Source organism: Ochotona princeps, chromosome 1 (assembly GCF_030435755.1).
Source record: "Ochotona princeps isolate mOchPri1 chromosome 1, mOchPri1.hap1, whole genome shotgun sequence".
NCBI classification, from domain to species: domain Eukaryota; kingdom Metazoa; phylum Chordata; class Mammalia; order Lagomorpha; family Ochotonidae; genus Ochotona; species Ochotona princeps.
Window position 1 is genome coordinate 86,286,959 of NC_080832.1, and position 125,872 is coordinate 86,412,830.

The 125,872-nt window shown below is 38.0% G+C and overlaps 1 protein-coding gene and 1 non-coding gene across 2 annotated transcripts; both read left to right on the forward strand.

Moving 5' to 3' along the window:
* Positions 1-261: 261 nt before the first annotated feature.
* Positions 262-113,323, forward strand: LMBRD1 (LMBR1 domain containing 1). The gene is made up of 16 exons (XM_004580471.4): positions 262-552; positions 6,439-6,615; positions 17,039-17,099; positions 31,503-31,600; positions 35,014-35,081; positions 40,005-40,093; positions 43,538-43,611; positions 58,718-58,843; positions 60,262-60,414; positions 79,980-80,044; positions 80,360-80,462; positions 80,958-81,062; positions 83,545-83,694; positions 85,620-85,698; positions 112,425-112,516; positions 112,666-113,323. Exons 1-16 carry the CDS (start codon positions 475-477, stop codon positions 112,777-112,779), a joined length of 1,632 nt encoding a protein of 543 aa, XP_004580528.2. The 5' UTR covers positions 262-474; the 3' UTR covers positions 112,780-113,323.
* Positions 72,249-72,355, forward strand: LOC131481964 (U6 spliceosomal RNA). Its single transcript, XR_009246672.1, has one exon. It is a non-coding gene; the product is annotated as a U6 spliceosomal RNA (small nuclear RNA).
* Positions 113,324-125,872: the final 12,549 nt, after the last annotated feature.

A 125,872-nucleotide genomic window follows, 5' to 3' on the forward strand; every position in this document is an offset into this window, starting at 1 on the left:
CATTCCTGAAACATGGTTAGGAGTTGTGTTAATTACAAGGTTCATTCGGCCTTGGATATAACACAAACTTCGGGAATAAGTCGAGACACGGGTGTTGGAGTTTCACAGCCACCTAGTCCACCCTCTCCGGTTTTCTTGGACGTCGCAATGCACCAGTTTATTTGAATCAAGTACTTCCAGAAGCTTGTGTGACACAGAGCCAACATCCGCCTCCCCAGCACCCGAGCTGGCGGCGCGGTGACGTCATGGCGTCCGGGGCGCGCCCCGCCCCGAGGCTGTCCTTCCCTCCCGGCCTTTGCCCGCCCGATCGCCAGGGGACGCTGCTGTGTCGGATCTCCTTGGCAACCATTTGCCCCGCCCCTCCGCCCCTTTAACCTTTAGGGCGCGCGGGTGCCGCGTCCCAGGCGCTCTCTCCCCTCTCCCCCTCCCCTCTCCCTTCCCCCTGCGCTCCGGCCCGCCGGACCGGAAGCGAAGATGGCGGCGGCGGCGGCGGCTGGCGCAGCTTCGGCGGAGCTGGTGATCGGCTGGTGCATATTCGGCCTCCTACTACTGGTAGGGGAGGCGCTTGGCGTTTTCCCAGCGTCCGGGCTGGCGGGAGGAGGAGGAAGGGGCCGGTCGTGCCGCTGGCCTCTCCCGGCCCCGAGACCCTCCTCGCCCCGCCCCACTCGGAGCCTGCACTGTGGGGGCTCCTTCCCGGAGGCGGGGGCGGTGCTGAGCTCGGGGGAGGAGCCTTGCTGTGGGGATGCTAGCACTTCGGGCGCCTGATGACGTCTGCGTTGCAGGATTCGGTTTTATTTTTTTTTGAAAACCTGCCTTTTTTCCTTCCTGGGGCCTTGGTGCTGATAGGTTTGGGGAAAGAAGGAGGCGGTGAAGAGGGTGTGGTGGCTTTGGTCCCCTGGAAAGACAGAGCGCTGTGTTTGCCCGTTCAGGTTCCGGACCTGGGTTCCCTCCACCCCGGGCTAGTGAGTGCCCCATTGTGCCATTTGGCCTTGATGACGTGAGCCGATGGTTCTGACTTCCAGGTGTCACCTTGCTTTGCAGTCTTTCATAGGTGGAGGGACTGTGTACAGTGGACCCGTAGTGTCTGGGTGTCTGACTTCAGGTGCTTGCTCTGCCAACCATTTCGTTTCTGTTTACTTAGTAAGCAAAACATGGGCTGTGATGTCCCCAGAAAGCGTGGTCCATACCCCCTATAAAATCTCTGGGGTCTGTTTCCCCTTGTCCGTATCTTGTTCTCTTGTTAATACCTGTTTCCAGGCTTTGAACCGCCGGAGTTAACTTGGACACCTGCGTGTGGGGGTGTTCTAGAAATTTTTTGCAGCAGAGACTTCAAAAACTTAAAAGGAAGAGACATCCTTGCTGCTTAACTGCCTTCACTTTGGCAGTTTGGAACACGTGTTTTACACTGGAGCATGTTTTACTCTCCTCATAGTGGTCTCCAGAGTTGTTCAGTCTTCTGCTTGCTGAGTTTGCTGAAGTCTTCCAATCCATCCAATTTAGTTTGTTTAGAAGAAAATACACAATGATGTTTCCTGTGTGAAATCTAGTGGGACCGACTTGGCAGTTACTAGCTAAAATTGCCTTTTAAGATTTGATAGTTGTACTGTAAATTGCAGGGAATACAGATAAAGCCATGGACTTAGAGAGGTTTGGAAGATAGATGGGGAAACGAGTGTGACTTGAAACACGAATTTTAAGCAAGCTCTCAAAGTAGAAGTTTTTGAATGAAGTAAGACTTCTGATGCTAGAGACCAATCCTCAGAGATGGTGACAATTGTGGTAGACTTAATTATTATTATTTGAAAGGTAGACAGGGGTATTCAGAAACTTCCCATCTCCTGATTCATTCTCAGAAACCTGAAAAAGCCAGACCTAACCCAGGCTGAGGCCAGGGACCCAGAACTCAATCTGTATCTCCCACATGGGTGGCAGGCCCCCAAGCAGGCACCTGCTGCCTCCTAGGGTGCTCCTTAGCTGGAAGATGGAAAGGAGAGCTGGGACACCTGCCCAGGCACTCTAGCATCTTAGGCTGTGCCAGAAGCTTGTCCCTGAGATAGACTACAGATAGAGAAAGAAGGAAAGCCGTCTTAATGAGTGAAATGGAACAAATAAAATAGGGAAAGGAAATTGGCCTTGTACTCAAATGTTAAAGTGGGGAAAATCCAGTAATGATTGGCTGTTGAAGGTTCTGCAGTTCTCTCCTGGCTCATTTATTGAAATGTCTGCTTCTCCAGTCCATCTTGTTGTTCATTTTCTGGTTTTGTTTATTTAACAGGCAGTGAGAAACATACAGCGTTCCTGTCTACTGTTTCACTTCCCAACTGTCCTCAGTGGCCAGGGCGAGTCAGGGCAGGCGGGAACCCAGCCATCCTGTGAAGCCATTCAGATCGCCCATGTGGTTGGCCACAGTCTAATTACTTGAGCCGTTGCTGATGTCTTCCAGGGTCTGTGTTAGCGGGACACTGGAACCAGGAGTTAGGCCTCAGACCCTCGTATCCTTGAGCAAGGATGTAGCACCTTAACTATTAGGTGAAATGCTCACTACTATATTCAGTTTTCTGAGACAAGTTTGGTTGACGTGTGTGAAGATTATCCAGTTTCAGTGGTACATAGTTTGAAATAGAGGGATGGGGCAGCACAGAGGGTTAACCTGCCATGGGCCACCTGCGTCATATATGAGTGCCAGGTACTCCACTGCCAGTGCAGCTGGGACAGCAGCAGAAGATTGCCCAAGTGCTTGGACCTCTACCACCTGAGTAGGAGGCTTTGCTCTGTAGGTCTCCTGACTTTGGGCTGGCTTAGCATCTGCTGTTGGACCCATTTAGGAAGTGAACCAGTGGTTAGAAAATTTCTGTTACTCTGTGTTCCTCTGCCTTTCAAATAAATCTGAAAAAGTATATATATGTTTCAGATTCCTGTGAATGTTCTTTGAAACTATGCCAAAGCTCAACAAGATTGAGATCTTTTGGTCCAAGTTGCATTTTGAATGGATTTTGTTCTGTTTAATGATTGAAGAATATGATTGTTTATTTAGAAAGTACTGATTACTGAGTTTTAGACCTTTTCCAAATAATCCCTATGTTTCATTATGATATCAAAATATCTCATTAACTCACCACTAATCTTGCAGAATGTTTTCCTCAAATTCTTTTTTTTTAGCTATTTACTTATTTTTATTATCATTTTACGATACAGTTCTGTAGGCCCTGGGATTTCCCTTCCTCCCTCCCAAAGTCCCCTCTCGCCACTTTGTTGCGACCTCCTCAAATTCACAGTACTGGTTGCAAGTTTTCCAAAATTCCAATTTTGACTTGAAAGTTAAAGTTAATTACTGGTGACAAATGCCATCAGGTTTTTTTAAAATAGTTTTGAGCATTTGACAAAATCCCCTAAATATTCAAGACCATAGTTTCAGTTGTTCTCTCTAGTGAAGTTGGTGTTCTGGAGGGTTAGGCATGGCATGGTGGTATAGCCTGTAAGCCTCTGCCTGCAACCCTGGCAGCATTTGGGCATCTATTTGAATCCTTTAAAAAAAGAAAGACTGATTTATTTTTATTTGAAAGACAGATTTACAGAGAGGAAAGACAGAAAGATCCTCTATCCACTGATTTACTCTACAGATGGCTCCAGTTGCTGGAGCTGAGCCAATGCAAGGTCAGGAGCCAGGAGCTTCTTCTAGATTTCCCTTGTACAGGATTCCAAGGCTTTGGCCCATCTTCCACTACTTTCCCAGGCCACAAGCAAGAAACTGGATGGGAAGTGGAGCAACCTGGATGTAAACTCATGCCCATATGGGATCCCAGCACTTGGAGGTAGAGGATTAGCCAGTTGAGCCATCAGTCTGAGCCCAGCAGCTCCCTGTTAGTTGCCGAGAAGACCAGCAGAGGATGATCAAAGTGCCTAGGTCATCCATGTGAGAAACCCAGATGAGACTCCTGGCTCCTGGCTTTTGCCTGGCCCAGCTCTGGCTGTTGCAGCCACTTGGAGAGTGAACCAGCAGATGGAAGGCCTCACTCTGTCTCCTCCTACTCTGTCTTCCTGTAACTCTACCTTTCAAATAAATATATAAAATAGTAATAATAATACATTGGTGTTCCTTGAAAAGAATGGATGGTCTGATTTTCAACTCTTAAATCCTGAGCTATCTGGCCTCAGCATGCAATGAAGGACTTAATTTTACTTCAAAAAGTTTTAATGAAATATGGAGGGTCTGAGTTTAATAAAGTCAACTTTTATTGCCCTTTCAGTCATAAATTTGTGTGTGTGTGTGTTTTGAATGTGCGGTGATGAAGAATGTCATGACCACTGACACAGTTGGATGCCACTGTATTGATTATTCACGCTAGTGCACCAGCAGTTTTGACCACTGTGGCTCATGAATCTGAAGTACAAATGTTAGTACAATGAAAAAGGTGAATAATTTCTGTAACATGAAAATAATTTAGAAAAGAAAACAGTCTTGAATCCCCTAGAAAAGTCCTAGATGATACCAGGGGGCTGGGGACTCAACACGTTGAAAATTGCTGCCAGTAATATACTGAAAACTCAGGGCGTGAATGTTTCTACTTTATGGTTTTGAGAAGACGGAAGGGACTTCATTTTCTTCTACCATGTAAGAAATTACTGGTTTTGGTCCCTTGTGCTTGTAATCTAACTGTCTGTGTTTACCGTATCAAACCTAAACCATTCTACTTTGTTCCCAAGGCTCACACCACCTTTAAATTGCATTGTTCATTGCTATATTTGAACAAGTTTACGCTTGTTTTTGTAGCGTGGGCTTCACTAGAGAACTGTTAGAAATAGAAAATATGTGACTGTAGCCCTACTGAATCAAAATCTGCGGCTTCATAGATCCCAGACAGCATCCTCACTTACTGGCTTAACAAAAACTCATTTATTCTTATTTTTTTCCTCTGCACCAGCGGTTCCCAGCTTAGCTGCTCACTAAAATCTCTCTAGGAAGAGATTTTAAAATCTCAGGGATCAGACCACCTAAATAGGCATCTCTTCAGAGAGGTTGGGGTTCTTTTGTAAAATGCTTTGTTATCCCATTGAGTAGTAAACATAAGATACAGAAACATAAATAGTATTAACAGAGATTTAATAATCATTACTGCTGTTGGTTAAGAGGTACTATGTATGACCAGGCACTGTGTGAAATTTCTGTACCATTTAGTCCTTTCACCCTTCTGAGAAAGATGTATTCTGATTGCCATTTTATAGATGAAGATATTTGTTTTATTTTATATTGCAATAACTGTTGATATGTATTGTTTTAAACTATAAAACAAAAAGCTCTTTGTAATTTTTTTAAAAAGCTATCAAGGGATTTTGAGACCAAAATGTTTCAGAATCCATTTTTTAACTTCTTTGGTTGCTGTTTCTGTGTGTGAATTTAATATTGGTATTCTTTTTTGTTTGCAAGTAATACCTATCACTTTGAAAATGCACAGACTTTTTTTAATCCTTGACATCCAACAAAAAATTTATTGAGCATGCTGTGTCAAGAACTGCTAAGGATGGAAGCATAAAGCTGAACTTCCAGTGACTATAAAACAAATAAATGCATTCTATGAAAATAACTTTCCTAAAACAATTGAAAAGTTAAAACCTTAAGCCATACTTTTTTCCCCTCTCCAGCTTACAGGTTCTTGAGTCTTAATAACCTTGTTACTCAGGGGTTTTTTTTTTGTTTTTTTCTTTCCCTCTGCTGTTGGGTGACTACTTAAAATGTTAGCAGTATGAAAGAATGGCATGAGAACCTGGTGGGGGACTCTGAGTGCATTGTGCCAAGTGAACGAAGCCAGACTCAGAACATGACCTACTGTCTGGGTGCATTATGGCATTATGGAAAAGGTAGAATCTGTAGCAATGTCAACCATAATGGTTGTCAGCTTAACTGCAAAGAGACACAGGGAAATTCTTTGGAGTGTTGAAACTTTTTTGTGTCTAGATTGTAGTAGGAAACTTTGGAAGGTATGAAAATGGCTAGATGGTTTTAAAAGTTTCCTTCAGGCTCCAGACTTAGGAGAATCAGAAGGGAAATGGCGGATGACTAAACACGTCTTTTGCCGGGAGCTCTTATTGAGCGTATTGAAAATAGTGGTTCTTAAATTGGGCTCTTCCAATTGATTGGAATTTTGAGGCATTTAAAATACCTGGAAGAACCAGTCTTAACTGCTGGAATTAATGGGTTGTAGGTAAGTGAGTGGCCAACAGATGGGTATTTTAGAGTTGCCCAGGTGATTCTCACGGCCAAGGCTGAGAACCACTGATTTAGTATCTGTCTGCAATTCCCTATAAGCAAATGGAGCAGTCTCAAAGTGTGACCCCATGTCTGGCAGCTGACTCACAATGTGGACTTTCAGATCCTACCCCAGGCTTCTTGAGAGTGCTTACGGCAGTAACACACCTTTCCTTCTTTCTGTTCTGTTTTAGGCTATTTTGGCATTCTGCTGGATATATGTCCGTAAATACCAGAGTCAGCGGGAAAGTGAAGTTGTCTCCACCATAACGGCAATTTTTTCTCTAGCGATTGCGCTCATCACATCAGCACTTCTGCCAGTGGATATATTTTTGGTGTCTTACATGAAAAATCAAAATGGCACATTTAAGGTAACTGTTATTGTATTGTGTGTATTTTTTCCTTTCAAATTCTTGGCAATCCAATATAATATTTATCATTCTAGTCCTTTATTGGATTCTGACTTGTGACTTGCAATAAATGAGACCAGAAATGTAGCTGAGATGCTGGGAATATGACAACTAGCCGGGTAGTCTAGAAGGAGACAATTAGATGATGAAAGAGCTCTCAACTCAACAACCCTGCAATTGTGAGATATGTGCCTTTTTGCTAATCAGATAATGTAAATATCATGCCAGGTTTTATTTCTCTCATGAATAAGCTTTCCTTGAACCTTTTTAGTGTTGATTTGTATTAATGCAATAAATAGTGATTTAGAGGTTTTTTTGTTGTTGTTTGTTTTTAGTAGTAGATCAGGATTTTTTTTCTTACTTTGTGATTTGTTTTAATTTGAAGTAACAAAGACAGAGAGTCAAAGTCAGACAGATATCCACTTCTGTCAGAGCCCACTGTGGCTGGGGCTAGGCCAGATCAGGCAGGGCTGGAACAAAAGCAGAGGTCAGAAATGTGGCACAGGTCTCCTACATGTATGGCAGGGACCCAACTTCTTGAGGTACCACCTGTTACCACCCAGGGTGTGCATTAGCAGGAAGCTGGAACTAGAAACAAAACTGGGACTGGAAGCCAGGCACTCCAGTGTGGGAGGTGGCAGTCCTGTCGTCCTGAACATTCATCATTAGATGAAAATTTTAGTCTTGGTTTCATAATGAGTGCTCTGAGGCAGAGCAGTGGTGTAGCCTGGAATTATAAGTACTGTGTTGCTCACTTCATGGTTCTAGACTAAATGTTCCCCATTTTCAAAATGAAGGATATGGACTGAAAGATTTCCAAATTCCTTTTTAATTATGCAAATTGTTTGTTATTGATCTTTTTTTTTATTCATTGATTACATTGTATTATGTGACACAGTTTCATAGGTACTGGGATTCTCCCCACCCCTCCCTACGCCCTCCCACCATGGTGGATTACTCCACCTTGTTGCATAACCACAGTTCAAGTTCAGTTGAGGTTTCCTCTTTGCAAGCATGTACTAAACATAGAGTCCAGCATCTTATAGTTGTTATTGATCTTTAGTGTAAGCAGGAGCTTTTTCTCTTTTGTATCCAGGGTGTCTAGCACATGATACTTAAATATTTAAATGAAGCAGTAGCTTCAATTATGTCAACAATTCATTATTCCAGTTACTTTTAAACAGCTTAAACAATTTGGTTTTATTTTATTGTTATTTTTAGATACTTTCTAATTGTTGTAGAAACCCAAAATCTTTTTTATAGGTCATTCATTTGAGCCAGTATTAATTGAACACTTTAGTAGGTACAAAACACTGTAGTGTCATGAAGATAGTAACTGACATCTATTGAATGTGTATAATGTCTGCCCATTTTAAGGAGTTTATGTCTAATAACTTTTTGTCTCCCAATTAATCTTAATAGGTAAACTGTGTTTTCTATGTTTTTTATAATGGCCAGGATTTGAAGCTTTGCAATTTGGCTTCAGATTTTTTTTTGTTGTTGTTGTTGTTATTAGATTTCTTTGAGAAAATGACCTCTTAAAAGGTGTAAGTTTCATTCAAGTAACTCAGTAAATAGGATAGGTACCTTTTTGTTTTATTTATTTATTTATTTAGTTTGGTTGTTATGTAAGATTCACATTTTGCATTTTGCGCTGAAACTTTTTAAAAATGATATATTTATTTATTTGAAAAGCAGAGTTACAGAGAAAAAGAAGGAGGAAATAGAGAGAGAGATCTTCCATCTTGTGGTTCACTCCTCAAATGGCTGTATTGGTTGGAGCTGGGCAGGTCTGAAGCCAGGAGCCTGGAGTTTCTTCTGGGTCTCTCACTTGGGGAAAGGAGCTCAAGCACTTGGGCCATCCTCTGTTGCTTTAGCAGGCACATTAGTAGGGAACTTGATGGAACACGCAGCAGCCTGGTCCTGTTTTCACTTGGAACGCTGGCACTGCAGTGGGTGCTTTAGCTATGAGGCCATAGTACTGTTCCCAAAGCATTATCTTAAGAATAAATAATAGCATTCAAATAGCATTTAATTTTTTCTGTTTTTTTATTATTAGAGAAGAGGTAATAAGCTTTTAATAATTTTGGCCACAGATAAGTGGTTGGTATTGACATTTTAATATTTTCTCTGAAAGGTAAAATATTAGATTAGATTTAAATTCTGTGATAATTTTATTTAATTTCTTGTGGCTCTCACATGATCAGTGAGTAAAAGATGTTGAGATTTTCAGGATGTTTGGGTTTTTAGTTTTTGTCTACTTGAAAGGTTGAGAGAGAGAGAGAGAATCTTTCATTTCCTGTTTCACTACCCCAGTTCCTGTAACAGCCAGGGCTGGGATGGATCAGAGACAGGAAGCTCCATTCGGGTCTCCTTCTGACCAGGGAGGGCCCAAGCTCTGGAGCTCTCATCTGCTGCTTTCATCACATACTAGCAAGAAGCAAAGGCAGCAAAGGTGCTAAGACACAAAGCAGCGCTCTCTTGGGGGATGTGAGTGTCCCAGGCAGTGACTTACGTGCTGTGCTACAATGCCTGCTACACTTCTAGATATGCTTATTTTTAAAAGATTTATTTATTTTTATTGGGAAGGCAGAGATATAGAGAGGAGGAGAGAAAGAGGAAGATCTTCCATCCGATGATTCACTCCCCAAGTGAGCCGCAGTGGCCGGTGCTGCGCTGATCCAAAGCTAGGAGCCAGGAACTTCCTCCAGGTCTCTTACACAAGTGCAGGGTCCCAAGGCTTTGGGCCGTCTTCCATTGCTTTCCCAGGCCACAAGCAGGGAGCTGGATGGGAAGCGAGCTGCCAGGATTAGAACCAGCGCCCATGTGGGATCCTGGCGTGTTCAAGACGAGGACTTTAGCTGCTAGGCCACGGTGCCAGGCCCTGTATTCTTAATATAGTATTGAAATTATAACTGTATGGTATGTAATTATAAACTTTGGGGATTTTTTTTCCTTGAAAGGTATTGAATTTAAATAAATTTTATGACTATCAGGGCATTCCAAAGATTTTGTGGAAAAATGGATTTAAAAAGTAGCGTTAACCTGGCCCTCAAAATTTTAAAATGCAAGAATAGTTTTTTCATGGTAGTCACTTTCATAAACTTTTGGAAGACCTCTATATGCACATACTTAAAAACTTATACTGCTGCAAGCTTATGTTTTAGTTTAGTTTTCCATGAATCTTTTCAAGTCCCTTGATATGTGTTGTGATATTCATAAAATGTGCATTTATAAATGATTGTGTGTATTTTAAATGTATAATTTCCTCTTCTATTACTATTTAAGTTGGAGACTTTTTTTTACTTTAGAAATTAGAATAAGTATGGTTAGATTTTGTAAGGAAACATTTCATCTTGAAATTTCCGAAGCAATCATTTTCATTATGAACTTTCTCAGATTAGGTACTTTTTGGAATATGCTTCATCAGCAATTATTTTTCAGTTCCTTTTAAAAAAGGGCTGGTTTGTTTGTTTATGTACCTGAAAGACAGAATTGCAGAGGGATATCTTGCATTTGCAGATTGACTTCCCAGAAGACCACAGTATCCAGAACTGGGCCATGCAGAAGCTAGGAGCCAGGAACTCCAACTGGGTCTCCCAAACACATGGCTGTGACACAAGCATGTGAGGTGTCACCTGCCGCCTCCCGTGGCGCACATTAGCAGGAAACTGGAATCTAAAGCAGCCCTTCCTCAAATATTTTAAAGCTGCTAAGCTCAATTATGTGGAAACTCCACATGTCAGTGATTGCCAACATTCTGCTTCAGAATAGAAGGGTAGCTCGACTATTCTGTGAGCAGTTGGTCTACACTGCTTTCTCCATTTTTGTGTTTGGTACCTTATAGCTTATTATTATCCTTATTCTCCTCCTTTGCCCTAATATGGTTGGTATGTAACATCTGAGTTGTTTCTCTTTTCTTTTGAATGTATGGCATTATGGTTAATTTTTGCCAGAAGGTTTTCTTCTTTCCTGATTTTTTGGTGTGAAATACTGTTTTTTGGCTTGGCCAAAGTAACACCTTAAAACATAACTTGGGCACTCTATCAAAGTTTGATATGTTTAACCAAAAGAGAATGTTACACACATATCATGCCAATCAAAAATACAAATAAATTATACTAATGTGATGAACTATGTTTTACATTATACAGCATAGAAACTTTTTTTTTTGAATGAGTAGTCAGGGAGCCAATGCTGTGACTCTACAGGCTCATCTTCTACCGTCTAGTGCTGGCATCTTCTGTGAGCACCGGTTTGTGTCCTGGCTGCTCTACCTCTCATCCAGCTCCCTGCTTATGGCTTGGGAAAGCAGCAGAGAATTGACCCAAGTCCCTGGGATCCTGCACCTGCATGGGGACCCAGAAGAAGCTCCTGGCTCCTTGCCTTGTATTAGCTCATCTCCAGTTATTGTAACCTTTTGTAGTTGAACCAGCAGATGGAAGCCCTCTCTGTTTCTCCCTCTCTCTATAAATTGGCCCATCTAATAAAAATAAATAAATCTTTAAAAACAGTAGTTAAGACGTCACAGCCTCTAGTTTTTGAGAATATGTTCATGTCTTTATTGTATCCTTTGATGATTAATCACTTTATGTTGTTAATCTGAGTTGAACTCCAGTTTTGTCTCATTTCTGTTTTGTGATCATGGTCATCCCGGACTTTGTATTCGTCATCGAGCCTTAGGTATCTTTACTTATTCATTAAACACAGAGTAAATGTCTGACATGCAGGTGCTGGAGATTAGCAGGTGGAGTAAATGAGATTGCTTTACAACTTTGAGTCTGTGAAGGCCAGACCTGCTGTCGGCAAATAAACATAAGAAGATCAGTTAAGAATGGTAAATTTTCTGGGGAAATACAGTTGATTGACACAACAGTCTAGTTAGCCTTTAGTAATTTAAATGTGATTGGAAGACCAGATCATGTAAGTCAGACTGCTGAGGTACTTGAGACTTGGATAAAGAGTCAGTTCGGTAAGGAGCCAGGAGAACATCTGGAGAGAAGCAAGCAACCAGTGCAGAGACTGTCAGGGATAAATTTGCCTTCTTTGGCTCAAGTGTGATAATGAGGGTTTGGTTTTGGTAAAAACTGAGATCCAGAGGAAAACCAGGACCAGATTGTTGTCATGACTTTTGGGTCATGTAAATCAGTTTCTCCTTCCTGCAAGAGGAACTTGATGGAAAAAAAAAATAACAATTATATGAACTAAAGCTATACCAGTTGAGAATAATTGAAATTGGCTTTATTTTGAAGGTAGAACTGCTTTAATTCACTGAACAGGATGTTGAGTGTAAAAGAAATTTAGAGCACTGACACATAGGTTTTTTTATTTGGGAGAGGAAAGAGTTGTGTTTTGGACAGTAATCAAAGTGACTTACAAATGTTTAAGTGGTGTGCAGAGTTGAAGGCTCCAAGAAGAGTTTAGGATTGGAGAGAAGTATTTGAAAGTCGACATGGATAATATTTGGAGTAACACACTGATCCGTTAGCTGGAGAGACTGAGCAGTTAGTAAAAACTTGACGTTGGTTATGAGCTGGAGTGTTCCATTATATAGAGGCCAGCTAAGGGGGAGAAGCTGTTAACAGGGAGAAAGGAATTAAGCCAGAAGAGAAATTCAGAAGAATATGCTTCAAGACGAGAGCGTGAACTCTTTTTTGGATTGTTGAGAAGTGAAGGATTAGAAAATTTAGCCTTTGCGTTTGGCCATTGATGACAGTGAGGAATAATTTCAATGGAGCAGTAAGTTGGTCAAATTGGAGTGGGTTAAATGTGAAAGAGAGGTGAGAAAGTTATGGTAGGGAATGCTGATGATTTTTCAGGGAGTTTTGGTCTGTAGGGAGTTGGAAATTGGGGTATCGCTGCAGATGTAATGCCTTGAGAAGGCAAAGGGATTGGGTTTCTAAAAGTGGAGAGCCTGGGCCACAATAGAAATATGGGCATTTTAGAGGAAGGCTTAGGATTCAGTCGAGGTATGTTTGAGATTTGGTAGGGAGTTGAGTGAGCTTCATCTTTTGGCTTTAAATTATTTTAGAGAGTCTTAGCCAGGGTTCCTTAGTCATTGACATCTCCCATAGAATAATGCTTCAGTAAAGGGATTGTCCTAGGGGTAGGAGTCTATCTGCTACACTCTAGCAACACTCCACTCCCCTAACCTCACCCTCACTACTTTTGCCATTGTCTCTGGATATTGCCAAATACCCCACAGGGACCAGCAACTGATCTAAGGTGAGATTATTAGGTAAAAGTAAGGAGAAATGTACTGGGGATTCATGTTTCATAGTGGGCCTTCAAAGTCATATTTAACGAATGAGAAAGTGAATTTACATTTGTGCACCACTCTATCTTTGTTCAATAGAATGCCTGTCTTTTTCCATTCCTGTGAAGTGTGCTTCTTTAATTTTATCTATTTCACTTTATCATATCTCTTTCCATTTTACTGAAGTTTCTTTTATTTTCTAGTTTGTAAGACAATGGTTTATAAAGGACGAAGTGCATTCAAAACACTTCTCAAGATGTAAAAGAATGGAAGTTTCATAAAATATGCTCTCTTGACAAAGTCAGATACTTTACAGGGAACAAAATATATGAAAGTTTCAAACACTAATAGTATCTGAGCCTAATTATATGTTTTACACATATTTGCTGCTTGAAACAGTAATGGTTTAGTCTCTTATTGTCATAAAAACTTGTTAGCAAAAAGAATTTTGTAGAGTATAATAAGCTACATTTCAGTATTCTTGTGTTTAAATCACCTCGGGTGTTTAAAAAAATTATTTTCTTTAATTTTGTTTGCTCAAGCTTGGGCTCCTGTCCAATTTTAAAATTTAACACTTAAGGAAATTTGAGAGGCAGAGTAGACACACACACACACACACACACACACACACACACACAGAATAAAAGGGAAAGTGAGAGAGAGATAAAGGGAGAGAGAGAGAGCGAGCTTCCATATGTTGGTTTAGTCCACAGTTGTCTACAACATTTGGGCCTAGATGAAGGTAATGATGGGACCTCAGAATGTAGTCATGGTCTCTCAGATGAGCGTCAGGGACTCAACCACTTAAACCATCATCTGTTATCTCCCAGGGTGTATGTTAACAAGAAGCTGGAGTCAGGAGCAGAGCCAGGATTTGAACCCAGATATTCCATATGGCATGCCAATCGCTTACCTGCTAGGCTAGAGATCTACTGAAGTTTAACTGAAGTGGTCCTAGATAGGGACATGAGTGTCTGTGGTGTTGTCTTGGAAGTTGGTAGGGGTTTGCACAGTGTGAAACAAGTGAAAAGAAGTAGATACAAAGTATGGCCCAGTGAGACTATAACTTGATCATCTTTTTCAAAAGTACTTATACGTAAGTGAATGTTAAACAAGTACAGTTCATAAGAGTTAGAGCTCTGATTATCTGAATATTCACGTGGATTCTTAAATAACTCCCCATTCTCAGTAGTAAGCACAATTACATTTTCTTTCCACTTTTCTGTGTTATGATTAGGTGTTTCTTTGAATACTCTTTTTTTGGATAGATTACATGTACTAAAACTATTGCTTGCAATTTATTGTGCTTTTCTTATTATTAATGCTAATTCATTTTTTCTAAACAATTACTTTGCAAGGCAAATCAGCAGAGAGAATGAGAAAGAGATCTATCTGCTGGTTCACTCAGTGAAGTGAAGTCTCAAGGCTGGGACAGGCTAAATGTGGTGGTATGAACTTTGTGCTGGTCTCACATATGTCTGACAGGGACCCATGTACTTGGGCCGTCTTTGCAAGCTTTGCTATGCACATTAGTATAAGCTGGATCAGCAGTGGAGTTGCCAGGACTCTAATCAGCACTCCAATATGGGATGCTGTAACCTGTTGTGCCACATTGATGACCCAGGTCTTGTTTTTTTTTTTTAAAGATTTATTAATTTTTATTACAAAGTCGGATATTCAGAGAGAAGGAGAGACAGAGAGGAAGATCTTCCGTCCGATGATTCACTCCCCAAGTGAGCTGCAATGGCCGGTGCTGTGCCGATCTGAAGCCGGAAACCAGGAACCTCTTCCGGGTCTCCCATGCGGGATGCAGGGTCCCAAAGCTTTGGGCCATCCTCGACTGCTTTCCCAGGCCACAAGCAGGGAGCTGGATGGGAAGTGGAGCTGCTGGGATTAGAACTGGCACCCATATGGGATCCCGGGGTGTTCAAGGCCAGGACTTTAGCTGCTAGGCCACGGTGCCGGGCCCGCCCAGGTCTTGTTTTTAACACACTGTGTTGTATGTTATGAATGTACAGTAGCACACTTTGCTGTTTCTGCTCTGGACATGGAGATTATCACCAGTTCCTTGTTTCTTTTAAAAAAATATTTTAAACAACACTTTGTGGATGTTGAGCAAAGGGCTGTTCAGAAAACTCATTAAATATTATTTGGTTCAGTCTTGAATGAACTAAAGTTAAGTTAAGCAAGTGCATGGGTTCTTAGATAATTTGACATTTTGGAAAGAGAGAAACTCTCCCAGGGTACAGCTTCTCTTCTTTCTGTTTGTAGGGTCAGCAGAACAGTGGTCTTGCAGATAGATAAGCACTTTGGACTTGACTGTGCAGTAGTTGCAGCTGAGGAGATAAGAAACTATTCATCAAGTGCTAGAAAATGTCAGTGTTTCAACACCCGGAGAGCTTGGCTTCCTGGGTCCCAGGAGTAACTGAAATTGGGTACACCTTTTGCTGGATGGGAAAGGAAGACACATTTGTACGATCTTAGTGCTGGTACCCAGGGACAATTCTGAGCTCATTCATTGGACAACACTGCTTGGCTTTAAAAAAAAAAAAAATCAATGGGGGCAGGTCTTTGGCTTAGTGCATGGGGAGGGAAATCTTTTTGTCTGTCAACGACCACTTGGATATGTGTAGTAACATTCATGGGCTATACACAGTTATCAACTTAAAAAGATTAGCCTGCTATAGATACACTGAATTTTAAGTTCTAACTGTTTTTGCTTTTGCAGGGCCTGACCCAAGGATTCCATGAGGCTTACATAGCTCATGAATTAGATCATTTGTTCCTCTGGCTTAGTGTTTAAGGTCCTACTTGGAATATCCGTATTTCATGTTAATATGTTGAGGATTCAGTCCCTGTGCTGTGTCCATTTCCAGCTTCTGCAAATGTGAACCCCAGCAAGGTGCAGGTGATGACTTAGGCAGTTGGCTTCCTCCCACCTTTCAGGGAGACTTGGGTTGAGTTCTTGGCTCCTGTGTTTATCCTGGCCTAGCCCTGGCTTTTGTGGGTAGATGAGGATGAAACTGAGAAACTTCTGTACAGCAAAGGAAACGGTCAACAGAATGGGAGAAAAATCTTTGCACATGACACAACCAATAGAGGACTAATATCCGTGATTTTAGAAACTCAACGATAGCAAAACAAACAACCCTGTGAGGAAATGGGCAAAGGAAATGGGCAGAAGAAATTCAAATGGCTAATAGACATGAAAAAATGTTCAGGGTCTCTAGCTGTCAGGGAAATAAAAATGAAAACCACATGGGGATGCCCTTCCTAAGAACAGTTATACTGGATATTACTATTGATTTGAACTCTTGAAGTATTTAAAAAAAAACACGTTAACATGGATTCTATTTTCAACAGTTATTTAATAACAATAGCCAGTTTCTTAGACTCTCTAGGTTTAATTTTTCACATACACAGAATTTAGCGTATTACTCAAGAAGAATTAATGGTATACTTCAGTTCTGACTCAGAGGTATATAGACTTTTCTGTTTGCAATGATTAATTCGAATCATATTTTCTAAGTTTAGTAATTTAAAGCACACTTGTGTGGGACGAATGCAGAGGAGTTTAGACTGACTTATAGGTATTTCTTTAAAATGTATAATATGCTCAAATATGTTTTTCTGAAATATGAGTCAGATTTGCCACTCCTCCATAAAATGTATCACGATTTTCCTGTTGCCTTTAGGAAAAGTCCAGAATACCTAGTATGGTTCACAAGGCCTGCTCTTGTTTTCTAAAATCTCTCGTGACTCTATTAGCTTCTTGAAATGTTTTCTTACCCTCTATTTGTGTTCCTTTCTGTCTTCTCTCCTTACTGTTATTTTGTCTCCTCTTTTCTGAGAATACCAGCTTGCCCCTCAGGTCTCTGTCTGGAGTAGTTTTTGTAAGCCAGCCTTGAACTTCAGTCTGAGTTCGGTGCTTTTGTTTATGTGTGTGTATTTCCTGAGAGTATGTTGTCATCTCAGAGTTTGTGGGAAAATTATCTGATAACTTGTCTGTCTCATTTCTGAAGATATAGATTATAGATTAAGTGATGATTTTAGAAGTAATATTTATGTCTCTGAAAATTGTATTTGTTAGGCGAATGGATGCTTCATTGGTATTTGTTTTTATTCTAGGAGTGGGCTAATGCTAATGTCAGCAGGCAGATTGAGGACACTGTATTATATGGTTACTACAGTAAGTATCTTTCAGTTTTATTTCCTGTTTGGGCTGCTAACCAAAATGTAGAATAAAGCTGTGTATAAACATTTGCATTTCAATGTTATGTGTAAAGTTAACATTTTATATAACAGCAATAAATAATATGCTTTAATTCTCAACATCCTCCCCAAATTTCTTTAACCTTCTTTGCTTCCTTTAAGTTGACCTTTAACCTTGCTTGTGGTGGTGTTTTCAGTCAAGCTACTTAAGGCTTACATCTCTCAATTTGTTACCATTACTAATTTCCTGCACTGGAGTTCTTATTGAAAGAACTTCTGGGTTTATAAGTGTTGATAATATTATAGTGTATTGTGGGGGGCTTCTAACATTCATCTTTTTATACTTTATGAAGCCATCTTGATCTAGGAATTATGGTTGAATGCTTCTACCCTCCCTCCTGCTGTCTCCCCCTTCTTTCTTGATATTAGATTATAATAGCTGCATAATAACCACCTAGTGCTTCTAACATTTTGTCTTTGAATGAGAGTCATGTTTTTACAAAAATGAGTAATTGCTGAGTTAGGGAAGGGGTGTCGTTTTTTTTCAGCAGTAAATCGAGATATTGAATAAGATACAGAATATTAAACTGGAAACTGGGAAACTGCAGAAATGTCTGTTGATGGAACTTTTCTCCCGATGTTTCACTGGAATTTAATTTAATTGTTTTAACCCTGACCTTTGCCTTTTATCCTGATCTAAGGTCTTCAAGACCTATGACTTTCTACTGCTTTGGTACTGATTTAGAAATTTTTTACAGTATTTTAGTATACAATATAATATTTATACTATAAATAAACTCAAATTTGATTTGAAACCCAGTTAGCTAAAACTTTCAAAAGGGTCGTATATTAAGTATCATCATACTTTCCTTTCTGTAAAGATTTGTAGAAGGGTAAAAAGCACTTAAAAAAAATTATGTAAGAGAGGAGTCCGTCATCAGTGAGACAATAAAGGACAGTCGTGTAGAATCAACAGGATAAGCCAATTTAAATGTTAATGGATGTGGCCAGGAGCCTTATTTTATTTTTGGACTTGGAAGCCACTACTAATCCATTGTAACCACATGACTGGTAAACCAAAATGTTAGTTCTTGCAGTTTGTCAGCTGTGTGGTTCCACGCAGAGAACTAAGCCTGCAAAAAGTTTGCTGAGTATTTTTCTCAAACCTTCCAAGTATAGTGTGTACTCAGTACCACTTTAAATGTGTTAAAGATGAGATAATCATTACAGACAGGTGGTGCTTTCAGGACAGGGCTTAAGTCTCTGCAGAATTCAGGTTAGGGTGAGAAATTGATCTGCCTTGGAGTAGGATTGTTGAACCATTGGTCTAAGGTAAAAATCTGCAAGAAAAGCAAGATTCCAAAAACGATTTAATAATGACTAGGGAATGAAACAAGAACATTGAAATGGATAATGTTAATAGCTGTTGCTATAAGTTAATCATATCCATCTCAGCTGTGGCTAATAAGAATATTTTTAAAAGTTACTAGAAAAAAATGATTTATACATTTATTTTCATACAAAAACATTGAATTCTCTTTATGGTATATATTTTTTATGAACATCTTGAAGACCCTTCAAATGCATGAATTTTATTTTTATCATCAAAATAAGTTTTTGAATCTGTTTTCCACAGATGTTTTAAAGCACCCTACTAGGCCTCTGGCTTTGTCTTGATGTCTTCCAGTTTCCAGTTTCCTATGTCTGGGAGATTAGATTGCACAGCTTCGACACTAGCTTATATCCTCAAGCCCAGCTGTTTTCCTGAAATGCTAGATGCTATCTGTTAGATATCCTTCTGGTTGCTGAGAACTGCACAAACTCAAATAGTCCAAAATACTGTTTGTATCCATCACCTCTAAGATCCCATAGTCCACCAACCTTTACACCTTCTCATTTTCTAACCTTCCTGGGTAATATGTGAGACTTTTCATATTCAACTTCTTATTTAAAATTTCTGAATGCTTTTGTTTAAAGAAAAATCCTACCTTTCTTAAGAAATTGGTGTTAAAATTAACTTTATTTTCTTAAGATTTATTTAGTTGTTATTATTAATTTTGAATTAGGTACATCTGCTTTACTCAGCAGAAGGCTGCAACAGGTTGGGTCAGTCTGAAACCAGGAGCCACAAACTCCTGTGGATTCTTTTAAGGGGATGGCAGGAGCCAACCACTGGGGTATCTTCCTCTGCTTTCTTAGATGCTTTAGCAGGAGGCTGTATGGTGGAGCAGGCCGGATATAAACCAGTGGCCATATGGCATGCTGCTGTTGAGGTGGCAGTGTAACCCACTGTACCATAACACCTTCTCCCAAAGCTCGCTTTGTTCATGAGTTCCCTAACTAGGTCTTAATATCCTAAAGTGGAGCTGCTCTTTAGTGAGTGCTGTTATCAACATTGAATATTCCTGCAGCAATGTTAGAAATCATCTGGGAATCTTTTAAGTAACACTGGATATTCAGTTCTGATTTACTTTGGTGTGATAGGCATTCTGCAGTATATTACTGGAAAGTTAATAATAGCAATTCTGCTTTTAGCAAAATGATTTAGGAAGCTGGAGCCTAAGGTGGTGGTTTTTTTTTTTTCTCCCCATAGATGTGTTGTGCATGTGTAGTGGGAAAGACATTTGAGTGAATATGGAGGCTAAGCACGCAATCTGTGAGGCAAAATGTACTTTTAATTGTCTTCTGTGTTGTATTCCATGTGTATTTTTGAAAGAATAGGTTTCTATAAGAAAATCATTAGGCAGGGCCCGGTGGTGTGGCCTAGTGGCTAAGGTCCTTGCCTTGAATGTGCTGGGATCCCATATGGTCGCTGGTTCTAATCCCGGCAGCTCCACTTCCTCTCTATCTCTCCTCTCTGTATATCTGACTTGGTAATAAAAATAAAATAAATCTTTAAAAAAAAAAAAAAGAAAATCATTAGGCAGTTTTTCAGAGTGTTGGGATTAATATTCAGTTACTTCATTAGTGACACTATGGAGCAGACTATATGCATATTTTCTTTCAAAGAGCTACTGCTGCTTTTTTTCCCCTCTGTATTGGTCAGATTGCTTTGGAAGCCACTTCAGACAGTAAATTTCTATAGAAGGGATATTGCTTGAAAAAGTTCAAGTTCATAAAAGTTCTCATAAAGTAGTTTGTCATCTTTCTAACTGAAAATGTGTAAATTACTGATTGAAATTTGTGCATTTTCACAAACCATTTGTTTGTATTCACTTTAAAGGGATCTTTTATCTACATGTGATTTTTTTTTCATTTCCTTTGCCCATTTTTTTTTTAAATAATCTTACTTAGTTGATTAGGGTACAAAGGTTAAAGGGCTACAGGAAAGTGGGTAAGAGCATTGTTTCCACACTAATATCATCATTCCCCCCTGTATCTGGGGTCAGGTGAGAAGCAAAGGGAGAAGCCCCGCCCAGCCTCCCACCCATCCCAGGTCCCTGATGTGAGGCATGCTCTGAGGGTCCTGCTCAAGCAGTTTTGATAGTTCAACAGGTCTGAATTGCTGCCAATCTCACCATTCCAATCATGATGAAATCTATTTAGAATCCACTGGCTGACGGTCTCTTCATGGTTGGGGTTCTGAGATCAGCAGTTCAGTTGTCTGACATCATCTATACCAACAGTGTTGGGACACACTTAAATAAGAGACTGATAGAATTATGATTCCTTATGAAGGACTACACTGCAACAAAATGGGAAAAATCTGATGGAGGGGGGAACTGGGTTCCAAAGGTCCAAACAGAGAAAAAAAAAAAAATAAAGTAAACTTTCGAGAATGAAAATTTCCAACTCTTGCTCCTTCACTCCAAGAGTGCAGTCTGGATCCTTGGGCTTGCAGTTGTGTCCGTAACCTTTTCGTAGCACTATAGGCACCATTTTCTTGTTATAGAAGCTCTTAAAGGATTGCTGCAAAACCACATGTGTGACAGTCACATTTTTGAGGCTCATTTATTAACACAATTTTGGATGTTTTTCCTGGAAAGCTTGTCAAAGGCAGGCTGATTTCTGCTTCTGCCTGTGTACTCCCCAGCTGTTGAGTGGCTTTTAACAACCTTCAGTTAACTGAAGCTACAGGGAAGGAGATAGAGTGCTTGATGTGTGGTGAAAGGTGAGAGAGGGCTCAGTTGTTCTTTTCTGTCCCTTGGCCTTATACTGGTAGAATCCCTGTCATCAGACTTCCTAATGTGGAGATGATGTACCCACCACAGAACTGTAAGGGCTCATTCCTTTCTTCCTGGACTATGGTGGTATGGCCAGACCCAGCCTGTCTTATACATCTTGGTTCTCAGATCTATCAGTGGGTGTTATAAACTGGCCCAGCCCGGCGCACCCCCAGACCTGAGCCACATGTGTGTTGACAAGTACTGTGACCTTGTCTGGTCTGGACTGCTTCTTGCCTTGGATCTTGTATTCACCTCTAGGGACTGCACCCTGACAAAGGAGTTCCCCAAGCTGCAGACCCAGTTCTTGGCCCAGCCTAGCATTTCCTGTCACTCTTCGACTCTCGCTGGTGGGTACTATGATCTAGTCCTGTTAGGTGGGCCCCCAGTCCTGGCTTTAGTGTGCACCATTGAGTGGTGGGTTGGTACATCAATCTGACCCTTAAAGTCCTCACATTCTTCCCTCAAAATCGCACCACTGGGTGGCCCAAGAGCTTGGCTTGGTGCCTGCCATGGTCCAACACTGCTGGATTGGTGATGAAGTTTCCAACACTAAACTTGGAGGGTTGGATCACGGTTTACAGGAGCAGTGTTTATGTTCCTAAAATCTCATTTGAAAGGAGCACATGGGACCTTAGTCATCTAATTGCTTTGTGGCATTTTCACCTGTGAAATATAGTATCTACATCTTAGTATTAGGAGTGCTGACGTGTGGTTAGTGCTAAACAGATGTTATTTGATGTTCACATCAGATAAAAGAACAAGTGAGAGTTTCACTGTTAGTGAAACAATATTGGAAAGTTAATATTGTGAGACTTGATATAGCATCACATCAAACTTCCATCTTTCTTCATCTTATTGTTTTGAAAACATCTCTAATGATACAATTCGGTGCTTTTAAAGGCAAGATAGGAAGCCTGGGAGTCATTTTGGAGATTTTATCTTTTTTTTTTCTTTTCCATTCAGGTCTCTAAAGTCCTTTTTGGTAAGATACAGTTGTGTCATTTTCCTGGCCCTTTCCCTCCCTCTTTTGAAGTATGGGGTTTATTTTCTAAATGGCTACTGGTTGTTTGCTCAAGAGATTATCTAGATAAAAATTCCTTAAGGCCAAGTAGCCTAAGAAGTTGTTTCTGAGCAGAAGCATTAACAGATAGTTTCTTAGACTTCATTGCTAGTGTGACTTGCATGTTCTGTCTCAAACAAACTGCTTAGTTTTTACCTTCAGTGTTGTAAACATGTTATACTGATGATTTTGGAGAGAGTGACACATACTTTTTAACATTTTTCTTCTTCAGTCTGATTTTGTGCTTTTAGAATTTCCTTTGTTGGGTCTTTATTTTCTTGTTGATATCTGTACTGCTTGTATGCGCCAGGATCTAATCCTTAGTATTATTGTGTCTCTTGTGAAATCTCTTAATGATTTTATATTGTTGCTTGACTGAAAATGTTATGTATACATATTTCCCAGATCAGACCTCCGTGCAAACCTCTCTTGAATTTTCTATTTCTGTGTCAAACTGTTATACAAATTTCTGCCAAGCAACTTCACATTCAAGATTTCTAAAACAGGTGATGCTCTTCCAGTTATATTCCATAATTCTCCTGTGGTCCATAGCAACAGGGATGTTAAGTCTTTCCAGCCAGAAGCCATGGAGGAAATGATCTTCTGGCTGCTTTCCTGGGCATCTGCCGTGGATAGTTTCTCTCTGGTTGTTGCAGAAGCGTCCCAACATACCTCTTTTCTGCCCTTGTTTGAATGCCCTTCTATAGATCCTGTCCTTCATGTTCTCAAACTCTACTTCCCATTTTACAGTCATTAAAAAGACACAATCTTATAAGGCCGTACACGGACTGGCATTCTTCCTCATCCTACAAACTGCCCTGAGCTCATATCCTGCCACTTTTCCAACTCCTAAGATGTTTTATTATGCTCCTTACCTCCTAATATCGATGCCTTTGTGCAGCTCCCTTCTGCTTCATGTTATATGCCTGGTAAATTGTCTTTAACAGATACTAGTGGCAAAAACAAATAGGTTTTTGTTTCTGAGATTAGGTTGTACGTGACAGTTTGGGTCATACTTTCTGATTCTTTTCTGTTGCTTACTCTGCCTAAGCAAATAGCCGTGTTGTTTCGTGTTTGATAGAGTGACTCACGATAGTAAAGGCAAGTCTTGGGAGAAATCCTGACACTTAGCAGAATTACGGCATTATTTAAACCATAAAATCAGCACTGATAGTCTTAAGTTTGGGGTCATCTGTTATACAACCATTGAGAGCTAGTTCATTTTTCCTTCTGTTGAGAGCATCAGTTTTGCTATTAATGTTCTTTGAATATTCTAGGTTTGTTCTTATCTTAGACTTTTTGTCTATGTTTTCTTTGGCTGAAATGTGAAAGAAACCCTCCCTATTACCTGCTGACTAGTTTTCAACTCCTTTCAACTTTTTCATCTTTGTATAAGTACAATCTTGTGAATGAGGCCCACTCTTCCACTCATAGACCCTTTATTTGATCTACTCTCTTTCCTGGAAGCCCATAGACCCATTCTAATGCCCTGTATACATTATTTGTTCTTATAATTGGCAGTCTCCTTCTGGAGTTTACACTCTACTAGCACTGCAGTTGTTGTCTCTTTTGGTCTTTAATGCTCTCAAGCTTATGGAACACTTATTAACTCATTAGTAAATGCTCAGATATATGTGAAATGGTGAGATTAGTATCTAGCATGAAACTTTGCAGAAACCTCAGTAAGGTTTCCCTTCTGATACTGGATAATGTGTATTTCCATATTATTACAATTGAATGAGGTGGAGTTGAGATTTCGGCCATCTAAAAGGTTGTCAGATTTTCTCCCTCCACAATGAGCATAAACCTGGACAAAATGGAACAGAAAACAATTGAAGTTCATTGTCACAGTTCTGAGTGTTGGGAGGTCTGAGACTAAGGTGCAGGAGATTTGGTTCCTGGAGAAGGCATTTTTCCTGACTTACAGAGGGCCACTTTATTAATGTGTCCTCACTGGAAGATTTGGAGGGGGAGTACAGAGAGAGAACAAGAACACACTCTGGTCTTGTCTTGTAAGTTCAGCCCGTCAAAGGTGTACCCCATTGACATGACCTCCAGATTACTTCCCACCTAGTTGCTTTCCATACATCCTCATCTTTGGGGTTAATGCTTCACATATGAATTTGGGACAATACATTCTATAACAGTGTCTTTCCTTGACCTTCCTCCAAAATTCCTGTTTTTCCTCCCAAAATAAATTCATTCTATCCCGGTAGCCCCGAAAGTGTTTTTGATTTTATATATTTGAAAAGCAGAACAACACCCACAACTACAGGGGAGAGAGAGAGAAAGAGGCAGAAGAAAGGGGAGAGATTAAGGGAGGGAGGGAGAGTGAGAGATACAGAAGTTTTATATCTTTCTCAGATACATTAATAGAAAGCTGGATTAGGGAACATGATAGCTGGGATTGGAAGTGGCTTTCTCGCATGGGATATGAATAGCAGCTTAATTAGTGGCACCACGTATCCCGATCCTCTCAAGTCAGTACTTGTTCTAGCATGACCTGTAAAGTCCAAAGTCTTGCATAGATACCTCCTCACTCAGATCCTTGAAGTACATTTCATCCTGAGGCAAAAATCTGCAAATCTGATTCTGTGAAATCAGAGAAGACATACAGTGGAGGAGCAAGCCTAGACTAGACAACCCCATTCCCCAAGGGAACATTTAGAAGGAAGAAAGGATCTCAGAAAGCTGTAGGAACTGGCAAATGCTTTTGATTTTGATTGTATTTTTGATTTTTGATGTGATGCACCATCTTCTGGATGATCCGCTGGGGCAACAGTCCCATCTGCAGTGCTCTGCAGGACGCTGGGACCTGCTGACTGGGGAGTATACTCGCAAGGCTTCAGGAAAACACACACAGTGACCTCTTCCCTTCTTTCTAACTTCTTGGAAGCATCCTTGATGATCTCTGAATAACGTTCAGAATCATCTCACTTCTCCTGTGGAGTAATGTGCTGTCAGCCAAACAGCTTTGTAGCCTCAACCTGTGGGACCTAAGAAATCCATCAGCCCTCACTTTCTTTCATTTTTAATCCTCTTCATTGCAGCGAGGCAGACGTTTCTGCTATGACTTACTATGCCTGTGTTAATCTGCTTATCAAATGGCAGTTCAACTGCACCAACCTGCAGTTCATAATAGGCTGTGCTAATGAATGAAGATAATGTCCAGATGTTGATATGGATTAGCCAAAATATTCAGTTGCTACTGTTGGGAATGCAGAATGGTTCAATTGTTTTGGAATAATGTGTAACTTTAAAAACTTGAACTTACTATATGGCTCTACAATTCCATCACAAGCCACGGGTTAACCCATAGTATTTCAATGCCAACCCCAAGTTTGCTGGTTTCTGGTACTAGAATCTGTTTCAATAATTAGATGGGTTGATATTATAAGATTAGAAATAATACTGGGCTGAAGTATCAGTATCCATTAAAATAACCTTCAAGATAGTCTGTCAGGTCTGATTTGGCAACTTTGTAACAAGAGTACTGAGTTTTTGTCCTCTCTGCTCTTCATCTTTAGAGTGTGATTTCCACTTTAATGTTGCCACAGAGTCCTAGATGCTGGAGTGTAAGCCATTTGTGTCAATTTCAGGCAGGAAGCAGGAAGAAAGGAGAGAAAGAAAGACAAAAGGAATGCCAGCTGAAAAAAAAGTTTTGAGTGTAGATTTGTTCAGCTGGGTAAATGGTTAATTTTAGAAGGCTTTTAGAGCTCCAAGAATAGCTTTATACTTTGAACTTCTTAAACAGAAATCTTTGTGTTGACTGTTTTATCTCAATACTAAGTAAGTTATTTGTTATCATAGTGTCTTTACTTAAAGGTTAGCTATTTTCATTGTCAGGAGAAATCCTTTTAAAAGGTGAATGTGTTCCAGCGAATTTTCATGTCATAATTTATGTGATTTCATTATATGCAGCTTTAAAGAGGTTCGTTACTTGCTTTAAATATGTTTCAGAATCATGAGCATTGTGTGTCCTTTGCTTCAGCTTTTGTACAAAGCCTGTTAAGAATTGTTAGCTCTCTGTTTCCTTGATTTTATGAGTGTTTGATAAATTCTTTTAAAAATGGAACTTGATTTATGAGTTTAAATTTGGTTAATTTCCATAGACATGAGGTTTTATAATTTTTTCTTAATGTGTACTTTGATGTCAGTGGTCTCATAAACCAAAGGCAGTTTGTATTTTATTTGCTAGTAGTCGTCTTTTAAGAAAAAAACCTTTCTAAGTAGAGCATACTTTATAAAGATGTCAGAATGAGAATATCACGACTGTTGGAGTTGAGAATGATTTTCCTTCGAAAGTGGCTATAAGTTTGAAGTAGAACTATAAAAGAAGGATTGTCTCTATGTCCCAAAAGCAACATGTCTGCATGTATATATAATGCATATTATATATGAATATAATTTCTTTTTTCCATTTTATATATTTAAATCCAACTTGACATTCAAAATAATATAAAACATTTAAAAGCTAATTTTTTCTTTGTTCTTCAACAAATATGAGCTAAAGGAAGACATTTATGTATGGAGGACATTAAGAATGTTCAGGCTACCAGAAAATGGCATAGGGTAAATGAATAGATGAAGGACAATTGTTCTGAAACTGTGTTGAGTTGTAGACAATTAGAGAAATGTGACAGAATGCTTTAGAATGCTGTGTGCTGTTGATTTCCTCCATGTATGTGTTCATCACTAAGAACTCTTTCTCTCAAAGGACATTCCTATTGGCAACCCACCACAAAAACTAATCATTGATTAGTTTTGTTTATTATGGATCTCCTGTAAGTTCTGGCATGGAAAATGTATTCTTGTTGGTACAGTGGTTAGGATGCCACTTGGGATAATGATGTTGCTTATTGGAATTTTTCAGTTTTTGAGTCCTGGCTCTGCTCCTGATGTCGGCTTTCTGCTAATGTGCATCCTGACGAGCAGCAGGTGTTGGCTCAGGTGCTTAGTCCTTGCCACTAAAGTGAGAGAGCTGGAATGAGTTCCTGCCTGCTGGCTTCTACCTGCGACCGTCCTGGCAGTTACGAGCATGTAGGAAGTGAACCATCAGGTGGAAGGAGTTGTTGGCAGACTGGAAGAGAGATCACAGAGACCCTAAGCGTAGAATGTTAGGAGGAGTCTTTGTTGCCCAAGCTTGGTGGCAGCAGTTCCCGCAACACTGGATGAGCCACTGCACCCTACAGCCCAAGTCGGATTTTCAAGATGACATCCTCCAGTCAGGTTGAGAATTCCGTTTCGACACATTCAATTAGCAGGAGGCAGGAAGGGAGCTGCCAGAACCTCAAGTTTTCTTGTAGTTAATTAATCTGAAGTACACAGTAGCTGGCAGGAGGGGCTGTGTGCACAGAGTTCATGGAGCCGCTGCTGAGCTGTCAGTTTGAATGGCAGAGGAGGCAGGAGGGACAGGACGCGCATGCTCTGTTTCCTTATTATCCACGCTATCAGTTACCCCGGAAAGGGGATGTTAGCTATCAGCTGCCTGCACCCCATCAGAGTCTATCCCTCTTTCTGTTTTAAATGGACACATAAATTCAAAAATGTACCCTTGTTTCTGGGCTTGTTTTATTCAGCGTAAGGTGAGAATCATCTGTATCTCATGTATCTTTTTATTACTTTATGATAATGTTTTTAAAGAATTTTCTTTTCCCATTTTGTTAATGGAAATCTGGATCATTTCCAGCTTAACATCACTGTAAACAGTGTGATTCTGAGCATTCTGTATCATCCATTGTGAAGTATCCCTAGTAGTCTCTTTCTCAATTTTTTAAAAAAGTTATCTTTTTAATTTTTTTAAATGAAGATGCATTGTTTAATGAAATACAGGGTGCTTCGCATTGTAACACTGGGCCAAAGAAATAGATTTAGGCAACAAATGCAATGTGATAAATTGAATTTTCTTTCTACTAAGTTAAAGGAATGTTTTCCTTGCTGTGCTAATTGAATACCATGGCAACTTACACACTTAGAAAATCATGTGTTTCACAGTGTCTTCTAAATAAATGAGATAGAGCTATCAAGTGTTAAGATCATTTTTTTTATAGGAATTATATATTTATTTTTTTTAATTATTTATTATTTAACTTCAGTAATTACATTGTATATGTGACACAGTTACATAGATACTTGGGTTCTCCCCACCCCTCCCCAAACCCTCCCACCATGGTGGATTCCTCCACCTTGTTGCATAACCACAGCTCAAGTTCAGTTGAGATTTCCCCATTGCAAGCGTATACCAAACATAGAGTCCAGCATCTTATTGTCCAGTCAAGTTCAACGGCTTCTTAGGTATACCCTCTCTGGTCTGATGACAGAGCCAGCAGAGTATCATCCCAGTCAATTGAAAGCTCCAACATACCATCAGCAAAAATTTACATCATTATGGAATTAATTGACATAGTAATGAGTAACCAATATGTTAAAAGTAAATGCGGGTTCCCAGCCACCTTCTGTGACCACCTCACCTATACTTCAATTTAGTTTATACACAACATATAACATGCAAAACATAACATGTTATACATAACATCATATCATCTTAAATTAAGGCAAACATGTGGTATTTAACCTTTTGGGATACAATTCCATAATGTATGCATTTCTCCTCCCAGCAGAATACGTAATTTTTATTATAAATTACTAACAGGTGCTTTTTTCCCTCCAGTTTTTTTTCTTGTGACAGTGTGTATAATAGACAACTTCATATCATAATCATTTTGAATATATACTTTACTGTTATTAAGTACATCTATTTTGCAGCCTTGACCAGCATCCATCTCTATAATTCCTTTTATCTTGTAAAGCAAATTGGCTACCCATTAAACAATAACTCCCCATTTCTCTGTTTCCTTGGCCGTGGCATCTAACAGCCACCATTCTGCTTTCTCTATGATTTTGACGAAAGGTACTTCATATAATTGTAATCATATACTATCTGTCCTTTTGTTGCTGGTTTATTTAGTACAGCAAATTTTTTAAAGATTTGTTTGAAAGGTAGAGTTAGAGAGGAACACACACACAAAGTGATGTTGGCTGTCAACTGGTTAACTTGCAGAATGGCTGCAGAGCTGGGGCTGGACTGAGGCTGGGTGCTGCCAAGCCAGGAGCCCAGGTCTTATTCCAGGTCTACCTCATGGGTGCAAGAACTTAAGCATGTGTGCCATCCTGTACTGCTTTCCCATGCCATTGGCAGGTAACTGGAAAAAAGTGGAACAGCCAGGGCAGAAACTACCACATATATGGAATGTTGGTATTACAGGTGTCTATTTAACCCATTGGGTCACAACCCTGGACCCCAGCATAATGTTCCTGAAGTTTATCCTTGTTGTAGCTTATGTAGGAATTCCTTTTTAAGACTGAATAATATTCCAGTTTATTATTCTCCTTATTCATTGATGGACACTTGGGTTACTTCCACATTTTTAGCTATTGTAACTAATGTAGCTACTAACATGTAGCTACTAGTCGCTCTTTGGGATATGCTTTCAGTGGAATTGCTGAATCGTATAAATCTATTTTTAGTTGTTTGAGGAAGCAGCTTACTGTTTTCCACAACAGCTATCATTTTATATGTCCACCAACAGTGGACAAGGTTTCAGTGTGTCTACATTCTTGAAATATTTGGTTTTTTATTGGTTTCTTTTTGATAGAAATGATAAAGATACTTTATTTTGAGAGGAATATAATTACCATTCTGTAATTGCCTTAGATAATTATAATGGTGGTTATACTTTTCAATAAGTTATGATATATGTAAGTTAAGTTAAAATGAATGTGCAGATTTTTTTTAAAAGGTTTCTCAGGCTTAAATCTCAGAAAATTTGTGTGCTGTTTTATTACTAAACAAACTACCACCTTGCCCAAATTTTAAGTTGAATTAAGTATTTTTACTGACTACTGGCTAAAAGTATTTCAAATCTTAATCTTTTTTTTTTTAAAGATATATTTGTTTGGAAGGAAGAGTCACACACACACACGATGGGCAGAGTGGTAGATACAAAAGAGATCTTCCATCTACTTTGGTTCACTCTTCAAATTGCTATAACAACTGGGCCTTGTCTGGGATGAAACTGTGAGCCAGAGTTCCATCCACATCTCTCCCATGGGCGGTAGTGTGCTCGGCGTTTGGGCCATGTTCTGGTGCCTTTTCAAGACTTTAACAGCGTCCTGAAATGGAAAAATAGCAGACAGAACTTGACTAGGAGCTCATATGGGATGCTGGTGTCACAGGTGCCACAGTCAAGGCTCTTCTCTAACATTTTTTTAAAGATTTATGTATTTTTTTTGGAAAGTCCGATTTACACAGAGAAAGAGAGGCAGAGAGAAACATCCTCCATCCACTGGTTCACTTGACAACAGCTGCAGCTGAGCTGATCTGAAGCCAAGACCCTGGAGCCTCCTCAGGTTCTCCCACGTGGGCACATGGTCCCAAGGCCTGGGCTATCCTTTCCTGCTTTCTCAGTTTCAAGCAGGGAGCTGAATGGGAAGTGGAGCAGCTGGGATACGAACCAGCACCCATATGGCATCCATGAGCATACAAGGCGAGAACCTTAGCCACTAGGCTACTGTACCAGCCTCCCCATTCTCTTATTTGAGAGGCATAGTTTACAGAGAAGGAGAGACACAGAGAGATAGATCTTCCATCTGCTGCTTCACTCCCCAAATGTCCACAGTAGCCAGAGCTGAGCCAATCTGAAACAAGAAGCCTGGTTCTCCCACATGGATGCCAGGCCCCAAAGACTTGATTCATCCTGTACTGCTTTCTCAGGTCATAGCAAGAAGCAGGATCATAATTGGAGTAACCAGGACTAAAACCGGTCCCTTATAGGATGCTGGCATGACAGACATAGGGTTAGCGTGCTGTGTCACTACATCAGGCCTCATGCTTTGTTATTCTGTAAGTGCTATTGATTTTTTGGAATAGGCGATAGCAACAGATGTTGGGTATCACATATACAAATAAAGATGAGTATAGGGAATCCAATAAAGGAGTGAATTTAATAAGTGAGTATGTATGCATGGGTTTAATTTTTTTTCAGACCAAAATGTCAACTCATGTTTTAATTTCCATTTCCTTGACTTTCTGAAATACTCACATGTGTACTTCATTTAGACAGTTATCGTTAAGAAGGCTTATTTATTTCCACAGCTTTATATTCTGTTATATTGTTCTGTGTGTTCCTCTGGATCCCTTTTGTCTACTTCTACTATGAAGAAAAGGATGACGATGATACAAGTAAATGCACTGTAAGTATCTGTATTTTAGAGTTACCAGTTTAGTTTTTTGAACAGATATTATTCCTGTTGTTCCTGTTTCAAAGAAATATATAACTGAATTTGTTTTAGAGCAGTGTTGTCTAACAGAAATATAATGTTAAATGTGTGTGACATTTTAACTTTTTAGTAGTCACATTAAAATTAGTAAAGAAGTTGAAATTATTTTTACTTACACTTTAATAGGTTTCAAATATTAACATCTTATATGTAGTGATAACATTAATAAGCTATTAAATTTAGATTGTATTTTATACTTGCAGCGATTTCATCTAACTGTTTCAGTTAGTCACATATGACTTATGACTGTTGCTTTAGACAAAGCAATTCTAGAGTTGAGCGGGGGAATCAGCAAACTCTTTTCTGTGGAAATCCTCCTAGTGAAAATGTTTGACCTTGTCGCTATATGGTTTTAGCTGGTCAACTCTGTCATAGTAGTATTATGGCGCACAGAGACAAAAGCAGGCATTTGACCTTGGGATTGAGACTTGGCCTGTATGGGAGTACCTGGGTTTTATTTATTTATGGCCTGGCTTGTATTTGACTTCCTGCTCATGTACAGTCTAAGAAGCAAGGTGGTGTCTCAAAGAGCTGGATTCCCATCTCCTGGCTTTGAATTGGTCCAGGACTAACTGTTGTGGTTACTTGGGGGTGTGAACCAATGGTTGAGAGACTTCTGTGTCTCTATATCTCAGAAAAAAAAACAACAACAAAAAATGGCAGTGTCCAGAAACAATGCTTAATGAACATTTTGTCATGCAGTAGAGCAGGAGGTAGACAAGATTGGACACTCAGGCACAGCTGCCTACTCCTCTTGTAAGGGGAAGAAAGAAAAGGCACTTGTGAACAGTTCTGATTCAGGATAACACAACTACAGAAAGCTGACAAACCCAGCACACATGCAAGTTGAGAATATCAGAACAATAGCACTTCAGTGTTCACAATTGAATATAAGTTCTTAAAATATTACTAGAAAATTTAGGAGTATCTTTAAAAATGTATTGATGTTGGAGCTTGGTGTTGTGGTGCAGTGAGTTAAGTAACTGCAACTGTGGCATCCATATAGGAGTCGTGCTCTGCTTCCCATCCAGCTCTCCGCTAATGCATCTGGGAAGGCAGCAGAGGAGGATGGCTCAAGTCCGTAGGCCTTTGCTACCCACTGGGATACTCAGATACTGAGTTCCAAGCTCCTGGATCACCTCTAGCCATTGCCACCAAGTGGGGACTGAATTCAGGGGATGCAAGATTTCTCCCTTGCTTCTTCCCTCTCTCTGTCTTTGTGGCTTTCAAATAAGCTTAAATAAATAAATAAATAAATAAATAAATAAATAGTTAAATAAAGACAGACGTATTGGCATTATATAGCCAAGTTTGCATTTTTAAGTTGTGTAAATAGTTTAGAATCAGGAAACGTATTAATATTTGATACATAGTGGGTCAAAGAAAAACTGTAAAGGTTTTTGTCAAAATTGATACTTTTCTCTGATTTAAAGAGATAAGGAAGTTCAGGCATTTTTGTATTACATTTTTATTGAATTACTGTTTTTTTTTAATTCATTTTTTGTGTTTTGTATAGAAATATAAAAACAGATGCATTCAAAAGCATCATGCTTTGTTATGACTGAAACCTTAGTAGCATCTAGATTGAGACCAAGAGCAAGTACACAGTATTTTAAATGATTGCAGGGGTGACAATTAGTGTACACTGTGTTAGAGAAAAAATAAAAGATTTTGGATTTAGGAGCTGAAGATACATCAGGTAAGATGACTGGTTACAAATACAGCAAAATCTCAGTGAGATATTTGTTGACTCAGTTCATGTCTTCTACAACATCTTCCTCCTACCTTTAGTCTTTGGCTCCTCCTTCCCATTAACAAAAACTTTGCTAAAGTTTGCTGTTAATTTTTCTGTCCATGTTTTGAGTATTCAGCTTTTTATGTTTTTTCTCCTTCATAGAAGGAGCACCAAGCATAGCCTTTAAATTCCTGAGCTCCTAGTTTCATTCATGTTCTTGTTTTATCATTCCTGACCTCTGTGATTTGGGGTGTTTTTAAACCTTCTTGGGCTTCAGTTTCCTTATTTGTAATGTGGGAATGTGAGGGTTGTGAATATGTAGGCACTCGTGTTCTGACACAGCTGGTTAAAGCGCTCACCTTTTACTGCAACATCCATTATGAGTGCCACTTCTAGTTCCAGCTGCTCTACTTCCTTGCTAATGAGCCCTTGAACAGCAGATATGGCCCTAGTGCCTGGGTCCCTGACACAGGCTGCCTAGATGAAGTTTTTGGCTCCTTGTTTCAGCCTTTCCCAGCCGATCAGAGCCTTAACCCCAGCCAGTACAGTGATTTTTGGAAGTAAACCAGTGTTGGAGGATCTCTGGTGGTCTCATCCTATTATCTCTCTCCCTCTCCCTGCACCTTTTCTCTGTAAGTCTTCCAGATAAATAAATCTTTAAGAAATAAAACAAAAACATGTTAAATTTTGAAAAAGGTGTCTTGGATCATATATGCTACATTAGGGTATTTGAAAAAGTTTGTAGGAAATATTAAAATGTAATTAAATGTAATTAAAATTTATTTTGATTCACACATTCTTTGAAATTCATCATCTTTTCCACAATACATGTCTTCCATGAACATCTTGAGGGCTTGTCATGTAATATGTAAAATACATATCAAAGTATGTTAGTATACATATGCACATATGTATTTATATTAAATATTATTGTAAAGTATGTATGTATTTGTTTAGAAGTCAGAAGAATGGAGAGAGAGAGAACTATCTTCCATCTGCTGGTTCACTCTCCACATGGCGTCATTGGCTAGGGTTGGGCCAAGCCAAAGCCTGGAACCAGAGATTTCGTCTGGGTCTTTCACACAAGTGCAGGAACCCAGCAGTTGAGCTATATTCCAGGGTTTTGCCCAGGCCGTTAGCAGGGAGTTGGAATAGAAGTGCTGTAGCTGGGACGTGAACCAGCACCCCGATGGGATGCCAGTGTCACAATGACTTCACTATACCACAGTGTCGGCCCCGATGTTGTAAGTTTTTTTTTTTAACTGTTCCCTATCTGGAGGAATACTTTATTTAATATTCTGATAATTTTACTAAAGATGCTTGTTGGAGAATTGACTATACTTTTAAATACTTTCACAAGGGGCAAACCATGCAAGTATTTTAAAAATCCTTTCTGTATGTTTTGCAAAGATATTTACTATGTGTTATACACATTTTTTTTTTCTTGAAAATTTTAACTTTTTTAGACAAAGAATACATTGCATTGTTGGCTATGCCTATATTTAATGCGAAAGTACTGCTATACTTCTATAAGAATGTTTCATGTAAGAGTTTGTTTAATTATATAATTTTTTTTCCCCTTGACATCTAGCAAATTAAAACTGCTCTGAAGTACACATTGGGATTTGCTGTGATATGTGCACTTCTTCTCTTAGTTGGGTAAGTTTTGATTTTTGCACATTGACAATGGAATTGGTATTAATCCATTAATAGTAATAGTAATAATAATAATAATATTAATAATAATAGACCCATTCAGAAAAGTCTATGAAAAGGAAAAGGAAAAGGTGAAACTGGAAGAAGCCTTCGTTTGTATTAGCTCTGACAATAGCCACAGTTAGCTTATTTGGCTCTGGTGTTCCACATGAACACTTTTTTTTTTTTTAAGATTTACTTATTTTTTATTGCGAAGTCAGATATATATATAAAGAGAAGGAGAGACAGAAATATTTTCCATCCGTTGATTCACTCCCCAGGTGACCACAACGGCTCGTGCTGTGCCAATCTGAAGCCAGGGGCCAGGAGCTTCTTTCACGTCTCTCACACCAGTGCAGGGTCACAAGGCTTTGGGCCATCTTCAACTGCTTTCCCAGGCCACAGGCAGGGAGCTGGCTGGGAAGCAGAGCTGCCAGGATTAGAACTGGTGCCCATATGGGATCCTGGTTTGTGCAAGGTGAGGACTTTAGCCGCTATGCTATCACACCAGGCCCAGTTTTCCTATCATTTTAAATAATGATTTGATAAAAATTCTTGTCTGTATAAAGTTTTACACATTTTTACTAGTTTTTTCCTAGTTACCAGGAAACATTCTTGTTAAAGTATACCTTGATTTTTAAGTTTTTTTTTTTTTTTTTAGGAAATACATTAGATATAGTAAGTCATTTGAATTTTCTGTTTATAATTTGTTTTTGCCTATTTCAGTCAATGATTTTCAATTAATAAGAAATTATACTTACCAAATATAATTTATGATGACAGTAAAATTGGTCTTTTTTTTAGTGTTTTTGATACTTATTTTAGCTGCTTATTATCTATTATAGTCATTTTTTGTGTTTAAGAAAATTTTTATTTATTTGACTTGATAGGCAGAGATACAGAAGAGAAAGGCGTGCACACACACACACACACAGAGAGAGAGGGAGAGGGAGAGAGAGAGAGAGATGGAGGAGAGAGACACATCTGCTGATCTGCTGGTTCACCCCTTAGATGTCTAGGACAGTGGGGCTAGACCTGGCCACACCCAGGAGCCTGGAAATCTATTCAGGTTTCCCACATGGATGGCAGGGACTGACGTTTTTGTGGCATCACCTGTTACCTCACAGGGTGCACGTTCATCAGAAGCTGGAGTTGCGAGCAGAGTCGGGGCTCACCCTGGTTTAGAATGTGCGCCTCCCAGCCGGCATCTTAACTGCTAGGCCAAACGTCTGCTGCACTCTGCCCCTTCACTGCATTATTACTGTTATTTCGCTTTTTCTAGAAAGCCAAAACCCACTTGTGTTAATTAGGTTTATTAATGTGGAGGTTTCTTGTTTATAGACCTAACTTATTAAGGGCAAGTTTAGACCGAAAGGAGCTAGAGAAAGATATCTTCCATCCACTGATTCCCTCCCCATTGGCCACAAGAGCCATGGCTGGGTCAGGCTGTAGCTAGAAACCTGACACTCTATCTGGGTCTTCCACGTGGGTGCAGGGATGGAAAAGCTTGGACCGTCTTGCTCTTCTTTCCCAGATTCATGTTTAGCAGGGAACTGGTTTGGAAGTCTTGTAACTGGAACTCAAACTGAAGCTCATGTGTGATGTCAGCATCTCAGTCAGCAGCTCCTGTGATGCACCGCAATACCGGCCCATATTTATTATTTTTCTTGTTCCAAAATAAACTTTTAAAATTCTAGTTTCCTATGAGCTTTTTGAAGCACCTTCATATAAATGATAAGTAGGAAGATCAGCTAAGGACCATTGGAAGAGTTAAAGTGATTACGAAGAGTAGAAAAGAAGAAACAGATACCGCCTTTAGAGGATAAATATGACTTGACATGGTGACATGGTCTAGCAGTGACAATTTTAATTTAAATTCTTCCAAATTTATCATTCCACTTTTATGTCTACCAAAATTCATTAGTCTTTTCTTGATCTCCTCCTTAAAAGATAATCTTTGTTTTATTTTTGTTAAATTTTAATTTTACTTTTGGAATTTTAGGATATAATTTTGTATAGACTGGTAAAAGATAATCTTTATTAAGCTTATTCAATGAGTCATACCTGGTATAAAATATTTTTACTAAGCAGTTTTGCAGGTTTTTTTATGTCTAAGGGTATGTAGACAAATTATTATAATTACCAGGCTTCAGTTCCTATTTTAATCTACTTTTGTGTGTCTTTGGATGCTGAGGGGCTACATATTTAAGAAAATATTCTGCTAAACAGCCTCATTGTACTTTATCTCTCAATTACTACAGTATGATTATTATTTGGAAAATGCCCGATTATTGTATCAACTATTGCTTCTTCCTGATTTTATGTCGTATTAATATCCCATTCTCATTTGACTTCAGTAATCTTTCTGTGTATTAGGAGGCATTCTTTCATCTTTATAATTTTTTTTCAAAGAGGTTGATAATAGGCCAGTGAGTAATGATTTGCACCTTTAGGAGTATCAGTTGACTGCTTTTCTGCCTTCCAGAGTCATCCTATCTTACCCCAGGGACATTTAAAGATAAAACCTAGCTCATGAAGGCCTTCGAGAATTATGGCCTTGGTCTGTGCCGCTTGACTAATGCCTTTACTGTATTGGTTATTAAATGTTTTGAATATTACTGCTCAGAAGTTTACAGACATATATAGATGTAACTATTTTGCATTCTACTGTTGGTCTGTTGGTAGTTCACTTTGTTTATGTGAAAATATTTGAAGCCTGTGTCTTAGATGTGGTAACCATGCTGAATAAATAACCTGCATTTAAAAAGATTGTTCTCTAGTTCCTAATTCAAGTGATAGAAAGTCTTCAAAGGTTAACTCTAATGGTTTTCTTCAGAATAAGTATTTTACTGAAGCCATATTTTTTGTGGGTTTAAAAAATATTTTGGGGCCTGGTATGATAGCCCAGAGACTAAATCCTTGCCTTGTACATGCTGGGCTTCCATATGGGCACTGGTTTGTGTTTCTGTGGCCCCACTTCCTGTCCAGCTCCCTGCCTGTGTCTTGGAAAAGCAGTAGAGGATGACCCAAAGCCTTGGGACCCTGCACCCGCATAGGAGACCCAGAGGAAGGTCCTAGCTCCTGCCTTGGGATTACCTCAGCTCTCTTTCTGTCTTTCCTTCTCTGTAAATCTTCCTTTAAAAAATATTTTGTTTCTGTGAAGTTTTGTCTGGCATTCATCCTCATTACTTATTTGACATGCAAAATAACTTTACTCAGGAGGTGGAGCATAAAAGAGCAGGAGTTGATTTTTTTTTGTACTGGTATATACTACTTTTGATTGCCTGAAACTGTTTATATTTTATTTAAAATTTTAATATTAATATTTTATATGATATGATGTAACAAGTTTGTACTACCAAGGATATAAAAAAATTTTATCTAGGTAAAATAGGAATATTATATTATTTTATATGTCCTTTACTTAATAATAATATTAAATAAGGTAATATCATTATAAGTATGTTGTAAATAAAAGTAATTTTATTTTTGGATTTTATAGCTAGGCCAACAAATAATTTAGCTTTTACATTTATTGCTCTGTGCCTGTGAGTAATCACTTCTTTCTTACCCAAAGAAATCAGTCTCCAAGATTGAGAAGAGAATGATAAATTGAAATATTTAGAAATTTGAACAACTTCCTGATATGCTCTATGCATTCTTCTTTTTATAAGAATTATTACTTTTGCCACAAAGTAAAGGCCTTTTAAAATGAGAAAAAAATTTAGAATGATTGGTTTTGCTTGAAATCATGATCAGAGCAGAAAACCTTTATCTATTGGTAAGCTAGTTGACTATTCTGTTTCATGGGTCTTAGCTTACAGCTAAAATTGTATTAGGAGGAGACAGCTTTAGAGTTACTTCTTTCCTTGCTTGATTCTCCCTATATACAGTCTAAGGAATATTTGACCCTTAACCTTAGCCTCTTGGTCTTCTTGTTTATTAATCTGTGCTAGATAATGAAGTGACCACTCATTTATTCTATTTTCCATTTTTTTTCAGTCCAGTCTTTCAGAGCAAACCTAGGAAGCTAGCAATGGCACGGTTATATTGATGGTCTCTGCTCAGCTATGTATTGATAAGTGAATAGAAACTGCTTTTGGTTTGTTGACTAGAATCTTGAAAGACAGGAAAGTTAAGAATGAAATTTAAATCGCCCTAAATCCACATTTTTATTTATTGTGAGGTGTTTTGTTTCTATTATGCATGTAAATATTTTTGAATAATTGCATATATTTATATTTTGTTCACATTTAATGTATATATTCATGACTTTTGAAATACATACTTTGGACTTTGATCTGGGCAGGTATTATGGCCTAACAGGTTAAGCAGTGACTTGCAATGGCTGCCTGCATCTTAAATTGGAGTGTCATTCAAGTGCACATTCTTCTGATTACAGTACAACTTCCTGTTAGTGCACCTGAGAAGACAGTGAATGATTGCCCAAGTACTTGATTCCTGCCCCCAGCTGCAAGATGGCTGCTGGCTTTGGCCAGACCCTTCTGCTACTGGAGGACATTTCAGGAGTGAGCCAGTGGACAGAAAATCAGCCTCTTGTTCTCTCTCCATCACTTTGGCTTTTAAATAAATTTATTTGTTGTTCTTCTCAATTGTAAAATTTAACAAATATTTTAAATGCAAAAAATGTAGTGATATCAAAGGATCTAGTTTTGTGAATGCAGTAATAAAAATATTAAAAGCAGATTTTAAAGTGAATATATAGAAAAGAAACTTAATAATCATCTGAACACAGTAAATGTTTGCTTAATTTCTTTTAGGGAATAATTGATCTTGATTTAAGAAAATCCACAAAAACTTTTACACCATTTTTTTTTAGTCAACTTCTGTAAAAATTATTAAATGGAGTCATTTTCTCCCTTGTAGTGCTTTTGTGCCATTAAATCTTCCCGATAATAAAAATTCTACAGAATGGGAAAAAGTGAAATTCCTGTTTGAAGAACTTGGAAGCAGTCGTAAGTATTTGTTACTTTAAAAATATTTATATTAATTTGTGTTTCCTGATAGTGAATCTTTTAGAGTGGTTTATTTTAATTTTTGTTTAGTGATTACCACGTAATTCTAATTTGTTGTTAAATATTTACTGGCTGAATTATGAGCTTTGTTATAGGCTGCTTTAGCCATCTAACTATGTAGCTAATTTCTTGACTTCTTAATAAGATCATTATGCTGAAAAGAAAATTTACTCTTCAGAATATTTTCACAGCGTAAGTCTTTTAGCTTCAATGTGATTTTTATTCACTTAGGGCAAAATAAAATTACAAGTATACTGGGTGTGTTGGTTTCATTTTTAATTTTAATTAGTATGAGAGAGCCATATATTATCATTTAATATTAAGTCTTTTAGGCAAGATTAACATTATAGCAACTTCATGTGAGTTAGATAATATTTTCTAAAAAGTATGCTTTACCAAAATATTTTGACATTGCTTGTCCGGAAGTTCTCCTTAATTCATCTTACCTAGGTTTTTCACAAGATATAGGTTTAGAGGATTAAGCACGTTGCTTAATCATTGAGAAATAGCTTTGCCATTAGAAAGTGATAGCAAATAAAAATATGAAGACAGTGGATTTATTCCAAAGAAAATAGAATAGTTTTTATAAACAGAGTATTGAAAAATGTTATTGCTTTTGTGACTGTTTTTCTAGTATTTGCTATACATTCTTTGATCAGCACTTCTTTCTTTTTACCCAGACGCAATATTGAATGATGATAAAATTAAGTCTTGGAGGCTGCTATACAGCGTCTTAATTTTCTTGCTTTCCACTTAAGATTTCATCCTATAAATTGTGGTCCATTAATATCTTGCTGATACTAGCAAGAATAAGGACAGCAGGTCAGGTGTCTACTAATACTGAATTCTCAGGATTTACACATGTTGGAGCCCATTTCTGAGAAATAAATTGCTTCTTTCTTTCAGTTAACTCCTGAGCATCTGCTCTTCTGTCCTAAACATTATTTCATGTTTTACTTTGCATCAGTTGTATTTTGCATCAGTGCTTAGATAGGCAGGGTAACTCCATTTCTGTAATTTCATTCTCTTTAGACTTAAAATTATTTTTGATGTAGATACACAGAAAGAGGTCTCATTCACTGGTCAGTTTCTCGGTTGTCCACAGTGGCTAGGCTGGGCCAGAATTGAGAACTAGGAATTCATTGCCGATGCCTCACATGAATGATGGGAAACCAAGTGCTTGAGCTGCCACTGTCTGCTTTGGCAAGAAGCTCAAGTCAGGAATTGGAACTGGGACTCAAACCCGTGCTCTAATATAGGATGTGGTCCTCTTACCATCAGCCCAAATGCCTTTCCCTTTCACTATTATTTATTTTTTATATTTTTGCCTCAACTTTTAAGCACCACAGTTTAGATTATACTTCACTCATCTCCATTGGTCAGTTGTCCTTTTATGTCCAAAACAGCCATCCATCTGTATTTAGTGTCTAATCTTAAAGTACATTACCTCACTTCTCTGTGTTTTTTTTTAACATCAAAGACATTTAACCTTTTACAAATATATGTTTTACATGCAGTAAATTGTACAGTTCTTACACATACATGTATAATCAGTGTCACTGATTACAGTCAAAGAATAGAACATACCATTACTCTGGAAGTTTTCTCAATGTGGCTATTCAGTTGATATCATCTCCTTGGCAGGTAATCCAATTACAACTTCTGCTATATACCATTTTTATGATTTTTGGAATATCATTCATTGCATTATATGTAATGATTCGTTTTTGTGTATGTCTAGGCTTTCTCATTAAATAATGTTTCAAAATTAATTTGTACATTTTGATGAAGCAGAATATTACGTTGTTTTTAAAGATTTACATATTTGTACAGAAGGCACAATTGGACAGGGAACTTCCATTTGCTGATTTTCTCCAGTGGCCAGGACTGGGCCAGAGTGCAGCCTGGAGCCGTAAACTCCATCCAGCTTTACCACTTCTTTTACAGAGACCCAAGGCTTGGCCATCTTACAGTGCTTTCCCAGATGCTATAGCAGGGAGCTGGATAGGAAGTGGAGCAGCCAGGACTCTAACCCAAGCTCATGCTGACTGCCAGCATCACAGAAAGCACCTTAATCCTGTGCTTCCTCAGGAGTGCATTTAAGAATAGAACACAACTTGTTCTGTTTTATATATGTACCCAGTTTATAGACCCTACCTTATCAAGAAAATTATCTGATGACTTTAGCATGCATCCGTTCATCTTTTACCCAAACATGCATAAATTTATAGTGATTGACTTTGGACTCTGTGCCTTAGATGATGGTCTTATATATTTCATCTTACTTCAAATCTAAGGCATTTTTCACATGTATGTGTCTGATTTCATTACGTACCTTAAGAGACTAAGTGATGATGCATTACAACCATTTCTAGCAAAGTGTTAGACTTGTACTGTTTCTATGAACACCTTTTCTTCATACTGCTGGTAAGACCAAGAAACTAATAATGTCAACAATACCTTTAAGAATTAAAGTTTAAAAATCTACATTATATAATTTTTGAATTTTTAAATAATATACTCTCCTTATATGTTACATAAAGTTGAGTTATGAGTTTTAAAAAGAGGTTATGATTTTATTTCTATTCATGAAAATATAAACATGAATTCATTAAATTATTTAAAATATTGTGTCTGATCCCTTAAAGCCTGTGTTTAATCTAGATCAAAATAAGCCCCAAAGGACTTGCACTGAAGCTAGAAAAATTACTACTCCCATTTGAGGATATTAGAATTTGGGAGTGTTTCATTATATAGTACTGATCCTGTCTTCACTTATTGGCTTTCCTTTAAATAATGTCCTGAATTCAAATTGTTCATGTAATAGTTCCCTCTTGATGTTACATTTGAGTCTACTTTCATTTTCTTTAGTAGGTGGGCAGGCTAGCTAATAGCTAAAAAATGAGAAATATTTATGAATTTAGTAAGGTCCATACAAATGAAGAACTTACCTGGACCCAAGGTATTTACAAATTAAGAACAAAAACTGAAAGTACCAAGAATAAGGAAAAACAAGGAAGAGTCAGGGTCAATGACTTTCCTGTGTAATGTTACTTATCAGAATATACCTTTGAGAAAAGCCCGACAATCTTCCTACCACCTTTTGAACATGTGATAATTTGTTGCTTGTTTTTAGGTGCAATAATTAGCCAGTAATTTTCCTCTTAATTTTATGAGATAAAGGAAAGAAAATATTAGCTAGTCTGCAAGATCTTTTACAAATCAGTTTGTAAAGACCCTTTAAAAACACTTTTCTCCACTTGTACTTAGCACTTGTTTATTCTTTCAGAATGTGTTGGGTGATCGGCATTTTGTATTGATTTGCTGAACACACATTTGGGTAGTATATATGTGTGTCTTAATGAAGTTTTTCTTTCTTCACAGATGGTTTAGCTGCATTGTCATTTTCCATTAGTTCTCTGACCTTGATTGGAATGTTGGCAGCTATAACTTATACAGTAAGTGTAATGGCGATAATTGAGTTAAAAAACAACATGGCTTTTCCTTCTTAGTAATCTATTCGAGTGTATTCTATTTTCATTTTTATTATTTTACTTCTTTGTTCAGGTTTATGAGAATGTTAGTTTTAATTCATAGTCATAAGCATGTTATCTATATTTGTGAAATTTAATATTCAGAAGCAAATTATATAACTTACAAACCTTGAAGGTGGCTTTATACCGTGAAGGAATAGATGTAGTGATTTATAAGCAGGGTGGAATTCTGAGCCGTTTATCAGTACTGTGAATGATCCAGTAGGTTTATCTTATTTGAAAACTAGGTCTTTTAAAATTTATTTTTTATATAGCTTGATATTTCACTCACTTATAGGATCAAATATTATGCTCTCAAATACTTCAAAAAAAAATTTTTTTTTTTTAAAGATTTTATTATTATTGGAAAGCCGGATATACAGAGAGAAGGAGAGACAGAGAGGAAGATCTTCCATCCAATGTTTCACTCCCCAAGTGAGCCGCAACGGGCCGGTACACGCCAATGCGATGCTGGGAACCAGGAACCTCTTCCGGGTCTCCCACGCGGGTGCAGGGTCCCAAAGCCTTGGGCTGTCCTCTCCTGCTTTCCCAGGCCACAAGCAGGGAGCTGGATGGGAAGTGGAGCTGCCGGGATTAGAACCGGCGCCCATATGGGATCCCGCGGCTTTCAAGGCGAGGACTTTAGCCGCTAGGCCACGCCGCCGGGCCCTCAAAAATTTTTTAATATTTCTGGAAGTAATAGGGTATGAATTATAAATGATGGACAAAATTTGTACACTGCTGAAATTATAGAACAAACTCCAGTGATAAATGCTTCTTTCTTATCTGCCCATATCCTAGAATCATATAAGATGCTTTAAATATGTCTCAAACCTAGATTGGGATTAATCTCAGAATTCATCACAAAATTGGATTACTGAATATGTAACAACATTCTTGGAGCTTCCAAAGAAAAAAATGTTGTTTATAATGGAAACATTTTTGTGTGTTTTTCCAGTATGTCTCCTTTAGACATAAAAGAAAGGAGTTATTAGAGTAATAGCAGAGTCTAATTTTTATACATTTAAATAAATATTCAATTTTTTGGAAGATACACAGAAACAGAGAGAGAGAGAGAGAGAGAAGTGAAGTGGGGCAGCATGCTCCCATTTGCTGGCTGATTACCTAAATATCTGCTAGTGGCCCTGCCTGGGATTTAAACCTACAACTGGAAAAGTAATCTAGATCTCCCATATGAGCAATAATCTCTCAGTCATTTAAGCCATTATGTATGCCTCCCAAGGTCTGCTTTAGTGTGAAAGTAGAGTTAGAGCTGGCGGTGGGCATCAAACCAAAACACTCCAATACAGGGCCCAGCTGGATAGCCTAGTGACTAAGGTCCTCGCCTTGCACATGCCAGAATCCCACGTGGCACCGGATTGTGTTCCAGCTGCTCTACTTCCCACCCAGCTCCCTGCTTGTAGCTTGGGAAAGCAGTTGAGGACAGCCCAAAGCTTTGGGACCCTGCACCAGAGTTTGAGACTTGGAAGAGGCTTCTGGCTCCTGGCTTGGAATAGGCTCAGCTCCAGCTGTTGCAGACACTTGAAGAATGAACCAGCAAATGAAACTTCTCTCTTTCTCTCTCCTTCTCTATGTATATCTGCCTTTCCAATAAAAATAGATAAATCTTAGAAAAATACTCAGACACAGATTAAATATATCTTAACAGGTATGTAACGCTAGACCAAAAGCTTGTTCCCTAAGGGGGATGTGGTGCTGTGATGTGCGGTGCAGACATTCTGTGTTTGTGCTGTTTCTTGTCCTGCCTGTTCCATGTCTCCCCTAATCGCCTGGAAAAACAGCATCCATGTGGGAGACCCTGAAAAAATTCCGGGCGCCTGGCTTCAGTTCATCCCAGCTCAAGCCCATGCTATCATTTGGGAAGTGAACTAGGGCTTGAAAGATCTCTCGTTCTTTCCTTTTTTCTTTGTAACTGTGTTTCAAATAAGGTTTAAAAATAAATCATGCATACATATACACAAGTATACATATGTGCATATATACGTACACATGTGTATATGTATACATGTATATACATGTGTTTGTGTATACATGTATATACATGTGTGTATGTATATGTACATATGTATATGTATATATACACATATGTGTGTATATACACACAAGCACACATATATTTGTACATATAATTTAATGAGAAGCAGTGAAAGAGATGGGGGAAATAATGGCAAAATCTAGTTTTGAAACATGATCATTAATTTGCCGTAATATATCATAAAGGAAGAAAATAGTGTTTGGTTTGGCCCAACAGTTATGACTTTAAGCAAAATACCGGTGTATCATTTTGGGATGCCAAAATTTCAGTTCTGGTTTGCTTTAGGATTTCAGTTTCTTGCTGATGTGCATCCTGGGAGGTAAACAATGATGGTTCAAGTAGTTGAATGCCTGCCACACACAGAGGTGTTGGGTTGGTTTCAGCCTGGTCTCTCTCTCTCTCTCTCATTGTGGATGTTTGGGGGGTGAACTTTTTGGTCACTCTCTCTCTCGCCTTTCAAATAAATAAATATAGATAGGTAGATAGTTAGATAAACATACATTTTTAAAAAAAGTCTTAAATGATGCATTTTAATACTTCTTATATTCTTATTTGGGTACTCAGTTTTATTCATTGTCTTTTATTTGCATATAAGGAAGTTACCATATAATATTAGTGGATGATTATCCTCCCATTGTACAAAATGCATGCACAGCATGTTAATTCTTTTTTAAGAAGTTGTCACAAAAACATATTCAAATAACATGCCACAAATAACAAAGCAGAAGTTGGTCTGGTCCCTACTTGCTGTTCTGTGGCTGATTCATTTAGTTTATCAGGGATTGTCTTTTAATCTTTTTATGTACTATCTTTCCAACTGTCAGGGAAAATGCCTTGAAGGGGTGTTTGAGAAGTCAAATTCCTTGTAAAAATGCCTTGGAAATTATAGGGAAATAAGTAAGTAGCCATTGATGAAGGATTAGTTAGGAGACACGAATGGAAAAAGAATGCTAACATGTAGTGTCATTCTGAAACTGTGAAGAGATCAGGTGTTACCTTATTTGTTGCTTGCTGTGGATTTGGGAATAGTTACCAGAGACACGAGGGAGGTTTCAGTCAAAGAGCTTTACTGCACATAGTAATAGGAGTGGTCATGGAATCAGCATGTACTCATTCTGATTAGTGTCAGCACCCATGGGGTAATGGGAATAGAACCTGACAAACTTGCACATAGAGGAGTGCATTACAGTACCCTGAGCTTTGAGAAGCCGAGCCTCTTCTCAAAACATGCTGTCTGCCTCTTCTAAGAGTATTTGCTATGTAAACATCCTTAAAAATATAGAAAGCACAGAAAAAAAGGCAGGGAGGTGGGTTGTTGGCACATTTAGTGCCAGACTTAGAAAATGTGCAGAAATTGAAAACTCCAGGAGGAAATGCATCCCTGTGGTCAAGTTCTAGATGCTATACAGAAAGTAAGGTAGCTTAGGGGGATAGATGGTAATGGATGCTGTTACTGCTGCTAAGGTCAAGAGACGGCACCTGTAACGTTTGAAATGAGCCCTGAATGGAGTGAAAGCGATGTGAGCTAGAGACGTAAGTGCAGATTCTGAAAGGGGCATATGTATGTTGTGTTCCGATTGCATAAAGATGCAAAGCCATTGTGGCTGGAGCTCAGTTAACGAGGACAGCTATGGCAGAGGTTCAGGTAAGAGGTGGTGAGATGCCATTTCATGTGGAGTGCTAGAGGTCATAGTTAGGCTTTTGAATTTACTCTTTGATTAAAATATAGTTTGAATTAAAAAATAAGGGGTTCTGACAAACAGTTTAGCAGTATAGCTCTTGATTCCACATTAAGCTCTACAGATGTGGAAAGTGACAGCAGAAAAAATTGAGTGAAGTTCTTAAAAATGTTTGAAAAAGAACTTTCTGTTAGAAATAAATGTATCACAAATATGCATATTTTAAACTAATTTGTAATATTAGAAAAAAGAAATTATCTTGAATAATCAAATCAGCTGTGATATTTATTGTACTTTTCATGTACATTGTTTCAGGCAGCCTTCAAAGAGCTCTACTTTTCTAGAATATGAAAGATTGTGCTAGAGATCATTGGTTATAAAGCTAGAGGACCTCATGGTGGGACTGAAGTAGCTGGGCACAGGGATGACATGGAAGTTGTCGAACAGCATAGCGAAGCACCTCTTCAGTTAAAGCCAAAGGAGAGTTTCCAGTGTGAAAACGCAAGATCAGGCTACCTGGAAGTTAAATTATGTGTATTCTTTAAGCAGCATAAGCAGTGAAGTTATATAGTCAGGGGAGAGGCTTAAGTGTGGTTCTCAAGTCAAGGGTCCCCTTGTCTAATTTGCCATCGAAGTTTCCTTGTTTTTATTTCATTTTATTTTTTGTTTTAGATGATGTTTACATAGTTCATTAGGGTGGGAAGGAGCCAGGGTTAGGGAGAAGTGGATGTGATCATTGTTTCCAAGGTTTCTATTTCTTCTTCCCATTTCTGGGAGAAGGGGGGATGTAGGAGGGTAGACCATACCCAGCCTCCCAACCATCCCAGTATCCGAGGATGGGGAAGGACCACCCAATTTCAACCCAGGATCACAACGGCACATGATGTGATAGCTTTGAAATGGTGTCGATCTCTCAATCTATGGATGAGGAATCCCTTCCAATGTCCATTGGCTGACACAGTTGACCTTAGAGTCTCCATTCACCCAGATATTTGCTGTCATTATTGACTGGGATAGTTGTCCATATGTTCTGTTCCATTCTCTGCCATGGTACCATATGTCTTCTGCAAGCCCCAATGAGAAACCATGTGTTCCATGTGCACCATGGTCTGCTATCCAGCACCCCTTCTCTACATTGAGGAGGACCAGTCCTCCTAGGTGTGCTCATGGACTTTAACCAAGTGACCTGGGCCAAAGTGGATCTTCTACCCCTGGAACTTATAGATCCTGTGACCACCTAGCAGGCAGCCCATGGCGCCAGGCCATACAACTAGAGACTTGCCAGATCCCCCACTTCAGAGGCTCATGGACCCAGCACCCACCATGGAGATGGGCTTGGCGACCTGGACCAGGAGTCCCAGGCCCCTCTGGGGCTCCATACCCCTGGGGCTCATGGATCCCGCACCTACAGCACAGGAGGACCCAAGGACCTGGGCCAGGAGACCCAGGCCCCACCGGACCCCACCCCCATCCTCAAGGCTCACACTCCTGACACCTACTACATAGGTGGGCCCTAGGACCTGGGACAGGACACCCAGGGCCAAGCTGGACCCCCAACCCCTTAGGCTCACAGGTTCAGCACCTACCGTGCAGGTGAACCGAAGGCCCTGGGCCATGCAAACTGGGACCCACTAGACCCCCACCGCCAGGGCTCATGGACCCGGAACCCACCACACAGGCAGGCTCAGTGACCTGGACCAAGCGACACAGGCCTCTCTAGGTCCCCCACCCCTGGGGCTCACCAATCTAGCCCCCACTACACAGGCAGATCAATGCCCTGGGCCAGGATACCCAGGCCACCTGGACCCTCACCCCTGGGGCTCTCAGACCTGGCTCCCACCACATAGGCAGGCTCAGTGACCTGAACCAGGAGACTCAGGCCCCTCATCACCCCCACCCTAGACTCACGGATCCAGTGCCCACCATGCAAGTGGGCCCAAGGCCCCAGGCCATGCAATTCGGGACCTGCTGTACCCTCATCCCTGGGGTTCATGGATATGACACTCATTACATAGTTTGGCCCTAGGATCCGGGCTAGGAGACCCAGGCCCCTCTGGATGCCCTACCCTCTGGGCTCATGGAACCAACACCCACCATATAGGTGGGCCCTAGAATCTGGGCCAGGAGACCCAAGGCCCTCCGGACCCACTACCCCTGGGGCTCATGGACCTGACGCCCACCACCCCTAACAGATGTGGCTCATCTTTCCTCAGCATCTACCAGTGCGTACATCAGCCTAGTTCAATCCGACCTGCCCTCAGTTCCAGTGTGCTGGTTGGTGCTGCAGGCTAGGCGTTCCCAGTCAGCCCCTAGTCCCCACCTAAGTGTGAACTGGCTGGTGATGAGGCCTGATCTTCCCCTTCTGCACTCCATCCTGGTTCTCAGATTTTCCTGTAGTTTCCTTGTTTTTTGTTTTTTTTTTTTTAAAGATTTATTTATTTTATTACAAAGTCAGATATACAGAGAGGAGGAGAGACAGAGAGGAAGATCTTCCATCCGATGATTCACTCCCCAAGTGAGCCACAATGGCCGGTGCTGCACCAATCCGAAGCTGGGAACCGGGAACCTCTTCCGGGTCTCCCACGCGGGTGCAGGGTTCCAATGCTTTGGGCTGTCCTCGACTGCTTTCCCAGGCTACAGGCAGGGAGCTGGATGGGAAGTGGAGCTGCCGGGATTAGAACCGGCGTGCATATGGGATCCCGGGGCGTTCAAGGCGAGGACTTTAGCCGCTAGGCCACGCTGCCGGGCCCAGTTTCCTTGTTTTTAAAGAGGGAATAATAATTCAGTAATTGGGTTGTGAGGAGTTAGGAAATTCATGCATGTTAGAATATATTGGTGCTTAGTAAATAGTCACTGAAGAAGTTGAATATTACATTTAATGTGGTTCAAACAAAAGTTTGAATATTTTTTTTCTTACCCAGTGAAAGTAAGGCAGATGATGAAACAATGATTATCAGTGACAGTATAAATTCTTCAAAGATGGGAATGTTGAAGAGGCTTTCATAATGAGAGGTGGCTAGCTGCAGTGGTGGTGGGAGTGCATGAGGATTTGTGGATGGACAAATAAGTATCACCTACAAACTGCTGGAAGTGTTTTCAAAGCTCAGTCATGGGTGAGTCGTGCTAGTACTTACTGGGGGTAGAGAGAGGAAGAGTAGTTTAGAGGAGTTCCTGGTGGACTGGGGACCAGCATGGAAGCACAGCTAAGCTCTAGTCAGAAATGTAAGCCTTCTTGTGAAATTGACATTCTAATCCCAACTCTCTTGTTCGTACCAAAAAAAAAAAAAAAAAAAAAGAGGAAACAGTAATACTTAAGGTGTAATAAGCTTCATTGAGAATCAGTTGCTTATAGATTGTTGGTCTTTTTGTAAATAGACAAGCAATAGTATTAATTATATTTGTTTGCAGTTTTGATACTAAGCTTTTCCCTAGCTTAAAAACTGACATTTTCATTTGGTAAAATATTACAAAATTTATAGTATAGAGGAGAAAAAGAAAAGCTTTCCTTTTAACTAAAATTCTCAAATATGAAAATTGATAGTATTTTGACTCTTAATGGAAGTAGTTATTAAACTGTCACAAAATTTTTAATTAGTTTTTTGTATTGTGACTAGAGAAGGTTTTTATTTCACATACCACTGAAATATAAATTTTATCGAGATACTTATTTTTTAGTTTGGAAACTAGTTGATTATTTAAATTCTAAGATTCTGAACACTGTACAATGTCTTAAAAATAGTCAAGTAACTGAGCATTTAGTTTTAGGAAAAGTATGATGTCACAGAACATCTTAGCTTGTCTGTTATTTAAAGGTTAAATTGAAAAAATCTAATGCTTCCTAAATTTTTGAAAATGAAACTTCTATGCACAAATTTTAATGTAGATATTTTATGGTGCCACCAAGTGGGGAAATGTTGAATAAATGGTGTCTCCAGCAAAATGAAGGACCTTACAGAAGCAGTGACTGCTCACAGTATTATATACCACTATCATTGAAATTTTAAATGCACCCTCCAAGTTTATGATTAAAAATACCTATTATGTTAATACGTGTGTACTTACTAAACAGTGTAAACTAATAAACATAATTATAGTGAAATAGAAACATTTAATGTTTCCTTCTTGTACCCATCAAGTTATGTTGCCCTCATGTTAATTTAGGTTTTTTTTTTTAAGAAATATGTCAAAGACTCAGTGGAATAAGCATCAGATACTTATTTCTGATTGTTTTGGAGGTTGGGAAGGTCAAGTTCAATGTACCAGAAGAGTAAGTGTCTGATGAGGGCCACTTCTCACCACATTGTGCTATGGTAGAGACCAAGCAGGAAGCAGGTTCTTTTGTGTCTCTTGACTGAAGAGTTTTACCTCCACATACTATCACACCAAAGAGTAAGCTTCAGCATATGTATTTTGGGAGAATACTTCCATTCCTTGGCACTCTGTGAGGTACAGCAGTAGTTGCAATAATATATGGAGATTTAAAAAAAGCAGCCTTTTAAGAAGCAGTGTTGCTCAGTCTTCCATGTGATAGTGTATTTAATTAAGTTCACTGACTAATGTATACCTTGATTTTGTTTACTACTTTTAAATCCATGACAGGATTTTCTGTTTATTTATACTTTTAAAATATTTAATGAGAGACTCTTCTTAGACTTATATAGAAATTTAAAATGTCCTAGTAGCTTTGTACATGCCCAACATAGAAAACAGGAGTGAAAAGAATTGGAAAGGTAGTCTTAAAAATTCATAGTTGGAATATGAGAACACTGAATCACTTTTTCCATTAGTTATTGATGTTCATGTTTTTGTAGACTACACTAGATTTTATACTCTGAAGAGCTTTTGATGACACAGCTCTTTCTAACAGCTCTGCCCTTATCTTTGGAAATTTCTTTGAAGCTGCTAACATGCATTCTGCAAGTGTAACTAGTTTGGTGGTGTTTTTTGTCTTGCTGTGTAAAAGGCAACTTTGGCACATTGATAGGTATAAAAGTTCAAAATAGCTTCAACATTGGATATATCCTTTTCTTTTTTTTAAAAGATTTATTCATTTTATTACAGCCAGATATACACAGAGGAGGAGAGACAGAGAGGAAGATCTTCCGTCCGATGATTCACTCCCCAAGTGAGCCGCAACGGGCCGTTGCGCGCCAATCCGAAGCCGGGAACCTGGAACCTCTTCTGGGTCTCCCACGCGGGAGCAGGGTCCCAATGCATTGGGCCGTCCTCAACTGCTTTCCCAGGCCACAAGCAGGGAGCTGATATATCCTTTTCTTAATGTCATAAATCACTTGACCCAATTGTTCTAGTAAATAGTTGCTTTACTGTTTGAGCTTCTTTGTTCTTTTTCATCTCATATATTAGCTTTGTAATGTCACTTCATAATATTGTAAGTGACATAGTTATGTTAACTCAACTGAAGTTACTCTAAATACAAAGTAATCTACCTTGACCAAATTTGTGATTGTACAGATAGTGATAGCTATATCATACTTCCGTCCAGCCACTGTTATAACACGCCTTCATTTCAAGAATATGTGTATACGTGTCTCTAAACCAATTTGTATTTAAAAGGAAAATTTTGAGTGCTTGATTAATGAATAGTCTTATTGTGATATCCTTGAATATCAGATTTCACAAACATGCAGAAGAAGCGCTTTTCAGTGTACACATAGTGCTTGAAGTTGGCTTTTGATATTAGTTCAAGTCTTACAAGTGGAGCCCATTCTAGATAAAGCAGAAGCTATAGAGAAAAGGTGCTATTTTATACTGAGAAATGCAAGTAGGTACTATACATGTTTTTACTAGTTTGTATTGTTTTTAATTACTTTAGTTTTAAATCAGAGTCAGTGATTTATTCCTTGAAGTTCAAATAAATGAAATTGGAGACACTTCTGGCTTACCTAGAAGCACTGTAAAATTGTGTATCTTTTTACCCTTGTTGATTTTCCTGAAATTCACTAGAGGGCAGTAGTAAGCAATAGAAATATTTTGTTTATGAAAAAGATTTGTTTCGAAGAAATTAGAGATTAGATTAAAAAATTACTATTTAAGACTTCAAAAGTTGCAAAATCTGTAATGTTTCATATAATGTTTATGTAAAGATGTTATGTGTCAATTGTTTTATAATCATTGAATCAGAAATATGTGAACCCGGTAAGCAAAAGATGATTGGTTTCTCTAATTTATGTTTCAGACAATTCAAAATTGAAAGAAAAAAGATCTTGTGTTCTGGTCGCTTATTACCCAAGTTACCAACACTGTATTTTTATTGTCTAAAATCTTTTACATTAAATTATGCATGCTTAGAAATTTAGTTCAGTTGTTCTAATAAATGTATCAGTTTCATGTAAGGAAATAACTGGATGTGAACTAAGAACCCCCTCTTCTTAAAAGATTTTTTGGTCAAATAGTACCTTTCAGGCAAATTATTGTATTCGTTCAGTGTTTATTCCTGAAATAACAGGAGGAAGGAAAAGACTTGAGACCTAGTCCTTACATACCAAATAGTTAACTGCAGATGCTGCTGATCAGAACAACGTGGCTCAGAAACCTGATCAGCCAAGTTTCGCAGACGTAGGGATAAAATGAATGTGCAGAGCAATAGGGTTAATGTACATTGTTATATGTTATAATTGAGTTATAAAAGTAAGACACATTTACAAGTCAGGGAAGGTCCCTCAGATGTGTAATTAAGCTGAAACCTGAAGGATGCTGAAATTTGCTAATGAAATGTGGAAAGTTGTTGTTTTAGATGAGGATATTGAAGTAGCAAAGCCTAAAGTAGCATAAAAATAGGAAGCTTTGAGAATTGTGAACAGTTCTAAGACATGAGATAGATAGAGTTAACAAATTGATGGGATCAGGTCATAAGTGAGTTTCCATTCAGGATTACAGTAATTAGCATCTACTCACAAGGCCAATTATTATAACTGTCCTTGAAAAATAGCAAAGCAGGGCCTGGTGGCGTGGCCTAGCAGTTAAAGTCCTCACCCTGAACGCCCCAGGATCCCATATGGGCGCTGGTTCTAATCCCGGCAGCTCCACTTCCCATCCAGCTCCCTGCTTGTGGCCTGGGAAAGCAGTCGAGGATGGCCCAAAGCTTTGGGACTCTGCACCCGCGTGGGAGACCCAGAAGAGGTTCCAGGTTCCCGGCATCGGATCGGTGCGTACCGGCCCGTTGTGGCTCACTTGGGGAGTGAATCATCGGATGGAAGATCTTCCTCTCTGTCTCTCCTCCTCTCTGTATATCCGCCTTTCCAATAAAAATAAATAAATCTTTAAAAAAAAATACCAAAGCTACTTTTAAAGAAAAAATCTTATGAAATTCTGGTTTATACATGTGCATCCACACGCACACACACACACTTAAAATTAGCAAGTAGAATTCCTGTGGTTTGTATAGCGGTAGGTCTTTGACATGGCTGGCTGCTCTACAGTTTGCAGTAGTGCTCCCTCGGAATACCTCTCCAGAATCCTAGGAACTCTAGTTTCAGTGAGAACAATGACATAAACCGACTTTGCAATCAGAATGAGATGTATACGAAAGTGTGAGAGACGGAGATGTAGATAGTAAGATTCTGGTTAGGAGAATTTAGATGATCTTTTATTTGACAATAGACTCTCTAACACCCATGTTACTTCTGACATGGCCAAAATATTCCTTGGGAGATAGAATTGATTACCTCAGTCAATCTATTAAGGGATCCAAATTCATTTAACACAGATTAACAAGCCTCTAGATTAAAACTCAGTATTGCTGCAAATATAGCTTAGCCAAGTTTTTTTTTAATACTGTGTCAAACCAGTGGTTAAGAATGTACTACTAGTGTAGCTTTAATGACCTGGAATTATATTAAAATTTATTATATATGGGTGAATTGACCATCTTCTCATTTTGGATATTGGTTTTACTCCTGACTTATATTCACAGTAAACTGGAATCTTTTTGCTTTTCAACTGCTGAACTCTTTATTTGATGGAGAATGGAGCCCTTAATCATAATCTAAATTAAAATATGTTATCTCAAAAATTAAAACGAAGGAGGGACGGGAGAAAGAAAGGAAAGGGAACAGAAAGAAAGAGAGAAATTATATCTTTCGAGTTGTATATATGAAGTGCTATTGAATCTGTTAAAAAACGAAAAAAAAATTTAGTGCCTAGTTTCAAGAAGCAGGGAGAACATACTTAGGAAGTCATGAGGCAATAACTTCTATTTTAACAATAGCTGAAATGTGAGGGTGTTATGGCACAGTTGCTTGAGCTTCTACTTGGAATTCTCATGTCCCATATTGATGTGCCTAGTTCAAGTACATAACTCAGTACATAACTTCTTACGCAGCTCTGCGACTGGCAGGGAGTGAATGCTGGCCCAGGTGCTTGGCTTCTGTCTCCCATGTGGGTTACCTAAATTATATTCCTGGCTCCTGGTTTTAGTCTTGTTCTATTGCTGTCTACTGTAATATTTGGGAGAGTGAATCGATAGATTAGTGGATCTCTCTGTCTCTGCTGCCCCCAACACCTCTGTAACCATTTCTTTCAGATAAGTAACTAAAGCTTAAAATCAGTCGATCAAATTCAGGGTTTGGAAAAATATTACTACATTGGTTTTGGGTTGTAGAAAATGACATGTTATTGTTAAAATAATATGTGAATGTGAGAAATTGGTAAGTAATCATTAAGCAGTGTTTATTACAGTTATAAATTCTTAAGTTACTTTCTTTTTAATAATTCTTAAAATAAGAGTGAAGAACATTTTTATGCCAAAAAGCGTTTGGATATTTATAACACCCATGCTTCACATATATTAGCTTAAACATTAGTCTGGTATATATTTATTGAATTTCAAGTCCTGCCTGAAGTTGCCTTTGCAGGACCAGACTAAAAGGTTTCATGGGCCTCGTATGACCTGCATTTCAGACATTAGCCACCCTTTGTTTAGTGGGTTTTGAAATAACCAGAATAAATATGTCAAAATGATATTAGCAGGAGGGGAATGCCTAAAAGGGAAAACAAAGGAATAAAGCACTACTTTAGTTCTCTTGGGCTTTATTATTTTTAACATTTTGAGGATATAGAATTTAATATTAAAATATAAAATTTAAATCCAATTATTTCATTTTTCTTATATTAACAGAAAGTTGCTCCCTTCTATTGTAATTTCTTTCTCCATTAGTCCTTTTTGAATGAGCGAAATCATGGGAGTACCATCTTATGACTTAATAATTTCTAAAATGCAATACTTTGTATATTTCTATACGAATTTACCTATTTGGTATGAGCTAATTAATTATACAGCATACTATAGAGTTCATATTACCCAAAATAGTTGATATCTGGGATTTTGTTTATTCATGTTCATTATTCATAGTCTTTTATTAAGAAAGCATATAACTTACTGGTCAGAACTTATGTTTTACTGTTTCAGTTGCAGTTGAATCAGTATTCAATCCAAGTCTAAAGGATACTCGGTGAAGGCTATTAAAGTCATTAACATTGACACTAAAGATACCTAAAGTCACCCTAAGAGTTGAGAACAGATAGTGGAGAATTGTTTTTGGCCTTTTGACTAAGATCAAGTGCGAGAAGATGAGAGAAGGCATGTAGGATAGCCCAGAATATTTGGTGGTTTGGAATTAAACTTGAAAGGATAATGTATTATTTCTGTCCATATTTGTTGTCCTGGATTCAATCCCAAAGCCCTGTGTACTGACAGGAGAGGTTGAATAAAAAAGTTTGATTATGTGCTTGAAAGAAAAGTGAGATTTAATCCTTGTGTACCCAGGAGGTGATAATTACCAGTGTTTAAGGATTTCAGGTTAATAATGATATTGAATAGTGGGTTACAAAGCAAATACTATTAAATGTTGTAATTAATAATTGTAATAAAAAGTATCATTTGGGACTTGGTAGATGGAATTTATAGAGTTGAGTTGTGTATACAATAAAATGGTAATTCTTGATACTAATTATAGCTTAAAAATACTTGTGAGAAAGTATTTGAAATAAAAAAGGATGGTTATAAATATTTAGAACTTTTAAATAAATTGTATACACAGAAGAAAGGCATATTTATCAAACATGTGTGAATATATTATAAGTATAAAAATACTTCAGTTTACTAACATTACTCTATACATATTTGAAGAAAATTGTTCTTTTCCACTGAAAACAATTTTGTAAATTGCTTTGTAAATTTATAATTTCTGTAGATGATTTTTTAAAGCAGCATTTATTTATTATGTTATTTGAAATGCAGAGTTACCCAGAGAAAGGGAGGTAGATCTTCCCTGTATTGATTCATTCCCTAAATTGCCACATTGACTAGATGGGCCAAGTTCCACTCTGGAACCTAGAATTCCATCTGGCTCTCCCATGTGGGTGGCAGGAACCTGGGCTCTCAGGCCATCATCTGCTGCCATGGAGCCACTTTAGGAGCTAAATCAGAACTAGAGAAGGCTGGATGTGAACTAGCGCTCAGATGTAGTACACACACCACACATGGTGGCTTAGCTCATTGTGCCACAGTCCTCACCCTAGAGATTGTTTTTACTAATTCACATTATCCTATTCCTTGATTAGCCTAAGGCTGTAATTTATTCTTTTATAGGTTATTTTTATTTACATTAGATTTGAAACTTTCCTGTTAAAAATAGTGTTATAAATGTAATGCTGTATAAATATAAACAAAATTATTAGTGTAATCATTCTTCACTGTAGTATAATACTTGACAGTGATTATATTCCTTAAGCACCACTCACTTTTAAGTTATTTTTGAAGATCTATTTTATTTTTATTTGAAAGGCAGCTTTACGCACAAATGCAACGTTGAATATGTGGTTCACTCACATACACTGGGAAGTGGGGTGAGGGGGTGAATGGGAACTCTTTGTGTTGCTACTACAATTATTTTGTACATTTAAAGCTATTCTAAAGTGGACTAAAAAAGAGAGAGAGATCTTCTATCCACTGTTAGACTCCCAAATGGTTGCAAGGGCCAGAGTTGAGCTGACCTGAAGCTAGGTGTTTCTTCTGGGTCTACCATGTTGATTCAGGGACCCAAGGACTTGAGCCTTACTGCCTTGTTTTCCCAAACCGTAGCAGGGAACCAGGAAAGTGGTGTAGGCAGAACACAAATTGGCACCCATATGGTTTGCAGTTTCTTCAGGCGGAGGTTTAGCATATAAGCCTTGGCAGTGTACTTTAAAGTTATTACTGGAAATATGTTTTAGCCTAAAAACTTTGTATAATGTGCTTAAAATAAATTTACTAAAACATAAAATTTCTTTCTGTTAGGCCTATGGCATGTCAGCGCTACCTTTAAATCTGATAAAAGGCACTAGAAGTGCTGCATATGAACGTTTAGAAAACACTGAAGACATTGAAGAAGTAGAGCAACACATTCAAACGATTAAATCAAAAGTGAGTTGGTGTTCTGTTGTTATGGGGAACCATATAATTACTTTGTCTTTGAACTGCTTTTTGATGTGACTTAGCCATTGATAAACGCATAATTTTTTTAAATGTTTGTGCTTTTTCAACTGATTCTTCAAGAACTGTGTCCATATTTTTAAAAACTTGTGTCTTCTGATCCACAGGCATCGTAAATTTTTCCATCCTTGAATGTCCTCTTACATTTCTTTAATGTTTTGTAATTTTTTTCATAGAGGTCTTTCACGTCTTCGGTTAAGTTTATTCCAAGGTATTTAAGGTTCTTTTCTAGGACTGTTCTTACAAATACTTTCTTTGCCGTAGATTTTTTTGTGTATTCCAAGGTCATCAATTTATGTTCATTTACTTAGTACCTTGCTACCTTGTCAAACCTTTTGCTGCATCTTTAGGAATAGTTTTTTTTTTTCAAATTTTAAATTATTATTTTCTATGATAACATTTTTGTATGCATTCAGGTACCTTTCTCCCTCTCTAATCCCTTCCTGTGTCCCCTCCTGCCATTTTCCCCCAATTTGTCACAGTGCTAATAATACCTTAATAATAGTTACAAGTGTAACTTTCTGCTGTTTAAATGTGTCATATCACAGTAGGTATAGAAAATGGTAGAAAATTTGGTATCATACTGTAAAGGTGTAAATATCTCATTGGGAGTCCTGCTTTTATTCAGGAATAGAGACACGTACCACAAAGTATCTTTACTTCCTTCTATGCTTGTCTCCATTTTGCATTTAATCTATGAGAATATATATATGTACTTGGTTACCTATATTTATTTATTTTGTACTTTGTATGATAGCTGCCTTATATCAGAGAGAACATATGATGATGTCCTTTCGGGACTGGCTTATTTCATTAAGCATAATCGTCTCTACTTGGGACCATTTTAATTCAAGTGGTAGGATTTCATTCTTTTTATGCCTGCATAATATTCTATGGAATAAATTTACAGCACTTTCTTTATCCATTCCTCTTTTGACAGGCATCTGGGTTGTTTCCCTGTCTCTGCTCTTATAGAGTGTGCTGCTGTAAAAATAGGGTTGCAGGTTGCTTTCTCATAATGCAGATTGTATTTTGTTTGGATATGTTCTTAGGACTAATAGTTGAGTCATATGATAGGTCATTTTTTAGTAGTCTGAGCCCTCTGTAGAGGTTGCAATAGTCTGCATTCCTACCAGCAGTGGAGCAGGGTTTATTTTCCCAAATCTACAGCTGTGTTTTTGAGGCTAATTTTTGTTCAGTTGTACTTACTGTCACATTGCAGTTGTCAGAGTATTTTCATGCTGTAAATTTGCCTAATGCGTGTCCAACCCTGAAAATGTGTTTTGCTTGATTGCCGAATCTCATGATTTTAATCTTTAAAATTTTTAATTTTGTACCATTATTTGCAGAGCAAAGATGGCCGGCCTCTTTCAGCAAGGGATAAACGCGCTCTAAAACAATTTGAAGAAAGGTTACGGACACTCAGGAAAAGAGAAAGGCACTTAGAATTCATTGAAAACAGCTGGTGGACGAAATTTTGTGGCGCTCTTCGTCCCCTGAAGGTAAATACAGTTTTTAAAACTATGTTGACATTTTTCTTCCAAGTTTATGTAGTATCTCTCAAGGGATTGAGTTCTTCTTTGGGGCATTACAGCATAGTATTTGCAAGTATGGATTTGGGGGTTTTGTTAGTCTGGTTTTCCAATCACAGCTCTTTTGTGTGGTAGTTCAAGTTACATATATAGATTCTCTGATCATCTTCCTCACATGTAAAGGAAATGCTTTGGGAGAATTACTGGGAACTACAAACAGCTGTGTAACAGGCTGCGCCTATATTTTCTAAGTTGAACTTTTCCACAAAGAGGAGACTTGGGACCCATCTTTGCACTCAGATACCCAAATGGAAGTAGTAGAATTTGGCTCATTGTGAGATGATACTTTTGAAGAATGGTATTAGTTGAGGTGGAAAACTACTATTTTGCTTTCTTGGAAGAGGCTGTCTGCCCTCCTTGAATTTTTGAGACTAGTACCTAAACTTTAAGCACTTTAACTAAAGACAGTATAATATGACTCAAATTGAAAAGAACTAAAACGTCTGGTCACAGTCTTGCAAGTTATTCCCATTCTGTATTTGGAAACACGTCAAAAACACTCATGTTATGTATATAGTAGTGTACAAGTGGTAATTCAGAAAGTTCTGTAAATAACTTTATTTGATGTTAACATAGGCAAGGTGAGGATAGAAAGTAGGTTTTTGGCTAAATTGTAAAAGAATTGTTTCAGAGATGGCCTTCAAACACAAGTCAGGCTGAATTCTACTATTTTTCTTACTTCTATTTTTAGAAAGGTGATGCACTAATTGGTTATCCTAAAAGATTTCTTTTTCAAAAGAGTTGTTTTAAAAATATACTGTAGGGCCAAGCGCAGTGGCCCAGTGGCTAAATCTTCACCTTGCACACGCTGGGATCCCACATGGGCACCAGCTTGTGTCCCAGCTGCTCTACTTCCTATCTGGCTCCCTGCTTGTGGTCTGGGAAAGCAGTAGAGGATATCCCAAAATCTTGGTACCTGGAAGAAGTTCCTGGCTCCTGGTTTGGACCAGCTCGGCTCCAACTATTGCAGCCACTTAGGGAGTGGATCAGTGGACAGAAGGTATTTCTGACTGTATCTGCCTTTCTCTGTAAACCTGCCTTTCCAATACAAATAAATAAATCTTTAAAATATACATATAAATATGTATATGCTATAATTAGTTTATATGTTATCAGTATTTTTTACAATTAGAATAATTTTTTTTAAAGATTTTTATTATTATTGGAAAGCTGGATATACAGAGAGGAGGAGAGACAGAGAGGAAGATCTTCCATCCGATGTTTTACTCCCCAAATGAGCCGCAACGGGCTGGTGCATGCCGATCCGATGCCGGGAACCAGGAACCTCTTCCAGGTCTCCCACGTGGGTGCAGGGTCCCAATGCATTGGGCCATCCTCGACTGCTTTCCCAGGCCACAAGCAGGGAGCTGGATGGGAAGTGGAGCTGCCGGGATTAGAACCGGTGCCCATATGGGATCCCGGGGCTTTCAAGGTGAGGACTTTAACTGCTAGGCCACGCCGCCGGGCCCAATTAGAATAATTTTTAAAGACTTGTTCTTGTCTTTTATTCACAAGGTGAATTGTTTTCATGGCACCAAAGATGTGATGAATCCTTCCAATACTTTAATCCTAAATTCTATATAGCTTTTATAAATATTCATAACCTTGTTTCTAACCCTTGTTTTAAGCACACTGTATCCCATTTTACTGAACATGTTTAGGAGGGTTTTAAAATCAACTTAAGTATTCATATTAATTTTGCCCAATATAGTTAGGTAGATACATAGAGCATCTAGATTCTCCCCCAAATATACCTTCTATGCACCCTGCTCCCTTAGGCTCAGACCCCACGTAGTCCCTGATGTACTCTTTCTCATTGCAGTTGAGTTTTACAAGTTCTAGAATTTCACAGACTCAGAGAATACAGTCTTTCTCTGGCATCTTTAGCACTGCAGACTGTTTCTGAGATTTCTCGATGTTGCTTCCCCTCCGCCCCCAAACTTCGCCCCTGTGTTGTATTCCATTTTCCTGCTGAATGCTCTTATCATGTGCATCTGTATCAGAATTGGTGAACTCGCTTGTTAGTGGACATGTGTGGCTTTTCCAATTTCAGTCTATAATGAGCAATGCTGATTGGAAAGTTTTTTTAGAAATTTTGTGTAGATGATGTGCTTTCACTACTTTCTCCTGAGTAAATACCTAGGGGATAGAATTTCTTCACCCAGTGTTCATTTGTTTAACTTCATAAGAAATTACCAGTGTTTCCAAAATGGCTATATCATTTTGCATGCATGCTATAATATGAGATTTAAAATTGCTACACATGCTTATAAACGCTTAATACATGAAGTATTTCCCAAGAGTTATTCTAATGGTTATATAGTAATATCTGATGACTTAGGTTTCCCTTTTCCTAATGACAAATGATATTGGATATTTTGGGGTACTTATTGGCTAATTTTATGTCGTCTGTAAAATATATGTTAGAATCTTTCAACCTATTTCTGAATTAGATTTTTCTATTATTGGGTTTCTGTGATTTTTACTGTATCAAACACATGTATGAGTATCATTTTCTTGTTTGTTGCATGTTTTACGTATATATTTTTTATTTTAACTGCCAATTTTTTAAAAAATTTATGAAATTCAGTTTATTTCTATTTGCTGTATAATTGTATCTCTGGGCTTGGTTATGTATGCTAAGATAATGGACATCATCTGTGAAGTTTTCTTCTAGGAACTTTGTAGTTTTTATCTTATCTTTAGGCTTATGAGTCATTTTAAGCCAATTTTGTGGTATGGTATGTCTTAAAGATTATAGTTATGCAGATATACTGGTGGCCAGTGGTTTGAGCACCATTTGTTGGCAACGTTTTCCTTCTGCCTTGGATTTCCTTGATAGTTTTGTGAATTCGATTGACTATATGGGTGGTAGTCTCTTCAGTTCCACTGCTTTATGTATCCTTATACTAATACTTTTCTAAGTCATGAAATAAAATAATATATAGCCTTCAACTTATTTTCCTTTTCAAAATTGTTTTCAGGTAGCCTAGATTCTTTGCATTTCTATATAAATGCTAGAATCAACTTACAGTTCCACCAAACACCCACTGAGATGTCTTCAGGGATTACTGCATACCTACAGCTTTGTTTTAGGAGACTTAATATCTTAGTAATTTTGAATTGATGAAGATATCTTCTAATTTACTTATATCTAATGAAGTATCTCTCAGAAGTGTTTGAAAATTGCTTTTTCCCCTTAATTGAGGTGTTAAAGTCATTTATTATTCATCATTTCATCACTTCTGTGTCTGACTGCAGTTGACCTGATTCAGAAATAAGAAGTTACATGTTTGTTTAGTACATACCAAACACTAGTTATTTATCTAATATTTGGTAAGGATTGCACCACTCACCTATCTACAGTTTTCACTAAATACTGAAGTGTATTTGATATCTTTGAGAGGTTCTAAATACAAAATTTCTTTAAAATTGCATTGTTTAAATCCTATGCTAGAATTGGTTTTTTTCTTGTTTTTTTATTATAAGATTTTATAAAATTAAATACAATTGTGAAAGTTCAAAGTCATTCTGTACATCTTTTCCTCAGCTAAATATCGTTTCTTGTCAGTTGATGTTGCCATTTCCCATTGCTGTACTTCCTGTAGGACATGTAGACCTTTGTCCAGAAGCACGAAGATTGAGAGCATGGCTCTGCTCTTACACCTCTCCCGGACTGAGTCCTTGCTCAAATCAGCTTCCCAATGGCTTGTTAATTCAACTTTCTGCACCTCACTTTTTCTATCCTTCAAATGGAGTTGTGTATTCATTTTTGTTATGAAAACTAAATAAATAATATACCTAGTACAGTGCCTTTTATGTTAACAACTTAAGAAAGTGCAGCTGCTGTGCCAACAGATCATTTTATAAGGAAGATTTTTCAACATACATACTTCCATGAAACTTAAGGGAGATGAGTTTTGTCGTTGAAGATGATTATGGAAACAGGCATCTAATTAAAATAAATTCACAGCTTGTTAAAGCAACTCATAATATAGCATTTGTATACACTATGAAACGCTTTTCTAAGCATGCAATGTAGCATTCATTAAGTACCTGAATAAACTTGGTTCTGACAAGAAAGCATTTTTAAGCTCATATAACACATGCCCTAGCTAACTTATAGATTTGTAGGTTTTAAATACAGCGTTAAATTTCACCATGTCTACCCTTCTTGTGTTTATGTACAAAGTGGAAAATATCTGTTCATAATTATATCACATGTATTTTTTCAGTAATTTTTGTGGCAGGATATATACACATTTATTGTTTTAACAGTTTTTAGGTGTGCATTCAGTGTACTAAGTACATTGAATATCATGTAACCATCAGTACTATCCTTTTTTTGTCATCCCAGCAATATTGTACTTGTTAAAAAAAATTCCACCATTCCCTGGTACCTCTATTCTACTTTTTGTCTCCTAGAATTTGCCTGTTTTAGGTACCCAGAGCTAACAACACAGCAAATGTAAAAGCATAAAATTATCTTAAGTTCTTGTGAATACTAGAAGTTCTCATCATACCTAAGTGAATAGACCTAACATATCACTAAAAGAAAAAAACTAATTTTTTCACAAAGAAACATCAACTATGTTCTGTTAAAAAAAAGCATACTTAAAACAATAATTTTGAAAGATAGAAAATTAAAGACTCTTTCAAGTTGTATAAAACAAGCAGAAACAGTAAAGAAAAAAAAATGGATAGTGATCCTGATAATAGACAACACAGAATTCAAGTGCAAAAAAAAAAATTAAATGCAACACAGCAAGACACATTTTGTGACAAGCAAAATGTCTTCTTTGTCTCCTAAAAATCGTCCTTAATTCTGGCAACTGCATATGTTGTACTAAGTGGCAAGAAGGACTTTGCAGATTTGATTAAGGCTCTAAACCTTTAAGATGCAAAAGTTTCCCTAGATTGTCTCAGTTGACTCAATGTTATGAAATGAGTTCTCAAAAGCAGAAAGCCGTCTTGGTTAGAGTCAGAGAAATGGTGATGAGAGAGTTAGAGATATTCCAAGGGTGAGTATGCCAGTATTGCCATTACTGGTTTGCAGAGAACAGGGCACTGAGACAGATTGAGGAAGGGAAGCAACCTTAACTGAGAGAGGCTTCCAGGTTTAGCTGCAGCCTCTCTCGGAGCTGAATTATCAACCATGTGAGCAGACAAGGCCATTTGTGATAACTAGCAGAGCCACACTGTGCCCAGATGCCTGCTCCATGCAAACAGATAGTCAATGACTGGGGCTTCAGGCCACCAAGTGTGTGGTAGTTTTCCATGTCAACAGCAGAAAACTAACACATTTTTTTTTTAGCATGAAGAGGTACAGTTTTTAATAATAACATAACAATGAAGGGTATCTATGTACCAGGTGACAAAATAATCATCTTTATTAGGCAAAAACTACGAGTATTTCAGACATACAGATTAAGATATAGTAATAATAGTCTAACAACATCATACTTAAGGTAAGTCATTTCAGATAAATAAAATTAAGAACATAAAAGACTCAAATGTAACAGTATGATGTATGTTACAACCTTTAACTTTAGTCTTGATAGCTTGGGTTACACATCATTGCCTTATGTACCTGGCACACAAAACGAGGTTAATTAGGTTATAAAGAAAATATCAGTAGGTTCTATAGAGATGTATTACAATCAACTCTTCTATGATTGCAATTCATAAAACTTAGAAATTACAGCAAAATCAATCGAGATGCATTTTATTAAAAAAATTAACTTTAAATCTTAGATTAAAGGGATATATAAAATTACATAATTTCGGGCCCGGTGGCATGGCCTAGCAGTTAAAGTCCTCGCCTTGAACGCCCCGGGATCCCATATGGGCACCGGTTCTAATTCCGGCAGCTCCACTTCCCATCCAGCTCCCTGCTTGTGGCCTGGGAAAGCAGTCGAGGATGGCCCAAAGCTTTGGGACCCTGCACCCGCGTGGGAGACCCGGAAGAGGTTCCAGGTTCCCGGCATCGGATTGGCGCGTACCGGCCCGTTGTGGCTCATTTGGGGAGTGAAACATCGGATGGAAGATCTTCCTCTCTGTCTCTCCTCCTCTCTGTCTCTCCTCCTCTCTGTATTTCCAGCTTTCCAATAATAATAAATCTTTAAAAAAATTACATAATTTCAAAAATTTAATGATAATATAAACATGTACTTTACATTTAAAATAGTGAATAGTGAAATTAATAGTTTAAAACACTACTATCAATAAAAATTAAAGTCAAAGACAGTTGACCACTAAATTCCAAGCCTTAACACCCAGCAAAGGAAAGCACAAGAAAGAATAAAGATGAAAGCAGAAAGTAATGAGGGAAAAGAAAAATCAGTTAATTTCTCACTCTGTATGTTTGTATGTGTATGTAGACAAATCACTTGCTAACTTTACCAAAAAGGGATTGGAACTCTTAAGAGAAATTGCTGATTCTGAGTCTGTGGCTGGAAAAGTACATAATAAATTTGCAACATCTTGTGCCAAATAGTGAGGAGGCATACTCTGAGAATGCTGAGACATAATAAAAGCAACAGCTCTCTAAGGGGGCCTCAGTGCCTAAATCTGGGACCAGTTATTAAGGTAATGACATTTGTTCAACAAGAGCCTGCACTTTTTTATTTATTTATGAGTAAGGGAGAAATAACAAATCAACTTCTTTCTTCCGATGTTTCCCTTTGTGAATGCCTGACACAGCCTGGGTTGGGCAAGAGCTCTAACGAGTTCTTCCATGTAGGTGATAGAAGTCCAAGTACAATAAGCCATTATCTACTGCTTTAGCTGGCTGCTGGAACTGGGAGCAGAGCTGGGACTTCAATCCAGGATCTGTGATAATGTCAGTAGGCATCCCAAGTGGCAACATGACCACTGCATCAAATCTCTCTGCATAACATTATTTTAACAGGTGACTGACTACTCACTGAGTGAAATAAGTCCTGCGACTGTATTGATGTACTTCAATTGATAAATGGTGTAGACCAGAAAGCTGTTACCTATGATAGAATTCCAACAAACTTAGAAGAAATGACAGGATTAGAAACAGCATTTGGCAAGCACCACATAGTTTTTTTTTTGGCAAGAAGTGTCAGGGGTTACTAAAGTTGGAGGGTGAGAGTTTGATAAAAACAGAATTTTACATATTTTTGACATATCAACATATTTTCTGATTTCATGGAGAAAATTTTATAATAATGTAAAGTAGTAATTTTATAATAGAAAAGCCATGGCTATTTGGTCCAAGTTAATTCATTAAACAGCACAAATACACATGATACAGTCTCCTCAGAGTGACTCGGTATTACTTATATGTCATTTCTGCCAAGACACACATACATATGTGTGCGTGTGTGCATACATGCGCACAGTTGATTATAATCTTGAGAAAATAGGCGATCCAAGTTGAGGGACATGTAATGAAATAACTGTTCAAGCTGCTTCAAATTATCAAGGCCCTAAGAGATGCAGTAATTCAGACTTATTTCAGACTGACGGATTCTAGAGAAGCTGAAGAATGTGTGACCCTGGGTTTCTTTTGGAGCTAGGAAAAAAAAAATACTTACACATTAATGTAGAACAATCGAGTTAAGTTTTAGATTAGATGATAGTGTGCTTTCAGTAATAATGTCCTGTTTTTGATAACTGTGATTTTGAGAAAAAATAGTTTGCTCTGAAGACAGAGGTGCTGTTTTATCTGCAACTTCACAGTTCACTATTGCATGTATAGAGAAAATGATTTGGTGAATCTAGGTGAAAGGTGTACTGGAGCTCCTTGCAGTATTTCTGTTTGTGACTTTCACTAGGTCTGCTGTATTCCAGAAGTTGTTTCTGTCATAGTCCTTTGCTTTCTTCAGTGTCATTTTGTAAAAGCCTCTTGCACGTATGTAATATTGAAGTTGCAAATTGCTTTTAATAGATAATAGGGAAGGGCTCGGCGGCGTGGCCTAGTGGCTAAGGTCCTCGCCTTGATCCCATATGGCCGCTGGTTCTAATCCCGGCAGCTCCACCTCCTCTCTATCTCTCTTCCTCTCAGTATATCTGACTTTGTAATAAAAATAAAATAAATCTTTAAAAAAAAATAGATAATAGGGAAAGTTATAACTGAGGTCAAGAGCTAAGAGATATTACATTACATTAATAAATGAGAGTCTCCGCAAGTTAGAAAATAGTATTTTGAGGCTGTAGTAGAATGTTAATGGCCTTCTAACATTTTTTCAGTACTTTATGAGTTATGACATTGGTAACATGTAAAGAAACTTAATTCTCATAGAATCATAACATCTTTTATCATGTCCTACCCAAATTTGATTTATATGGTATGTGAAGACCAATCAGTTTGCCACCTGATTCGTGCTAGGGGTCTGACACCAGCTGCCACATCGTGTCGACCTGGACGTGGGAAGTCAGACAGCCTCTGGGATTCTTTAGTTTGGTGTGAAGCTTAAATGTAGCTGTTCATTTCTAAATTATTTTTTTTCAAATTCTTAACATGAATCAATTTGACATGTTTTTACTGTAGTCATATAAGATAAATGACCTAAGCCAATGTTTTCCAAACTTAGATGGGCACAAAAATTACATGCAAATGTTAAAATACAGGGTCTTTTAGTTCATCCCACTAGTCTGTATTTCCAACAAACTCCCAATAAACACGGATACCACTAGTGTGTGAGCACACCTTAAATAGCCTGATTTTATGCAGTTTCCAAGAGATTAGCTTCATTGTTATATATTATTGACAGGCAGATATCCCTCCATAGGCTTTTCAGTCTGTGTGAAAAGCAGATATTTTTGGATATCTTTTCTATTTTTATTTGAAAGGAAGACTTACAGAGAAGGAGAAAGAGACTGAAAGAAAGAGAGAGAAATTTTCTGTCTACTTGTTCACTCTCCCAAATAGTCACAAAGGTCAGAGCTAGGCTGATCTGAAGCCAGGAGCTTCGAGGTTCTTCCAGATCTCCCTCGTGGGTGCAGGGAGTGACTTTGTCCATTTTCTGCTGCTCTCCCAGGCACGGTGGCAGGGAGATGGATTGGAAAGAGGGTAGCTTAGACTCAAACTGACACCCATGTGGGATGCTGGTACTACAGACAGAGACTTAACCATCTCTGTCACGGTTCTGGCTACAACTTTCTTGTTTTTTAAAACATTCTTCAGGCAGTGCATTTGGCCCAGTGAGTACGATGACTGTTAGGACACCCATGTGACATGTTGGACTACTAGGCTTGGATTCCTGGCCATGATTCCTGACTCTGGCTTCCAGATAGTGCAGATCCTGTGAAGCAGCAGATATTTGCTGAAGCAGTTGGGTTCCTGATGTTCAGGAGGGAGACCTAGGCTGAGTTCCTGGCTCCTGGTCACAGGTCCTGCTGGTCCCTCTTGTCATCACTGGAGAATTCATCAGCAGGTGGACGATCTCTTTTTCATGTTCAAATAAAATGAAAATAAAATTGTTTCATGTGATTACTATTTACAGTACTTGCCTGTATTCCATCTAAATTAGGATCTTATAACAGGGTGAAATCTTTATTGGAACATTGAGCCTTCTACTCTAGTCTGAACTAAAAAGTTGTTTCCTAAAAAATTAAGGAAGAAAATAGGGAGAAAGGGATGCACGTATCATCATTATGTTAGAATTGTATTCTGAACTGCATTGAATCGGTTCTCTTTGTGTTAATATTATGTTAACACAACAATTGATGAGAATTTTGGGCTCGGCAGCGTGGCCTAGTGGCTAAGGTCCTCGCCTTGATCCCATATGGCCGCAGGTTCTAATCCCGGCAGCTCCACTTCCTCTCTATCTCTCCTCCTCTCAGTATATCTGACTTTGTAATAAAAATAAAATGAATCTTTAAAAAAAAAAAAGAATTGATGAGAATTTTGTAGTGACTATGCATTTGATGTGGCCGAGTTAAAAATTTTTTTTAAAAATGAAGAAGAAAACTAAGTAGAGGAGAAAATTCTTGGCACAATTGATGCTTGGAGCCTAATAATTCTTTTCTGGGATGAGGAATGATCCTATCCTGCACCTTGTAGGATGATTGGAAACACCCATTTTGCCTACTCACTAATGCAACTTCTCTGGGCCTCTGAGTTCACATTGGCTCAGCTCTGGACATAGGAAGTCAGGCATTGGCTAGCTATGGCGAGTGAACCAGTAGATAGAGGTCTCTGTCACTCCTTCTCTCTGTTTATCTTTGCCTTTCAAATAAAAGTAAAATAAATCTTTCTTTAAAATGTTATTTCTCCTTAAGTTGATGTAAATATTCAACACAAGGGCCCGGCGGCATGGCCTAGCAGCTAAAGTCCTCGCCCTGAACGCCCCGGGATCCCATATGGGCGCTGGTTCTAATCCCGGCAGCTCCACTTCCCATCCAGCTCGCTGCTTGTGGCCTGGGAAAGCAGTCGAGGACGGCCCAAAGCTTTGGGACCCTGCACCCGCGTGGGAGACCCGGAAGAGGTTCCAGGTTCCCGGCATCGGATCGGCGCACACCAGCCTGCTGCGGCTCTCTTGGGGAGTGAAACATCAGATGGAAGATCTTCCTCTCTGTCTCTCCTCCTCTCTGTATATCCGGCTTTCCAATAATAATAAAATCTTTAAAAAAAAATAAATAAATATTCAACAGAAGCCCAGCTAAATTGTTCCAATTTTAGAATATTTGCTGCCAAATGAAGCACAATTCTAGCTAAGTCATATCAAATTATGTTGTAGATATTGACAAACTGATTATAACATTTGCATAGCAAGGCAGAATACACAGAATATGTCAAATGATCTGAAGAACAGAGCTGGAAGATCATCACTGTCTAGTGGCAGGGTTTACTATAAAGTTAGAGTTACTAAGACTGTATGGTATTGGTGGAAGAATAGTAATATGAATCAGTAGATCAAAATATGGACTCTAGAAATAAATGAATACAACAGCTGATTGTCCTCTGAACAAAGGAAATGCATTGGGGGAAAGGTGATATTTTTAACAAATGGTGGCTGAAATAATTGGATATCTAAATATGAAAAGAAGGGGGGAATTTAAACACAGATCTTACTTAAACCTTTTACAAAAATGAACTGTAAACCAGAAACTATGAAACGTCCAAAAGATAATAGAAAAATATGAAAGGGGCTTAAGTTTTCCTTACTTACATAATTTTTAAATACAGTGCCAAAAGTACTATCACTGAAAAAAGATTATGTTACACTTTAATATTATTAACAGTTTCTGTTTTTTCTAAAACATTGTTAAGGGAGTGTTAAGCAACAGACAGGGAGAAAATATTCATGAAACATGTATCTGGTAAAAGATTTATATACAGAATATACGAAGAATCTTTGGAACCCTTTCAACAAAATTTAAATATGGGCAAATGTTTTGAGTATAAGATACCACAGAAGACAATGTACCATTGTCAAATAAGGAAGTAACAGCATATGCAACCTAACATATTGTTAGAAGATTACCATTCCCAGCTCCTGCTTATATGAGCCCTCTGAGGTGGCAGAGATGATGGCTCAAGTGCCTGAGTTCCTGTTACCCGTGCAGGAATCCAGACTGAGTTCCTAGCTTCAGTCTGGCCCAGTCCCAGCTGTTTCAGGCACTTGGAGAGTGGGATCAAAGATGTAAGATTTCTTTCCAAATTAAAAGATAACACTTTTTATCTATTAGAAAATTTGGTGATGTCAAATGCCAGCAAGGATTGACGGTAGCAGGAAGTCATTCATTGCCCTTTAACAAGTGAATGGATCGTGCTCGCTTCGGCAGCACATATACTAAAATTGGAACGATACAGAGAAGATTAGCATGGCCCCTGCGCAAGGATGACACGCAAATTTGTGAAGCGTTCCATATTTTTTAGTGCTTTTATTTGATCGGGATGATACTCTGCTGGCTCTGCCCTCAGACCAGAGTCTCCCCACTAAGTAGTTGGACTTGACTGGACTATAAGATGCTGGACTCTATGCTTGGCATATGCTTGCTAAGAGGGAATCTCAACTGAACTTGAACTATGGTTACGCAACAGGGTGGTGAAACCCACCATGAGGGGAGGGTGTGGGGAAGTGGGGGAAGAATCCCAGTTTCTATGCAGTTACAACACAATGTAATTAATGAATAAATTTAATTTAAAAAAATGGCAAAAAAATTAAAAAACAAACAAACAAAAAAACAAAACAAGTGACTGGATCAACTATGATACATGCGTGCATTAGGAAATGAAATGATCAAAGGCTGCATGAGGCTTGACAGGTGAGATGGGCTAGGATGAATAGTTGGAACTCCAGAGACTTCAGGCCAATGAAGCTCTTAGAGAGGATGCCCTAATGACAGGTAGTTATTATCATTTGTCAAAGACCATTGGAACTGTATAACACAAAGAGCGAATTGTAATATCAATATGAACTTTACTCAGCAAAAGTGCATTAGCCATTTCATAAGTTGTGTCAAGTGTACCACAGTGATGCAGGATGTCAACAGTAGGGGAAACTGATCGTCAAAGATACAGAAGAGCTTCTAGATTTTCATTTAATTGTTCTATCAACCTAAAAATGTTCTGGATACTAAAGCCTATTGAAGCTTTTTAAAAAGCAGTTGCTTGTTGCATCTTATAATAAACATATGGTAAAAGCAGCCTTTTTGCACCAGTAGGAGGCTAGCTACTGACTTGTTACATCTATAGTAGGAAGTATTACACTATACAGCCACCATAATGAACAGAAAACCTGTGTATTTTTATAAAAGGAAGTTTTGTCTTGAACAAAAGTAAATTTTTGTGTTCTATTTTAAGTGAAACTAAGGCCTAGATTGCAGATTTTGTATGTGGTATAAATTGTACTGTATTTCTTAATGATTATGGATGTGAGCATATTTGCATACTCATCAGGATATGTCGTTACTTAAAAGACTCAGAGGAAATTAACGATAGTTACCACTGGTGTATGGAAGTAGACATGAAGGAATAGAAACAAGACTTATAAGTGCTAGGTTTATACAGTTGTTCTCTTTGCACCCATGTGATGATGTGCTTTCTCCCGTATTGTGGTCTGTACCTCATTGTCTCACTGTCTCCCTTTAATCTCCTTTGCTTTATTCCTGGTAACTTTGCCATCCCATATGATTGGTTATCTACATGTTCTTACTCAAATTATTAAGATGCAAATCTCTGGTACTGTGTACCCATCGATTTAAAACATGATTAGTGTATTTGTCTAAGCTTACACTGCTATTGAAAATAACCATGTGGTGAGTGATTTTTTTTTTTAAAATAGATGTTTCTCCTGGCCAGTGTTACGGTGCAGCAAGTTTTGCTGCAGTTTGTGACACCTGAGCCCTTCTCAGAGTGCCACTTTTGGTCATGGCCGCTTCACTTCCAGTTCAGCTTCCTGCTCGTGTGAAAGGCAGGATTTGGCCAAGGACCTGGACTCTAGCATCAGTGTAGGAGACCAGGATGGAGTTCCTAATTCCTGGAGTAAACCAGCCATGGCAGATCTCTCTGTCTCTTCCTGTCTGTTGTTCTGTCTTTTAAATGAATGATTGAATGACTCTTAAAACAAACAAAAAAACCATTTCTCACAGTTCTAGAGTTTGCCAGTTAGGAATCAAATGGGGCAGATGTGGTTGCTGCTGAGCTCCTCCTTCCCGATTGCAGATAGCTAGTTGTTGCTGTTGACTTGCAGAATGGAGAGAACACCATTCGGTCTGTGAAGGGCATTAACTCCGTCATCACAAGTGGATAGTTGTAATCTAATATAACCTAATTACTTCCTAGAAGCCCTATCTCCAAGCCCATAGTATTAGTTGTTAGAGTTCAGCATGTGAATTTTGGGAGAACACATTCAGTCTGCAGTAATTATCATCATTAAAAAATACTGCACCAATATGCCTAGGTCGTATGTACTAAGAAATTCAGAATATTTCCCATTTTAGAATAGAAATGTGTATTATATATTAAATTGAACCCGAGACGGGGTCCACAACGGTTACCCACTCATGTTCTTTCAAACACATTCATAATTCTTCATGAATATATGAGTATTCACAGCAAAGCAAATAAAAACCCTATGTTAGTTTAAGCCAGTTTTAATCAGCAAATGAGTTAGAAAAAAAGAGTTCTGATTTCTGAAACATTTCTGAATCAATTTATAATAGGTTTATTTATTATCTATTTTTAGATGACAGCATCTTTCTGTGTAGAAACTACTAAGAAAGCAAATTAAAATAAATGCATAAATTCACCATGGAATCAGGATATAAGATCAATATACAGAATTAGTGGTATTCTGTCCACTAGCCATGAACAATACGAGTTGAAGCAAAGGAGTTAATTTCACTTACAATAGAACTAGAAATAAAGTAAAATAAAACACTTAGAAATAAATTTAACCAAGGAGATGCAAGATTTACACGAAAATCTATAAAATATCATTGAAAAATAACTAATACTCTATGTTCTTGAGACTTGCTTGTAAAATGACAATATGCTGTAAAATGAGCCAAATAGTCCATGAAATTTCCATGAGAATCCCAGTTGGCTTCTTTGCAAAAATGGATAAATTGATTTGTAAATTTTTGTGGAAATGTGGGTTGGACATTTGGTTCATCAGGTAAGAAGCCTGTGTTCGATATAAGATGCCTGGATTCAACACCCAACTCTAGATTTTTTCTCTAGCATCTTACTTACTAGTTCCTGGTTCCTGCCACCCATGGGGAAAACTTGGATTGAGTTCCTGGTTCCCAGCTGCAGGCGTCAGTCCCTGCCCATTATGGCTATCATGGGCATTTAGATCATCTCAGTTTATCTTCAACTTTGGTAGCCTGTCTCTTCTAGTATGAAAACTGTTGTTTGCTCCTTCTAATGAGCTTTCAAGTTCAGTTATTGTGATTTTCATCTCCAGAAATTACTTTTAAAGTAACTGTTACCTGTTTATTGACATTCTGGTTTTGGTGAGGTTATTCTAAGACACAGCTTTTCCAGATCTCAGGAACATACTATGGGACAGTGGTACTCAAGACAATTTGGTACTGGTGCAGAAACAGAGAAGATCATTAGTAGAACAGAATAGAAAACCTGGAAGTAAACCTGCATATGTACTGCCTACTAATCTTCAAGAAGAGAACTGAAAATAATCCGGGGAAACTTTTGATTTCTTCAACAAATACTGTTGGGATGATTGGATAACAAACCACAGAAGTAAGAAGCAAGATCTGACCTCTCACTTTATGCAAAAATCCTCTCTAAATGAATCAAGGACCTAAATCAGAATCCTGAAAACATCAAACTAATAAAAGAAATCACAGAATGCACCCTGCAGCATATAGGAATTGGTGAAGACTTCATAGAAAAGTCTCCAAAAGCACAGGCAGTCAAAGCCAAAATAAACACTTGGGACTGCATCTAAGAAGCTTCTCTTCAGGAAAGGAAACAAACATCAAAGAAAAGAGACAGGCAACAGTATGGGAGGAAACCTTTGCACACTATACAACAGATAGGGGGCTAATATTCAGGATTTACAAAGAACTTCAGAAGTTCAATGACAGCAAAGTAAACAACCTGGTGAAGAAATGGGTGAAGAAAATATAGAGACATTTTTCAAAGGAACAAATTCAAAAAGTGAATAGACATATATAAAAAAAACCCGCAATGGCTCAGTGGCTAAATCCTCACCTTGTAAGTGCTGGGATCCCAAATGGGTGCCAGTTTGTGCTCCAGCTGCTGCACTTCCTTTTTAGCTCCCTGTTTGTGACATGCTAAAGCAGTGGAGGTCGGCCTAAAGCCTTGAGAACCTGCACCTATGTGGAAGACCTAGAAGAAGCTCCTGGCTTCAGGTGGGCTCAGCTCCACCTGTGGCAGTCACTTGGGGAATGAACCAATGAACAGAAGATCTTTTCTCTGTGTTCCTTCTTCTCTCTGTAAATCTGCCTTTCCAATAAAAAGAAAGCTTTAAAAAAATCTGCATATAAGAAAGTGAACTGCAATCCTGTGTTTACAGCAGCAAAATCTACAATAGCAAATACATGGAAGCAACTTAGATACCCATGAAAAGAGGAATGGATAAGGAAACTGGTACTTCTACTCTATGGATTACTACTCAGCCACTAAAAAGAGTGAAATCCTACCATTTGAATCAAAATTTTCCCAAGTGGAGACCATTATGCTTAGTGAAATAAGGCAATCCCAAAAGGACAAATATCATATGTTCTCTTGTATAAGGCAACATTCATTCAGAATACAAATTCAGTAGATATACAGGTAAATATGTATTACATATATTCATCTAGAAGAACTGTATAATGGAGACTGGCATATGGAGAAGACATTGCAGTATGCATCTCTACTTTCTTAATAAAAGGACTCCAATCTATTAAGTGATTTTGACAATTGACTGCTGGACTTTCTGCCATTGTCTATACCTCCAATGTCATGATACATTTAAGTAGCAAAATGTTGGATTTGTGACTTTTGCTGAAGGACTGTACTAGTATAATAAAGGAGAAAACAGTGGAGGGGATAGCAGGAATAGTGAGTGTGGAAGGGGAAATCCCTTAGCCTGTGGAACTGTATCATGAAAAATAAAAATTTTTAGAAAGATGTGGCTTTTTAAAAGTTGTTTGAATATATTTAAAATAACATTTAAAGTTGTATCTAGCAAGTCTGTTATATGAGTGAGTTTCATGAATTACCGATTGTTTTTCCCCTTGTATATTGATATGATCACACTTTCTTGTTTTCCCACATGCCTCATTTTTTTTCTTATTACCTGGACAGTTTAAAACAATACAGTGTATTAACTCTGGAATTCAGAATCTCTTCTATCCTCATTTTTTTTTTTTTTTGCTATCAATCTTTGTTATTGTTCATGCTGTAATTTGTGAGTTAATTATGTAAACTCTTTTTTTGTGGTATGCACTCTTGCTGGATGCTCTTTAAAAAACAAAACAAAGCAAAACAAAACATTTACAATTGCTAAGTCTGCCAGATTTTGCCTTGCAGTCCATGTGTCTAAGTGAAAGACTGCAACATTCAAGCAGCATTTTGCAAGTCAACCTGAGCTTTCACTTCCTGCTTATGTGAATTCTCAGTGTCAACCAGAGGTGTGAATTCATGCCTGCCGAGTTCTTTCCTGATTATATACAGGGCTCTTTACATGTATAGCATCTTCTAGAGTCTCAGAAATATGTCGATATCTTTAATACCCCATTGATACCTCATTCCCAAGTTTTAAATTATCTTAAGCTTTAAGTTAGCTTGTCTGTTGTCCACTGTCACTTGTGATCATGAACTACCAGTGTTTTGGGTTTGTTTGTTTGTTTGTTTGTTTGTTTGTTTTAGTAAAACAAAGGCTTTCTCCCTGTTTGATTTCCAATTCAGTGAGAAACAAACAGCCTTGCGTTATGGTTCTTCCAGAGAGTCACTACACTGGTCAAGTAATGGCAGTTCTCTTGGAATGGGCCTTTGGAAGAACTTCATTCTCTTTCTACTTCCTTGGTTTACTGCTTGGCTACAGGCTTTGAAAGACTGTTTTTCAAGGCTGCAAAGACACTGGAAAGGTAGCTTCAGGGCTAAAGTAAATTAAAATGTTAGAGTGTGATGTGGTCTTACCAGGATTTAGTCATCTCTCTTGAATAAATGCTTTTTGAACACAAATACTATTAGTTAATTTCTAGAATGTTGAATGAGTTGATTAAGACAGCTTATGTCATGTTTCTTACATTTATGGAAGAGAACATTCTCAGATGTTTTTATTCTTTTTATTGCTATCACTTCTATAACCTAATTTTAATTTCAAAATCAACATTATAGGTAAAATAAAATACTATAGGGTACTTTAATCACCCTAATATAATCATCATCAGTGTGATCATATCAGTATGCATTTATATTCTCAATTTTTTAAATATAGGTATGGTCTGTCTTGGTCTTTATAAAGCATTTGTCTTTTTAAAAATTCATTCTGTATTCTGTTAAATAACTGATTAAGCAGGTAACACTGGGTCATTCATCCATGTATACTGGAAGGATAGTTAAGGATTTTTAGAACATTTTTCTACATTTTATTTTTCTGCCAGATGGACATCAAGGGCAGGGAATCTTAATTTCAAGTGCTCTTTCTGTGTCAAGTTCCCCTACTACTAATTGGTATCTGGCAGTTACACTATCTCATGCTACAATGTATTTCTTGTTAACAAGCTATTAAGAAGTAATGGTTCACTTGTGGATCCTTCCAGCTCACCTAGGCATCAGATAGAGAAAAAGGAAATGTCTAACTCCTTTGTGACGTCAACTAATGAACATTTGTAACTATAAAAGAGTCACTTCAAGGTTGCTTAGCAGTAAAAAAACCCTTCTTAAATAATTCTCATGTGGAATCCCAATGTGTAAGATTATAAATACAGAATTATTCTATTTCAAGAGCCAACCATTGCATTTTTGGTCCTTTTTTTGTTCCCAGCTATTTCCTTCTGAAGAAATCCCAACAGAACTGTATAATACATGAAGAATCATCCAGAACACAGACCTAAAATTGTTTTCAAAAAATCTTTACATGCCCATTAGGTGGATATGTTGTTACTTGATTTCTTTTATCCCCTCTGCATTTTAACATGTACTTCAGCAAGTCATGTAGAGTGAAAGGGAAAATCTCCCCAACATTGCTGATTTTATTTGTCTAGTTTTATAAAAGCCCAAACACTTACTTTTGCTTAGGTGAAAGCTCAGATTTTGCTGCTACCTTGTCAGCTCTTGCCTAGTTGTCGCTGGATCTTGGAAAAAATAACGAGGAAAGGAAAAAAATGCATGTGTTGTTGCTAACATAGTTTTCACTTCTATTTTTTATTATTCCAAAACTATTCCTTAAATTTCTTTTCTGTATCACTCTTCTTTTTTTTTTTACCATCCCTGATAAAAAGTTTATGCAGTAGAAAGATGTTCCACCAGTTGTAATGCTTAGTATATTCTTCCCGTAGAAACGTGTTTTTACATAATAGATTCTTCAGTGCTCTTTGCATCTAATTCAAGGATATTATCACTTATACTCAGATATAATTTTCTGCTTGTGATATAATTTAACCTACTGTGTATTATTACTTCTGTGGGAAAATGTCCGAATTCCATAGTTTAATGAACAGAGGACTGAAAGTTGATGAGTTTCTTGTTAAAGTATTTTTTCAGTTACTGTCAGTTTTATGTTTAAGAATAATAGAGTAGAAAAGCCTTTTATCTGGTCTAAAAATCAGTTTCATTTGTTTGCTTGTTAGTCTTGTTAGTGAAGATTTGTCATTTTACCTTTTTGGGTCAATGTTTTCACCTAAGTAGTCTCATGGCAAAAATTTGGATTCCAAGTGTCTGGAATTACTAACTTAAAATGTGTCTTGGCTTGTTTTAAATTGTTGTCAAATGTTAACAACTCAAATTAAGCATGATGGTTTTGTTCTTTTAATATCAATGTCTAGAATTCTATTCTAATAAACATTTTTACTTTTAGATCATGTGGGGAATATTTTTCATCTTGGTTGCATTGCTGTTTGTGATTTCACTTTTCCTGTCAAAGTAAGTGCAATACAAATCTGCTTTTAAAAAATTATATTTCACATTTTTTGGTGCTCAATTCAAACTGTAGTGTAGTCATTTAAAATACTGTTTTATTTGAAATGTCCATACAGCATTAACTCCATGAGTTGTCTAGTAATAGACAGTATTCATATTAACAGTGTGGATAAGATGTTTAAGGGAGGTTTGTTATTCAGGAGTTTCTTTGAGTCAGCTGAATTTTAATGTCTAGTATATCGTGATATTCTTTCTAAATTTACTGAAAATGTTAAAATGCAGCATAAATTCACCCTGTGTGTTTTTGTTTTGTTTTAGTTTAGATAAAGCTCTTCACTCAGCTGGAATAGATTCTGGCTTTATAATTTTTGGAACTAACCTGAGTAACCCATTGAATATGCTTTTGCCTTTACTACAAACAGTAAGTAAAATATTAGTCATTTTATTTCAACAAACTGTATAACATACTTCTAGGTGAAATTATCATGCTGCAAACCTGTTACACTGTGATATACGCTGTACCATTTGTTAACTTGGCTCTTTATCTACATATAATTTCTGTATTGACGTGGTACTTTCAACATTATAGAGACAGATTGTTGAAATTTACCTAATATGTTTTGGGAAATGTAACATAAAGTGAACTATTCCCATCAATTTTTTGTTTTAAAATTTTAAATTAATTCTTGTAGTTTAAATGCAAACTTTTGTTTTAAGATTTGTCTTAGAATAAGGGTACTAAATAATTTGGTAGTGGTTAAATTTTTTTTGTCTTTTTGAACATACTCTTTTGTTGATATTTTAAAAATGAGCTCAAGTTGATATTTTAAACATTTGAAACTGGGTAATGAAATTTTTGGTTAATTCTTATGACTTTGATAGTCATTATTAAATTAATATTTTTTTCTTTTTTCAGGTTTTTCCTCTTGACTATATTCTCATAACAATTATTATTATGTACTTTATTTTTACATCAATGGCAGGAATTCGAAATATTGGCATCTGGTTCTTTTGGATTAGAGTAAGTATATATTATATATTATTTTGATTTTTTTATCTTCATTTGTATATAACTTCTATTACTATAAAGTGTGTCAGAATTTTGAAAGTATAAGTATCTTTATACTAAATATGAAAGTATTTGGCATTCTGAGCAGTGATTTGTAAATGTATTTCTTTTTCATCTGTTTCAGTGAGAGAGACAGAGCACGCTTCCATGTGCTGGTTCACTCCCTAAATGCCTACAGTGGCCCTTGGTAGGGTATCAAATCTGGGAGCTGAGAAATAAATGTAAATTTCCTTTGTGGGTGACAGAAAGCTGATTGTTGGAACCGTCACTGTTGCCACCAGACTCTGCAATGGCAGGAGACTAGAAGGAAGAGTTGGGAGTTAGGCATCAGAGCCCGGCTGTCTGATACGGGATATGGGCATTTCTAAACTAGCATTTAAATGCTAAGTCCCTAGAACAGTGGTTCTTTAACAGGAACAGTGTTGCCTCCCTAGAGATATTTCATAATGTGTAGAGAAGCTGGAAACTGAAAATTTTCAAGGTATCTTACGGTCATGCTATCCAGAATTGAAGTTGCTAGTCTGTCTTGCACTGCAATGGTCTAGCAAGAAATGATTCTTCAGTTATTGAAATCTGTGTTATGCTGCTGATGTGAAGCAAATGTTGTGGTTCCTTATCTCATTTACCATATGTTTTAAGTGTGTTTAGAGTTTTATTTATTTATTTCTATTTTATTATTATAATTTTATGATATATTTCCATAGGCCCTGGGATTTTTCTTACCCCACCCCCCGCGAAGTTCCCTCAGCCACGTTGAGTTCCGCTATATTATTACTACAGTATAGTTCTTCATACACAGTCATATGTTCATCATCACAGCCATGGACAAGACAGAGAGTTCAGGATCCTATTGTCAAGATATAGTTAGCAGTTTCATTGGGAGTCCAGCTTTGATCTGGAAGTAAAGATGCATACTGTGTTGTATTCTCTCATCTGGATATGATAGTCTCCATTACACAATTACTATACATCCCTTTTAATGTTTCCTTCTATTTTATTTTTAATTTTATGATACAATTCCATAGACGCTGGGATTTCCCTTACTTTCTCCCCAAATTCCTTCCTCCCAGCTTATTTCCCCCATATTGTTACAATAACATAGTCCTTCGTAAGCAGTCATTCGTCCATCATTCTGCTATTTAATTGTATCCTGATATTGCTGGTACAGATTTATTTGTTTGTTTGTTTATTTAAAAGACAGCGAGAATTAGAGACAGATGAATGGACAGAAATCTTCTCTTTTCTGGTTCACTCTACAAATGTCTGCAATAGCCAAGGCTAAGCTAGGCTGGAAGAAGGAGTTGGAAACTCAGTCTAGGTCTTTCTCTTGGGTGCCAGGAACACAAAAACTTGAGTCCCTCCCAGCTTGCACGTTAGGACAAAGCTAGAATCGGAAGTAGAGCTGGGATTTGAACCTTGGTACTTTGATAAACAATGTGGGTATCACAAATGACCCCTTAATTGCGACAAAATTTAACACAGTTACATTTTGTTTCTCATAATATAGAACATATGAAAATATCTGTAGTGAGAAGAATTTGAAATTATCATAAAGTAAATTTTGTTGCAAAATGAAGTATTAGAATTCAAAGGTATTTCATAGGAATTAATATTTATAATTGTTACTATTTTATATTATTAACTAAACCCATGAATATGTGAAACTTTTCACTAACATCTCTAATTTAAGTCGTTTAATTTTTGGATAGACCTAGAGATGGTTCAGAATTCCTTTTAGCTGTACGATTTTCTGGCAGGTGCTCTTACATAGTAAGCCTAGGTTTGTCTGGAAGCAGACTTTGTAAATACTAACACAGTTTTTAGGTCCTAGGGTTTTCGTATATCATTTATGGGATACTTTTTTTTTTTTGAAAAAAAAAGATTTATTATTATTATTGGAAAGCCGGATATACAGAGAGGAGGAGAGACAGAGAGGAAGATCTTCCATCCGATGTTTCACTCCCCAAGTGAGCCGCAACAGGCCAGTGTGCACCAATCCAATGCCTGGAACCAGGAACCTCTTCCGGGTCTCCCACGCGGGTACAGGGTCCCAAAGCTTTGGCCATCCTCGACTGCTTTCCCAGGCCACAAGCAGGGAGCTGGATGGGAAGTGGAGCTGCTGGGATTAGAACCGGCGCCCATATGGGATCCTGGGGCTTTCAAGGCGAGGACTTTAGCTGCTAGGCCACGCCACCGGGCCCAGTGGGATACTTTTTGTATGGATGCTTTATATTATGTTGAAATAAACATAAAGCTAAATCCAAAAGCTTTGCAGAAAAAATAATATCTTTAATTTTTAATCATTTGGAATAACTAAGAATACTTTGCATTTATTTTAGAAAAAAGAAATGTCTGATTGAACTTGAATAAATTATTCCTTGTTCAACCAGAGTAAAATGTGTTGCTGAAATATTATCACTGTCTTTCCTTCCAGTTATATAAAATCAGAAGGGGTAGAACCAGGCCCCAAGCACTTTTATTTCTCTGCATGATACTTCTGCTTATCGTCCTTCACACCAGCTATATGATTTACAGTCTTGCTCCCCAGTATGTCATGTATGGAAGCCAAAATTACTTAGTAGAGGTAAGTACAGTATTTAAAATTTGATTATTTGGATAAGTTAAAGGATATTTAAAATCAGATTTTAGCTGTGATGCCTAATCTATTAATTCATTATATTCAAAGTACTTTTACTAAAATTGGCTTTTTGTTTCATTACTGAACATATTCATATTCATTTCATATAGTTATATTTTTAAAATAACTCAGAGACTTTCATTATAATCATTTCTTAAATGGATCCTGTGGTGCTTAACTACTGAGTGTTATGTCTCTACTTTATTCAAACTCATAATACTTTTAAAATAATGTTTGAAGTAATTTTAATAATGTGACAGCCAAAACATTTTTTGTGAGTACAGTGTGTGTTTTCATTGCTGCCATGAATCTTACAGGAGAAGCTGTATAAATGCTTCATTTGGAGGTAACTGAATTTTCTTGTACATGATGAGTATCCTCACATCTGTCCCAGTGAGTTCCTGATGATGTTGATGCTTTAGCAACCAACTGTGCTTTTCTGGACCTTTTTGACAATATTTTAGCCAAATATGGTTCAACCTTCGTTGACTATTTACAATATGTATTTATCGAAAGGCAGAGTGACAGTAACAGATATCTTCCATTTGCTGGTTCACTCCCCAAGTGTTCACAATAACTGGGACTGCGCCAAGTGGAAGGCAGAAGCCAGGGACTCTATCTGGGTCTCCTCCATGGGTTGCAGGAACTCAAGTATTTGAGTCATCATCTGCGCCTCCTAGGAGCATTAACAGGAATTTGGTTTGGAAGTGGAGTAGCCAGGACTAGAACTGGCACTTTGGTATTGGATGCAAGAATTCCAAACTGTGGCTTATCTATCTGTGCCACAACTCCCACCCCTCAACCTTCATTTAATATTTTTCCTTTTCCTGATATTCTTGTACAAATGTCAACCAGTGATGATTGAAGATGTAGTTCAAGTATTACTTTAGTGAAATTTTTCATTGTTAATCCATTCTGTTCAGATCACTTTTACTTCTCCATTTTGTCTTTCCTTAAATATGTAATTAGAAACAACAACAAGAATAATATGAACACTGAAGCATTTAGAAGCTGGATCATTGAGGATTATTCAGTAAGATGTAGGTGGGACAGATAAGACATAAATCATGATGAAAGTACATCTGGGACCTGAGTTTGGGGAAAAACACACTAGATCACCTGCACAATATTTCTCACATGTTACACTTGTTTATTCTTGTTCTGCCTCCTCCCTTGCACTTGGTTCACTAGGTCATGCTTCATAACTACTGTTTGAATAAATGAAAGAAGCTGATGTTTTCTGCATAGTCAAAGGTAGTCTGCTTGCCCCAGTGGGGATGCCATGTTTGGACTAGAAACAGAAGTCGTTAATCCTGTAAAGAGGCTATATAATTCAAGAGAAGACTTGAAGGATTGCTTAAAAAAAAAGTCCTAGTGTAAAATTTACCCTTTTTTTATTTTTTTAAATTTGTAATTAAAAGTTAAAGCTACAGAGAGAAAGAGAAACAAAAAAAGTACTTCCACTGGGTCACTCCCCAAAGAGCTGCAATGGTTAGAGCTGTGCCGATCTAAAGTCAGGAGCCAGGAACATCCTCTAGGATCTTCCATGTGGGTACAGGGTCCCTCGGAACTGAGCCATCATCCACTGTTTTCCCAGACTATTGGCAGGAAACTGGAACAGAGGTGGAGCAGCAGGGACTCTTAACTAATACCCACATGTGAAGCTGTTACAGTCAGAGGCTTAGCCTATTACTCCATGGTACTGGTCCCTCCCCTCTTTCTTTTAACTATGGTTTTTTAGAACTTAGTTGTTAGAATATTAAATAGGTTGCTTAATAGAAACTAATATAAAATGCACTGTGTGATTAGTCTTGTACTACATGTGTATTCATTGCAGTATTTGTATTTTAATTATGTTTTCCGTCTTGCAGAGCAATATAACTTTTGATGACCATAAAGGCAACTCAACCCTTTCTGTGCCAAAGAGATGTGATGCAGATGCTCCTGAAGGTAAACAGCTGTTATCGTTCATGTTAGAAGTCATAACTGGAAGGAAGGAAGCACCTCAAATGATGCTGGGTTAGCCTCTGATAAATTGGCTTTGTAGTAGTAACAGAGGAGCTTGGAGCAAGTGGCAGTTTGTAAATCCCTGTACAAAATTTCTTAATGATTGAAGGATTTCCAATGAAGAAAAAACTACTAAAAATTAGTTACATGAGTAGTAACAAAAGTGGAAAAGTGGTTGTTAGTCATCTCATTTACCATCATAGGAAATCCTTCTCATTTTTTTTCATAAAAACTTCAAATCTTGATCGAATCTACTTATGCTTCTTACTGTTAACACCAAAAATATTTATGACCCAAAGACCTTTTAATCTATCCAAGACTAGGAAGATAATGTAGACCTAAATCATTACCCAAGAGTAGTCAAGTAAAAAAGGTGAAGAGGTAGAGATCAAAATGTGAGAAAACATTTAAATATGGAGCTAAGAACTAATTGCCTATAATAAAAGTAAGTCTGATATAGTCTCTGAATTTAGTCTCTGTAAAAAGTAGACAGATTGCAAAAGAAGAATTGAAAATAGAGAATATGTGTAGGGTCATGGGTTCATTTATTTCTTGTCTCAGCAATGAAATAATTCAGGGTTGATGAATAAAATTAGCAGAATGTGAGATTCAAGAAAAATATCTAAGGGAATTAATAATGAGCCAACATCATTTAATTCTGAAAGATGCAATCTTGAGAGCGTCTAAAACAGAATGCTTGGAGAGATGGGGAATATCATTTTCTCTGAATGTAAAGGAAAGAAGAAAAGATAGGAGCTCAGATACAAATTTTGTTACCATCTTAGGGAAGCAGGAGTGATATTTTAATGTGAGTGCCTCAATTTGCTATATAGTACTGGTTATCCGCTGAGAATTAAGTGAGCCATGAGCTAGAAAATAGAAGAGGGTGAAAAGTGTTTGGCAATCCAAGAATTAGAATACAAGAAGGACCTGACTTATGAACATAAGCTGATGCTGGGCAGTTATGTAAAGGGACAGAAATGAAGTTATCAGTTGTGTTTTTATTGAACCAATCTGTTTCTATTGAAATTGTTCTCCAGTAGTGAGTAATTGTTTGAAGCACTGAAGTTTGATTAGATATCTAAGGGTAAAAATCAAAGATCAAGTTGTGCATTAGAGAATGAAGTCATCTAACACAGAGTCAAGTTGTACAGGGAAATCAGGGAAGAGCATAGAACTGGGGAAAAGGAATGAAATCAAGAGAGGAGAAGGTAAGTGAAACAAATACAAGTATCATGAGACCAATTTTACTTTGCATGATGAAATAATAGTAAAATATTGTTAATATAAATATCACTCAATTTTACAAAAACAGTTCTGTTTTACTAGTGAATAATATAAGATTTTATTTTGAAATGCACATATATGTATCATCAGTAGGATTGATAGCCAAAATGCTTTGGGTTGTCGAGGTGAAAATAAAATAAAGTAAAATATTAATATTGAGGATTTTTTTTTAGTTTCTTATACTGACACCTTCAGGATCTAACCTAGTTTCTTTTCCTCAAATTGCAATAGCAATACTGAGACTTCATTGGAATTATAAATTAAAAAAAAAAAACTTGAAGTTCCAAAAATATATCATACTGATAAGAGGGACTTTAAATTACCCCTGCATTACTGAGCTGAGTCTTGTGTCTTGCAAGACAGTATGCTTTACTCAGATGACACACTTGTTTATAACATCTGTATGAGTCATGTTTCATGTTTTTGCTTTTTCATTTAATCTGATTTACAGTGGTTTGAATGACTCCCTTTGAACTACTGGATTTTTGTTAATTTTTTTTTTAATTCGGTTGACTCATCCTTTTAAATGTTGCTTGGAATACAAAAACATGCCGTTAGGTTTGCAGATTTGATTTATTTTTCTAAATTTTTCTGTTGTTCTGTAGCATGTCTCTAAACATTAAAATGGCCTGTGTATGCTTGGGAGAGGATATTATAAGCAAGATCATTGAAGCTGGTATGACAGAGAACAGTTCTCAAGAATGTACTTCAAGTAATGATAAGGAAGGATGAAGGAGCAGATTTGAGTTGACGTTAGACACCCAGTGGCAGAGATGGGGTGATAGGGTTGGTAAGAGGACAATATAGCAATTTTCATTTAAATGGAAACTGGGAAATCTCAACGTGTAGGGAAAATAATTGATTCTATACATTGTGACATTTTGGTAGGAACATTTGACCAGAGTAGATGGTACCATAGTATCAGTAATCCACTAGACACTTCCTAACACTTTTGCTGTCTATCTTTTGCAAACATTAGCATTTTATAGGAAGATTTTTTTTAAAGATTTATTTATTTTGTTACAATCAGATATACAGAGAGGAGGAGAGACAGAGAGGAAGATCTTCCATCCGATGTTTCACTCCCCAAGTGAGCCACAACGGCCGATGCACGCCAATCCGAAGCCGGGAACCAGGAACCTCTTCTGGGTCTCCCACATGGGTGCAGGGTCCCAAAGCTTTGGCCATCCTCGACTGCTTTCCCAGGCCACAAGCAGGGAGCTGGATGGGAAGTGGAGCTGCCGGGATTAGAACCGGCGCCCATATGGGATCCCGGGGCTTTCAAGGCGAGGACTTTAGCAGCTAGGCCACGCCGCCGGGCCCAGGAAGAAGATTTTTAAGTAAAGTATTATAACTGAAATTATTTTCAACAAAACATTATCTGTCTAGAAATAAACTATTACAGCAGCAGTTTCCAAAACTAGGTAAAGCTGATTTTATGGCAGTGTTAAGCACATTTTAGACACCTTTTGAAGTACAATTTTGTTCATTTGTGAAGTGGTCTGGCATGTATAAACTGGTAAATAATTTCTGAAACCTAAGGTTTAAAGTGTTTACAATAACTGATTCAGAAGAGTATCTCTCTAAAAATTATTTAGGTTTTCTTTTTAAATAATTTATTAAGGGATCGAATGTTCTAGTAGTAATCTTATAAATAATGCCGTTCTTACTGTGTTTACAAAGTCCTCTTAAAATGACAATAACAGCTAATTTATCCTGATAGGTTATGCATAGTTTATATGTTAAACATGAGTCAACCAAGCAAGTCAGATGTCAAGTTTTAAATTTTGTATGCAAAAGGACCTTTCCACTTCTACTTTTTGTATTTAGTTACTGCTTGATCTACTGACCACTTACACATAGACAGTTCATGTGTAAATGTAAATTTGTTAAAGTAAGTGATTAAAAGAAGCATATATGCTTAGAAACTAAGATTTTGAGTCATAATTAGAAGATACAAGAGCAATGCGCCTTACTGAAATCAGTCTGTGGAAGAGACATCTCCACTCCAATCATCGCAGCAGTACTCCCAAAACCTAAGAAACAGAATCAGCCCAAAGGTCGGGTACTCATTACTGGGTAAAGAGAATGAGGCCCATATACACAAGGGTTTACTATTCAGCCATAAAAAAAGGATGAGATCCTGTCATTTGTAACAACATAGATGGAACTGGAGATCGTTATGTTTAAGGGAGATTAGCCAGAGACAGACGGAATAGCACTACAGAATTTCAGTCATCTGTAGAGTAAGAAAACAATTGATCTCAAAGAAGTTGAACTGGAAAGTGGTTACCAGAGGTTGGGAAAATAGTGGGAAGGAAAGAATTAGGGAAAGTCAGTGGTTGGCACCAAGTACAATAGGAGAAGGAAAATCTGGTATTCTGTTGCAGAGTAGGATGACTAGTATAATAATAGACTGCTTGTGTATGGGCGTGTGTGTGTGTGTGCACACGTGCAGTACTACAGGAAAGTATCTTAATGTTTTCACTATAAATAAATGATAAACATTAGAGAATATGGATACATTTTGCATTGATTTGAATATTCTTTAATGGATACATGTATCAAAACATGTTCTCCTTAAATATATACCATTTTATGTATCAGTTAATAACTTCTAAGTTTTTTAAATGGGCAAATGCAATAGGCACTCTAAGTACTAGATAAGTGCTAAGTTATTTAGGAAGGAGAAATTTTTGGAGGAAATGTAGATACATAGTCCCTAACTTCATAAAGCATACAGCCTGATGGAGCTGGATATGAAAATAAATCATTGTAATAGGAAGCCATAACGAAATTATAAACAAAATTCTGTTGGAAGGCAGAAGGGATACTGATTTATTCTGCTCGGGGGCAATATAATATTTCAGATGGGCTTGAAAGAGTAAGTTCATTTTAAATGAGCAAGCAAAAAAACCCTGAGTCTATTCCAAGTAAAGACCTGCATTAATAAGGCATACAAATATAAATATAGTTGGCATATTACAATAACAATAAATTGTGGCAGGAACATTGAGTATTTAGATAATACAGTAAGGAATGAAGCAAGACAATACATTTCCAAATGATCACTTAAAAAATATTGTTGAGCCAAATCTGTTATTTCTGCAGACCTACATAATTATTCTTTTCTTAAACATTTTTATTTAGATATTAAAGTAACTGGAAATGGAAGGATCTGTGTAAATCAAATTTTATTTTTTGTTGTTTAATTTGATTAAGTACTTTTGCTAATATTTAGGAAATGTGGCCTTAATAATATAATCTATTAGTGTCACTTTTAGCTTGAGTATATCATAAATGGTTATGATTACTTAAGTTAGATGAAAAAATACAAACTGCTGTGTTAAAGCAAAGCTCGTGAAGTATAAAAAAAACTGAGCATAAAAGTTAGCAGCTAAAGGTTTCATGTAATAAGTACAAAGGGGAAAATGAGAATTATTTTGAATAATTACCAGTAATGTAAGAGAAAATATGTATTTTAGTTGTTAAATAGCAACTTTTGGAGCAAAGAAACCTATCATCAAGAGGTGATTCAAACTATGGTCTCATAGATAAAACTTGTTTACAAGCTGTTTTTCTGTTGCTGATCAACACATAAAATAATGCATCTTCACGAAATCTCAAGGACATAAACCGTCATCTAAAGTGCTATGTGGGTTAGGGTCAGAAAATATCCCTCTCATTACCACACAGCAGCCCACATTTTCACATCAAATCATAGCCGTGATGGAAGCCAGTAAGACCTCATAAATTAAAAATAATTTTAAGATATGAAGTAGCATGTTAAAAACAAAAACTTCAGGCTTTGGATCGGCACAGCACGGGCTGCTGTGGTCACTTGGGGAGTGAATCATTGGACGGAAGATCTTTGTCTCTCTTCCTCTCTATATATCTGACTTTCCAATAAAAATTAAATAAATCTTTAAAAAAAAAGAAAATAAATGGATCCCTCTGGCTAGATAAAAATTTTTTCCCTCAGGATTGCATTTGCTTTTCTGGATATTTTGTGGTCTTTTTGAACTTCAGGGTTATTTATTCTAATTCTATAAAGAATTTCTTTCGTATTTCAATAGGGGTTTCATTGAATCTGCAGCTTGATTTGGATGTTATGGACATTTTAATGGTATTCTCTAATTCATGAACAAGGGATATCTTTTATTTGTATCTTTGATGATTTTGTTGGTTTTACATTTTCAGTGTAGAGATTATCCACTTCTTTGGCCTAATTGTTCCCAAATATTTACATTTTGATGCTATTGTGAATGGAATTGCTTTCTTGATTTTTCTTTTAGCAAGATAATTTTTTGTATGAAAATGTCAACACTTATTCTATATTATTTTGCATCCTGCCATCTGATTTATCAGTTGTCATTGCTTTTTGTTAGAGTATGCTTTTTGTTAGAGGTTTTTACTGTACAAAGTCATGTAATGTGAAAACAGGAATGTTTTATCTACTCCTTCCAAGTTTGATGCCCTTTCTTTGTCTTTCTTGATTGCTCTAGCTAATACTTCCAATACTGTTATGTCAGAGTGGTGGAAGTGAGCATCCTTGTAGTGGTCCAGATCTGATGGGAAATGCTTTCAGCTTTTCTCCAGTCAGCATATTGGTTATGGGTTTGCTTTGTTTAAAAAAAAAAAAAAACTTTGAAAAAAGCACATATTAAATGCTGCATGAGTGAATGTATAAATTTTATTTTTAATATGAAATCATTTTATTGATTTCTTTTCAGTTTGCAGAGTATATTATACTAATTCCATATATCTGTTTTCATTTATGTTTTGAAAGGGAAGATAGAATTGAATTTGTTTTTAATTGTTCACTAAGCATGCAAAGATTCTTTCTTATAAAAAAAATACTTCTTTACTTTCCTTTTTCTCTTCTTTGAAAGTTAAGAGTAACAGACAGGCAGGGTAGAGAAATATTCCATCTGTTGGTTCAGTCTCCAGACTGCCACAATAGTGAGGTCTGACAGAAGCCAGGGTATCAAAAATTTCTTTCTGGTCTCCACATGCTTGTCCCAACTACTTGGTAATAGTAACAGGAGGAAAAAAATAACACAAAGAAAACAATTTTTAAAAAAATAACACAGAGAGAACCACCCACCACCCAGTAGGCAACTATTTCAAAAACTGCTAATACCATGATGAGTAGCAAGATAGAGAACTACTGAAGATAACTAATTTTAAATGCTGTCTTCTGAATATTAATTTATTTATCCACATATTCATATATAATTTAAATATTCACCTTTATATACGTTGCTTTACTATGCTTGTATAAAAATTTATGTGCCCAGTGGCTCCAAGGCTCCAAGTGATCTGGCTCAGTGTGCTCTCTTTCATCTTATAAAATGACAGAATTTATATTCAACATAAAAATTGTTGAGTATAATGCTGCTACCTGATAATTCTCTAAGCAATTTAGATTAAAGGATACAACTTCTTATGAAAGTGAATTAATCTTTCTTGTTTACTTTCAATTTTGAACCAGCGACAAAAACAATTCATCTGTTTTCCTGTCATTTCAGCCATGAATCTCCAGCATCAAATAATCTTTGATTTAATCACAGCTTAAATCATGTCATATAAGATGAGTCATTCTTTGACCAGGTTTCCAGGGTACATTCCTTCTGAGGCATTATACAGGAGAACAGTGAACATCTTAAAATCTCTTCAGGAAATAAACCTCTTTTCAAAATGACCCGAACGCGTTAAAACTTGATAGAGAAAAAAATTCATATTTTTAGTAACTCACTAATTTAAATATAACAGTAGTGTTTTGTGTTTGGTCATATAATCTAATGTTAGTAAAGAGTTCAGGATTTTTCTATCAATTTCTAACCTGACTTTTACAGTAGGGCAGTATGTACTTTTTTTTTTATGTGAAGTTTTTGCTTAGAGGTGGATTTTCCAATCAAAGTGCTTTCAAATGACAGCATCAAACTAACCTTTCTAGTTATTTTCCAAATGTACTTTGTCAGCTCCAGCATGTTGTGTATTTCAGAGTATCATATTTATTTTTCACAATTCATAAGATATTTAAATCAGTCTAAAATGCTAATCAATGTACTTAAACACTCTTTAGCCTTATGAAATATAGATACCTGAAACCACCGTAGTGTTGTTGTATTCACGATTCTGGATTCAGGCCTGTTTTCCTGCCCTTGTGTGAAACAATAATGGAAACAGTTTATCTACTTGCTCTGGGAAATACTACCAGCTGTGAAGCTAAAACATCTTATTTATCAAGGTTGATTGTTCAGTGAGAATTGCGATAAGACTTCATTTCATTGTGCCTACCAGTCCAAAACTAGTCATAACCTTAGCCAAATTCTTCACAGGTTCCCATTTTCTAGAATTAAATTGATCCAATTCACCTCATCTCATAAAACTAAAACTATTCTACGGTGTCTTTCCTCTGGTGTTCTCGCTTACTGCAGTTTAGTCGAATAGATTTTACTAGATCAATGAGCTTTACAGGGTGGCTGGAGATGGAGGGATTGACTGTGTACTAGCTAGGCATGCCGAGGATTCTAAAGGAGAGGAATCAAGAGTGCGCAGTGTTTCAGTTCTGTTTTCTAACTGCCTGCTGGTTTGTCTGAATGGGCATACATGTTCTACCAACCCCTGAAATCTCAAATCTGAGACGAAACTCTTCTCCCTCCTTTCTCACTCCTGCTCTACCCGTGGGGTAAGGAGAATTGCACTATTCCTGTATCCACTCCCTAAACTCTTAAGTCTAATGAAAAATGGGAATTAAATTTATGGTTTTTTCCCCATGCCCAATTACAACTAGTTTCCTGGAATGGATAAGAAATAACAAACCAAAAATGAAACAACTGGATATTTGTTGTATAATGAGAATGCTTTAAATAACAATGCATCCAATGTAATGATTCAACTTATGTTTTGACATAGAAAATTAAACATCATACAGTGGTAAGTGGAAGAGTGTATATAACTGGTCTTTTGAAAAAGTTCACAGAAATGGTACATTATCTTTTAATTACATTTTCCCATGAATGTTTTGAAGGCTCAAGTATTATCTGACTTGTTAATGCAAGTCTAATAGTCGGACTTTGCCTTAGCTGAGAAATAGATATCCATGTGTACTTTTTAAAATAAATAATTTATTTTTTCTCTGATTAAAAAAATAGCACTATGGAATTTTTAAGGGTGCAAGCAATTAGAGACAAGGTAGTAACCTGCATCTGCCAAGTAGGTACTAATTTTAGAGATGACTGTTTCTCCTTGCACTGTGTTGAAAAATTAGGTGGGAAAATGGTTACTGAGACTCTTTATTATATTTAGGTTTTACATTTTCAGTACCATCTTTTCTCAGAATATGGAATATTTATTCACCAAGAACTTCTTCCAATTCCTGGAATTCTATTTCAGAGTCTAGGTTCAGTGTTGCTTAAGCACTTATATTAACACAAAATGGGTTTGGATGATTTTTCTTTTAATCTTCGACCTTCTAAATTGGTCTGTAAGCAAAAAAAAAAGAAAGAAAAGAAAAATGCGATTATGAGTTACCGTACTAGTTGATTGCTTGCCATTTGATTTCTAAAGTTATAGTTAAAATGTACATTTTAAGGAAAGCCAGAATTAACAGGCTGAAAAGGAATCCAGTGAATGGATTTTTCGGAGAAATAAACCCTAAGGTTGGGTTTTTAAAAAAGTGACACCTGTGCGTTGTGATGAAGGTCTTTGTTAGTGACATCTGTGCTGCTCTGTGCTCACCAGTAAGCCCCAGGTAAAATCTGCAATGAAAATGGTGCTGCGTTGTTATTCTCTTGATTCAAAAGACAATTTTGAATGTATCCCCTGCTGAGTGAAGCCAGTTGATTTTGTCATCCCCCAATTTTGTAACTAAGAAGATAAGTGCCCTTGGGAGAAGCGAAGTCATCTGGACCCTCAGACTCCAGAATATGGGACAGTCCCCTTTAAAAAGCCATATGGCCTTTTTGTTGTGTAGTCTTTAAACTGGAGAGTTAGGATGCAAAGTTATAAGGGAGTTATATTTTGGTTTTAAGATGAAGTTAACTTAAAGACTATGACATTAAGGGCTGTGTTACAATCCAAGATAGTGACAAATCTTCACAAATACTGGGAACCACAGTCTTAATCATCTTCAGATCTTAAGATAATTTATAAATGTCTAAGTATTCTGATTATTTACCCTTCCTTACCTAGATTTCTCTAAGCTTTTTAATGTAGCAGATATTTGTTGAGGCCTGCTACGTGCAAGATACCATTCTAGGTGCTAGACATGCCTCAGAAAATAAAGCAGCAAGTCTTCCTTTCCTTGTGTTCTGACTTGGTAGGAGACAAATTCAGTATGTCAGGTGATAGTTATTAAAAGAAAAATTAGGTGTCAAAGCATGATAGACCTGAAGAAGGACTGGCTTGACATTTTAGGTACAGTAGGAAGGAAATTTTTAAAGAGAAAGTGACATTTTTACATAGAACCCTCAAGTAAGTGGGGAACAAACACAGAAATCCAGAGCCGAGCAGAAATTGCAGAGTGAGTATGTTCAGGGACGTGGAGGAGCAAGTAGCTAAGTTCCAGGACTCCAGCTCCTATTTTCAAATGGAAAGTACTTGGAAGGTTGTGATGGAGCGATGTCAGCCTATGGCTTAGGTCTCAAGAGTGCTGACTACTGTGTTGCCTCTGGACCGGAGTTTAGCGAACTTTCTCTGCAAAGGATCAGACAGTAAATATTTAGCTTATGTGTATCATAATAAGATAGTCTAGCACAACTTTCAGCTCCGCCATTGCAACATGAATGTAGCCATAAGCAACAAGTGCCCTGTGGGCCATGCTGTAGGTTGCCAACCCCTAATGTGACCACAAAGGACGAAAGATGAAACCAGTCTGAGAAGAAGTTGGCAATTATCCAAACAAAGGTTGACAATGGTGCTGACATGCACAAGTGAGCAGAATCTAGGTGTGCTGGATGTTTTATGGAATTTTTAATTTGACGTCTTTGAGATAGCATTTTAAATGTAAGTCATTGTAAAAACAAGAATTTTTAAAGATTTATTTATTTATTTGAGAGGTACAGTAACAGAAGGAAAGACAGAGGAGGCCTCCATCCACTGATTTGTCAAAACCTCTACAGTCAGTTGTGGAACAGTCTGATTCCAGTTACCAGGAGCTCCAACCAAGTCTTGCAAGGGTGACTTGGGCCCAAGTACAAGGGTGACTTCTAGTGCCGCTCCAGGTGGATGCACGGGAACCTTGGACAGAGGGGAGTGCATGTTAGCCAAGACTTGAACTGGCACTCTAACATGAAATTCCATCATCACAAGCAGCAGCTTAACCCTCTGTGTCAAAATACTGCCCCGGACATGTTGTTAAGGTTGAGCCAATGTGATGATTGCCGACAAGTCCAGCAGGGGTTTAAAGAGAGAGAGACAGAGAAAGAGAGGAAATGACTGTATTTTTGCGTTTTGACTAGAAAATCCTTGCTTATTGTTTCACATTCTTATTTTAATAATGTCTTGAATAATTGCTCTTTAGATCTATTTGTACCAGTTAAGGTCATACATATTTGTTTTCCTTTGAGCCCGAATGATTTACTTCATAAACAGAGAACAGGACAACCTAATAACTTCTCAATGTATAGGGGGACACTGCACACTATCTCTTAGGCTTCCCTTTTGAATGAAAGCATATGTGTATTTGTAACTTGGTATATAGTTTGGGAAGTTAGTAAATGGGAGAAGAATTAAAATCAGATGTTATCCTGTTCCTATCTCTGAAAGTAGTCCTAAGTGAGTCTTATCAAGAGTGAACTTAAATTTGCCCTTATTTGGCTAATGTATTTGTTACAATGTTTAAAATGAGTAGTCCTGGCAGAAGACAGTAAGTATATAAGGTGTTCAGTGAGGACTTTGGACTGACTTTACTGTCAGATGACCTCTTTTCTTTGAATCACAGCTATCTCCCTTTACTCTGTGTCCACACCTAATCAATTACTAAAGCTGCACAGACTGTTGCCATAATACCAGTCACCATCTAACATCTCATTAAGCTACTATTCTATTTAGCTATTCCTCCGTTCTGATCTTTGCTATAGAGGATGTTAGATTAACTTCACTGAAACAATGACTATCAAACTTTCCCATGTATCAGAATTACGTGGAAGGTTTATTAAACCTATATTGCAAAGTTCTTTAATTAACGGATCTAGAATTTTCTGATTTGGTATGTTTTGACAGTGGAAACCATGGTCCAAAAATTCTCTGATAATCCTGTTTCTTCTGCAGAAATCATTAAGAGCTCCGCAGTCATCATCTAATAATTAAGATTTTAAAAACACTACTGTTTAACTCATCCTGTATGCTTCTGGGTTGGTTTGTTTATCCCTTCAAGAAGAACATGCATGTTATTTGTCAGCCTCCAACAATATTTGTAGAATTGAACGCATTTTATTTGTTGTATTTTTATCTTTGAGTAATGTTATGAAAGCAACAGAAGGCACTGGTGCTGTGGTTTAGTGAGTTAAGCCACCATCTATGACACCTGCATCCTGTATTGGCACTGATTTCTGTCCATGCTGCTCCACTTCTGATCCAGCTCTCCATAACATTATGGGAAGTCAACAGGTCAAGTTTGTTAATCCTGTTCACTGCCAGTCCTCCATTTGTGTCACTCGTGCCACTCCCTTCAGGGAGTTTCACTCCTGGGCTCCTGCTGTGGCCTTCACAGCCAGGGAACCCAGATCTTCTCATTCCATCCCCCTGTGAGTCCATGTCATGGCCACAGCATTGTCTGCTCAGCCTTTTTCCCAATTCACAGTTCCTGCAGTACCCCAGATTAGGGAGATGCCAAGTGTATCTTTAAACTGGATCACAGGGCAGGCAGTGGCACCCATCTCTGATGGCAATGCACATATTTTTATTTTGTGTTTTACTTTATTTTATTTAGTTATTTTCTTTGGTTTCTTCTTGCTGGAACCTCTTAGTGGTTAGATCTGGCAGCATCCCAGAGCCTTTTTGGATGGAACCTGTGGGATTCCAAGGCAATATATTTTCCTGATGGGACCAGTGAAATTGATTGAACCAAAAGTGGGTACTAGACCACTTCTTCTTTTGGTGCTAACTTCTTGTTTTCTCTTCCCTCTGTTTTCCTCTATTGAGTGCTGAATATCTGTAGTTCATCATCTTGTGTCCTCACAACCTTAATATTTTCTGTCTTCTTTTGCATTGTAAAGAATGTATTCAACTTTGTCAATTCCAAATTTCTATTTCATATCATAAATTCTTATTTTCTATGACAGCTTTATTATTTCTCATTTTTTTTTAAGATTTATTTGAAAAGTAAAGAGAGACAGAGAGAAAAAAAATATTCATCTATGGCTGACTCACTCACCATATAGCCTTAATAACCGGGGCTGGGCCAGGCTGAATCCAGAATCCTGAAATTCCATAGTGTCTCTCATAAGGATGGCAGGTGCTGAAGCATTGGGACACCCTCCATTGGTTTCCCAAGTGCATTTACAGGGAACTGGATCGAAAGATGAGTAACTGGGAATCGAATTGGTGCTTAAATGGGATGCTGTTGTTGACAAAGACAGCTTAACCAACTAAGCCACTATTATTATGCTTTTTAAAATAGCCTTGTTTTAGTTGAGTAATATCCTCAGTATTTGAAGATGATTAAATTTTTTTCAAGATTTATTTTTATTAAAAGGTAGATATACAGAGATGAGGAGAGACAGAAAATAATATCTTCTGTCCAGTGGTTCACTCCCTAAGCAGCTGCAACATCTGGAGCGGAGCCAATCAAGAACCAGGAGCTTTCTCTGGGTCTCCCACGTGGGTGCAGGGTCCCAAAGCTTTGGGCCGTCCTCAACTGCTTTTCCAGGCCACAGGCAGGGAGCTGGATGGGAAGTGGGGCCACCAGGATTAGAACCAGCGCCCATTTGGGATCCTGCTGTGTTCAAGGCAAGGACTTTAACCGCTACAGTATTGTGCCGGGCTCCAAGATACTTAATAAAATTTTTTTTTAATTTTATTTTAAATTCATTAATTACATTGTATTATGTGACACAGTTTCATAGGTACTGGGATTCTCCCCACCCCTCCCCAAACCCTCCCACCATGGTGGATTCCTCCACCTTGTTGCATAACCACAGTTCAAGTTCAGTTGAGATTCCCCCCATTGCAAGCATATACCAAACATAGAGTCCAGCATCTTATTGTCTAGTCAAGTTCAGCGGCTTCTTAGGTATACCCTCTCTGGTCTGAAGACAGAGCCAGCAGAGTATCATCCCGATCAATTAAAAGCTCCAACATACCATCAGCAAAAATTTACATCATTATGGAATTAATTGACATAGTAATGAGTAACCAATATGGTAAAAGTAAATGCGATTTCTTATCCACCTTCTGTGACCACCTCATTGACATTTCAATTTTGGTTTATACACAACATATAACATTCATAACATAACTTGTTATACATAACATCATATCAAATTAAGGCAAACATGTGGTATTTAACCTTTTGGGATTGGTTCATTTCCCTTAGCATTATGGTTTCCAGTTTGGCCCATTTGGCCACAAAGAACTGCATTTTGTTTTTTTTAATAGCTGAGTAGTATTCCATGGAGTAGATGAACCATAGCTTTCTTATCCAATCCTCTGTTGATGGGCATTTTGGCTGCTTCCATGTTTTTGCAATTACTGATTGTGCTGCTATGAACATAGGAGTGCATGTTGGTTTCTCATAGAACAAGTGTTCTGGATATATTCCTAGGAGTGCTATTGCTGGGTCATACGGTATGTTGTATTTGAGTTGTTTGAATGTTCTCCATACTGATTTCCATAGAGGCTGTACCAGCCTGCAGCCCCACCAGCAGTGGAGTAGGGTTCCCTTTTCCCCGCAACCTCGCCAACAAGTGTTGTTGGTGCTTTTATTCATGTGGGCCAGTCTTACTGGCGTTAGGTGGTACCTCATTGATGTTTTAATTTGGATTTCCCTTATTGCCAGGGAACTTGAGCATTTTTTCATATGTTTATTTGCCATTTGGGTTTGTTCCTTTGTGAAGTGTTTGCCCATTTCCCGTGCCCATTTCTTGAGTGGCTTGTTTGTTTTGACATTTTGGTTGTTTTGTAGCTCTTTGTATATTCTGGAGATCAGCCCTCTATCACCTAAGTCGTGTGCGAAGATCTTCTCCCATTCTGTGGGTTGCCTTTTTACTTTGTTGATTGTTTCTCTAGCTGTACAGAAGCTTCTTAGTTTGATGAGGTCCCACTTGTTTATTTTGGTCTTGATTTCTACTGCATTTGGAGTCTTTTTTAGGAAGTGAGGGCCTACCCCTAAGTGTTCCAGTGTGTTTCCAACATTTTCTTCCAAAAGTTTGAAGGTTTCTGGATGTAGGTTTAAATCTTTTATCCATTTGGATTTGATCTTAGTATATGGTGAGAGATGTGGGTCTATCTTTTTGTTTCTGCAGGCTATCAACCAGTTGTCCCAACAGCATTTATTGAACAGACCTTCCCATTTGCCTGGGTTGTCGTTTGTCTTTTTGTCAAAGATTATTTGGCTGTATTTGTGTGGGTTCCCATCTGGTGTTTCTATTCTGCTCCATTGATCTTCTTCTCTATTTTTTTGCCAGTACCAGGCTGTTTTGATAACCACTGCCCTATAGTATGTCCAGAGGTCTGGGACTGTGATTCCCCCTGCTAACTTCCTGTTCTTGAGAATGGTTCTAGCTATTCGTGGTTTTTTGTGTTTCCAGATGAACCTTTGAATCATTGTTTCCAGATCTGTGAAGAATGTTTTGGGCAATTTGATTGGGATTGCGTTGAATGTATATATTGCCTTTGGCAGTATAGACATTTTAATGATATTGATTTTACCTATCCAGGAGCATGGGATGTTACTCCATCTTTCTAGATCTTGTTCAATTTCTTTTTTAAGTAGTTTGTAGTTTTCCTCAAATAGGTCTCCAACATTTTTGGTTAGGTTAATTCCCAGATACTTCATGCTTTCCTTTGTTACTTTGAATGGTATCTTGCTGGTTAGATCTTTTTCCAACTTGGGGCTGTTAGCATACACTATGGCTGTTGATTTTTGTTCATTAATTTTGTACCCTGCCACTCTACCGAACTCTCGTATAAGTTCTAGTAGTCTCTGTGTTGAGCCTTTTGGCTCTTCCATATAAAGAATCATGTCATCTGCATATAGTGAAAGCTTGACTTCTTCATTTCCCATTTGGATTCCTTTGATTTCTTTGTCTTGTCTTATGGCCTCAGCGAGTACCTCTAGAACTATGTTGAATAGCAGCGGAGAAAGCGGACATCCCTGTCTTGTTCCAGATCTCAGTGGGAAGGGTTCCAGTTTTTCTCCATTCAGTATGATGCTGGCATTGGGTTTTGCATATATTGCTTTGATTATGTTGTGGATTTTTCCATCTATGCCTACCTTGGTTAGGGTCTTTAGCAGGAAGTTGTGCTGGATTTTGTCGAAAGCTTTTTCTGCATCTATTGATACTATCATGTGATTCTTGTTTTTCAGTTTTTGGATGTGGTGTATCACATTTATGGATTTCCGAATGTTGAACCATCCCTGCATTCCAGGGATGAATCCTACTTGATCTGGATGAATGATCTGTCTGATGTGTTTTTGAATTCTGTTGGCTAGGATTTTGTTGAGAATCTTAGCATCAATGTTCATCAAAGAGATAGGTCTGTAGTTTTCCTTCTCTGTAGGATCTCTGCCCGGTTTTGGGATTAAGGTAATGTTGGCTTCATAGAATGAGTTTGGAAGGGTTGCTTCCTTTTCTATAGTTTTGAAGAGTTTGTAGAGGATTGGGGTTAGTTCTGTTCGGAATGTTTTGTAGAATTCTGGAGTGAAGCCGTCTGGGCCTGGGCTTTTCTTTGTTGGGAGGTCTTTAATCACTGATTCAATCTCTGCTTCAGTTATGGGTTTGTTCAGGTTGATTGTTGCCTCTGGGCTAAGTTTTGGCAGGTTGTGTGAGTCTAAGAACTTTTCCATTTCTTGGTGGTCTTCTGATTTGTTGGAGTACAATGCTTTGTAGTAATTTCTGATTATGTTCTTAATGGTTGTAATGTCTGTTGTTATGTTGCCTTTTTCATCTTTGATGCTGTTAATTCTTGCTTTCTCTTGTTTTTTCTTTGTCAGTCGGGCCAGCGGGGTGTCTATTTTGTTTATCTTTTCAAAAAACCAGCTTTTTGATTTGTTGATTTTGTGTATGGTTTTTTTTATTTCTATCTGGTTGATTTCCTCCCTTGTTTTGATGATTTCTTGTTTCCTGTTGTGTGTGGGGCTCATCTGCTGCTGCTTTTCCAATTCCTGGAGGTGTATGGTTAGTTCCTGTATTTGGCGCCTCTCTTGGGCCTTGACATGAGCTCCAATTGCGATGAGTTTACCCCGTAGCACTGCTTTGGCAGTGTCCCACAAGTTTTGGAATGTTGTATCAGAGTTTTCATTGGTTTCCATAAATTTTTTGATCTCATCTTTAATTTCTTCCCTGACCCATTGTTCGTTCAATAGCATATTGTTCAACCTCCAAGAGTTTCTATATTTCCTTGGGCATTTTGAATTGCTGATTTCCAGTTTCATTCCGTGGTGGTCTGAGAGGGTACATGGTATGATTTCTGTCTTTTTGAAGTTATTTAGATTTGCTTTGTGTCCTATCATGTGGTCGATCCTGGAGAAGGTGCCATGTACTGCTGAAAAAAATGTATAATCTGTGGTCTTAGGATAAAAAATTCTATAAATGTCTACCAAGTCCAGTTGTTCTAATGTTTGTACGAGCTCTGTTGTTTCTTTGTTGAGTTTTTGTTTTGTTGATCTGTCTATAGTTGTTAGCGGGTTGTTAAGATCGCCCACTATTATTGTGTGTGTATCTATGTCTCCCCTTAAGTCTGTAAGTAGTTGCTTCACGTAGCTAGGCGCATTGGAATTAGGTGCATATATGTTCACGATTGTAATTACTTCTTGATGGATCAGTCCCTTCACCAATATATAATGTCCTTCTCTGTCCTTTTTGATGTCTGTCAGCTTGAAGTCTAGGTCATCTGAGATTAGAACAGCTACACCAGCCTTTTTTTCTCGTCCATTGGCATGAAATGTCTTTTTCCATCCTTTCACTTTAAATTTCTTACAGGATTTTCTGGTTAGATGTGTCTCTTGTAGGCAACATATAGTTGGGTGCTGTTTGATGATCCATTCCGTTAATCTATGCCTTTTGATTGGTGAGTTTAAGCCATTTGTGTTTAGAGATAATATTGAGAGGAATTGGTTTTGGGCTGCCATGAGTGTAAGTGTGCAAGTGTGTATTTGCGACTATTAGAGTTTTTGATTGGTTGACTTTTCTTGTATGGATTTTAGTGGGGAGGTCTTCCCATTTGCCATCTTTGATTTTGGTTTGTATTTTTTCTTTCTGGGTTTAGCACCTTCCTGAGGAGATTTTCCAGAGCTGGTTTCGTGTTGATGTATTCTTCGAGTTTCTCTTTACTGTTGAAGTATTTGATTTCATTCTCAAATATGAATGAGAGCTTTGCTGGGTACATTATTCTTGGTTGGCAGTTGTTTTGTTTCAGGATTTGATAGGTTTTTCCCCATTCTCTCCTTGCTTGGAGCGTTTCTTCTGATAGGTCGGCTGTGATCCTGATTTCCCTTCCCCTGAAAGTAATCTTATCCTTTTTTCTTACTTGTCTTAGAATGGTTTCCTTGTATTCACTTGAAGGTAGCTTGAGGACCACATGTCTGGGAGACGATTTGTTTGGGTCGTATCTACTGGGGGTTCTTTGTCCTTCCTGGATTTGTGCTAGATTTATATTTCCAGTATTCTGGAAGTTCTCCTGTATTATCTCATTGAGCACTCGTTGCAAGCCTGTCTCCTTTTCCACTCCTTCGGGAAGGCCTATTATTCTAATATTTGATTTTTTGAGGTTGTCTTTCATTTCCTGTATGGACCTATTGGCTTTCTCTAGATTTGTCTCCAACTGTTTGATGAGCTGCTGCCTTTCATTCTGATTGTCTTCCAATTCTGATATTCTGTCTTCTGCTGTGTTCATTCTGTTGGTTAGGCTTTCAATTTTGTTCTCTATATCAAGGATTCCCTTTTTGACTTGATTTATTTCTGCAGTGATATGGTTTTCGAATGCCTTAGACTCTTCCCAGCGCTTTTCACTCTCTCTGACGAATTTCATCATTAGCTTCTTAAAGTCCTTATCTGATAGTTCCTCTATGTCTTCATCTTGCATCTCAGATATTGGGATTAATTTTTGGTTGTATTGGGAGGGAGTGCTTGATCTTTCCTCTGGGTCATTGCTTTTTCTGATACTTCTCCTCATTGTGTTTTTACTTCTTGTTGTTTTGAGATTTTAGCGGTGATTCAGCTGAGCCGGCTCTGGTTTGGGGTCTCCGGCTGAGCCCAGCAGGGCTTACTGCCTGAGTCACCAGCTGCTTTCAGGGTCTGTAGATCACAGCCCCGAGTTGGGTCAGGAGGCTTTGTGGGCCAGCCCTAGTGCCAGGCCCCTTCCCCTGTGGCTCCCTCTCAAAGGCAGTTCCCTACAGATTCACTCTGCTGAGCCGCGCCTGGGCTTTGGGTCACAAGGCTAATACAGCGGGGGTCTCTGCCTCAGTGCTGATCCGAGACTCTCCTTCAGGGCTTGAGGTTAGCACAGCAAGGGCTCCTGCTGCTCGGAGCCTAAAATCCCCAACCCCGGCCTGTGCTGGGCTGGAGATCTCCGCGGCCCCAGTGCCAAACTCGGAAGCGCTGCTCCGCCGAGGGCTGCAACACCACAGGCAGGTCTTTCCGAGCGGGCTCCTGCTGGGAAAACCTGTCCGGCCAGTTCAGCTGAGCCCACTACGGTCTGGCCTCTCTAGCTGAGCCCAGCTGGGGACTCCGCCCTGAAGAAGCCACTTCCTCAGCTGCACTCTCTCAAGGATGGAAGCGGATCTCTGAGAGGCACAGAGCCCTTTAAGTGAAACGTGCCCCCACTAGTCTGCTCCTCTGCCCAGGACGTGAGGCCCTGTCGAGCGTTGCCCAGCCTCTGGGGCTCAGGGCGAGTCCAGCAACAGGATCCACTGACTCTCCCGCAGCCAGTCCACAGCTCGGAGCCCATATGGGGATCTCTGAGCCCCAGTCCCACAGTGCTGCTCCTGTTCCCTCTGCACTCTCCCAGAGCCGCTGAGCAGCGGGTAGGCAAGCCTCTGGGAAATCTCCCCAGCTTTTCCTCCACTTCTGCAGGGATAATGCACCCAATGATCAGTCCAGTAGCCTCCTCTGGGGGCTCCTGCCTTCCAGGGGACTGGTGCCCCTGTCGGTGTGGGCGCCTATCCTTCCAGCCGCCTCTGTTTTCCCTGGGGCGGTTGAGCCTCTGCCGCCTTCCCCCTGCCTGGGATCGTGACTCACCAGGTTTCTCGCGGAGTGCTGTATTTTCTTTCCTACTTTTTGCGGCTGTTCCTTCACGCTGTGTAGATCTTCTTGCTTTAGTGAACTCCAGTGACCTTCTCGCTCTTCTCCCTACAGTTTCGCGCCTCCTGGCCTGTTTCTCTGCTGGATCGGCTCCCCTCCTTCCCTACTCCACCCTACACCAGCTCTCTGCAGTCGGCCATCTTTTTCTATCCCAAGATACTTAATAAAATTTAACAATTTTCTTTAAAGTTACCATTCTAAGTATCTTGGGGTAATTCTTATTATCTTATTTGTTCTTTAAACTGGTAGTTTTCTGCATATATCCGACAGTCCATTCAGATTTATGTCAGTTCATATTTAAGTATCAGAAACTGGGAAACGTCATTGCTGGGAATCTTGTGCATGTAGCCAAGGGCTTCTTGATCCGCAAATTGTATTTTAATATCTGTGGGAGAGAAATGAGCTGCTTTTTGGGAGACCATTTAAATGTGGCCCTCCATCTTCCAGATAATTTTTGCCGCTTCTCATCAGCTGGTGGTGGTACTCCCATTCTTTCTGCTGTTGAAAGATTTCCGCTGTGTTTATTCCTGTACTGTAACATCATGAGTGAGGTCTCAGGAGGACGAGAAACATGTACCTGTGCTTGTTCTGTCATCTTAAACTAGAAAGCTTACTTTTCAACAGTTTAAGAATGTTTTTCATGGTTTAACTATGTATTTGCAATATTTTGCTTGACAAATAAATGTGTGGTAACTTCATTTGATTTGATCCCAGCAAATTCACGAGTGGTGCAATACTGAAGTTGAAGTCATGAAATAAAAGTAGTGTCCACGAATTGCCACACCTTAATATACATCATCTGTGTTTTGCTTCATGCAAGAAACTAGTATGTCAGTCAGTTTTGCTTATTAATTTCCTGTAGGAGAGAAACTATCTGCATAGAAAACTAAATTTACGATATCTTTGTAAGCGTGATGTTAGAAGGAGGATTTTATTGGTTCTATTGGTTGGTGTCATCTAGCTGATATAGCTTGAGTTATTATGTCCCTAGTTAAGCAAGGTTGCCGTGCAGCCCAGAAAGTTGAGTATTGATTAAAGCATCATTTTTCTTGGATTTTGCTAGTGATCCAGAAAGTCACTTGATATTGAGGTTCTTTTTTTTTTTAAGATTTATTCATTTTATTACAGCCAGATATACACAGAGGAGGAGAGACAGAGAGGAAGATCTTCCGTCCAATGATTCACTCCCCAAGTGAGCCGCAACGGGCCGGTACGCACCGATCCGATGCCGGGAACCTGGAACCTCCTCCGGGTCTCCCACGCGGGTGCAGTGTCCCAATGTATTGGGTCGTCCTCAACTGCTTCCCCAGGCCATAAGCAGGGAGCTGGATGGGAAGTGGAGCTGCCGGGATTAGAACCGGCATCCATTTGGGATCCCGGGGCGTTCAAGGCGAGGACTTTAGCCACTAGGCCACGCCGCAGGGCCCTCTTTTTCTACCTAATGTTTTTATTGTGCTGATAAGAGTTCAACCAAGACAATATAGTGAAGCAAATAAAACATGAGCTTTCAAAGTTCTCTTTACCAAAGCCAGTTAAAGTAAACCTGAACTTTCTCAGCCAATCACTACAGATTACTGTTTAAGGTTACTAACTCCTAAAAAATCCGTAATATATAGATAAAAGCCCCTTCTAAATACTTTAATTTACTCAAATGTAATCAGAGCTCATATTGTGCTATTTCTTAAAAATAGCTACTATAACCCTTACTCAATGGAAAGCATCTGATAAGTACTATCTTTATATGACTAATAACCATTTATATATTGTCAATATATAATGCAATTTTACAGTTCCTATGATTTTTATGTTCTTTAGTTCTCTTATCTTGTTACACAGTTACCCCAGTAATATTTAACAAAATATCGATTTAACTGTTAACCATTTGTTAAATTTTCAGACAAAATACAACTTTGATTTTTGTAGATATTTTCATCTGTTTCTGCCTTCCCATGTATTTGGATTCCCATGTATTGGATATGACTAGTTCTCCGCTCTTTCCCTGTAAATATATTCCATAAGATTCAAGTCCATCTGACAGGGATTTTTTGCTTCCTAAAAGTCTCTATGATTTAACTTTCCAGTTATTCTTACAGCTCATTTTTCAGCTGAATGGACTCTAACTTGGTGAGCTTTTTTCTACCATCAGTTCCCTCAGACTATTGCCTTTACTTTATGGACCCAGAGCCATGTGAGTTACTCAGAGCCAAGTAACTGCAAGTCTTATCACAGTAAAATTCAAGCTTCTCAGACTATATGCAATTAAGATTTATATTCAATGGTAGCAAAATCCTAATCAGAAACTGAAATTAACATCATTACAGGCAACTGTGAGATAGGATGTAGCATTCCAAATAGTGAAATCTTCTGGCAGTTGCATTGATCACACAAAATACTTGCTTTATTCGCCATAGCTTCTTAGTTTCTCCAAATGCTTTATGTAAGTATGTATATGTAACATAAGGATTTAGGTAATAAATAAATGTAAATAAAGTATAATTACTCATAGTTGATTTCAAGTGAGGATTTAACATGATGATTGATGGCCAAATTGTGCTTATATAAACAAATGTTTTATTCTGACATATGATAGCTAATACGGAATATAAAAACATTGTGGTTTGAGTGTTATTTTTTTTCTGTGGAACTGTAGTCTCTGCTTTTTATTTTTTGAATATTATGACTAGTGGTACATTAAGCCTGTGATGACAGAGTGTGTCACAATTATGTTTTTTGTAAAAATTAAAAAGAAATTAAGAAAGGAGGAGGATTGAGAGAAAAAGAAAATTAGGGAGAGAAATATGGTCATCATACATGAAAACTGTTCTCTTTATATTAAGAGTCTTTTTAAAAATCTTTAAGAAATTTAAAGCATGCTGCTTTCTTAGTGTATAATCTTTTAGTGACAATCAAAATACATAAAAAACAACAACCTAAAAGGATACAAAAATATAAAAAAACTATCAGCTGAATTGGCAGAGGTTGTTGTTATATGAACAACAATGGTTTAGTTGTGATTTCTGTTAGTATTTCTCTTGTTGCTGATGTAGGAGGAGAGACAAAGGAAGGTAGTGAAACCAGGAAGCGAATGTCTTTAGAGTGATTCATGTACCCCACATGTGCTGTTTTGGCTCTTTTAATTTTGGTCTTTTGGTACAGTCAGTCTGTCATCAGAGAAAAAAATTACATGAGCCTCAATTTTTAATTTTTATTGTTAACGCTAACCTTTAGTTTAATTAAAACTTTTTAATGTCCTTGTTAAGAACAACAACCAGACATCTCCTGTACATCTGATTTTAGAATACAGTCTCTTAAGGAAGCAAACAGTAATTTGTATTTAGTTTTAAATTACATCAAAGTTTGTGTTGTAATTCTCTTAGGCCATTGTTTTCATCTGTGGTCCCCCTAAATGTCTAAACCAGAGTAGCTGAATGAGGCCAAGTGGTGAAGAGGGAAGCTCCCTTCCATTTATTCAATGTGGGGTCATCATTTGAATAAGAAATACATACATGGAACTTACCAATAAAAATTTGCCCGTGGTTATATCCCACTTTTTAGGAATATAAATGTATACCATAGTGTTAACATGACCAGAAAGATTTGTCCTGTATTCACGTGCATGAATTTTTAACCCTGTCAATTTTCAAAAAGGAAAAAATGATTTTATATTCCTCTGTTGTTTTAGAAGGCTCATATCAAAGTCTACAATCTTTAAAAGCATTAAACATATAAAATACTGCAACAGAAAAACATTTAAAAATAGGGTTTTACACATGGGCAAATGATGCTGAGTATAAGCCAATTTAAAATGTCACTGAGTGGATCGTTAGACCTCTGAGGAGGAATGGCTTGACTTGACTTGCTTCTGCAGCTGAGACTCTGTCTTATAATCTTTCCTCTGGTCCTGAAATTTCTAACTCAGTGAAGTTCTTACTCTAAAAATATATTTAAGTGTCCAAATGAGTAATGAAACTTCTGTTTGTTAAGTTTAGATCACAATATTGAGAAGATTAAATGAGAAGCTTTTTTCCCCCAAATAGGTTTTGATAAATACAGCTCATGTAATACTTATGCCATGGACACTGCTGTTCTTACTTTATTAGCAGTGACAGACATTTTTGGCATGGGTCATAATCTATCCCTGTATTCATACTTGAAACATTCAAAGTTGTTATTTTTATCTAAAATTATACCAATATTTAGCAGTATGTGTTGTTTCTCTGGCTTACGTGCGTTTGAATTTTGCCGTTATGCATTTGTATCTGTTTTAGCCATAAAGACAAAAATACAATGAAATTCAGAGAGCAGCCATGATATCATCTCGGCAATTCTTTTTCCCACTGTTATTAGACATATACTTCTTAAGTTTAAACATAAGAGTTTATCTTGCAACTATTTCAGCAGTTCTTGGGAACTGCATTATCATGGACTTGATTATATCCTTAAGAGGAAAAAAGAAGAAATTGTCACATGAGACTTTTGATGCTTTATTTGATCTTTACTACGATTCTATGAGAAAAGACTTTTTTTGTAAGAAGCAGGCTTATTATCCCTTTGACAGGCAGAGCAGTAGGAGCAATGGAGGAGAAATCGAAAGAGGAAAGAAGGAAAGATGGCAGAGGGAGACAAGCCGGGGCTGAAGGGAGATCTTCTGTCCACTGGATCACTCCCCAAATGGCCACCACAGTGCAGTCTGGCCCAGCCTAAGACAGGAACCCATGCACTTGTGCGTGGACCCTGCCTTCCCAGGTGCTTAGCAGGGAGCTGGAGGAAAAGTGTGGAGGCCAGGACTCAAACTTGCATTCCAGTGTGGGACAACAGCATCAAATGCATCATAAGTGGTGGCTTACACCACTGTGCTACAGCACTGGCTCCGACTAGCCATTTTGTAAGTGCACGGATTCCATAGTTCAAATGTGCCTGTTCACATGACAAGTAAGTGGCTGAATGCTCTTCCACTCCAAGTCACAGTCCAGAGCCTGGTTCCTCCTTTGCCATCTCTTCATTTTCAGGGCATACTCAGGTGTCTTGTTTTGGCACCCTGAGCATCTTGTCAGATTGTAATTTTTAAAAACTAGAAAATACTGTATAATAATGTCTATTTTAAATAAAATATCTCTTTTGCTTCTACAAAAAGTTATACTGAATATGAATGCTGTTGGGCACGCTACAACACTCAGGCTTATTTGGTAGAGAAATGTTGTGAGTTGAAGAATTGCACTACCACAATGTGAACTCTATAGTAGAGGAGAGAATAAGATGAGGTCGAAGCACAGAGTCAGTGATGAAGGAATTTTCTCTTCAGAGCCTAGTTGTCTAGCCAGAATCCTGGATTCTAATGCTAGGAGAGGTGACCCCATGTGTTCATGGGGCTTCAAGGTTTTTGTTTTTCTTATGTACCTGTTTAGATTCCTTCCAGACATTTCAGATGATAGAGAGAGAGAGAGAGAGAGAAAAAAAACGCATGAAGGAGGCCCTTAGGGCTCAGTGGATAGGAGTTAGAGTTCTTGCTGCTAAAGAGAGGTTGCATATCAGTTAAACGACATGTTTTCATTTCAGGAAAAGGAGCATCTTTGTCTTGGTAGTGAGCAGTTCAGAAGTAAACAGTAAATGCTGAAGTGCAGTGGGAGAGATTAGAAAACATAAAATTTTGATTATCCAAATATTTAAATAGCATATCTAAAACTTTATGTAACGAGTCTTTTATTTTGCTGAACTATAATCACCTAAATTCCACTTTTCAAAAAAAATGTGACAACTCAAAAAAATTCCTTACGTAATAATCTGAACTACAAAGCTGCCTGCTCAACTTCGTGTTTTATGAGAAGGTAACACTTTTGTATTGAAGCTGAAAACACAAAGTTGATAAAAATATAAAGAAAAGATATATTCTTCATCATCAGTAGGATGCAGTGTTGGCTTCCTAATTGCATGAAGGACAATGTCCCACTATCTCTTGAATAAGTGCTCTGAAACCATAATCTCCTTTGTAACTAATAAAGGAAGTAGAATTTGTCTTGTAAGATAAGGATTCTTTTTTTTTTCTGTGAAAAGTAGAGGCCCTCTAAAATGTGCGATGCTATCCTCTATCAGCTCCTGCAAATGCACTTGCCATAGGTTATACTGCCTAAGTCCTTCGGAATGGCTTCTTTACACATCTTTTACTAGATATCTGGTAGTATATTTAGATGACTTTATAACATGATGGGGATAATGGATTTGAATAATTCTAGTGTGGGAGACTGATGTAAGTATGAAATAACTACTATGTAAGTTTCTATTTAAAGAATTGCATTTTCTTTGAAGCAGAAGACATGAGGTATTTTTAAATTCCAGGTATTAGGCTATCTAAAGTTAAAACAGGAAGCATCTCAGTAAATAATGACTTTTGTATTTCTTAAGAAGCAGCTATCTTTTTAGTAATAATCAGAAAAAAAGACTCAAAAAATTTCTCCCACATTTAAGCTGTCCTGAGAATTGGGTTCTTAGGAAAGAGTAATTAATTCATTTTTTCCTCGATATTCATTGGGAAAATTTTATGTTAGTTCTTGTTTTAGGATATTTCTGACTGGCACTCCAGGCTAAAATGATTTTTCTGTTTTGATTAAAATCCAGTATACTATCCAGTATATCTGGCTTAGCATGGTGGCATTCATTTTAAAACTGTATCATATTGTGCTCGCTTCGGCAGCACATATACTAAAACTGTATCATATTGGTGGCAACCTAACATTTGAATAAGATAACAAAAAAAGAGGTCTTTGCAGAGAGCTAGATAGATTTCAGTCTCATTTTTAATATTTGTTATCTATATGCTCTTGATCATTAGTTTGTCTAAAAATGTCTAGGTATAAAATTAATGATCCCTTAAAAATAAGAAACCACCTTACCATAGTTTTGTATTTGCTTTTATAGATCAGTGTACTGTTACCCGGACATACCTGTTCCTTCACAAGTTCTGGTTCTTTAGTGCTGCATACTATTTTGGAAACTGGGCCTTCCTTGGGGTAAGTACTGGTAACCCACGCATGGTAGAACCTTCTTTATTCATAAAGTTAACTGCCCGTTTGTGTCACACTGCTTCCCTTGAATGGTAATTATATTACTGTCTAGATAATTGTTTATGTGAGATATAACACATTGTTTAAATTCACAGGTGTTCTTGATTGGACTAATCGTATCCTGTTGTAAAGGGAAGAAGTCAGTCATTGAAGGAGTAGATGAAGACTCAGACCTAAGCGATGATGAGCCATCCGTCTATTCCATTTGACAGCCTTCTGACCTAAAGGTCTTATGAGCCTGTGTGGGTATCTGTTATGCATTTTTAAAGTGTTAAACTAATATTAGGATGAACTAGATAGCTTTCATCAAAATGGAAGCATGGCAACTAAAAAAACTATATTTTTTATGTTTTCTGAAATAACGTTGTATCATAGATTAACATTTAAAATTGCTATAATAATATTATGTAAATATAAAAGTGCCGGCTTTGTGAGGAAATGTTTGTGGAAAAGCTTTTTTTCTTTAAATGTATAATAGTGGTAAACTGATTAAAAATCTTCCCGAATCAAAATTCCCTTTTGTTACATTTTCAAAATAATAAACCTCTTGTATGTGTGCCTTAGGATCTCCAAAGTAAAGTAGAATTTTTAAGGCATCCAAATTTGATTATCTAAAAATAATATTTGCAGTGTTTCTAATGAATAAAACTCTTGGCATTCTAAGATGTATTATGGAAAATGCACAGTATAAGAAAACTATGCATGGATTATAAAATTTTGTGCCAAAATAAACTCATCTCTTTATGGTTTTAAGTAGTTATTTATTTATTTAGAATGCAGAGTGATGGAACAAGAAGGGGGTTGGGGAGGGAAGGAGAGAGAGGGGAGAGAAATCTGATATGCACTGGTTCACTCTCCACATGCATGCACCCACCAGGGCCAGGCCAGGCTGAAACCGGAAGCCTGACGCCGCATCTGAGTCTTGCGCATGGTTGGAACATCACCAGTTAAATTAGCTTGAAACTGAATCAAATTCATAGTTCATACCCAGTCCCAGGAACTCCAATGTAGATTGTGTAAGTCCCAAGTGGCAACTTGACCCACTGTACCGCAACGTCTCCCTGAGTTTATATGTTAATTCTACTTTTCCACTAACTTGTTCAAGTGTCCTCAAATACTCATCCATTAGCTCTTCCCAAGACATAGATAGATAGATAGATAGATAGATGGATAGATAGATAGATATAGTTATAGTAGCTAGCTTTTATTTTATGTATGACCTCAAGTTTGCATCCCAACAGAAATTGCGGATACTTTAAAAAATAATCCTCCAGTTTCCTGAACAGCTTAAAACAGTGACATCACATTTTGACCTTAGAGATACTTTCTCATTCTAAATATTTGAAATTTGCAAAAGGCACAATAAAAGCTATATAATCAATCATCATCATCAATAGGGTACTTTGAATACTGTCTAGGTAGAAGTGATCACAAATGATATTCTAGCTTACTAATATTAAGGAAATTAGAACTCACAAAAAAGCTAATTTAGAGCTCCGTGCAATGGCTCAGAGGCTAAATCCTTGCTTTGCCAGTGCCAGTATTCCATATGGATTTCTGCTCCACTTTCCCATCCAGCTCTTTGCTTGTGGCCTGGGAAAGCAGTGTAGGATGACTCAAAGCCTTGGGACCATGGGCCACCCACATGGGAGACCCAGAAGAAGTTCCTGGCTCCTGCCTTTGGATCAGTTCAGCTCCATCTGATACTGCTACTTGGGGAGTGAGTCAGCAAATACAAAGATCTTTCTGTCTCTCCTCTCTCTAAATCTGCCTTACCAATAAAAATAATCTTTAAACACACACACACACACAGAGAGCAAGTACCAAGGCCCTTGAAGTAAAATATTACATTTCTAAGGTTAAAATTGAACGATTAACAACTGTCTCCAACTGAATTGTTCTCTCTTGAATTTTTGTATGACTTCCTTTTTTTCTCGCTTTTCCTTGATCCATTTCTCAGCTTTTGTCTTTGGCTTCTGCCTGTTCCTGCGCATTTCAGTGTTTCTCACCAGGATTTCATTGCTTCCTGTTCTTACTTTACATTTTCTTTATGGACCATCTCATATACCCTGGGTTTCCATCTGTTCCTTCTAGACTTTTATGTATCTGTTAACTGGAAATTACTGCTTCAGTTGTAACATTTTGAAAAATAAGACTCTTTAGTTTTTCTGGGCATACTAAGCCTCATTTTATTTTCTTTATCTCTTTCTCTCTCTCCAAATGTTTTAACTTACCATAATCATGAAAATAAGCATCAGACAGACCTTATCTCTTCATTGCCCCCCAACCAATTGATTCATATAGATTTCTGCATTCTTTTTTCTAAGATTTATTTATTTCTTTGAAAGTCAGTTTCAGAGAGAGAGAGGTCTTCCATTTGCTGGTTCACTCCCTATACAGTTGTGAGCCAGGAGTTTATTCCAGGTGTCCCATGCAGGTGGCTGGAGCTGTTTCCACTGTTTCATCAGGTCACTTGGTGAAGCACCTGGAATATGTGGTAGTGCCAGTACGGGACAGCAGTGCTGTATACAGAGGCTTTACCTGGCACACTGTGATGCCAGTCCCTGCTCTCTGCATTCTAACCATCCTTCATTTCTCCCCTCTTCTCCATCCCTGTGTTGCTGCTTGCTCTGCTCTGTGTTCCCCATAATTCTCATGTTGATGAAGTCTAGACCCTTTGTACCTTAGTGTTGGCAACGCCCGCGTCACCACGTACCCCGAGCCGAGCGGAGGGACTAGGGTTACAACGCAGTGAGACAACACAAGATAACACGCAGTACACCGAATGCCGATCGATGATAGATTGATCTTTATTGAAACTCCAAGCTTTCTTTTATACTCTGCCTAGCTCCTCCCAGTGTTTATCCAGTCCTCAAGTGGCCACCCTAAATCCCTCGAGTTCCTCCCAGTGTCTATCCAATCCTCTAGTGGCCACCCTAAATCCCTTGAGTTCCTCCCAGTGTTTATCCAATCCTCTAGTGGCCACCCTAAATCCCTTGAGTTCCTCCCAGTATTTATCCAATCCCTTGGCAGATAACTTGGCAAATAGGAAGCAGGAACTTGCGGTTAAGCCAGTGGCTAGATGTATCAGGCCAAAATTGCTCATCCTGTTACCCTCTGAGAAACAAGCTAAGCTGTGGAGTTAATCCTTGGGAGACTGGGGCCTGCACCTTAGAACATGGATGTGTTTGGAGATTCAGCCTTTGAAAAAAGGAGTGAAGGTCAAATGAAGCTGCTGGGTAGCACCATCATCCGTGTCACCAGTGTCCTGTGAAAAGAGGAAGAGACGTGTGCAGCGTGCAGGCACACACGTGCCGTGGGCGGGGATCTGTGAGAGAGTACATTGCTGCTGTTTAAGTCATTTGGGCTGTGTTTTTGTTTGTTTAATTATGGCAGTGCAGGGAAACTAAGACACATTAGTTCTTGAACATTCTCTCTGGACTATCTCGGCTTTTTTCAACATTTAAAATGCAAATCTGATTATTTCTAAACTGACTTCACAAGAACTGAGCAAACTGTCCTGTTAGATCAAAATAAGGCAATACTGTAATTTTGGGATAGACTTTCTGTTAGAAACTAAGCTAGTGTGGTCAAGTATATAGTGTTTTATATATATATATATGTAAAGATATCTATAATTACACATGATTCTGTCATAGACATTGAAGTCCATATTAAAGCTGTGGACATCACACAAACTTGAGTTCTCCAATGAATAGATTTGTAAAACAATCTTTGATTATATGGGGGGAAAAATAACACATCTTCCAAAAGTTTTTTGAAAATGTGAATTTCAAAACTATTACTGAGGGGAGGAATCCCAGCCTATACAAAATTAGACCACATAATTCAAAATAAAAATAAAAATATATTCAAAAAAAACTGTTACTGAGGGCCCAGTACGGTAGCCTAGTAGCTAAAGTCCAGGATCCTATATAGGTGCCGGTTCATGTCCCTGCAGTCCCACTTCCCATTCAGCTTCCCTGCCTGTGGCCTGAGGAGGCATTCGAGGACAGCCTTGGGACCCTGCACCCATGTGGGAAACCCAGAAGAAGCTCTTGGCCCCTGGCTTCAGATCAGCTCAACTCCAGCCATTGTGGCCCCTTGGGGAGTGAATCATCAGAGGGAAGATCTTCTCTGTCTCTTTGTATTTCTCTCTGTATTTCTGACTTTCCAATAAACATAAATACATAAATCTTTTTTTTAATGTTTACTGAAATAAACACCTTTTAGTTTCATTTATGCATAATCTTTTTCAAGTACCCTCTTTAATTTTGAAGCAATAAAATGAAAATGTGATTAGGAGACACCCAGAGCTGCTTTATTTCCACAGCAGGAGGAGAGGACCAACATAAAATTTGTACCCCCCAAAATTATTTTTGTTATACCTGAACAGAGTTTGTTCAGCAATTACCGAAGTTGTGCCTACTGGGCAAGATGCTGCTCTGGGACTTACTCTAACAGGTGTAGAAAGTGCAATCAAACTTCGTAGCAAATAATGTCCTCGCCAGGTTCCATCTTTTATTCTAAAAACTGTACTTTCTATATTTACGGAGACTTTTTGAAATCTTCAAATGTGTGAGTAGAAATGTAAATTTTTTCCTGATGCATACAATAAATAAAATGCTGACAGACTAATCATTTGAAAGCCTTTTATAATAATTTAGTGGTACATTCTCTTTGAATGCCTAGTGTGTATCAGAAACTGCTATACAATGGAGACCCACAGATGAATAAAACGATATCCATTTTGTTTGTGTGTGTGTGTTGTTTTAAGATTTGCTGTAGCTTCCCAGTTCCAGGGTTGAGGATTAGGGGCAATCCACTAGGCTATGCACTCACCTATTGGTTGCCCTCCGTCCTGTGTTTCCCCTGAAGTGTTGGGAGTAATGAGGCCAAGTGTGGTCCATAGTGGCTTTGTGGTTCCAACTCTGGCTGTTTTCCTGACTTGTTGAAAAACAGGAGGGAAACATGGCCTGTCGCACTAATTATAGAATCACAAAGACCCTAACCCCTGCCAAGAGACCTAAGAGCCATTTTCCCTCCAACGACTGTATAATGTGGATGCACACTTCTCTCAATGCCACCAATGTGAATGTTTCCAGTGTCTTTCCATTGAATACACAAGGCTTCTCCATCGGGCTGTGGAACAGCGGGGTGGCCCATGACCGAAAGTGGATGGAGACAGTGGTCTCGAGCCCCAGCCCTCATGCTAGGTCCCTGTGTGCCTCAGGGCACAGTCTACTGGCACCACAGGGTGGGGTCAAATTCAGGATGACAAGACAAAAAGTTTTTTATTTTCTTAAATGAAGTAGCTCCTTGGGAGCATGTGTTTTGAGTAACCACAGGAGATGGATGCTACAAGTATAAAAGAATTAGCTGCCTCAATCCTTACCATCAGACTGGATACTGGGGACAGGGACTCGTGCTTCAGGGTGTTGAACCAGCCGGAAGTGAGTTGAAGCTTGTACAATGGAAGGTTTTTGCTGGGGGACCAAGGCAAGCCTGCCAGGGTTGCCTACAAAGGTAGGTTGGGTCCCAGGGGCTGCTCGTTATGGTAGCCGTGTTTGACTTCTTTGCCCATGTTTTTTTTTTTAGCTCTCAGACCTCAGCTTGCCTGCTCTCGACTGCTGCTATTGTGTCAGAGAAGAGATGGCAAGAAAGAAATTTCCATCCCTCCCTCCACCCCCACTCGCAAGGGCTACACTACCTAGAGCTGAGGTCTGGGTTTAGCCAGGCTTCAAACACCTGGCCCTGACATCAAGAAGCCTGAGATGCTTTTCAGCCACATCTTTGCAATCCTCCAACTCCTGAAATATTTACTAGATATGCAAAGATCAAAGAGAGAAAGAGATCTTCCTTTTACTGGTTCACTCCAAAAATGACTGCAACAGCCAGGGTTGGGCCAAGCAGAAGCCAGGAACCAGGTCTCCCACATGGGTAACAGTGTCCCAAGTCCTGGGGCAATTTTCTACTGCCTTCTCAGGAATGTTGGTAGGAAGTCTGATCAGAATTGGAGTAGCCACGACTAGAACTGAACCTCTGTTATGGCAAGCCGGCATCACCCTCAGCAGCTTAACCAATTGTGCCACAACCTGGCCCTCACAATGTTCCTTATTCATCAGCATCCCAAATACCATCATTACATTTAAGAAATATCTGTACTTCAACAGTCAGTTAAGGACCTAATGAATCAAAACAAGTATTTAAATTCTCTAAGGAGAATGCTAAGTGTAAAAAATCCTAGAGAGTAGATTATTAAGAGTGGATATTTCTAAACCAAAAGAAATGATTCTAACGTCAATTATTGCTATCAACACATCAAGGTTTTTTTTTCTCCCGTTTAGAGATGTTAGTTTCTTGAAACCCCTTCTCAAAATTCTAATGAAAGACATGACTAAACCTCCCAATTATTTCAAGTGTAGAAACAATCAGAGCACTTAATTAAGAGGCAGTCATCATGTCCTACGTTCTTCACACTCTCTTGCTTGATCATTTGAAAAGACTGTAGTATAGTCTTTCTCTCCAGTTTTTGTTTTTCTCCTTCCATTAATGTACAGCCTGAAGGATTTCTCTTTAGTTCCTCGTGGGAACATTATGAATTCAAAAAACAAAACTTGTGAAGCTTTCCCCCCCTTAGGAATGAACAAAACTTGTAAACACACCGCATTGTGAAGTACAAAACAAAGTAAAATTGAATGAAACATTGTCCCCAAGTTTAGAGGTTAGAATTTGTAATTCAGTACCTAATTTTCTGTTTCCCCATACAGTTCCAGCAACCTTGCTTCCATCAGTGGTGTAGTGACAGTAGGAAAAAAAGACATACCAGAAACAAACACCAACCTGGGAGCTGCTGGCTGAGAATTAAGGGCAGGTTATTTTATTTCTATTTGCCTACTTCTTAATCTCAAAATGGACTACCATGACCATTTCTTTGTCATATTTCTTTGTCAAAATAATTCCCAGAACTCAGATTATAGTAAACACAGCCAGTATCACCAGGAACCACTCCACAATTATACACCCTTGGGAACACACAAGGTTTTAAAAATAAATTGAATTGGAATCCTTTTGTGTGGCAGATGAGTAACTCCACCTTGCAGCATCACACATTTGAAAATACATGTTCCAGAAAGGATTTTGCTTTGGGCACCAGCCCTAACTTTGGTCTCCAGAGTTCAAATTAAGTTTCCCAAAGTAATAGATAAGTCAAAGCTCACTGTGACATTTCATAATACACACTAAACATACACTCATTTTTCCCTCATTCACTTAATTGAAAAACAATATCTATTTAATGAATTTTAGAAGGCAAGACCGGAGAAAGAGAGATGAGAGAAAGAGAGAAATGAAGAGAAAAACATTCCATCTGTTGGGTTATTCCCCCAAATAGTTGGGACTAGACCAAGCCAAAGCCAGGAGCCTAAAACAACATCTGGGTTTTCCACATGGGTGGCAAGGTTCCAAGCACATGGGCCATTCTCCATTGTTTTCCCAGCGGCATTAGCAAGGAGCTGGATTAGAGGTAGAGCAGGCAGAACTCAATCTGGTATTCTAATATGTGATGTCAGTGTCACAGGCTTAACGCGATGTACCACAACACTCACCTCTTCCCATTCATTGCTATGCACTGACAGAACAGTGGAGGAGAGTTACAAAGATGTATAAGGCGTATGTGGACGATGTTCTGAAAGAAGCTTCTCCAATTTTTTTTCCCTGAAACTCCTATTGAATTTGCCTAGTTTGAAATGTATAAAAACAGAATAGAAACATGGTTACCTGGTATCCGAGAGGGAGAAATACAACTGATTGAGGGTTATAAGCTTTGAGGTCAAGGTAAGTAAATTCTGGAGACCTAGTGATACAGTTGGAGTTTGCTGAGAGATTGGATATTAAATATTATTCCAAAAAAGAGCAAGTTTAACATCTGCCGTATGTAAAGTGATAGAAAATGTTAACTAGCTTCATCGCAAGTACAATAAAATACAGTGCATGTTACAATGTACATGTGTATCAAGAAAATACATTTACATCTTAAGCATACAGTTTTGTCAATTATACCTCAATAAGACTAGAAAAATAATTTTTAATATATAGAAGTACAGTATGGACAGGACAAATAAATGTAGCAAAATTTAAAAGCATGTAAATACAAACATAACTATATTTGTCTTTTAAAACTTTTCAATATTAATTCACTTGTTCTTTCTCTTGACTTTTTGGAAACAGCCTCTAATTCCTCATCTGTGCTCCCTGAGGTGTCAGTTTTGTGAAACGCATGATTTTATGCCTATCAAAGATATGCAACCCCAGAACCCAGTCCACTTGGTAGCTGTCTGTTAACTCAACCTCTCCCCAGTTCTTTGTGGAAAGCATCTCCACAGAGAATTTATGCCTTCTCTCTTTCAAATCTCATCTGTCCCATCCTTTTGTTTTGATAGAAATTTCAATTTCAGAGACCACAGATTTCCCTGCACGACTTTATTTTTCTGGTCAGTAAAGCCACTTCTTACCTTTGTGAAGTCACACTCAGCCCTGTCCTTCCTGGATTTCTTTAGGACTATTGCATTTTTGCCTTGATCCAGGCTGCTCCAACATAAAATATCCAAATCCCACCCACAACATATGTATAAAAAATAACACTGAAAAATGTACTTGACCATTTCAACCCATTTAAACCTGTGTATGAATTTGGCATCCTATTATACATTTTTAAGTGAAGTAATAAAGAACTCATCCAGCAGAATACAGGGTTTGTCCTCATTGAAAAAAAAATCACAGCAACTTTAAAGTAACACTCTATACTGACTGTTCTTTTAGAAAAGAGACATAATATTATGTATTTATAACATAAAACACTTTAAGGATCATCAAAGAAGAGTCCTCAAAAATCCCTAAAACTTTCCAGAAACTTTTCTAAAATCTCTGTATGTGCCGATTGTGGCCTCAGGAGCCTCACTACAGACCGTTCCTGTTGCACAGCAGCCCATTCACACAGCACTCCCAGGGGTCTGGCTGTAGTAGGATGAAGCTCCTCGCCTCTGTTCTTATCAGCTCTGAGTTTTGCTGATCGGGGAGCTTCTCCCTTTCTCACTGTCCAGCAGGCTCAGCTCCTTATTCCATGCCTCTTTACTCCTGCTCAGCAGCCTTGCTTGAGCCTTCTCTTTCTTGGCTCTACCTTGATGTCCCTAGGTAAGTCTTCCAACCTGTGAAACTTCCAACCTGTAAAACCTGGCCAACTCAAACCTCACAGTCAGATCACTTGGCTGATTGTGTGATCCAGGGTAGCATGCTATAAGAATTGACAAAATATATGTAAAACATCCAGCGTAATGCCTTGGGTTCAAGAGGGTTTCAATAACAGCTAGTTGACATTATTTTACACATTGGGATTTCTGCAGGCAAAACTAATTCTAGCCCACCATTACTGTTAGTAGGTGGAATAATGGCTTGCTAATGGATTAAATCCACCACCACCCCATCCTTGGATAAAAATTCTCTCTGTTGGGAATATTTAGGCGTTTAGACACAGCAGACGGCTGTGAAAAAATGCAACTATTTTAAGAGGCACTTACTTTAGAGAGTGTAGAGTCTTTACTTAGGTAGTCTCTGTTCAATCTTCCATTAATAGAGTGGGTAATCTAGCTGTAGCTATATGAGCATTTCAGGATAAATCTGTATTTTCAGCAAAGTTGCTATGATATTACTTGAATGAGATTTCTTATCCCAAGAACTCAGTGCTACTTACCAAAAGCAGAGTCCCACTCCACTTAGAAACATGTGGTGAACTTTTACTGAATGACAGATTCTTGCCGATGCTGGGATTACCAAGAAACAAAAAGCACAAAAAGAGAATCCCCATAAATCATAAGTGAAGTCACCTCCCTAAAAAAAAAAACCACACCTCAGTGCAGCCATTTGGCACAGTGGCTATATGGTCTGCATTTCAGCATCCTGCTCTGCATTCTCTGCCTTGAATACTGTGCTCTGGCCACCCATGCGGGAGACCTGGGTGGAGTTTCGGGCTCCTGGCTTTGTCATGGCCCCACGCTGGATGTCACAGGGAACTCAGGAATGAACAAGTAGATGGAAGCACTCCATCTCAGTTTCTTTCTCTTTTTCTGCATTTCAAATATATATATTGATGTCCCTAGGTAAGTCTTCCAACCTGTGAAACTTTCAACCTGTAAAACCTGGCCAACTCAAACCTCACATTCAGATCACTTGGCTGATTGTGTGATCCAGGTATATATATATATTTGTCATGGCACATTTCATTACAGGTTCACTCTTTTGTTCTCAAAGAAGTACAGATATAATGACTCTGACAAGAGTGAGAAATCGATAATATCGGTAGCCTTCATTACCAAGTCTCCTGTCACCTTTGGAGTTACAGGCATAATTCCCAGAATTCCTCATCACCTTCATCTGCAAATTGTTTATAACCTTTCTCCAAAGAAGTTCTTTATGTGACTGTGAGCAACTCAGTGTGTGATGATGTTTCTCAGCTACCAGCAGGTGTCCTGGAACTCACTTTGTGCAGCATGTGAATACGTCTGAACAAACTCCGAGCTGCATCCAACAAGCTGCTCATCAGTGTTGCTGATCATTTTTTAAGTTTTTTTATATTAATTTTTATCTTCTTGAAAGATAAAGCGTGAGAGAAAGAAACCAACAGAAACAGAACAGAGTCAGGGAGTCAGAGTCATTCCCCAAGGCCTACAAAAGTCAGAGCTAAGCCAAGCTGCAGCAGGGAGCCTGGAAACCCACCTGGATCCCCCAGACGCGGGCCAGGAGTCCAAGCACTCAAGCTACCATCTTTGGCCTCCCAGGGTGCATTAGCAGAAAGCTGGTCCAGAAGCAAAAGACCTGGGAATTTCAAACTGGTACTCCACTGCAGGAACTACGTGTCTCAACTGGCAGCTTAGCCCATGGAGCCACAAATATATATTTATTTATTTGATACACAGAGAGACTCAGAGAAAGACCAAGGGAAAGAGAGAGAGTGAAAGCATTTCAATTCACCGGTTCATTCCCCAAATGCCCACATACCTGGGCCTGAGCCAGGCCAGTTCACATGCTGAGGCTGCAGTTCAGATCTTCTGTCTGAGTGTCAGGGACTCAAATACTGGAGCTATCACCTGGTCTCTCCCAAGGACTCCATTAGCAGGAAGCTGGAACAGGGTGTGGAGTTGGGACTCTGACCTCAGTTTTTAATATGATGTTTCCCCAAAATGCAATTTAACTCCCCTAAAGGCTTTTTCTTACCAGAGTTTATTACATCTCATTGATGATCAAGCATAAGAAAGTTAGGATGTCTAGATATATATTGAAAGCAAGCAATCTTTTCATGCAAAATAGTTTAGGGAATCTGTCAAAAATAAAGGATTAGAATTGGACATTGACATTGGATGGTAGAATTTTAGAAATAAATATTTTATGTAAAATAAATAGATCGTTTCACTCCAGAGAAAAAGCAGTGTGCTCCATTGGCTTAACTAGACAGGGCATATATGGCATTTTAAAAAAGAATAATTTATTTGAAAAGCAGACTTACAGGGATGGAGAGAGGAGAGAGAGTGGGGTTAAGAAAGTGAGGTGGAGGATGGGCTTTGCAGAAATCTTCTGGTTTACTGGAAATCTACTGGTTTACTCCTCAAATGATTGCCAGTCAGTACTAGGCCAGGCTGTACTCAGTAAGCAGGCTGGAAGGTCATCTGGGTCTCCACATGAGTAGCAGGTGCCCAAACTCTCTGGTCATTTCCCATGGGTGTTATCACAGAGCATGGGTTGAAAACACAAGAGCCAGGACTCAGAACAGCACTCATATGGGATACTGGAGTCATAGGTAATGGTTTAATTTGCTGCTCCACAAATAGTACTTAGACTGTCGCCCCCACCCTGACATTCATGCTCTTTCTGTCCAAAGGCTCTGCAGTTTGAGTACAAGATAGTTTTTGATTTTTTTATAAGCAATGATAAAACATTTAATCCAATCCACTTTTCACAAACATACTACTTAGGTATTCACTCTTATATATTCATTTTTAGTAAGATTTTCATACAGTCTTTCACAAAGAAAATCATCTCCAGTTAAAAATTAAAGTGGTCAGTAGGGTAAAAATGACTTAGTTTTCAGAAGTGTTCTATAGAAGTAACTTTTTGGAAATCTATTTTAAATTGTTCAGCAAAATACTTCTGGGGCATATATTAGCAACTAAGATATTTATTAGCATCTGGGGGCACATATTAGAATCTGGTTTATGCTTTTGACTTTTAACAAAGTCTTAAAAGGTTGGATACCTTCACGTCAGACTTTTTCGCTTTGTACTTTTTTTTGGAAAGAAGTAAAAGTTGAACAAGGTGGTGAGATTTGATGTTTCTATATTCTTTATCACTAAATAGCTTCAAATATTTTTAATGTTCATATAAGAGATTTTGGGGGGTAAAATTTCTATTATTTAAAAAAAAGAACAAGATTACATTTACAAGGCAAAAAGAGAAGCCTCCAACTTTTTTTGGTGCTGTGACTTCTGTGGTATCCTAGCATTCAAAGCTTGGACTCTAGACCAGAAACACAAAAAAAATGATGAAAGGAAGAAATTAAATTAATGGAGATGATTGGTCCAGATGGCTTGCTGAAAAGAAAACCTCCATACTTGACAGATTTTCAGAGCAGCTGTGACTTCGTATTTTCTATCTGATTTGTTGTCTTTTTTTCTTTCTGTTTTGAGTTTAAAGATTATTTTTCTAAGGTGTATTTAACAGCATCACTGGAAGTCCTTCTTTTATTCAGGAGTAGAGATGCCTACTATATCATATCTTCACTTACCAATATGCTAGTTTCCATTACACAGTTCATCTATGAAAATCTATGTGTATACATGTTTGCCTATATATGTTTGTTTCTACCATTGTCTGTTTCTACAATGCCATGATACACTTAAATAGCAAAATATTGGACTTGTGATTGTTGCTGAAGGACCATGCTATCGTGATAATTTGGCAGAAGATGGTTTAGGTGGGGAAGCATGGGGAGAAAGGAAGGGGAGGTGGAGGGGGAGACTCCTCATACCTACAAAACCATGTGATGGAAATAATACAAAGAAAAAAATACATATATATATATACTATATATATATATTTTTATTTCAGAAACAGAATGTGAGAGATATGGAGAGATCAAATTAAATACATTTTTGCATAAAGATATTTTATGCTTTAATTTTTTTCTATGATTTATGTTTAATCACTTTGTGTCTGTACTTCTTCCTCAAAGGACCTTCCTTCTTCCATGTAAAT

Excerpts from the sequence above, each read along its gene's own strand:
- LMBRD1 (XM_004580471.4), top strand. The coding sequence starts at position 475 with ATGGCGGCGGCGGCGGCGGCTGGCGCAGCTTCGGCGGAGCTGGTGATC. Across the intron at positions 31,601-35,013 it reads ATGATACAAGTAAATGCACT|CAAATTAAAACTGCTCTGAA; the intron begins GTAAGTATCTGT and ends CTTGACATCTAG. Across the intron at positions 40,094-43,537 it reads TGAAGAACTTGGAAGCAGTC|ATGGTTTAGCTGCATTGTCA; the intron begins GTAAGTATTTGT and ends CTTTCTTCACAG.